The 122,010-nt window shown below is 50.0% G+C and overlaps 6 protein-coding genes, 1 long non-coding RNA gene, 1 other non-coding gene and 1 pseudogene across 36 annotated transcripts; 7 read left to right on the top strand and 2 right to left on the bottom strand.

Moving 5' to 3' along the window:
- The first annotated feature begins 1,483 nt into the window (after window positions 1–1,483).
- On the top strand, window positions 1,484–27,610 carry Ip6k2 (inositol hexakisphosphate kinase 2). 6 transcript variants are annotated; one of them, XM_087563544.1, is made up of 7 exons: window positions 1,484–1,548; window positions 16,513–16,845; window positions 18,531–18,599; window positions 18,692–18,914; window positions 19,688–19,863; window positions 26,242–26,417; window positions 26,832–27,610. In XM_087563544.1, exons 2-7 carry the CDS (start codon window positions 16,644–16,646, stop codon window positions 27,330–27,332), a joined length of 1,347 nt encoding a protein of 448 aa, XP_087419670.1. In that variant the 5' UTR covers window positions 1,484–1,548; window positions 16,513–16,643; the 3' UTR covers window positions 27,333–27,610. The 6 variants fall into 6 exon arrangements, 5 of the variants coding, with proteins under 5 accessions (XP_087419670.1, XP_087419669.1, XP_087419668.1 ...); NM_021660.3 differs by lacking the exons at window positions 1,484–1,548; window positions 18,531–18,599 and adding exons at window positions 3,319–3,386; window positions 4,115–4,171 and having other exon boundaries at window positions 16,472–16,845; NM_001431589.1 differs by lacking the exon at window positions 18,531–18,599 and having other exon boundaries at window positions 1,490–1,548.
- On the bottom strand, window positions 15,681–15,829 carry LOC120094456 (small nucleolar RNA SNORA28). The gene has a single exon (XR_015628312.1). It is a non-coding gene; the product is annotated as a small nucleolar RNA SNORA28 (small nucleolar RNA).
- A 1,443-nt stretch (window positions 27,611–29,053) lies between the features above and the next one.
- On the top strand, window positions 29,054–39,932 carry Nckipsd (NCK interacting protein with SH3 domain). 7 transcript variants are annotated; one of them, XM_087561437.1, is made up of 14 exons: window positions 29,054–29,109; window positions 29,339–29,401; window positions 32,275–32,384; window positions 32,663–32,867; window positions 33,001–33,091; window positions 33,307–33,797; window positions 34,937–35,107; window positions 35,222–35,308; window positions 35,500–35,638; window positions 35,736–35,816; window positions 36,001–36,129; window positions 36,229–36,321; window positions 36,413–36,585; window positions 38,653–39,932. In XM_087561437.1, the coding sequence occupies exons 3-14, from the start codon at window positions 32,278–32,280 to the stop codon at window positions 38,854–38,856; spliced, it is 1,971 nt and encodes a 656-aa protein (XP_087417563.1). In that variant the 5' UTR covers window positions 29,054–29,109; window positions 29,339–29,401; window positions 32,275–32,277; the 3' UTR covers window positions 38,857–39,932.
- Window positions 39,933–47,931: 7,999 nt separating this feature from the next.
- Celsr3 (cadherin, EGF LAG seven-pass G-type receptor 3) lies at window positions 47,932–75,627 on the top strand. Of its 6 annotated transcripts, none has more exon segments than NM_031320.1 (36): window positions 47,932–51,935; window positions 53,593–54,243; window positions 54,559–54,784; window positions 55,033–55,148; window positions 55,506–55,594; window positions 55,712–55,869; window positions 56,427–56,590; window positions 56,796–56,921; window positions 57,002–57,171; window positions 57,553–57,738; window positions 58,937–59,053; window positions 59,394–59,565; window positions 59,719–59,860; window positions 59,943–60,063; window positions 60,357–60,540; window positions 60,853–60,954; window positions 61,165–61,179; window positions 63,041–63,135; window positions 63,322–63,531; window positions 63,805–64,000; window positions 64,224–64,379; window positions 64,688–64,859; window positions 65,459–65,626; window positions 65,824–65,950; window positions 66,025–66,231; window positions 66,475–66,649; window positions 66,840–66,952; window positions 67,413–67,492; window positions 67,982–68,108; window positions 68,618–68,734; window positions 68,829–68,977; window positions 69,180–69,289; window positions 69,641–69,799; window positions 70,477–70,677; window positions 71,355–72,246; window positions 73,952–75,621. In NM_031320.1, coding segments are annotated over 36 exon segments (9,942 nt in total). In that variant the 5' UTR covers window positions 47,932–48,214; the 3' UTR covers window positions 73,980–75,621.
- A 661-nt stretch (window positions 75,628–76,288) lies between these two features.
- Window positions 76,289–77,371, bottom strand: LOC148004354 (uncharacterized). Its single transcript, XR_015627394.1, has 2 exons — window positions 76,933–77,371; window positions 76,289–76,398 (listed from the first exon to the last, which is right to left on the bottom strand). It is a non-coding gene; the product is annotated as an uncharacterized LOC148004354 (long non-coding RNA).
- Window positions 76,938–87,154, top strand: Slc26a6 (solute carrier family 26 member 6). Of its 13 annotated transcripts, none has more exons than XR_015626521.1 (22): window positions 76,938–77,017; window positions 78,567–78,732; window positions 78,813–78,952; window positions 79,121–79,231; window positions 79,502–79,650; window positions 79,772–79,936; window positions 80,022–80,174; window positions 80,472–80,554; window positions 80,636–80,783; window positions 80,992–81,105; window positions 81,283–81,360; window positions 81,674–81,769; window positions 81,851–81,957; window positions 82,129–82,198; window positions 83,433–83,525; window positions 83,625–83,729; window positions 84,611–84,703; window positions 84,889–85,016; window positions 85,373–85,549; window positions 85,705–85,759; window positions 86,542–86,678; window positions 86,888–87,154. XR_015626521.1 is itself a non-coding variant. In XM_087561442.1 (22 exons), exons 3-22 carry the CDS (start codon window positions 78,614–78,616, stop codon window positions 86,900–86,902), a joined length of 2,208 nt encoding a protein of 735 aa, XP_087417568.1. In that variant the 5' UTR covers window positions 76,938–77,653; window positions 78,352–78,479; window positions 78,567–78,613; the 3' UTR covers window positions 86,903–87,154. The 13 variants fall into 13 exon arrangements, 7 of the variants coding, with proteins under 7 accessions (XP_087417568.1, XP_087417567.1, XP_087417571.1 ...); XM_087561442.1 differs by lacking the exon at window positions 84,889–85,016 and adding an exon at window positions 78,352–78,479 and having other exon boundaries at window positions 76,938–77,653; XR_015626522.1 differs by lacking the exon at window positions 76,938–77,017 and adding an exon at window positions 77,508–77,653.
- Window positions 87,155–88,759: 1,605 nt separating this feature from the next.
- Tmem89 (transmembrane protein 89) lies at window positions 88,760–89,654 on the top strand. The gene is given in 2 exon segments (NM_001163477.1): window positions 88,760–89,068; window positions 89,456–89,654. Coding segments are annotated over 2 exon segments (480 nt in total). The 5' UTR covers window positions 88,760–88,774; the 3' UTR covers window positions 89,642–89,654.
- A 163-nt stretch (window positions 89,655–89,817) lies between these two features.
- On the top strand, window positions 89,818–89,991 carry LOC120094532 (U2 spliceosomal RNA; annotated as a pseudogene).
- Window positions 89,992–107,119: 17,128 nt separating this feature from the next.
- On the top strand, window positions 107,120–118,870 carry Uqcrc1 (ubiquinol-cytochrome c reductase core protein 1). Its single transcript, NM_001004250.2, is given in 13 exon segments — window positions 107,120–107,190; window positions 107,419–107,559; window positions 111,321–111,407; window positions 112,588–112,717; window positions 113,225–113,423; window positions 113,840–113,919; window positions 115,676–115,791; window positions 115,975–116,118; window positions 116,246–116,406; window positions 116,517–116,602; window positions 117,814–117,902; window positions 118,188–118,263; window positions 118,684–118,870. Coding segments are annotated over 13 exon segments (1,443 nt in total). The 5' UTR covers window positions 107,120–107,121; the 3' UTR covers window positions 118,749–118,870.
- Window positions 118,871–122,010: the final 3,140 nt, after the last annotated feature.

Consider the following 122,010-nt stretch of genomic DNA (forward strand, 5'->3'; position numbering starts at 1 on the left):
ATTAACATGAGGTTGGCATTTAAAGTCATGAGCCTGAAACCTGGACCTCTTAGTTCATGCCTGTAATCCCGGTAAGAGGGAGGAAGTTGCAGGAGGGTTGCTGTAACTCTGAAGCCAGCCTGGGCTACAGAGTGGGATCCTGATCAATAAATCAGTATTTTGAAAACATAGCCATGAGCCTGGGTAAGTATGTATAGACAGAGGGGGAAAATGTGAAGATGAAAAACTGGAAGGAGACCGGTGAGCACAGAGCCATGAAAGCCTCAGGGGACAGGGATTCCAAGAGGAACCGGTAGAACAAGAGTTTCTCTTGTCTGCCTTTAGAAAGCAGGGATTTAAAAAAAATTCTGTTTACTGTATTTACTATAGAGTGAAGGTGCTTAATAAATACTTGAGTTTTAAAAACCTTTGAGCAAATGCCCAGGAGGCAGGGTTACAACTCTGACCTTTTTTACGGAAAGGACAACAGCAGAGAAGGAGGGTCATCCCACTGTCAATGTTCCCCACCACATTCCTTGCCTCTCCTGGCTACATTGTCACTTGCTCACTCAGGAAGGAGCCCTTTTGAATAACACAGGCTCCGGGACAAAAGAGTCTTGGGTGAGCTCTATACTTTGGAGCTTGGCAAACCTAGTTCCAAACCCACCAATTTACCGAGGACTCTATCCATTTTGCTGACCTTTAATTTTGTCCATCTGTTCACATTCATCTGTTCACCTGTCTAAACATTTTTAAAATTATAGTGTGTGTGTGTGTGTGTGTGTGTGAGAGAGAGAGAGAGAGAGAGAGAGAGGAGAGAGGGAGAGAGAGAGAGAGAGGGGGAGAGAGAGAGAGAGAGAGAGAGAGAGAGAGAGAGAGAGAGAGAGAGAGAATTCAAGATTGTCACAATACTCTTGCAGAGGTCAGAAGACAACTTTCAGGAGTCAGTTCTCTCCTTTCACCATGTGAGTCCCAAAGACTGCACTCCTATCAGCGCCTTTAACCCGTCGAGCCATCTTACCGGCCCGCTATAGAGCCATGTATTTGTCGTCTGTAGTCATTCTCTCTGCTCCACATTGCTATCCCTTTATTCATCTTAGCGACTGTTCACCTGCAATTCTGTTCATCCATCTGCCAGCTTTGCAGTTTGTCACAGAATGAATTTTGGCCTTGACATTCCTGTATCCTAGGAAACTCCCCAGTGCGGGGCAAACCAGGACTGTCTGTCCATCTACCCTTATCCGAGGCATTCGGCAATCGACCCATTGGCACGCAGCCCATCAGTTAGTTACCTCCACTACAGAACATACTGGCTACCCTCCTCACCCAGGACAACGCTCCGCCTCTTCCCTACCCCTCGCCCATTCAGGAAGCCGCCCGAAGCGAATCCCGGCGCCCTAGCAACAGTCTTTCAGGCTGCCTGAGTCTGCTTGCGCGACTTAGGGTGCGAGCCAATAGCGAGGGGCGCCGGGAGCGAGGCTGGGGGGCGGGGCCGAGCCCGGCCGCAGCCATTTTGGTGGAAGAGAAACAATAGGACGGAAGCGTCGCGGGACTGGGCTGTGGCCGCAGGTAACGCCCGCCCCGCACGGCCCGTGGCCCTGTCACCCCGGGGCTCAAGGGAAGAGGTTTTCGGTGCTGTTAGCGGCCGGGCTCCGTGATCCCTGGGAGGCTTTCCAGATGATTTGGGAAAGGGGTCCTCTCGCTGTCATTGTGAAGCGGTCTCCCCCCTTTTTTGTGGAGTCATTTCCCCCTATTTACGGGGGGGGGGCATTGTATCTTCTTGTCATTGGGGAGAGTAGCGTTTCCCACTGAGGGGGAGCAGGATCTCTTCCCCCGGCATTGGAGAGGGTCTACTGGAACTGGGGGGTCGGGGGTGGGGGCAGGAGACGACGACTGTCTTTCTCCGTTTTTGAAGCGGTCTTCCTGGGTCTTCCGGTGGGCAGTATCTCTTATCTGAGAGGTCGCCCGGCCACGATCTCCCAGGTCTTTGAGGATGGGGTCTTTATCTTTGGATGAAGGGGTCAGCCGGGATCCTCAGGTACTGCTACCTGGGCCGGCAGATGTGCAGCCATTTTGGGTGTTGAACGTCAGTTGTGCCAGTCAGCTCCTATTTGATCGGGGGAGGGGGGAAGGTGATCTGCGTATCCAACCTTACTTTTTTCCTCCTCCTTCAAGACCTTAAAATCAGAAGATGTCTTTTTTTTTTTCCCCTAATGCTGATGTTCCTACCGCGAGTGCGATTTTGTTCACGTTTGAGAACAAGACTGTATCTTACGCATCCTTCCTAATGACTTGATTAGTTTTAGAATTTTAATTTCTTTCAAATATCAATCTGTGCTAGTGGAAAAATGAGTGGGAAATGTAGGAACTGGTGAAATCTAGTGCTCTTCTTACATGCTAAAGGAAATAGAGCTAGACATCGCATGTAAATAAACATTTCGTTAGCAAAATGTACATAGAGAATATTTGTAAGAAAAAGTACCGAAGGGATCCAGAGGCAGGATCCAGAGAGGGAGGGGGATAAGAGGGGACCAGGGGGGGTGGAAATGGTCAAAATGCGTTGTATACATGTTTGGAATTGTCAACGAATATTTATGAAAATAAAAAGACCCAAAAGAAGACCTGAAAGTTTTTGAAACAGCAAATATGGTGCTGATACATATTAAATATTTAAAGGACCTTCATTGTTAACAGCATTTTTGTTGATTTTCAATATTTAAAATGTTTGCTGCTTTTGCATTTTCCCCTGGGATAACATTTTAAGAGATGGGAGATACTTATTTACCAAGTTGTTGCCGTGGAGAGTGTAATTGTAGGGTTTTGTTGTTTTAATTTTAGCTGCAGATAGAAATACAAAATGAGTACTTATGCTTGGTGTGAACAGGGCATCTGACTGCCTACCACATTTTTTTGGACATCAAATGGGTTGAACTGTTGACTGTTACTCAGACTGGTCCACCTACCTTTACTCTAATTTTCTGTTACAAGTAGAATTCAAGTGCGTCAGTAGCAGGACTAGACCTGTTACCGTTGTCAAAACCAATTTGTCCTATGTAATAGACTTCTTTGGTGCTTTGGAGTTTCCTAGGATCCAGATTTTGGTCTTTACAACCAAGTATCTGAGCATTAGAATGAACCAGGAGTAATTGCTGACTGATGAAACTTCCTTTCCTTTGCAGAGGATGTCAGGGCCTTTTGTAAGCCCCAGAGATGTCACTGGTATCTAGGCAACAAGGATGAGTTTGAACCTTCCTGAGGCCAGCTTGTTGAGGTGGAAATTTTCCATTGTTGGCTCATAAAGAGGATACACTGGGGAAGATTTTCCCTTTTAAGAGAAGAGGTTTGTGTGTTTGAGACTTGGTCTCATAGACCTGCCTGCCCCTGCCTCTGATGTGCCAGGATTAGAGGTGTTTGCCCTAATGCTCACAAGGGAAATTATTTCATATCGTGGAAGGACTATTTTATAAATAGACCATATTATTTACAATAGAAAATAATAAGGAGATGATTTTAGTATGATTACATTTTTTTTTTTTTTTTGGTTCTTTTTTTCGGAGCTGGGGACCGAACCCAGGGCCTTGCGCTTCCTAGGCAAGCGCTCTACCACTGAGCTAAATCCCCAACCCGTATGATTACATTTTAAAGCATATTTTATTTTATTTTTTTGGGACAGAGCTTCTCTGCGTCACCTTGGCTGTCCTAGAACTTGCTTGGTAGACCAGCCGTCCTCAAATACAAAAGACCTGCCTACCTCTGCCTCCCTAGTCCTGAGCCATCACAAGTACTTTTTTTTTTTTTTTTTTTTTGGTATTTTGTCCTTATGTAGGTGCACCAGAGGGCACGAGATCCCATGGGGCTACGGTTGTAGACTGATGAGAGCTGCCTTGTGGGTGCTGGGAATTGAACTCAGGACCTCTGGAAGAGTAGGCAGTGTGCTTAACCATTGAGCAACCTCTCCAATCCTTTGCCTCACTCTTTAAAGAAGGAAAAATAGAAGAAAGCTGAATTTTGGAAGGTGTATATCCCAGAAATGTTTTCGTTGTTTTGCTTTGAGTCTCAGATCCAGGACTTTTGAAATCATACTTGAGTGATATCCCCATAGCCCCAAAAATGTAACTTTGTTTACACATTTTAGAGTGCTGAAGACAAGAAGTTTTGGAGTTGTGAGTGAATCCCGGTACTCAAAAATGAGGTAGGAGGTTCACAAAGTCAGGCTTGCTTGTGCTGTGTAGCAAGTCCATGTCTTAAGAGGAAGAAAAAGCTAGCTATCCAATCTACAGTGCCATTACTCTGCTTAACATCTTGTAATTCCTTATTTTTTTTAAAGGTCTCCTATATACTGGCCCATCTGAAGTTTTTACTTCAGATTTGTTTAACTCATGGATGCAGATCTGCTCATAGCACTCTGACTGAGCTGGCTCTTTAGTCTCTTCAGTTTACCTGCTCCTCTGGCTTCTTGTGATATGGTTATTGAAGCAGCTGCGGGATAGAGCCTCTGGTTTTTGTTGACCATTCCCTGTGCTTACTGACCTTTGGCTGTGACGAGTAGCTGCATTTGAAGCCTCCCTCTTGTTAATCTTTCGTGTCAGAAGTTGAGAAAGAGCCACCAAGCCGTATTCAGCTTGTTGCAGACCTGTGATCCAGAGACAATTCTAAGTCCACACAGCCAAGGCAGTGTGGGAAGAGCTCCGTCTTTAAAACTTTTAAATCTCTTGTTATTCTCTTTGTGTATAGTTTGTGAGAGAGACAGGGTACTTATGGAGGACAGACTCTGGAATATTGTGGATTGATCAGTTCTCTTTCTGTTTGTATGTGCTTCAAGGAACAAATTCAAGCTGCCAGGCTTATGCAGCAAGCACCAGTTGATCCATCTCTGGCCCCTGAGGGGTCTTTTGTTTTGTTTTGTTTTGTTTTTTTCCACCAATGTGAAATTTAGTTCAGGCTCAAATAGTAGGGAGGATTACATACCCCAAATCTAGTGTGGTTGGTCAGTGTCTACAGAAACTTTCACAAAGAATGAAAATGCTAACAGCTACAGCTACTATTAAATTCCTGTGCTGGAACTCTCTGTGGTACATACTTCATTCCTGTTTTCCATCTAGTTCCTGTCAAGTGTTTCATCCTAATCACCTTGCTCTGAGCTGATGGATTTCAGTCCTCAGGTTTCTTGAATCTTGGTGTCTGGGAGATTGCAGTCCAGTGTCTGCTTTCTAAGCTCCTGAGTGTAGCCAAAATCACCCAGGGGGTCTTCTATCTGCTTGCTTCTTTCAGTTCTAGGAATGGAATCCAGGGCCTATGCATGCCAGACAAGTGCACTGACCCTGAGCTCCATGTTTAACCCTCACCGCCTTTAAAATTAATCTATCCATCCATCTTTATTTATTTATTTATTTATTTTATTTGATTTAGTAAAGACTGGAAAATTTCTCAACTGGTCTTGAGCTTCCCTTGTTATCTGGGTAGCCCTTGAGCTTATATCCTCCTGCCTCAGCCTCCCAAGGAGCTGGGCTTCCATGGCTGTGCCATCAAGGCCAACTTTTTTGTCTGCCCTGTCATAGAAGATCTCTATAAAACTTTCTGCTCACTTTGGATTATTCTTGCTTCTTTTTTTTTTTTTTTTTTTTTGGAGCTGGGGACCGAACCCAGGGCCTTGCGCTTCCTAGGCAAGCGCTCTACCACTGAGCTAAATCCCCAACCCCTGGATTATTCTTAATACAACAGAAATTCATAGTTGATCAAAATAGTGTTTATCCATTAATCTTTTTAGTTTTTTTAATATTTATTTATTAAATGTATATGAGTATACTGTAGCTGTCATCAGACACACCAGAAAAGAGAGGGCATCAGATCCCATTATAGATGGTTGCAAGCCACCATGTGGTTGCTGGGATTTGAACTCAGGACCTCTGGAAGAGCAGTCAGTGCTCTTAACCGCTGAGCCATCTCTCCGGCCCTTATCCATTAATTTTACCACTCATTTAAAAATGGTCTAAAGCCAGGTGTGGTTCCCCCCATTCTCTGAGCACTTATGGGGCTGAGGCAGGACTGCCTGTTTTTAAGACCAGCCTGCACTGTTTATCAAGACTCTGTCTCAGTAAAAGGGACGAGGAAAGGAAGAAAAAGAAGTTAGTTGCTGAAGTTCAGATCTAAAGAAGGAAGAATAAAGCTTGTGTTTTAATGGAATAAAATGTGTTATAGACCAAAAAGCAGAGCTCCTGGCCTGGTGATTGCTTTTTCATTGTGAGGAGAGGAATGAGTGCAAGCAGTTGATTTCAGGGTGGGACCTCACACAGCTGGACTTAAGAGCGGACGCTCCCTCTCTTCTACTGACCCTATATGATATTAATGGCTCCATATGGGCCTTATCGCTCTGTCTTTTTTTTTTTTTTTTTTTTTTTTTTGGTTTTTTTTTTTCGGAGCTGGGGACCGAACCCAGGGCCTTGCGCTTCCTAGGTAAGCGCTCTACCACTGAGCTAAATCCCCAGCCCCCTTATTGCTCTGTCTTAAATCCCTCCGTTCATACTAGCTCTCAGCACCCTACCAGTCCTTGTCCTGAGGTTTGTGCTTCTCTTCTGGCTGGGGCTGCTTTAGGACCAACAAACAGCCTTTCCAAACTCTAGCTGCACACACAGAAATGTGATGTCCCATGGGGCTGCAGGCACTTGTCTCTGCTCCACTGGGGAATACAAAAATATTGCACCACCCTTTGCTGCTTATTTTAGGAGAGTAACAGACTGTTGTTGTTCTGTAAGTATAAAATGAACAGTGGATAATAATATAATAATATTTTCTCTAGCTGTTCTCCCTACCCAAATTTTAATTTTTAATTTTTTATACTATTTTTTGAAATCAGTTGCTAGAGACAGAAGTTTGTTTTCTTTCTTTCTTTTTTTTTTTTTTTCTTTTCTTTTTTTCGGAGCTGGGGACCGAACCCAGGGCCTTGTGCTTGCTAGGCAAGTGCTCTACCGCTGAGCTAAATCCCCAACCCAAGACAGAAGTTTTTAACATAGCTGTACAAAGAACTTCTGTTTTGTTTTGTTTTTTTTTTTGAGACCGGATCTAAGCATGTCACTCTGGCTAAGTTTGCAGTGTAGACCAGGCTGAGTGAGCTTGGAGAGGTCTGCCTGCCACGCACCGGCACACCCAGCACTTTATTTCCTGAGATGGAGTCTCACTTAAGAGAACATGTCAGCCTTTTGAGTGTTGAGACTATGTGTGACCTGCTGCACTGCCTACCACCTAAATTCTTACCTGTCTCAGTCTTGAATTGTCTTTACACAGAACCCCCAGATATCTGCCTGCCTCTGCCTCCGAGTGTTGGGGAGCTGGTACTAAACTCATGTGCCACTATACCGGGCTGTTTGCAGCTTTCTTACCATGCATATTCGAATGTGCAGATGTAGGTCCCGCTTCTTTGGTCTTCGTGGGATTTGTGTAGGGCCTTCAGTGACTGAAAAGTGCCTTCCCAAGGCCTCATGCGTGATAACGTCATTGCGCAGTTGGGATGTTCTGTCTGCATTGAGAACTCTGAGCCCATGGTAAACGGTCCTGGAACATTTGGGAGTATAGACCTTTGTGGGGGTGACAGGTGGCAGCTGTTCATAGATCTGTGGCCTGAATATTGATAAGTGTGGTTAACTGGCCAAATAAGGCCTGGGAAAGGAAAGGACAGGAATGTATTTGTTTCTCAGAGTCTTTACTTTGGAAGCTACATAATTTTCTTGTTGTAAGAGAAAGAATAGGAATGAATGCTTATGCACATGGCACACCGAGTGATGATGTCAAAGTGCAAGTGCTCTTTTAGTATTCGGTCCTCATTCCTCAGTTTCGTTTTCCTTGACCGGAGCATACGTATCTTCTCACAAAACTACAAATATAGCCGGGTTTGTTTTCCTTGAAGTAGACTTTAAAGACGGTTTAGAAGCCTCGGGTTTGGGAAGGCTGTTTAGGACATAGTGTTATGAATGGTACTGTCTTAGAAGTTTTCTCACAAGGCTGGCTGGCTTGCTTTCTTTTTTTTTTTCTCTTTTCCTTTTTCTGGTTTGTTCCTGGAGGAAAGCTGACTGTCCATAGACAGAATCAGTGAACGTGTAATATTGTTGTAAAGCCTAGAGGTACAATATTTGCCTGAAGGCGGTCTCGAGAAGACCCAGAGGAGGTTACTAAAGTTGTTTGAGGCACAGGATCTGATGTTGCATAGGGCTGACCCTTGTTCCAGTTCACTGGGGGTGCTGGCTGGAGCATGTTGGGGTTGACTGTCCATGAAGTCCACATCATTTTGGTACCCTTTGTTTCAGATTTGGGATTAAAAGAAGCGCTGAAGACAGGGAGCATAGAATCTTGTCTGGAGCTGACAGCATTTCTTAGGATGTCACCCACATCACCTCTTAGCTTCCATGCATTGGCACACACACTTATGTGCACACACACACTGTTTGTTTGTTTGCTTGCTTTTTCTTAAATAAGAAATAAACTTGGGGTTGGGGATTTAGCTCAGTGGTAGAGCACTTGCCTAGCAAACGCAAGGCCCTGGGTTCGGTCGCCAGCTCCGAAAAAAAAAAGAAAAAAAAAAAAAAAAGAAACGTGTAGAAAATGGATACTCAGTTTTGAAGTGCAGAGGTGGAGTCTGTGCAGGGCTTTCGTGCCTTGTCTCTGTACCTATTGCTCCTGGAGGTTCATCGACTGCTGTGGGTGGGGAGAGCCTTAGAGCAAGCAAAGAAGCCCTAACTCCTTGAGGTTAGAATGATTCTGTGCTCTTGGCAGTGAGTCCTTGATTTCAGGCATCTGTTGTTTTTCTGTGCCGAGACCTGGATAATAAGTGCCTCATGTTCACACCTGTAAGGACAGTAATCAGTACCTCTCCCAGAGAGTTGTAAGAATGGAGGAGCCATGTAAACAGTAAGTGTTTAATAAACAAGAGCTCATGGTGGTTCAGGCCTATAATCTCAGCACTCAGGAGGTCAAAGCAGAAGGATGGTGATTTTAAAGCCAACCTGAGTGACATAGGTAGACTGTTGTTTCAAAACAAAACATGGCCAGGAATGTTCTCCTAATACTGTGTATAGCCCCGGATTCAATCCCCACCATACACAAGCTCTGTGTAGTGCTCACCTATAATTCCAGCACTTAGGAGGTAAACTTAAGAGGATCAGAAGTTCAAAGTGATTCTCAGCTACCTAGCAAGTTCAAGGCCAAACTGGGCTACAGGAGACCCTGTTTCAAAGAAAGCAAAACCCCCAGCACTTATTTCTGTTAAAATCTACCCCATTATTATTGAAAGTTGAGAAGTTGGTTGTTTTCTCCTCTGATTATCCTGTGCCTTACAGGATTAAGTATTATAACCTGGGTCATAATCTTCACTTGGGGAAATGTGAACCATTTCTCACAGATTCCAATATGGAGTGAATTTCTTAAGCCCAAAGTATGTGCTACATCAGTGTTGCTCGGTGGGTAGTTCAAAACCCTTGAAGAGCTGGGAAACTGTCTTTGTTTTTATATCAGTTTTGGGAATACTCCACCATTCTGTTTTCTCTCCTGGTGTTAAAAGTAAGGTATGGTCAGAATTAGTATTTAAAGGAGTTTCAAATACTCTATGCATGTGAAGGTCAGTAGACAACTTACGGGGGTCAGTTCTTCACACTAGGTTCCAGGAATTGAACCTAAGTGGTCAGACACAACTGCAAAAACCTTTACCCAATGAACCATGTTTTAAAAAATATATTTTTAGGGACTGGAGAGATGGCTCACTGACTGCTCTTCTAGAGGTCTTGAGTTCAAATCCCAGCAAACACATGGTGGCTCACAACCATCTGTAATGAGATCTGATGCCCTCTTCTGGTGTGTCTGAAGACGGTGTTCTTAAATATAATAAATAAATCTTTAAAAATTATTTTTAAATACTTATGTGCACGGATGTTTTTGCCTACTTGTATGTGTGTGCACCACTTGCATGTCTGGTGCCAGTGGAAACCAGAGAGGGTGTCCATCTCCTGAGACTGGGGTTATAGACAGTTGTAAGCTGACATGTGGGTGCTGGGAATTGAACCCAGGTCTTTTGGAAGAGTACCACTGCTCTTAACCGCTAAGCCATCTCCTCAACCCCACATTTAATCATCTTAGCAGCCCCATTTCAACATTTTAAATTGATAGTTTGTTGTGACATAAGCTGATACGATTCTTACCTAGTCTGCCCTTCTCCCTCTCTTTCTCCTCTGCTCTTCTCCCGCCTCCTTTCTCTTTGCTTTTTTTTTCTTGTTTTTTGAGATTGGGTCTTGGTATGTGTAACCCAGACTGGTCACTCACTCCCGAGCTGGCCACTGACTCCAGATCTTTCTCCCTTCACCTTCTGAGAGTCAGAATTGGAGAGTGCCACTAACCCTGAGAGCTAGTACTTTCTGTAAGTCTTTATAGTTCAAACAATGGAGATTGCATAGCTTCAGTCCTCATGTTTCTGCCTCCGGTGCTGGGATCACAGGTGTGTGCCTCTATGCCTGCTTGCTAAAATTCCTTCTTCTGTTCATTTTATCATAGATTGTATTCCCCTTGCTGCATCTATGGAAACTCAGGAAATGAGATGCTAGGTTTTCTCCCAGGTCAGCTTTCTGAGACACCTAGCCTACAGTTGCCTGGCAGACTTATTGCTGGAGAGGCTTGCTGTATACACTTGAGAGCAACTCATGATGTCGCTTTACTTTACCTGCAAAATATGACTTCTTTCATTGACAGTAGAACACCCTGATCTCCTTGAATCTTTGTGATTTAATAGGCGAAGAATTTCTGAATTCTAGTTTATTTGTGTTAAACTATAATTGAATAGAAATTTTACAGTTACAATTTAAGAGGTGATTCTATTAAACTGTTGTCTTGCTTGATTTTCCACAAGAAAGGATTTCCTAAAAGGTTAGTTGTTGTAACATTAAGCATCTGGGTTTGGCTAGGTACGGTAGGATACACCTGTAATTGCCAGAGGATCACTGCAAGTTTAAGATCATCTAGGCTATACAGTGACACTGTCTCAAAAAAAAAAAATAAAAAGGTTGCCAGACAGCGATGGTATACGTTAGTCCCAGCACTAGAGAAGCAGAGGGAGACAGATCTCTTGAGTTTGAGGCCAGCCTCGTCTACAGAATTAGTTCTGAGACAGCCAGAGCTACACAGAGAAACCCTGTCTCAAAAAAACAAAACTAGACTAAACTAAATAAAGTCTCAAAAATCAAAATCACGGGTTGGGGATTTAGCTCAGCGGTAGAGCGCTTGCCTAGTAAACGCAAGGCCCTGGGTTTGGTCCCCAGCTCTGAAAAAAAAAAAAAAAAAAAAGAAGAAGGAAAAAAAAATCAAAATCACCAGGTAGAGTGGTGCATGACTTTAATCCACGCACTTTGGGTGAAGGTTGGGTAATGGACTGAGGAAGGCAGATACCTGTGAGTTTGAGGCTAACTTGGTCTACATAGTGAGCTTCAATTTAAGGCCAGCCAGAAGTACAACTGAGGTCCTGTCTTAAAAACAAACACCAAGGGGTTGGGGATTTAGCTCAGTGGTAGAGCGCTTGCCTAGGAAGCACAAGGCCCTGGGTTCGGTCCCCAGCTCCGAAAAAAAGAACCAAAAAAAAAACAAAAACAAAAAAAAAACAAACAAACACCAAGAGCCTAGGGTTTCCCCTGCTGGAATGCTACCATACCAACTGGTCCTAGATGGTACATTTATACTTGTTTAGGCAGACTTGATAATGTGTCTGTAATAAGTGTTTGCACTGGGCTGTGCTTGGAATGTGAAGCGTGCAGCATGCCCTCACAGCTGTGCTCACTGTATCGTCGGTATGGGTTTCCCTTCACATCCTGATGATCTATGATGATAATACACACGATGTGGTAGTGTTGCAGGAGTTCTGTGGAACACCTCTTCTGTGCTGCTGGGGTTTGTTGTTTGTTTTGTACTCTGGAGATTCAAGAGTAAACCAAAGAGCCACAATGTCTTATATCGGACTGGAGAGATGGCTCAGCAGTAAGAACACTGGCTGAGGGGTGGGGATTTAGCTCAGTGGTAGAGCGCTTGTCTAGCAAGCGCAAGGCCCTGGGTTTGGTCCCCAGCTCTGAAAAAAAAAAGAAAAAAATAAAAGAACACTGGCTGCCTCCCACAGGACCAGGGTTCAATTCCCAATACCCCTATGATGGCTCAGCAACAACTCTCTGTAACTCCAGTCTCAGAAAATCAACACTCTTGTAGCTTCTGTGCTAGCACATAGTGCATAGACACACACACAAGCAGTTCATACATATAAAATAAAATAAATTTTGTTTTTAATTCTAGGCTGGCACGGTAGTGCACATATCAATAAATCTTTGCATTTGAGGCAGAGGCAAACAGATCTCTTGAGTTTGAGGCCAGCTTGTTCTGTATATTGAGTTCTAGGCCAACCAAGGCTACAATAAGGAGAACCTGTCTCAAAAACAAACAACAACAAAAAAACCTTAGTCCACAGAACTTGTTTCAAGCAGAGGTGAGAAAAGGAGACAGAATGTATAAGCACAGTATGTTCTGTGGTGACAGACAGGCAAGGAGGAGAAAGTAAAACAAGGGTCATAGGCCAGTGAGGCTGGGACAGTGGGGTTGGAGGTGGGGAGTTAAGGATCAGGAAGATTTCAGGTGACATCTGTACTTAGCCATTCTGGAGGCTCAAGCAGGAGGATCATTAGAGACTAACTACTGAGGCCAGCATGGGCAGCCCAGTAGGACACTCTCTCCCAGCCCCTCTCACTGGAACCAGAGCCTGGGAAAAGCCAAGTATGTGGCCCTTGCATAATGAGTTGAGAGCTGGGAGTGGCATAGATTCTGATCCTCGCTAGCCAGTCTGGAGGATTGTGAGTTCAGAGCTAGCCTGGGCAAACACACATACGGCAACCACCACCACCACCACCACCACCACAACACCAACACAGACACACACACACACACATTATGTATGTATGTATGTATGTATGTATGTATGTATGTGCGTATATAAAAACTAGAATGATGTAATTTTGACCAGGCTGACCTAGGCATACGTGACTGAAGATGTACAGAAAGAGGCAACTTTAAGTCCATGATTTGACGAGTTCCTGGCAGATTTATCCTAGTCACATACTCTTCAGGCCACCTACAACCCCCGAGAGTTTCTGGGGCCTCAGTCAACTCTGTCCTCTGCTTTGGCCTGTCAGTAACTGTTTACCTGTTTTCTGTCACTGTGGATTCTGTGGCTCTGTACTCCTAGCAGCAGTGTAGGAGAATGTCGTGACTGTCCCTGCTAGTGCAGCTGTGGATTGTGTCAGGTGTGCTGAGCAGGTGTTTAGTGGTGCCCCCAGGGCTCCTTGTGGAGATTGACTGGAAAGGCTTGTTTTGTACCATGAGGCTATGTTACCTCACACAGTCCCCCATGACCACCTGACCCTGGGGCTTTTTTTGAGGCAAAGTAAGTGTCTCCTGTGGATCCATTTGTTGTCTCATTAAGTAAATTCAGAAGGAGTGAGCTAAGAGCCCAGGGGTTTAACATGCAGTACTTAAAAAATAAAAAAGTTAAGGCACTGACAGTTATTGAAGTGGGTTGTACTGTGGGCATGCTGTCCTTTTCTAGAGTTGGTATTTTCTGCTTTTACTCGTAGGTTTGTGAACTACAAGCCAGTGTGGAAAGCTAAAACAGCTGCTAAATTAGAAGCCAGGATTTTGTAGGTCTTCTTGGTCTCCGGAGATTGCAAGAGCTTTACAGTAACCATTGCTAATCCAGGGCTCCTGAAAAACTGAGCCTTAGTCTTTGGGTGTTAGTAAATCACTGGCAGGCTAGGCAGTGACACATGCCTGTAATACACAGCATTTCAGGGTCTGAAGCAGGAAGATTGCTGAAAGTTTTAGGTATATAGCAAGACTCTGCTTTATTAGAAAAACAATTAGTAACCTACTCAAGCTGCCTGTGGAGCAGAGAGAAACAAGTGGGGCAGAGAGTCACCCCCTTTGGTCTTTTCTTTCTTCTGAGGTCTCAAGGGAGAAAGTTGATGGGCTTTGTAATGCTTGGGAAAGTACAGTGTACTTAGAACAGAAACACCCTCCTTACTGCTTCTAAATGTGAGTAGAACAGAACTTATGTGGAATGTTTTATCAAAAAATAAATAACAACCGGAGGAGCAGAGGTCTACATGAAGGTCTACATTTTATGGACCAGAAAATGATCCCTAAAGGAAAAAGGGAACCAAGGACTGGAGTCATTCCCCAATTGAGTGACAAGAGTCTGGCTCCACTTCACCACAGGCTAATCAGTTTTCTAATTCCACTTCACATTTGGACATTTTCTCTGTCACCAGATTTGACTCTGGCAAAGGGAAAAAAAAAAAAAAAAAGAAATAGTTGGGTGAGGGGGGGTGTGGAAGTGGCCTCTGTCCACACCATGTACAGTACCGGCCTCTGTCCACACCATGTACAGTACCGGCCTCTGTCCACACCATGTACAGTACCGGCCTCTGTCCACACCATGTACAGTACACCACACTCTACAGAGATGCCATGGAGTCATTTAAAATTTTTCACTGGGGGGGCTGGGGATTTAGCTCAGTGGTAGAGCGCTTACCTAGGAAGCGCAAGGCCCTGGGTTCGGTCCCCAGCTCCGAAAAAAAGAACCAAAAAAAAAAAAATTTTTTTTCACTGGGGGTTGGGGATTTAGCTCAGTGGTAGAGCGCTTGCCTAGCAAGTGCAAGGCCCTGAGTTCGGTCCCCAGCTCCGAAAAAAAAAAAAGAAAAGAAAAAATTTTTCATTGGAGGGGTAGATGGAAAGATACCCTTAGTTGACTACATTTGAATAGTATGCAGTATGTGTGCCTGTGCAGGTGCGATGCAGTACACTTGTGCCACACACGTATGCATGCATGTTTATATGAATGCATATGTGTGTATAGGTGCACATTAATATAGAACCTACAGGTCAGTCCCCGGTGTTTACTTAGGGGTTGTTCACCTTGGTTTTTCAAGGCAGGGCCTCTGGTGCTAGAGCACCCTGATGAGGTTAAGCTGTCTGGCCAGTGAGCCCCAAGATTCATCTCATCTCGGCCTCCCCAGCACTGGGGTTACAAGCATGACTTACCAAGTCCAGTACTTGTGTAGGCTGTGGGTTTGGTGCTCAGCTGGATTAAGTTATTGCTCCTGCTCTCTTTAGGGGGTGTATTTAAAAACGGTTACTAGTATATGTGTGATGTGTATTTGTATGAGCACAGATGTGGAGGTCAGAGAAAACCCTATGGAATCTATTCTCTCCTTCCACCTTTACATGGCTTCCTGGGACAAGCTCAGGTCATTGGCTTGTATGTTGGACTTATATGGACAATATCAAGCCATCTCTTATGGGGGGAGAGATGAGTTTCAAGAGACCTGGAAAACTCTTGTTTAGTTCAAACTAGTCTTGAACTTGGGGCAGTCCTCTTGCCCCAGCCTCCTAGCCGTGGGCCTGCCTGGTACCTAGCATTACTCCTGTAGCAAAAGCAGATTTATATCTTGACAAAGACTTTGGATTATGTTTCCAAGGCTTGTGCATTGGGGAGCTGTCCTCTGACTGTTTAGTAAGTCCGGTCCCTGACCTATGTGATTCTGGAACTGGTCATGAGCCAGTAGCTTTCCTTTGGTCTCGCTTTCTCAGGAAGTCTGTAGAAACAGTGGTTGGAATACTAGAATGTTTGCATTCTTTTTATTCTTTGATCCTATATGACAGCTTGCCTCATAGGGAAGAGAACACTGGAATAGGTGAGACTTTCTTGCTTTAGCAAGCTCAAACTGTGTCCGAGAATGTATGCCTTCTTATAGTCAGACAGCCTCAACTTTGCCTCACAACTTTGGTTTAAAGGTGTGCCTCAGCATTTGGTGATCAGGAGAGAACTGATAAAAATAGTTGGTGACCTAGAACACTGTGTATCTTTTTAAATGGAGTTAGCCAGCTTCAATCAGTTGTTTTTAGATACAGACGTTAATCATTAAAGCGGGTTCAGCACTACATTGCTAATAAGGTTAATGGGGCTTGGCTTGGCTTTGGGCAAGGGGCAGTGTTTGCGGACACCTGAGAGAGTAAATCGTACTAAACAATACGTAAATTGGTTTTCCCTGTAGTTAAAACCCACTTTATAAAAATATAATTAGCAGAGTAACTTAGGAACCATTTCTCTTTAAGCATGACAACCTTAATTATAAAATTGTAAGGTTTTATCTGAGTACTGTGTTGGAAATTGTGTTTTTACGCCATTGTGGCATTGTGTTTTGCCTGCTGTGGTGGCCAGGTTTGGCAGTTTAGGGGCCCCTGGAGCACAGTCTTTGCTCATCAGTATCTGCCCCACCCGTGTACTTCCCCCTCCCTCTCCCGGTGTTTGTCTCTCCTGGAAGAAGGCGGGGCAGGAGTAGGCGGTGTGGGCGGAGCCCTATGTAAGCTCTTGCTGTTTGTCTTCCTGCTGAGTAGACCAGTGACTGACTGACTGTAAGGCGGTTCCCAGGCTACTTCCAAACCTCATGTCATTGTGTTTGCTTCCGCCAGTGTGTGCTGGCCTGCACAGACCGAGGAGCAGAGATCAAACAGGCGGCTGTAAGGACAGACAGTAAACGGAGGACGAGCTGGCCTCTGGATCCCGCTGCCTCCCCTTTCTCCCTGCTGCCTGTGTCCGGAGGATGAGCCCAGCCTTCAGGACCATGGACGTAGAGCCCCGTACCAAGGGCATCCTGCTGGAGCCCTTTGTCCACCAGGTTGGGGGGCACTCATGCGTTCTCCGGTTCAATGAGACAACCCTGTGCAAGCCCCTGGTTCCGAGGGAGCATCAGTTCTACGAGACCCTCCCAGCTGAGATGCGCAGATTCACTCCCCAGTACAAAGGTGAGCCCCCGGCTGCTAGAGGGGTCGCCAGGCTGGTGAGATGTAAGGGATTTTGCCAGTGGAAGGCCCTGGCAGCGTCCTGGGAGCCCTCCCTCTTCCCATTTACCCTTTTGTTTTCCTCCTCCTCCTCTTGGCCCTCAGCCCAGCACCTCACCCTCAGTTTTCAAGCCCTGGTAAGATTGCTCAATTGTTTTGTTTTCTGGGTTTGCTTTGAGATTGTTTTTGGTAGAAGTATAGTTATTTTTTATGTTCAGGTGTCTCTTGCTCAAGGTAACCCATAACCCCATATGGGGCAGTTCGGGAAGACTTTAGGAGGATTGTACACAGAATTCTTGCTGCCTGCTTTTTGTCCTCCAGAAAACCAGAAGCCCTGGAGATTAGGTAGGCTGGGAGCAGGGTTGAGGCAGATGGAACGCAGGAGTGGGAGGATTGTACAAGCAACTCAAGCCTTTTGCTGTTACGGAATGTCCCCAAAACTGCTGTGAGAAGGCAACGCTTTGATTCACATGTAGTGACTTTTTCTCGTTTTATAATTGTACTCTGAAGAAACATCAGCCACCAGCATGGTGAGGTTTTTCCTGGGGAAGGGAGGAATCTTTTGTAAATCAGAAGAGAACTCATTAAATTAATTTAAAATGTGCATTACCAGGTATAAAAAGACTAGGGCAACTTAGATTCTCCTGGGACAATTGAAACATTGTTCTTTAAAGACAGGGTGGACTGGGTTACCTCTTTCTCTTGGAAATGCATGTGGTGGGACTGGGGGTGTTGGGGACCCTCACTTGGTCCTTTTCTGTTATTTTTTTCCAGGACAAAGCCAAAGTTCCCTTGTTAGCTGGCCACCCCTGCCCCGTTTTTATCCCCTTGGTCGTTCCTTATGCCCACAGGGAAGTGTGGTCCCCTGACACCCCCCCTCCCGCTCCTCTTCGCCCAGAAGTGTCGTCTCTCTCTGAGCACGCATTCCCCTGCAGCAAACAAGCGGGCAGGCAGCAAGGACTGAGCAGATTGAGTGATCGTGGGGCAGAGAGGACTAGGAGGAAAGGTGTTCAGCCAGTCGGTTGTAAGGCGCTCGTCGGCACCGCTGAAGTGCTCCCACCTGACAGACTGTCCAGTTACACATGGCAGGTCCTAGAGACTCAAAAGGGGGAGCTGCTTTCAAGGCTACCTACCATGTCTGTGTTCCTGCCCCTCATCTGCTGGTGTTCATTTTGTTCTTTTGTGACACAAACTACAAAAACCAATAAATGCATAACTGAGAAGGACAAAAGGCTTTTCGCCCACCACGTAGTTGCCTCTGAAGCCTTTGCCAGGTGTCTGTGCTGTGTGGATTGTTTGCCGCTTTATTTTGCTTTGCTTGCCCAGTCTTTCCTCACCCTCAGTGCCTTCACCTGAGGGCATGCCTGTGTTCCCCTGCAGTCAGGCTCTGCCTTAAAGCAAGCCTCCAGGCCGTCGGAGTTTCTGTGTAGGGTATAAAAACTTTCATGAGCTATATAGAGCAATGTTTTTTGTGTCTCTTTTGGGATTAGAAGAGTTACATAAAAATTAATAAACATTTTCAATGATGGAAAAATGTGTCTTGTAATTCTTTGGCCCTTGCTTTCCCTTGTTGAGTGCATTAGAGAGGAAGTCTCTCGGCCATGTTTGCTCCCTAATTGCTTGTCTTGTATGGTGTCACTTCTTTCTAGCTGTTTTGATATTTGTTAGGTTTGCAGATGAGTTTGGGGCCTCTGGCAACATAGAGACTAAGGAACAGGGTAAGAAACAAAACAAATGTTACAATCATGTTATCTAGAATGCATTTTTCTGTGGAATTAAAAGTTGTTTCTGCTCCTCACCCCCATTTCAGGTGTGGTATCAGTACGCTTTGAAGAAGATGAAGACAGGAACTTGTGTTTAATAGCATATCCATTAAAGGGGGACCATGGACCTGTGGATATTGTAGACAATTCAGACTGTGAACCAAAAAGTAAGCTGCTGAGATGGACAAACAAAAAACATCACGTCCTAGAAACAGAAAAGAGTCCCAAGGACTGGGTGCGCCAGCACCGAAAAGAGGAGAAGATGAAGAGGTAGGTGAAGCCTTAGAGGTCCTGCTGGGACTTGGTCATACCTGAGTTCCTACAGCCAGCAGCTCAGGGCAGACCTGTAGGTAATGGGGTGCTGGTTCCACATGCCAGCTGGCTCTGTTGGCTCCAGATTAGAACATGCCATTTAGCATAAATAGCAGAAGTGCCAGCTATCAAAGAAATTCACTCATTCCTTCCACAGCTGCTTTGTGCCCAGTCACAAGCACACTGAAGCCATTCTTCTACTTGAGGTTGCTTGCTAATGGTGGGAGACAGAATGGCAAGTTAGTCTTTGCCAAAGTGAGGTCCCGTGTGGTCAGAACTGTAGAAGTTCCACAGGTTGGCAGAACTTTTGAGAATATAAAATAAAAGTGTTAAGTATGTACTGTGGTTAAGTAGACAATTCCAGTACAGTTTCATCACTTCACTTTTCCCTAGTCCCTAGAGTCAGGGACCTCATGGACCAGGCCAGGAATCATAGAACCTGGGAACAGGGAATGAAGGCTGCCTACCTCATAAGTGGGGAGAAAAGGTCATTGTTGCACCTGGCTATAGAGATTGGTGGTAGATTGCTCCCCTTCAAAACTTATACTCAGCTCCCTAAAGTGTACACACGATAGCATGCACCCATTTGAGATGTGTAACGAGTCTGGGCGACACACATATGTATATTGACATCAGATAAATTCCCATCACTCTTGAAACTTGCTTCATTATTCTTTCATATTTAATTTCAATAATATATTGTGATTTATCAAATCCTTATTTCTTTATAGCCATAAGTTAGAAGAAGAATTTGAGTGGCTAAAGAAGTCTGAAGTCTTATACTACAGTGTAGAAAAAAAGGGAACTGTAAGCTCCCAGCTCAAACACTACAACCCTTGGAGCATGAAGTGTCATCAGCAGCAGCTACAGAGGATGAAGGAGAACGCGAAGCACCGGAACCAGTACAGTATCCTTTGTAAAGGCTCTTCCTCCCAGAGGGAGAGGCAGCAAGGGAGCTGGGAGAGAACTGGGGAAGCAGGCTGGGTAGTTGGTTGGTTTGTGACAGCAGGGTCTGTCAGCCCAGCTGGACTAGAGCACTCTTCTACTTACTGGGCTTGAAGGTGCCTGCCACTGCTCCTGCCTGAAGCCTTCCGTTATAGGGTGTGGGTCTGTGTGCTTGCATATGTGTGTACCACAGCATAAACGAGAGGGTCCGAGGGCGGCTTGCACAAGTCAGTTCTCTCCTTCCGCCAAGGAGGTTCTAAGAATTGAACTCAGGTCATCAGACTTGGTGGCAGGTGTCTTTACCAACTGAGCCATCTAATGGGCCTCGTTTTGTTTTGTACTAGCTATGGCTAATTTCCTCTATTAGAGTTGTGCCCAGGGCAACTGTGATAACTGGGCAGCTGTCTCCTCTCTTAGGAATAAAACCTGGTTTCCGAGTGCAGGTAAGAGAGAAGAGGCTCTCTGAGAACCTCAAGAAGAAGCCATCTTATACAGGATGGATGGGCTTTAGCTGAGGTTGCCAAGAGGCTGCTGGTCCCTGTTTGCAGACTCCTGTAGAATGTATCACAGATTTTTGTCTGCGCAGTTGAGAGGAATGAATCTTCTACACAAGCTGTACAAAAGAAAGCACCAGGATTCTTTTTCTTCCCCTTTCTTTTATCATTCACTAGACTCTTATTTTTTGTTTGTTTTTTTGCACCCAGGCTTGGATTTGGCTGGGGTCAGGAGCTCACCAGTATGTGTGGAGGTGGGAGAACAGCTTGAGAGTCACCTACTGAACCACCTCACTGCTCCCCATCTCCCCCAGGGATTGTGTGTGTGCGCGTCTGTGTCTGTGTCTGTGTCTATGTCTATGTCTGTCTGTCTATCTTTCTCTCTCATATCATGATTTGAAATTCCTCAGAATTTTTTTATTAGAAAAACTGTTTAAAATGGAATTTCTAATTACTTGTCATTCAATCTCATGTCATGATATGTGTATATGCCCAGTGTTCCACAACTGACATTTTTTAAATTATATTTTTTGAGATTATAATTACATCATTTCCACCTTCTCTTCCCTCTAAACTCTCCCATATGCTCTCTTCAAATTCACGGCCTTTCTTTTCATTGACTTGTTATGTGCGCGCGCGTGTGTGTGTGTGTGTGTGTGTGTGTGTGTGTGTACATTGCCTAATATAAATATATCCTAAATATAAATATATATCCTAGATATATATATAGCCAGCTCAGTCCGTACAGTGTAATTTGTATGCATATTTTCACAGCTGACCATTTGATATTTATGTGTTCTTCCCTGGGGAAGACTGTTTCTCCGACTCCCAGCATTTCTTACCTGTGGTTCTTTGTATAGCATTGAGGCCTTGTGGACTTTACCTTGTCCTCTTCAACATGTCTGTGGTTGTCCTTGTTGAGCTCATGTTTAGGCAGGCATGTTGGTGACTGTGAGTGTAGCTTCTGACATTCCTGGGAGGTACAGTCTCACATTGAACTTCTGACCTTCTGGCTCCTACAACCTTTTTGCCCCTTCTTCAGTATTCTCTGAGACTTAGGGGCAGGGCTTGTGTTGTAAATGTATTCCTTGGGACTGGGCTCCACAACTCTGTATTTTGTTTGGTTGTAGTTCTCTGGGAAGAGAAGTTTCCCTTGTTGAGGAGTGAGGGCTACAGTCAATCATGTTAGGTCTTAGGGACAGATGACAGCTTTTTTTTCTCTTTCTTTTGGTACTGGGAGATTCATCAATCTAAACAAACCCTTTTACCATTGGGCTAACTTAGGTAACCTACCCTTGTTCAGTTTTTAATTATTTTCCTAAATTTGATTGTGAAGCAAGTCTGAGATGTATCATTCTCTCTGTTTATACCTTATCATGTATCCCCAAAATGTAAAAATATTTTAGTATGAGGACCAGTTTGATTCCCAGCATCCATGTAACAGCAGCTGGACACAACTGTAATTCGGGCATTGGGAAGTAGACACAGGAGATCCCTGGGGATCATTAGCTAGCCACTCTAGCCAAATCATGAAGTACCAGGTTTTGTGTAAGTAAGACCTTGTCTCCAAAAAATAAATAAATAAACAAACAAACAAACAAAGGTAGAAAGTGATGGAAGACAACAGCTTCAGCCTCTGTTCTCCACACACATGTACACATATACACAAACATATACACATATGTGAACATGTGTGTACATCCACAAAAATATTTTAAAACATTGATACAGTTCTACTTATAGAGACTAATTCTTTACTACAAAATACCTGTTTTCACTGGGTGGTGGTGGTAATTCCAGGACCTGGGAGGCAGAGGCCAGCCTGGTCTGTAGAGCAAGTCCAGGACAGCCAGGGGTACACACAGGACAGCCAGGGGTACACACAGGACAGCCAGGGGTACACACAGGACAGCCAGGGCACACAGAGAAGCATTGTCAGAACAGGGTACACAGAGAAGCATTGTGTCAGAACAGGGGTTTGTGGGGGGTGGAGGGGGACAGAGACACACAGACAAAGACAGTAAGAATGAACGAGTGCTTATTTCATATTCATAATTTCTACTTGTCTCAATAAATGTCTTTTTTATTGTTGGTTAGTTTAAGGGGCAGATCCATATAGAATTCTTAATATAGCATTGGATTTGAAATGTTTGAGACTTTTAAGGTATTATTTTTTCTTTTTAGATATTTCTTGCCAGAGCATGTAAATAAGGACCAGGACTAGAAAGATGTGTCTGTGGTTAGACAAGGCTTCTCTATAGAAAGACAAAGACCTGGATTTGGATCCCCAGTACAGAGAAGTCAGCATGACAGACAGCACAGGTCTGCAATCATCGGTGGAGTGCAGAGACAGGAAGTCTCCTGGAACTTTTCTGGAGACCAGCTGGTCTCGTCAGTTAATGCGTTCCAGGTTCAGTTATGACGCCTATCTCACAGTGTAAGGTGGGAGAAGGCCCCGGACAGCTAGAGTTCTTCAGTACTAACACATGCATGTTCACATTTGAAGAACGTGGAGTTTCCCATGATCTGAATTTTACTTAGTACATCTGTTGGGTGATTTTCTAATTTTGTTAGTCTTTAGCTGGAATTCTACAAGGAATAGCCTTGCGATACAGTTGGAAAGAGAGATGAAATGTCTGCCTGCCTTTGATTACTAGATGTGTGGAATAATGAGTAAGTGGGTCCTAATCCTCCACAGGTGTCCACCACAGTGAGATTTTTAGCATCATTTCAAGTATGTGAATTAAGCATATTAGATATATTTTTATCGAGAACAGGCTTTGTTCATTCTATTGGGGATCAAACCCAGGGCCTTGGGCTTGCTCAACAAGCTCTCTCTTACTGAGTGAGCCACATCTCCAGCCTACACTGATATCTTTACTGATCCTAAAAGTCCCAAGTTCAACAGTCTTTAGTTGTCTTTCTCTCTGGTTTGAAAAAGAGGATCTAGGAGATGACCGTGTATATTTGCTGTCCCAGGAGCTAATGTAAACCTTCTTAATGCAGAAGGCAGTAAACCTTTTCTGTAAAGAACTAAATATTTCATGTTTTATAACCCGTACAGTCTTTTGTCACAACTCTGCCACTACAACATCTGTAGATATTAATATAAATGGATTAGTGTAGCTGCATTTTAATAAAACTTGAAAGTTACTTGTAACCAAACCTTTTCTTTTAAAAATATTTTCATGTATGATACATGTGTACATGCATGTGAGGGGTAAGCAGATGCCATGGTAACCTGTAGAGATTGGAGAAGAGCCTCATGTCAGTCCTCTCCTTCCAGCTTATTTGAGGCAGTGTCTGTTGTCACTTCTCTGTGTACTTACTCCAGGCTATCCAGTCCTCAAACTTCAGGAAATTCTGCCATCACCTCACATCTCATCTTAAACATGCATATGCAGCATTATGCAGGCATATGCAGCCATATCCAGACTTTGCAGGGATTCTGAGGATCCAAACAGATCAGAATTAACCATCATTTTCCTAGGTCATAAATATTGTATATTTGATAAAGTATTATACATTTTGCATTAAAAATATAAATTTGAGCGGTAAAGATAGCTGTGTTTGAGTTGACACCACTATTGGAGACCACTAGATCAGTTCCCAGTATCCAACTAGGTGGCTCGTACCCACTTGTAACTCCAGCTCAGAGAATCTGAATCATCACTCTGCACCACCCAATACAGACACACAGAGATACACAGACTTTAGAAATCCTTTTTTCCTTCCTTCCTTCCTTCCTTCCTTCCTTCCTTCCTTCCTTCCTTCCTTTTGTTGTTTTGAGCCTGGTCTCTATATGTAGTCCTAGATATCCTAGAGTTTACTGTAGATCAGGCTAGCCTTGATCCTCTTGCCTCTGCCCCCTAAAGACTAAGATTAAAGTTGTACACCACCGTGCTGACTAGAAATCTTTAAATAAAATAATAATAGTAATAATAATTGGGTATGAGGTTGGGGATTTAGCTCAGTGGTAGAGCACTTGCCTAGCAAATGCAAGGCCCTGGGTTCAGTCCCCAGCTCCGGAAAAAAAAAAAAGAAAAAAAATAATAATTGGGTATGGTAGCCTGTGCTTTTAATCCCACCACTAAGGAGACAGATGCCAGCAGATCTCCTAGTTTCAGCCCAGCTGGGGCTACACAATGAGGCTCTTATCTAAGACAAAACAAACCCCCCCCCCCAAAAAAAAAAGGAAAACAGACTATGGCTCGATTGTAGAGTACTTACCTAGGAGGTACAAGGCCCTGGTTCCAACCCCTGCACTCCAGAAATGTAAAATCCATCCCTAGGTTATAAACCATACAACTGTGGGCTATGGGTTACTGATTTCTGTTCTGGGCAGCACTGGTTCCTGATAAATAGGGAATGGTGAAATGGCACTCTGGGCACTCAGAGCCAAGCATGGTTACACAGGCTTGGAACCCAGATGCATGAGATCACTGTGTCCAAGGCCAGTTTGGGCCACAGAATGTGTTCCATAGCAGCCAGGTCTTACACTGTCTACGGCTGTGCATTCTTTCTAGACTTGGCTAGTAAGCAGACATTTTTACAATTGAAACATATTTCATGCTCCTAGTCATAGTTCATATTTCAGGTACAGGATTTATTCATCTTACTTGCTGTTAACATTTATAATTGAAGACAGTGTGCTGTTAGACTGTGATCTTTTACCAAGCCGAGTTCAGGAAAATAGTATGTGTATCCCTGGCTGGGGCCGTGGGCCTCTGATGCGTCTGTGCTTTCCTGACAAAGCAAGCAGGGCTGCCTCAGACCTTTCCTTGGCCCTGAACTCCCTCCATGGGAGACAGTACAGCTAGTGGAGAGTGTCCCCCTCCATGGGAGACAGTACAGCTAGTGGAGAGTGTCCCCCTCCATGGGAGACAGTACAGCTAGTGGAGAGTGTCCCCCTCCATGGGAGACAGTACAGCTAGTGGAGAGTGTCCCCCTCCATGGGAGACAGTACAGCTAGTGGAGAGTGTCCCCCTCCATGGGAGACAGTACAGCTAGTGGAGAGTGTCCCCCTCCATGGGAGACAGTACAGCTAGTGGAGAGTGTCCCCCTCCATGGGAGACAGTACAGCTAGTGGAGAGTGTCCCCCTCCATGGGAGACAGTACAGCTAGTGGAGAGTGTCCCCCTCCATGGGAGACAGTACAGCTAGTGGAGAGTGTCCCCCTCCATGGGAGACAGTACAGCTAGTGGAGAGTGTCCCCCTCCATGGGAGACAGTACAGCTAGTGGAGAGTGTCCCCCTCCATGGGAGACAGTACAGCTAGTGGAGAGTGTCCCCCTCCATGGGAGACAGTACAGCTAGTGGAGAGTGTCCCCCTCCATGGGAGACAGTACAGCTAGTGGAGAGTGTCCCCCTCCATGGGAGACAGTACAGCTAGTGGAGAGTGTCCCCCTCCATGGGAGACAGTACAGCTAGTGGAGAGTGTCCCCCTCCATGGGAGACAGTACAGCTAGTGGAGAGTGTCCCCCTCCATGGGAGACAGTACAGCTAGTGGAGAGTGTCCCCCTCCATGGGAGACAGTACAGCTAGTGGAGAGTGTCCCCCTCCATGGGAGACAGTACAGCTAGTGGAGAGTGTCCCCCTCCATGGGAGACAGTACAGCTAGTGGAGAGTGTCCCCCTCCATGGGAGACAGTACAGCTAGTGGAGAGTGTCCCCCTCCATGGGAGACAGTACAGCTAGTGGAGAGTGTCCCCCTCCATGGGAGACAGTACAGCTAGTGGAGAGTGTCCCCCTCCATGGGAGACAGTACAGCTAGTGGAGAGTGTCCTGTGGGCTTCTTGAGTCATTACATGCAGGTACTTCCTTCTGTGCTGTTGCCCTTAATCACTCAGAATTCATCTTGCTGGAGAACCTGACTTGCCGCTATGAGGTGCCTTGTGTCCTGGACCTCAAGATGGGCACACGCCAGCATGGCGACGATGCTTCAGAGGAAAAAGCAGCTAACCAGATCCGAAAATGTCAGCAGAGCACATCTGCAGTCATTGGCGTTCGAGTGTGTGGCATGCAGGTGATTGTGCCTAGATATTATGACTGTGGTGTAGTGTTCTGAAGTGCTCAGAAGAGCTCACATTTGGGGCACTCTTCCTTGGAACTCCTCCCACTCCGTCTCCCCCACTTGCCCTTAATACACTCAGTTTGCTTCATTTAAAACAGCAAACAGACTTTAGTAGGGATACATCTCAGTAGAGAGCGCACCCACCCAGCATGCTTGAGGCAGTGGGTTTGGTACCCAGAACCCAAAACATTTCCACTAGCTGAAGATAAGCTCAATGGTAGAGTTTGCCTTGTATACACAAGGCCCTGGCTTTGTTCTCCAGCATTAAAGACTGAAATCTCACCAGCCAGTCACATCACCTGCATTCACCCAATGGGTATGTCTTGAAATGGCCCTTTGACCCTGACTTGCTGGTCTTTTTCACAGGTGTACCAGGCAGGCACTGGGCAGCTCATGTTCATGAACAAGTACCATGGACGGAAGCTTTCAGTGCAGGGCTTCAAGGAGGCGCTTTTCCAGTTCTTTCACAATGGGCGGTACCTGCGCCGTGAGCTCCTGGGCCCTGTGCTCAAGAAGCTAACTGAGCTTAAGGCCGTGTTGGAGCGACAGGAATCCTACCGCTTCTATTCAAGTTCCCTACTGGTCATTTATGATGGCAAGGAATGGCCAGAGGTGACCCTGGACTCAGATGCTGAGGACTTGGAGGACCTCTCAGAAGAGTCGGCTGATGAGTCTGCTGGTGCCTATGCCTACAAGCCTCTCGGTGCCAGCTCAGTGGACGTGCGCATGATCGACTTTGCACACACCACCTGCAGGCTCTATGGCGAGGACAGTGTGGTGCATGAGGGCCAGGATGCTGGCTATATCTTTGGGCTGCAGAGCCTGATAGACATTGTCACAGAGATAAGTGAGGAGAGTGGGGAGTGAGCTTGCTGGCTAGTCCAGTACCTGAGAGACGCTTTGTGTCCCCCTACAGCTGTGCTGTCGGGAAGCAGGCCAGTATGGCTAGGTGTTGGCCTCTGCAGCCTGGAGCTGATAGACAGTGGCCCCTGTAACCCCCCCCCCCCCAGCCTGAGCCAGCCCCAGATGGCTCAGAGCCTTTTATTTATTTTAACTATTTCTTCAACATTCCACATTTGATGATGCAGATACCTCTTTCTTCCCTGAGTGTAAATGTTCTAATACAGATCTTTTTGTTTATTGTATACAGTGGTGCTGTCATTCTTTCTAAGCATGCAGACTCCCTCCCACCTGCAGAAGCCTTAACCTTGTGTTGTGGTCTCCCAGGCCTGGCACCCACTCATTACAAAGACTTAGTTTTATCTAAAGTGTCCCAGTCTAACACTACTTAGCCAGGTCACTGGTTTGTGCTGGCTGGGTCTCTACCACCCTTACACAAAAATCATTTGGTATAGGTTTTCCCATGGCCCTACATAGCTTAAGGAGAAGTTGGACAACAGGTGCTCCAATCCTTGGGTCCAGCTTTTGATTTCTCATAGATAATTGGCAGCAAGTAATTAGTTGCCTGGTCATAGTAATTCAGATATCCCAGACCTCATGCTGGGGTCTCAAGTAGCCACAAGTCTCTGGTCTGTTGGTAGCCATGGTCAGTCCTGGCTTCACCTGTTACCATTCCTGCTCAGCAGTCCTGTAACACAAAGACCAGCCTCATCCTCACAAAGACCAGCCAGCACAGCCCCAGATAGCTACCACTGCTATGTGCCTGGAAGCTTCTGGAAGGGGTGTGTGTGTGTGTGTGTGAGAGAGAAGAACTGGCAGAAACATTTGATATGGAAAAACCAGGGCCTGGATATCAAGTTCTTGACTTGGCTGAACCATCTGGCAGCTCCCCATGTCCCACTGGGCCTACCCCTACCATGCCTAAATAGACTAGTGAAGTCTAGGTGTAGTCCAGCTCATCTTGTAAGTACTCAGGAGGCAGAGGCAGTTGGATTGCTGTTCATTTCAGGCCAGTCAGGGCTGCTAGTGTGACCTTGTCTTTGGGGGCTGGGGTGTGGCAGCACATGTCCATAAGTCCCAGCATTTGAGAGGCAAAGGCAGGTGGATTATTGAGTTTGAGGCCAGCCTGTTCTACATTGTTCAGAACAGCCCCAACTACACAGTGAGACCTTGCCTTGAAAAACATTGTCTGATGGTGTGTATATCCTATGCTCCCTAGATTGAGGTTCTCAGTGGAGAGTATGCAGGGACCCTTTAGGCCCTCTTCACTGGGCCTCCGGGATGTCAAGGATTTCAGAGATTTGGAGGGATACACTGAATATTAAGTGAAGGTCAAGGATGCTTTTTCTTTCTTTGAGACAGAGTCTTAAAATGAAGCCCAGGCTGATCCTGAACTTGGCTTTCTCCAGCTCTGCCTCCTGGATGCTGGGATTGTGCCACCATTCAGGATCCAAAACATGTTCTCTAAACCTCATGTGTTTAATCCCTACCCTGTCAGCCTTCTGCCCTAACCCTTTCTTTTTCCAGAAGTGCCATTTGTGGTGTTGAGGGAGGGCAGGGTTAGGTAACAGGTTGCCTTTAAAAATGGGAGATGCATGTATACACACAGATTGATTTGTTATGAATGCATATGACCTTAGGTCACATTTTTGAATCCTTTGTGACAACAAAATGGCAAAAGGATAGTCACTGACAAGTTGACCATGGGGCATGGTTCAGAAGGGAGTGTTCAGACAGAACAGATGTAAGACTCAAGATAGGAAGGAAGTATGTATGTGGTGGGGAGCAAAGATGCATTTTGGGCAGTACTGCCTGGTTTTGTCCCTTGTCCTCCACACTTGTTCACCACCTCAGCGACAGAGTAGGGACTTTGTACTAAGGCATTGTGAGGTCTAGATGCGCTGGGGAGACCCCTCGCCAGGAAGGACTTCCAAATATCTGATCAGGATTCCTCAAAGCACTTGTCCCCACAGACGCACTGACAAGCATCCTCCATCAGGAGATGAGAAGGAACGCAACGCTCACACCTGAGCTGGGTAAGGAGGAGGAAGGCCAGGCAAAGGGAGTTAGGACCCTAAGTCACCTGACTGGAGTCAGAGGCCTGAAGGAATAAGAGACTCTATTCATAACCCCGCCCCTCCAAACCTCCCCGGGCCGCGAGGGGGCGCGGCGCTCCAATGCTGGAGCCGACTCATCCCTGGGGCGGGGCTTTCGGCAGTCGCGCATGCGCGCGCGTGGCGTGTCACGGGGCGGGGCGGGGCGAGCGCGGCACTCAGGGCCTGGGCTTCCCGGCACTGCAACCTTCGTCGCGTACCCAGCACCGGCGCGGCGCAGAGCGGCCCGGCCTCATGTACCGCGCGCTGTATGCGTTCCGCTCCGCGGAGCCCAACGCCATGGCGTTCGCTGCAGGCGAAACCTTCCTGGTGCTGGAGCGCAGCAGCACGCACTGGTGGTTAGCGGCACGGGCGCGCAGTGGCGAGACCGGGTACGTGCCGCCTGCCTACCTGCATCGCCTGCAGGTGAGTGTGTCCCACCCTCCCAGGCCTCTCGACCGAACCCCTTCACCAGCACGCAGAAACTATCCAGGAAGCTCTGACAGATTCTTCGGGACTTCTACCAGACAAGGAGTTTGAGAATCTGACCTTAAGTCCCAAGAACAGTAAGGACTGAGACCCCCTTCCGGGGGCCATCAACACCCACCAGAGACTAGGCCTTTGGCATCTAAACGCAGGCCTCTGAAAAGCTTAATCTGGAACTGGGACTCCAGGCTCTCTCGCATCCATAATCAGCCTCCATCTGCATAGAATTCTGGAACTAGACCCAGAAACTCCCGTCCATTCATTACCCAAGTCCCTTAGACCCCAAACCCTAATTATTCCCTAAGATGCCAGTCTCCCGTCAATTTGTAGCCTGCACCTTTACCATAAAGACCACCATGCCCTCCACTGACTTTGCCACCTCATACACCACCTGTTTCCTCAACCACCCTCCAGGTTCTTAGTCCCCATCCCCCCACCCCCACCTACTTGGACCCCAGAGCCACAGGCATTCCCGTCCCTTATGCTGTTCCCAATTCCTGTAGTATTTCTGTCTCCTGAACTCGCCCACCTATCAAGCTCTCCTCAAGGACAATTTCCCCAACCTTTTTGGAACCAAGGCCCCGGCCCTCTGCTGACAAGGTTCCCTAGTACAGCCTCCACTTCCCCCAAGCCCCTACTCCTGATTTCTCAGATTTCCTTCCCTGAAATCGGGGAGCTCCATCCTGGAATGGGAGCTGTCCACACTGCGAGGAAGTGCGCCTCCTCCATGGCTTCCCCTGTTCTGAAGATGGCCTGGTCTCCTTGGACGGAGCCTGCTCCAGTTCCTGTTTGCTCAAGTGTAGTCCTGCTGCAATGTCTGCAGTCAGCCTATTCTGACTGTAGGAGGACGGGGGACTGAGGGCAGTCTGGGCAGTTCCAGACTCCTACCCTGCCCTAGTGCCTAGCTATGGAAACATCCTGTCCCAGCCCAGTTAAAGACAGAAATACTGTGATAAATTTGGAAATGTCATCTGGTCTTGCCAAAGGGGAGAGATTCCTGGTTCTAGGGTACTCCTCACAGACCCTCAGTCTCCTCTAGAGGTGTTCTGGGTGAGAAAAATCTAAAAACTGTGTCATGCTCAATTCAGCCTTTTGAGTGCCGGGGTCTCTTTGGAGACTTTTTGGGGAAGCCCTGTCTCTTTGTCGAGGCCTATGGAGCCTCTGCTTCCGCCAGGGTCAGTGGGGCTGGGGGGTTGGGAAGGAAAGAAAGGCCCCTTCTTTCTTGGATCACTTCCTCTGTTTTCTTCCGGCATACCCCTAGTCTCAGTTCCTCCGACTCTGCAAATTTCTGTCTCATTTTCATTCATCCTGGTGTTTGCCATTCTTCCTCAAAACTTTCCCTTCCTGTCGCTAGAGCTGTGTTTCCCGGCCCCACCCACCCACACACCTGCCTCCTGAAGGACTTTGCTGACCCCTATATTTTTCTGATACTATAATGGAAGCTTCTTAAACTCACTCTGGAACTAAACATGGTGATTTATGTCTACAGTCTGAGACTTGGGGAGGATTACCATGAGTTCCAGGCCAGCCTAGGCTACAAAGCAACTTCCAGACCAGCTTGGGCTGCAGAGATTCTCATCTCAAAAGACCAGCCACCCAGCCAACCAAAACAGACAACAAAACTGTACCCTAGAGTGTGCTCAGGTCTGCTCTGGGGTTACAGTCCCACAGCTGTAATCCACATCTCCCTCCATGCCAGACAGAGCAGAAGACCGGCCCCTGGTTGACTGAGGATGGCCAGGAACCAGGCCGGTCTTTCAAGTCCCTCCTTTACCATAAGCACTGAGCGCCTACCCAGAGGTGGTCTGGAAAAGTGGTAGGAGAGCTTGGGAGGAGAGGTTCTTTTGGCCGACTCTTACCTCCCAGTGCTTGGGAAGGGCCCTATGGAGGGAGACAAGGCTGTTCTGGAGAGTGACCTTGGTTTTGTGAAGGATCAGCTTCCAGAGTGACTGATTAAGGATTCCAGACATGGGAGTCTTCCTTTTGGCATTCACTCTGGGCTCTGAGCCGAGCCCAAGGATAGGCTAGGTTTATACTCCTGGTCCCAATCTGGGATTCCGATGGTTTCTCTCTTAGACCTATAGTTTTTAGAGTTGTCATTGCCAAGAGCCTGTGTATGGGATAAACTGAGGGGGCCTCTAAATGTAAAATGCCATCAAAGAGTTACCCTGTGCCCCTGCGTCCCGAGTGACACGATTTGAACTCTGCATTCTGTATTCCGTTCTGGCTGTCTTCTAGTGTCCAGAATTCTAGGCTAGTTCCAGACTGGGCTGGCTCTGAGCCGGTCAACCCCACTCGGCACCCCGGTCTAACTACCCACCTACCTTTAGGGCATGGAGCAAGATGTCCTCCAAGCTATTGACCGGGCCATTGAGGCTGTGCACAACACAGCCATGCGAGATGGTGGCAAGTACAGCCTGGAACAGCGTGGAGTCCTTCAGTGAGTATCCGGGAAGCGGAGGTCGTACCTTCTCTTGAGCATGTTGGTGGGGAGGCTCCTTTAATAGGGCCAGAGATACTATGGAAGCATACTAGGGTTAGTATGAGGTTCCACAGAGTGGGATGGATGAGGGGCCTGTACTGTGAGGTCACAGCATCCCACAGAAATATTGATTTTAGAGTGTACGTATGGGAGTGTGTGTGTGTGCGCGCATGCACGTGTATGTACACTTTGGGAGTAGGGAGGAGCCTTCCCACCATGGTCTGTTGGTCTCTCAGGAAGCTTATTCATCATCGGAAAGAGACCTTGTCTCGAAGGGGCACCTCAGCTGCCAGTGCTTCGGTTATGACCCCATCCACCAGTGACCACCATTTGGACACTGCTGTATCTAGGCAGCCCAATGGGGTGTGTCGAACTGGGTTTGAACGGCAGCATAGCCTACCCAGTTCTGAGCATCTCGGGACAGATGGAGCCCTCTACCAGGTATGGAGTGAGGGTATCTTTTAGAAGGAGGTGTGTGGGACTAAAGCTTCATCTAGAGACTCAAGGGGTCTGCTCGGGTCACAGGTGCAGCTGGCAGCCTGTCCTCCCCTAGATCCCAATTCTGTTCTCTCAGGTCCCACCACAGCCTCGGCGAGCAGCACCTGCCACCCCACCCCCACCAGTGAAGCGCCGAGACCGTGAGGCCCTGGTGATCTCAGGGAGTGGTGAGAGGGCCAGGCTTGGGTAATTGGGGTGGGAGTACCCTGCGCTTGGAACTTGGGGTAAATAGAGAGTCCCCATGTTTGGGCCCCCAGGCTTGGTTAGGAGATAGGGCCTAGCAGAGGAACTGGGTCTGGTACTATGGTCGGGTCCTCTAGGCCAAGAAGCATGGTGCTTCCCAGTAGGCTGCCCCAGCATAGCATTTGTTTTCTGTTCACAGGTGGCCGCACAGCAGTACCCTCTGGAGGTAGTTCTGTGTCTAGTGGCTCTTCAGTCAGCAGCACCTCCATGGACACACTCTACACTGGCTCTAGCCCCTCTGAGCTGGGTCCCAGCTGCTCACCCACACCTCCGCCTGTACCTCGCCGAAGTGCCCACACTACAGTGTCCCAGGCCCAGCCCTCTCCCTCCAAGGCACCATCCCCGGAGCCCCCTGCTGAGGAAGTGGCAGCTGAAACAAACTCAGCCCCTGATGACCTCGAAGCTCTGGATGCCCTGAGCCCAGAGACCACAGAGGAGAAGCCAGCTACTGAGACAGTTGTGCCAAGGACCATTGGGGCAGAGCTGATGGAACTTGTTCGGAGAAACACTGGTCTGAGCCACGAATTATGTCGTGTGGCCATTGGTGTCGTGGTGGGTCACATCCAGGCCTCCGTACCAGCCAGCTCGCCTGTCATGGAGCAGGTCCTCCTCTCGCTGGTAGAGGGCAAGGTGAGGGTGGGCAGCACGGCCAAGGAGCCTCCCCACCCTCAGCCAGCCTGCTAGTCCCACCCCTCTCCTGCCCTCACACCTGTGTCCAGGCTGAGTGACAGGTATTTGTCAAGGTCTAGCCCTTGGCTTTTACTGGGCTGGCTATTGGAGTCATTTGAGTTGACCCATGAAGGAGAAAGGGAGGAAGAACGTTCTAGACAGAGGCTCAGCTTGTAAGGACCAAGCATGGCTCACAGGAAGGAAGAAGGTGGATGGCATGTCTGGATCACAGGCAGTGTGGGAGCCGGTGGTGAGGGAGCAGGTGAGCCTAAGGCAGGTGATAATGGAGGCCAGGATGAGGTGGGACTAGGGGAAGCTTCCCATCGCCTGAAGGGGTTTCCCACTATCTGCTGGTGCTCCGCGGTCTTTGAGAGTTCGATGCAAGGAAAGAAGAAGTGCGGGTGAGAGACCAGTGCCTTGCTAGCTTTGGCAATGTAGAGAAAAGGAGTCTTGGTGAGCTTTGATGGTTGGCTTAGGTGCCAACTTGGATGATAGTGACGGGGGCCTTTCAAGATGGCTAGGGTTCCTTGGCAAAGTTGGGACACTGGTGTCACATCTGGTGGAGCATGCCTCTAATCTCAGTACTCAGGAGGCAGAGGCAGGTGGATCTCTGAGTTTGAGGTCTGCCTGGTCTTCAAAGCCGATTCTAGGACAGCCAAGGGTTTGAGTGGGCCGAAAGTACTTCTTAGGCTCCACCTATGGTTTCTGGTTGGAGTGAGTGGAGAGTAGTAGCAGCCAGCGTTGTGTACGCCTGCGCTGGGTATAGCAGCTAGCATAAGGTGCAACAGACCAGGCCCTGTATGGAACCAGAATGAGAATCCTGAGTCACATACAAGGAGTGACAGCTCATGCCTGCCTCCCAGGAGCTGCTCATCCAGTTCTAGAGTGAGAGTTGGGATGTTGGAAATTCCCACAGCTGAGTCTTGAGCAGAGTCTGTTACCACAAGGTCAAGACTAGAGTTGGCCTACACAGTGTGAATTTTGTGGGACCCCAGTTCAAAGAACGTCAGGCTTACGGAGCCCTGGTCTCGGAGGCTTCCTGGAGCTGGTGATGTGCAGAGGTCTTACTGAGTCAGTCATTCTTTGCCTTCTTCCCCCAGGACCTGAGCACAGCCCTACCCTCGGGGCAGGTCTGCCATGACCAGCAGAGACTGGAGGTGATCTTTGCAGACCTGGCTAGAAGGAAGGATGACGCCCAGCAGCGCAGCTGGGCTCTTTACGAGGATGAGGATGTCATCCGCTGCTACCTTGAGGAACTGTTGCACATCCTGGTACGGGGTTGGGACCCTCATGGGTCTGCCATGGGAGCCGTGAGCCTACCTTGTACCATCACCCTTTAACACGCATGCTCACCTCACACTGCTTGCTCCTCTTCTTCCCTCCAGACGGATGCAGATCCTGAAGTTTGCAAGAAAATGTGCAAAAGGAGTGACTTCGAATCTGTCCTAGCCTTGGTGGCCTATTACCAAATGGTATGTATAAGACAAGGGAGAGAGGGATTGGGGATTTAGCTCAGTGGTAGAGCGCTTGCCTAGCAACCGCAAGGCCCTGGGTTCGGTCCCCAGCTCCAAAAAAAAAAAAAAAAAAAAAAAAGACAAGGGAGAGGGGGCGCTGAGGCATGTGGGCAGGAGTAAGGGCACTGAGCATACAGGTTCTTCTGCAGGAACACCGAGCGTCACTTCGGCTGCTGCTCCTCAAGTGCTTCGGCGCCATGTGCAGCCTGGACGCAGCAATCATCTCTACTCTGGTCTCTTCTGTGCTACCTGTGGAATTGGCACGGGACATGCAGACCGACACACAGGGTGAGGCGGGGGTGGGGCACTCCTTACCACTTGGAGACTGTTCCCACTATCTGCCAGGGATTCCTGGCCTTGCTGACTACCTTCCTTACCCCGCCAGACCACCAGAAGCTCTGTTATTCCGCCCTTGTCCTGGCCATGGTCTTCTCCATGGGAGAGGCGGTGCCCTACGCACACTATGGTAAGAATGCAGATGGCTAAGCAATGGACTGGAGGTCCCGGAGGTAGGACCCATGTGTGTCTCAAGGGCCTGGAGACCTACTGACTAGAAGAGGGTGTTCTTTGGGCTCACAGAAAGCCAGGGAGTCTGGATTGTATGGGGAGCAAAAGTTGGATCTGTGTATTTCTCTGTGCTATTCTTTCAGAACACCTGGGTACACCCTTTGCCCAGTTCCTACTGAGCATCGTTGAGGATGGCCTGCCCCTGGACGCTACAGAGCAGCTGCCAGACCTCTGCATGAACCTGCTTCTGGCTCTCAACCTGCACCTGACAGGTGGAGTGCGACACATCTGGAAGGAGGCCGACCAAAGTGGGGCTTTGCAGACTTCTGTACCCACACTCTTACCTCGTCTCCACCCGTGTCTTTCCTCAGCTCCTGACCAGAATGTCATCATGGCTGCCTTAAGCAAGCACACCAACGTGAAGATCTTCTCAGAGAAGCTGCTTTTGCTTCTGAACAGAGGGGGTGAGAGCCTAGAAGTCCACACAGGTGCACGTGCCACTCAGATGCACTCTGTCGCCTCCCCTGCCTTGACTCCTGAACCCTTGCCTTCCAGACGATCCTGTGCGTATCTTCAGACATGAGCCCCAGCCGCCACACTCTGTCCTCAAGTTCCTGCAGGACGTGTTCAGCAGCGCTGCCACGGCCTCCATCTTCTACCACACAGACATGATGGCGCTCATTGACATCACTGTGCGCCAGATTGCCGACCTGTCACCTGGAGACAAGGTGCCTGGAGGCTGCTGCAGGGGGTTGGGTGCTGAGCAGCCACTTAACAAAAGGGGGTAACTGTGACATTGAGTGGAGGTGAGGGGGCAGGGCTGCTACTGCCGCCAGAGCCCAATAAGTGTGGAAGGTTACTCAGAAACCAGGACGTGGCAGCCAGCTCTGTGGCAGACTGGAGCAGGATGTTTGAAGAGAGCTGGAATTGCTTCTTAGAAGAGGAGGAAACTCACTGCCTTCCTGTGAGAGCAGAGTGGAAGCCAGGAAGCCCGAGGCAGGAGTGGGTGGGGAGATGCTGTTTGGGTGGTGAAGTAGGCCAGGTTTGGGGTGTGTTGCAAGTGGGCCTGGCAGAGCCTGCTTCTGGATTGGTTTGAACAGGTAGGAGGATGATGAATGTTAATGAAAGAGACCCAAGGAACTTCTTAGGGAAAGACAGAGTTGTGTTTTGAATGAGTCAAGAAGACAAGCCAGGAAAAAAAAAAAAAAGAAGAAGAAGACAAGCCAGGCAGTACGGTGTCACACACCTTTAGTCCCAGCACTCAGGGGGCAGAGGCAGCTGGATCCCTGTGAGTTCGAGGCCAGCCTGATCTGCAGATGAAGTTGCAGGACAGCCGGGACTACACAGAGAAACTCTGTCTTGAAAAACCAAATGAAAAAAAAAAAAAAAAAAAGAATGAGGCCAAGGGCTCGGGCTAGGGCTCGGCTGACGGAGCGCTTGCCTTGCATGCATCAGGCTGACTTCTGTCCCTAGCACTAAGAAATGAAACAGTTGACATCGAGGAGCCACTGCATCAGGGAGATGTTGTCTGTGCAGAGACATGAGCAGAAGCCTGTGACTGGGTGGTTACCGAGGCGATCAGATGGGTGTAATCAGCAGGGATGTTTGGGTGTTAGCTGTGATACAGCAGGCTCAGCTAAGAGGAAACCCAAGTGAGCCAAGGGCACGTGCGGTGTGCAGAGGGGAGCCACACTGTTAGGATCCTAGGGCGGGGTGGAGAATTAGTCTGTGAATTTGCCACATGGAAGCCAGTGGTGACTGGCCAGCAATGCCAGTGTGGTGAAGGGAGTCAAGTCTGAATGGAAAGTTCGAGAAAGTTTTAAGTTACTGGGAGAGTGGAGGTGGGGAAGGACTTGGGAACAATAAATGAAGGTAGACAGTTTTCTGTACAGAGAAACAGAAAAACGGGGACAGGTATGAAAAGGAAACAATATGGATCATGGAGGGTCTTCTGAAGGTGGGAGGTACTGTTATAGGCCCTGGTCTGGACCATAGAGAAATGGACAATGTGTTGGAGAGACTGTGCCACTGCAGGAGGTACACAGATGAGGCAGGAGACTGACAGTGGTGGACTCTTTGGTTTGTCCTAGAGAGGACAAGGGAAGGCTGGGTGCTGTGAGCAGAAGACAGCATTTCAGACGGCACTAGACCAGCTGCTCAGGCAACTTAGGGTCAAAGGGCAGAAGATGGGCAGTGCTACCATAAGGACAGGTACAGACAGCAGAGGGGGTTGGATGCAGGGGAATCAAAGAGGACACATGCACTCCGGATCTCAACTGATCAGCCGACCAAAGCAGCAACTTTCCTAAAGAGCATGCGAAGCACTGTGCCTCCGCGGGGTGGGGGTTGGGGTGGGAGGTGGGGTGATGAGTTTGGTGGCAGATGTGTGTGTTTGAGGTGACTAAGATAGGTAGGAAATGACAAGCAGGTGATTGGATGATCTTGTTGGGCGCTTTCAGGAAAGATCTGCATGAGGTGTTTGAGAGCAGATTGCTGTTTCCGATCGTGGGTGTAATTAAGGTCGTCTGGGGCAAGAGATGTCGAGAAGCCAAGGGCTCTGACTGGCACACATGGTACCTAGCGGACCAGGCACCAAAGGACTGGCAAGACCAATGCAGCCACATTCTGGGAGATTCATTCATTCACTTCTCCAACAGCTTTGAGAGCCATTAGCATTGAATTCGAAGAGTGTGAGCTGCTTTGTTGTCCCATAGTTCACTGGACAGTAGAGGCCAGTTCCCCTCTGGGGCCATTGCCATTCCAGGGGTTGCTGAACCAGCCTGCTCTTCCTACAGCTACGCATGGAGTACCTCTCCCTGATGCATGCCGTGGTCCGCTCCACACCCTACCTCCAGCACCGGCATCGGCTGTCTGACCTGCAGGCTACACTGCGGCGCATCCTGACTGAGGAAGAGACCTCACCCCAGTGCCAGATGGACCGCATGATTGTCCAAGAGATGTACAAGGAGTTTCCGGACCTGGGAGAGGTCCCCAGCTAGCACTTCTCTTTACTCCCTTCTCTGCAGCCCTGGGAGGGTGCAGAGAACTCAGGGGCTTTGCTCTAAGGATGTTTTGCACTGATATTGTGAGGTGATAAAAGATTAGAAGGGACCTGAGCCGGGCCCCTTACCTGAAGTCAGTGTAAGGGGCCAGATATAGGACTGGGGACCACAGTCTGGGACCTCTGTTGGGGCAGAGGAATGTGCAAGCTGAAGGCCTTCTATTTGCTGGTAGGCTGCCTCTTCAGCATGTCACCCCCACCCCGTCCTCATGTGCATACCCAGAGTCCTGCTGCTGCTCCGGGCTGGGCTGCTGCTATCCCTACCCACTGTCTGGGCCGGGCCTCAGCAGGCCGTGTCCGTAGGGTGAGGGAGGCGCCTTCTGTCAGCTCTGTGCTTTGCCTTAGCTTTGCAGTGAGTGCTGCTCATGTGCAGCCTTTGTCCCCTTACCCCCTTAGGGACCGCTGTCCCTCAGTCCCCTGCTTTCAGCCCCAGAGGCCTTGGCCAAGCTGTTGCCTTGAAAGCAGGATCCTAGAGACAGGCCATCCATCCTGCAGCCCCATGGGACAGGATGATGGTGCTGAGAAAGCCAATGACAGAATCTATTTTCTCTGGAAAAAAAAAAAAAGTAGGCCAAAAGCCATGTGTATTTTCCTATGTACCACAGCTTACCTTCAGAAATAAATTATAGGCGTCAGGAATCGGGCTTCCCTGTATGATCCTGAGGGGAGAGGATGGGAAGGGTGGTGGGGGCTCAGCACCTCACACCTCCAGCTTAACATCTGCAGCCCAGAGAGGTGATGGCCCTTGACAAGACTGGCCTCTCCCATGCTTCCTCTAGGGCCCAGCTGCAGCCACTGCCCCAGGGCACACCTGTAGGGAGCTATCCCTTTTGGGTCCCATTCCTATCTTGGCCATGGTGGTGCACACCCTTAATCCCAGCACCTGGGAGGCAGACAGACAGATAACCACAATCAGCCGAGTTTACATAGTTCCAGGCCATCCAGGGCTATATAGGGAGAGCCTATCTCACTAAGAAAACAAGTAAAATAAAGTTATCGAATCCTGTCGTCACAGCTAGTCTCTGGTGCTCCCTTTCTCTCTCATGCTCATCTCCCTCTTATGCTGCTGGGGCTTGAACCTGAGCCTTGCACATGCTCCCTACATGGTCTTCAGCCGAGCAGGTCCCTCTCCCAGCTCTGCTCTCCCTGAGCATGCTGACTTGGTTACCATTCTCTTGTTATTTGGTCCACCATGATTCTTCTGTTGAAACCTCAGCAGAGATTTCATAATTTTTTATATTCTGAAAGAATATGTTAACCAGGGTGCAGTTAAGTGTGCGCTCCTGCTTTATTAGAGACAGTGATTGTTTTTATAAAACTTGTTTTCTCTCAGGTCAGTACAGTGTATCTCACTAAGAGTGGGCAGGAAAAATGAGGGCCCAGGGACAATGGCAAAGTCTGGTTCTTCAGGCATTTCTGACCTGCAGCCCTAGTCCTCATACAGGTCTATGCGTGCAGAATTACAGTCCGCTGTGAAGGCAGGGACAGGAGCGATGATGACTTCCGTTGGTAAAGTGCCACCCCAGCATGGAGGCCTGAGTTTGGATTCTCAGCTCCCATGTAAAAAGCAAGGTGAGGTACCATGCACTTGGGTTTGCTTCCCGGGACCTACATGGGAGGCAGAAAGAACCAACTGCAAGTATCCTCCACATGGGTGCTGTGCTGTGTCCCTACGTACATACACACATATACACACACGCGTGCACACACACACATGCATATACACACATACAATAGTAAAACACAATGTAAAAAGTTAAAGGTGGAGGTTGGAGAGATAGCCCAGTGCTTAAGAAAGTAAGAGCATGGGTTGGGGATTTAGCTCAGTGGCAGAGTGCTTGCCTAGCAAGCGCAAGGCCCTGAGTTCGGTCCCCAGCTCTGAAAAAAAAAGAAAAAAGAAAAAAAAAAAGTAAGAGCACCCACATTCTTGGGGAGGACCCTAGTTTAATTCCACCACCCCTATCAGGAGACGCCTAACCCGCCTAATACCTCCTCCAGCTCCAGGAGATCCAGTGCCCTCTTATGGCCTTTTTCAGCACTGCATGAACTCTCAAAAACACATGATTAAAAACGAAAAAGAAATTCCTTAAGTAGAAGGGCTCAAGAGGTGGTTCAGCACCAGCTGCTCTTGAAGGCTCAGGTTCAGTTCTCAGAGTCCATGCAGTGGCTTACAATCACACATAACTCCACTTCCAGGGGATCTGGTGTCTTCTTTTGACCTCTGCAAGTACCAGACACACATGTAGTGGACATGCATCTTTGCCAGCAAAATATATATATATATATATGTATGTATGTATGTATGTATGTATGTATGTATGTATGTATATATGGCTCACAGAGCGATAGAGAAAAACACTTGTTCTACCCTCTGGCCTTGCTGTGTACACCCAAATACAAAATACATGCATCAGATAGAGTAGAGGCCCAGAGGCTCGGGCCTCAACAGTTGCTCAGAAAAGGCAGGGACATTTCAAAGGAAAACTGTGGGGTAGAGGGGATCTTAGCAATCCTCCAGGCACTGTCCACCCTTAGCCATCGGCTCTGTCACAACGCTGAGCTCGCAGGCTCCGAGTGGAGGGCCACAGCTTGCTCACTGCTCCTTGCCCTGAGATATGTTGCCTCCTCTGTCACATCCAGAGTCAACGACACTGATTTCCAGCCATAACTGATTTTGTTTGAGTGCTGCAAGCAAGCAGGAAACCATTACCCTCAGGAGAAAAGCGGTGGGTCCCCAGGAAGCTGGGGCAGGAGCATTGGGGCAACATCTTGACCTTTGCTGTGATGTACACTCTGACTTTGTGGGAAGAGCTGGGCTGATCCGTGCTGTGTCCGGGGGCTGGCTCCTAGATAAACAATGTATAGGTTTGTGAGGCCCACACTGACACTTGCCCAGTCCCACCCCCTCACCCCACTCCCCCGCACATGTTTGTAGGAGATACAGAAGTCCTAGCCAGGAGTTACATAAACACGGGTCCTGTTCCCTAACATCCTAGGGGAAGGGCAGGACTCCTAAATCCCTTCATCAAACACCTTGGCAATAGTCTTACAACGTAAAATTGTAGCTATAAAGGGAGATTGTGGTTAAGCCAAAAGATTCCTCTCCAGGCTGCTTGGAAGGGTCGATGTGGGATGTGGCTAGGCAGGAGACAGGCTGGGGGACAGAGAAGCACTTAGCTCTGCCAAGAAAGGACAGTGTTTAGATGGGATTGAGAGGCAAACGGGGACAGTAGGAATCTGTAGGCTGAGCAGTGTTTTGAACCAGAAATGGCACCTAGCAGGGATGCATAAAGGTGTGGCTCGTGTGGGACATCACTGGTCTATGACATCACTGGTCTATGACATCACTGGTCTATAACATCACTGGTCTATTCCGGCACAGCTTCTTTTGAGGGGTAGAAAGTTCAGCTCTGTCCTCAAAAGCCATTGTTTGAGGCTACAACGAGGAGAAATCTGGTTTTTTTTTTCTTTTAATGTATCTTTGTGTGCAGTAGTGTGTGTGAGCAGATAGAGGTCCAAGCCCAATGGGCATTTTCCCCATAGCCCTCCACTTCATTCATCGAAGCAGAGTCTCTCAGTTGACCTGAGAGCTCAGCATACAGCTAGTGTGAACCGCCAGATGTTTCAAGGATACCAATCTGCCCTCTGAACCTGAGAATTAGGAATAGGTGCCACATCCATCCAATATTCATGCGGGTGCTGGAGATCCAAACTCTGGCCCTCACACTTATCTGCGAAGTGCTTTAGCTGCTGAGCCTTTCCCTCTTTTAATAGGAGAATAGCACACGATGAAAAGTGCTATGTTCAAAGAGCATGACTTGGGGTTGGGGATTTAGCTCAGTGGTAGAGCGCTTGCCTAGCAAGCGCAAGGCCCTGGGTTCGGTCCCCAGCTCCGAAAAAAAGAACCAAAAAAAAAAAAAAAAAAAAGCATGACTTGAACCTTTTCATGTTTCCTGGCTATTCACTTGGTTTTTGTTTTTGTTTTTGTTTTTGTTTTTTTCTTTTTTTTTTGGAGCTGGGGACCGAACCCAGGGCCTTGCGCTTGCTAGGCAAGCGCTCTACCACTGAGCTAAATCCCCAACCCCCTGGCTATTCACTTGTAATGCTTATTTATTCCATTTATCCAGATATCTACTGATTTGCATTTTTTTAAGATTTATTCATTTATTATATGTGAGTACACTGTAGCTGTCTTCAGACACACCAGAAGAGGGCATTAGATCTCATTACAGATGGTTGTGAGCCACCATGTGGTTGCTGGGAATTGAACTCAGGACCTCTGGAAGAGCAGTCGGGTGCTCTTAACCACTGAGCCATCTCTCCAGCCCCTGATTTGCATTTTTTATTGACTTGTATATGTATTCAGCATGAGTCCTTAGATTTCATACTTTTTTTTGTTTGTTTGGGTTTTTTTTTGTTTTTTGGACCCTGGGGACTGAACCCAGGGTCTTGCACTTGCTAGGCAAGCGCTCTACCGCTGAGCTAAATCCCCAACCCCCTTAGATTTCATACTTATAGTCTGTATGTCTATCTATTATCTGTCCATCAAGATCTTGCTATGTTGACTTAATGTCAATAACTTTCCCATTTCAGTTTTCAAAGAGGCTGAGTCTGTAGAAGCACAGGACTGCGGTGGTTTGGTTCCCCTCTTCTTCTCCTCCTCCTTCTCCTCCTCTTCTTCTTCTTCCTCTCCTTCTTCTCTTTTAAAGATTTATTTATTTATTTATTTAATATATATGAGTACAGTGTAGCATCAGATCTCATTACAGATGGTTGTGAGCCACCATGTGGTTGCTGAGAATTGAACTCAGGACCTCTGGAAGAGCAGTCAATGCTCTTAACCACTGAGCCATCTCTCCAGCCCCATTTGTTGCTGTTGTTATTTAAAACATGGTCTCACTATCTAGCCCTAGTCAGCAGGTAACTGATATCTCAGCTCCAGTACCGGGACTGCAGGCATGTAACACATCTAGCTGGCTCTCTTTATTTTATTTTTTTTTTTAAAGCTATTTTTATTATGTATGCCTGCAGGTCAGAAGAGGGCACCAGTTCTCATAGATGGTTGTGAGCTACCATGTAGTTGCTGGGAATTGAACTCAGGACCTCTGGAAGAACAGTCAGTGCTCTTAACCTCTGAGCCATCTCTCCAGCCCAGCCTGAATCCCTTCTTTTTTTTTCGGAGCTGAGGACCGAACCATTTTTAATCCCAGCACTGGGGAGGCAGAGGCAGGTAAATAAATCTCTGAGTTTGAGGCCAGGCTGGTCTCCAAAGAGAATTCCAGGACAGCCACCAGGGTTGTTACAAACAGAAACCTTGTCTCGAGAAAGAAACAAATAAAAAATGTTAATTGTAATGGAGTCCAGTTTATTGATGTTTTCATTTGTTTAGTACATTTGTATGTTCTATTAAAAATCATATCTCTAGCTGGGTGATGGTGCACTCCTTTAATCCCAGTACCCAGGAGGCAGAGGCAGGGGGATTTCTGTGAGTTCAAGGTCTTCAGAGTGAGTTCCAGGATAGCCAGGGCTACACAGAAAAACTCTTATCTCAAAACAAAACAAAACAAAACAAAAACAAAATGAATTAATAGGTTCTCTAAACAATTGGTCCATTTCTCTAGGCCCATGTCCAACTTTGTTAAGCTCACATTAACAATTTACTCTTACCGAGGCTGGAGCTAAGAGCACTTGTTGCTCTTAGAATTCCCAGGTTCAGCTACCAGTACTCACGTGGCAGCTCACAACCATGTCTAACTGTACCTCTCTGGGATCGGATGCCCTATTCTCACTTCTGCAGGCACCAGACACATGCATTGCACATACATGTCTGCAGGCAGCACACTCATACACATCAGATAAATCTAATACACAAGCAAAAAGACAATCCACCTTTAGGTTCCCTTGGATTTTTTTTTTTTTTTCCGGACCTGGGGACCGAACCCAGGACCTTGCGCTTCCTAGGCAAGCGCTCTACCACTGAGCTAAATCCCCAACCCCCCTTGGATTTTTTTAAAATTTATTTTTAGACCACGGTCTCATGTAACTCTGTGTCTGAAGACCTTGAACTTCTGATCATCCTTCCTCTTCCTCTGGAGTGCTAGGATTACAGGCGTCCCCACCAGAGCTGGGTTTTTTTGCGCTGAGAATCCACCCCAGGGCTCCATACATAAGCAAGCACTCTACTAACTGCTCACCCCTTCTTTGCATATTTTTTACTTGCCTGGTCATATTGACCGTAGACACAATTTTCCCCTCTTAACCTCCATATTCTTTTTATTATTATTATTTATTTATTTTTATTTATGAGTACACTGTCGCTGTCTTCAGACACACCAGAAGAGGGCATCAGATCCCATTACAGATGGTTGTGAGACACCATGTGGTTGTTGGGATTTGAACTCAGGACCTCTGGAAGAGCAGTCAGTGCTCTTAACCACTGAGCCATCTCTCCAGCCCCCAAGTTTGTGTTTTTCTGCAGCCATGCTCTACAGCTGCCATCATGAGGGAGACGCTCTATGTTAAGTGAGTTCGGGTATAGCCCAGTGAAGAGCTGAACAGTTACAGTCAGGATTTATGTGTGCTTGTTTTGCTTCGCTTTGCTTTGAGACAGGGTCTCACTGTGTATCGGAGGCTGGTCCCAAACTTGGAGATCTACCTGTCTTCCTGTCTCTTGAGTGCTAGGCCTGTGACACCATATCAGGACAAGACTCTTTCTTTCGTTTATGGTGCTGAAGATTGAACTCAGGCCTTGGGTGTACAGAACATGTACAAATTATACAGGGAAATTCTAATGGAAAAGGCTAGGACCTGTGGAGCTCGCATCACGACTGTCTGGTCTTGTTTCTCTTACCTTATATCAAATCTGCGTCCCTGACCCTGCAACTGGAACTACCGAGAAGAAATGACCGTGAACAGCGACAAAACTGGCCTTGGAAGCAGAGGGAGGAATTATTAGCAGAGGGAGGAATTATCACTAGCATTTCATTTGAAAATGTGGATGGATTTTTATAGGGTGGAGTAGCAGGTAGAGGCCAGGGGACAACTTTGTGGGGTCGGTCTTCTACTCTTACATGGATTCCAGGGATCAAACTCATGTCAAACTCGGACATCAAGCATCTTTACGAGCTGAACCATCTTGCAGGCTCCTTATCTGTCTTTCCTGGAAGTGCATTAGGAACGACTGGGTTGGACATAAGAGTATATATGAGACAACAAGGTGAGGGAGCGTCCATCAAATAGCAGTCACAAATGGAGGAAGACTGGAGACAGCCACATCTAGTGGACGCTACGGAGTCAAGGGTGGAGGCCAGTCACCATCCCTGCTTGAGGGGAACACAGAACTTGATTTCCCTCAGCCACGGTGCCTTAACATATCTTTCCATGCGGCGAGAGCCGGAATGGCACTCTAAAAGTGCTGCTCAGGCATCTCGTACCGGAAGTCCAGATCCCTAAGGTCATTCAGGCGTCTCCTCTGTAATCCCAGCTCTTTTCCTCCTTCTTCGACCTGAAATTTGTGCTTTCCACTAACTAGTCCGTGAAGCCACAGAGCGGCGGGCGCTTCAAAACCAGGTCCCGCTCCTCTCTGCTCCAGTCAGGAACTACAATCCTACGGAGCGCCTTCTTTAGAGCCGCTGTAGATATTCCACCTGCACGCACAAAAGGTGTATCTGTCACAGAACTCTGACTTGAGTCTTAAGACTCAAAGACCCCAAACACTACAGCTGAAGCCCATGGGCCAGATCGCAGAAGCCACATCGAGGGCAAGCCGCGTGAGCGAGACATTTCCTAAGCAAAGAAACCTAGGAGCAAGAGAATGCGTTGATTGGCTGCTGGTGATGTCATAGCTACCATTTAGGGGCGGGCCAGAGGTCTTGGCCAAGAGTTCTTGGACTGTTTGAAGTAGTAACCACTCAGCCGGGGGAGCCGCACCCAGGGCAATGTTCTGGGATCCTAGGCCTGACTCCTATCTCGGTATCAGAATGAATGAGTGCTCTGCACCTTGCGTTGCAGCTCATCACCGATGCCAAGTTTGGAGGCCGATCAGTATAGCCCGTCTTTTGGATTATTTCTGCTGGCTAGCTTGGAACCCGCGAGGCCCTGCTACCTCCCGCATACAATGGAGTCCTCCGAGAGGGGCGGGGTCTTCCATTGTGCCAATAGAAACAATGACTCTCTGATTGGAATGCGCCGCCTTTCTCTAGTATTCTCTGACGTCTGCTGCGCCACAACCAGCTATTGGTCGGTTGAGATGCGCGCGTGCCAGGAGTTGGACGGAAAGCTAGATTGGACCCGGAATAGGGAGAAGTGAACTTCTGTCGGATTCTTCAAGGGGTTAAAGGATGCAGTTGTCGCAGGAGCGGGGGCGGAGATCTGAGGAAGCTGGGCCCAGAGCTGTGCAACCCTGGTTTCCACGTGGCATCTCAGAACACTGGAAAGAGCCATAGCTTGGAGAGATGTGGTGCCTAGTACAGGAGCCCCAAGTCTGGGAGACCGCTAGTGACTGTTGAGGCGGAGAAGAGTTGGCTTTTTTTCCTGCCTCAGAAGGGTCGTTTTGAGATCCTTCTCTGTAGGACCAAACAAGGAGATATATACATGTTTCTCATAAATTAGACTTGTTAATAAACAGTTAACGCTATTGTTTGAACCAGGCCGGTGTCTGGTCATTATTCTCACAGTCCCAGGATTCTACATGGTAACCCTTCCCAGACCGATGAGGACACTCAAATCACGACAGCACACTTTCAAACCAGAATGGGTGTTGTTAGGGCTCCAACTAGTGTTCTAAAGGGAGACGCGATTCTCAATCTGAAGAAAGGCTAGGAAACCACGCTGGAACAGCGTACTAGGATGAGAGGGAGGACCGCGGAGGAGTAGCGGAGAAAATCCCCGCTCCATTCAGCACCGTGGGCAGCACTTCTGTCCTCAATAAAGATGGCCGCAACGGCTTCTGTCGCCAGACCTGCCATGCGCGGAGGGCTGTACCACCAGGTTTGGGGCGTCGGGGCGGAGGTGGAGCAAACCATCCGAGCGGCCGGGAGCCATGTTGGAGCGTCGGGAGGCGGCAGCGGCGCCGGGAATGCTGTGGTGGGGGCAGCAAAAGCCGGGGCCGTATGCCAAACGGGCTCTGGCCGCGGAGTAGATGGTGCCCAGAGAGCAGTGGCGGCGCGGACCGACGGGCAGAGGGGCCGAGGGCCGGGGCGGTGGCAGGGGCCCAGGAGGGGGCCAGAGCAGCGGGGCGGGCCCAAGGCCCGGACCCGGGCGGGGGGCGGCGGAGGCCGTGACGGGAGGCGGGGGTGATGGCGAGGCGGCCTCTATGGTGGGGTCTCCCGGGACCGTCGACCCCGTTACTACTGCTCCTTCTCTTCTCTTTGTTCCCGTCTAGCCGGGAGGAGATGGGGGGCGGTGGGGATCAGGGCTGGGACCCAGGGGTAGCTACTGCTACTGGGCCAAGAGCTCAAATCGGCAGTGGAGCCGTAGCTCTTTGTCCCGAGTCTCCAGGCGTCTGGGAAGATGGAGATCCTGGCCTGGGGGTCAGGGAACCTGTCTTCATGAAGCTCCGAGTAGGTAGGCAAAACGCCCGGAATGGTCGAGGGGCCCCTGAGCAACCAAACCGGGAGCCGGTGGTCCAGGCATTAGGTAGTCGCGAGCAAGAGGCAGGTCAGGGTTCGGGATATTTGTTATGTTGGCACCCAGAGATCTCCTCTTGTGGGCGGACAGGGCATTTACGAAGAGGTAGTTTGCCACTAGATGCTCTGTCCCCAGGGGATTCTGATCTGAGGAACAGCTCTCCTCACCCTTCGGAACTTCTGGCTCAGCCTGATAGCCCCAGGCCAGTGGCCTTCCAACGTAATGGTAGGAGAAGCATCCGCAAAAGAGTGGAAACCTTTCGCTGCTGCGGGAAACTATGGGAGCCAGGACACAAGGGTCAGGGTGAGAGATCCGCGACTTCCACAGTGGATAGGGGACCCCTTCGGCGGGACTGCCTCCCCGGCTCTTTGGGATCTGGCCTGGGGGAGGATTCAGCACCACGTGCTGTGAGGACAGCTCCTGCGCCGGGTTCAGCACCTCACGAGTCTCGGACAGCTCCCGAGCGCATGCGCTCCCGCGGTCTCTTCCGCCGCGGTTTCCTCTTTGAGCGCCCTGGGCCGCGCCCTCCCGGATTCCCGACTGGTGCTGAAGCCAAGCGAATACTCTCAACGAACCAGGCTCGTTCCCGTCGTGCTGCAAACCGCCACCCGCAGTTTCCTCAATACAACTACCAAACACTTGTACCTGAAAATGAGGCAGCGGGCACAGCTGTGCTGCGCGTGGTGGCGCAAGACCCGGACCCAGGCGAAGCCGGGCGCCTCGTCTACTCGCTGGCGGCGCTCATGAACAGTCGCTCGCTGGAGCTTTTCAGCATTGATCCTCAGAGTGGCCTCATACGCACGGCGGCCGCTCTGGACCGTGAGAGTATGGAACGCCACTACCTTCGAGTGACTGCACAGGACCACGGCTCACCGCGCCTCTCAGCTACCACCATGGTGGCGGTGACAGTAGCTGACCGCAACGATCACGCGCCAGTGTTTGAGCAAGCCCAGTATCGGGAAACACTTCGTGAGAATGTGGAAGAAGGCTACCCCATCCTGCAGTTGCGTGCCACGGACGGTGACGCGCCACCTAATGCCAACCTGCGCTACCGCTTCGTGGGGTCGCCAGCTGCTCGTACCGCAGCGGCCGCTGCTTTCGAGATTGATCCACGGTCCGGCCTTATCAGCACTAGTGGCCGCGTGGACCGGGAACACATGGAAAGCTATGAGCTGGTGGTAGAGGCTAGTGACCAGGGTCAGGAGCCTGGGCCACGTTCAGCCACCGTACGAGTGCACATAACTGTGCTGGATGAGAATGATAACGCTCCCCAGTTCAGCGAGAAGCGCTATGTGGCTCAGGTGCGTGAGGATGTACGCCCTCACACGGTGGTGCTACGTGTCACGGCCACGGACAAGGACAAGGATGCCAATGGTTTGGTACATTATAACATCATCAGCGGCAACAGCCGGGGCCATTTTGCCATCGATAGTCTCACGGGTGAGATACAGGTAATGGCACCTCTGGACTTTGAGGCAGAGAGAGAATACGCTTTGCGTATCCGGGCACAAGATGCAGGCCGGCCACCACTGTCCAACAACACAGGCCTGGCAAGCATCCAGGTGGTAGACATCAATGATCATAGTCCTATCTTTGTCAGCACACCCTTTCAGGTCTCTGTTTTGGAAAATGCACCCCTGGGTCACTCAGTCATTCACATTCAGGCAGTGGACGCAGATCATGGGGAGAACTCCAGGTTAGAGTATTCTTTAACTGGCGTGGCATCAGACACACCCTTTGTGATAAATAGTGCCACTGGCTGGGTCTCTGTGAGTGGTCCCCTGGACCGTGAATCTGTGGAACATTACTTCTTTGGGGTGGAGGCTCGAGACCATGGTTCACCCCCACTCTCTGCTTCAGCCAGTGTCACAGTAACTGTGTTGGATGTCAACGACAATCGGCCTGAGTTCACCATGAAAGAGTACCACCTTCGGCTCAACGAGGACGCAGCGGTGGGCACCAGCGTGGTCAGTGTGACTGCGGTAGATCGAGATGCCAACAGTGCCATCAGCTACCAAATCACAGGTGGCAACACTCGGAACCGATTCGCCATCAGCACCCAAGGTGGCATGGGTCTAGTGACCCTGGCTCTGCCACTGGATTACAAGCAGGAACGCTACTTCAAGCTGGTGCTGACTGCATCTGACCGTGCCCTTCACGACCACTGCTATGTGCATATCAACATCACAGATGCCAACACACACAGGCCTGTCTTTCAAAGCGCTCACTACTCAGTGAGCATGAATGAAGACCGCCCAGTGGGTAGCACCGTGGTGGTCATCAGTGCTTCTGATGATGACGTGGGTGAAAACGCCCGTATCACCTACCTTCTGGAAGACAACCTGCCCCAGTTCCGAATCGATGCAGACTCAGGGGCCATTACACTACAAGCTCCACTGGACTATGAGGACCAAGTGACCTATACACTGGCCATTACTGCTCGGGACAACGGTATACCACAGAAGGCAGATACCACATATGTGGAGGTTATGGTAAACGACGTGAATGACAATGCGCCCCAGTTTGTGGCCTCCCACTATACAGGTTTGGTCTCTGAAGATGCTCCACCTTTCACTAGTGTTCTGCAGATCTCAGCCACTGACCGGGATGCTCATGCCAATGGCCGGGTCCAATACACTTTCCAGAATGGGGAAGATGGGGATGGAGATTTTACCATTGAGCCCACCTCTGGCATCGTCAGGACTGTGAGGCGACTGGACCGGGAAGCGGTGCCAGTGTATGAGCTGACTGCCTATGCAGTGGACCGTGGCGTGCCCCCACTGAGGACTCCAGTCAGCATCCAGGTGACTGTACAAGACGTGAATGACAATGCACCTGTCTTCCCAGCTGAGGAGTTTGAAGTGAGGGTGAAGGAGAACAGCATTGTGGGGTCGGTGGTGGCTCAGATCACCGCAGTGGACCCTGATGATGGCCCCAATGCTCATATTATGTACCAGATCGTGGAAGGGAACATCCCCGAGCTGTTCCAAATGGATATCTTCTCTGGAGAACTCACAGCACTCATTGACCTGGATTATGAGGCTCGTCAGGAATATGTGATTGTGGTGCAGGCCACATCTGCTCCTCTAGTTAGCCGGGCCACCGTGCATGTACGCCTGGTCGACCAGAACGATAACAGTCCTGTGCTCAACAACTTCCAGATCCTCTTTAACAACTATGTATCCAACCGATCTGACACTTTCCCCTCCGGCATCATCGGGCGAATCCCAGCTTATGACCCGGATGTCTCTGACCACCTCTTTTACTCCTTTGAGAGGGGCAATGAACTGCAGCTGTTAGTGGTCAACCAAACCAGTGGGGAGCTTCGACTCAGCAGAAAGTTAGACAACAATCGCCCACTAGTGGCGTCCATGTTGGTAACAGTAACAGGTGAGGGTGTGAAGTAAACAAGTAACCTAAGGACCTTAACTTGTCAGGGTTCAAACAGAATCCCAAAGTGATGAGTTCTCCTACCCAGTAAGAGCTCCCATAGACCTCAGAGATTCTATTTAGGTTCTCGGAGTGTCTTTACAGAATCCTGAAGGTTCTAGGGCATCTAAGAACCAATAACAGCTTCTATAGGGATTGCTCCTCTCTCTTTAAAGGGGGAGGGGACAGAGGGTTTTAGTTTTTTGTTGTTGTTTTGGTTTTGTTTTGGATTTTTTTGCTCATGTATTTCTAGGAGAAGCCAGGTTGTTTATTTCATGCCTATGTTTTAGACAACGGTTACTTTGGATCTAGTCATCCCTCACTTCAGTGGTTAGGAGGACTAGCTTACTTTTGCAGCCTCAAGCAGGCCATGCAGGAGTGTGGGTCTACCTTGCTTTCCAAAGATCAGTCCAAGGTTGTTTCCTGTGGGAAAAGGTCCAGAAATCCAACATCCTTCCTTTCCCCGGGGCTTTCATAAGGTGGGAAATGCTCTTGAAGTCCCACCTTCTAAAGGTACCAGAGGTTTGGAGAATCCTTTCTGTCTCAGTCGGGGAATGGGGACTCCTGGCACTGCAGACAGAGGAGGCACAATCTTTGTTTACTCCCAGTTCTCTCAACAACCAACCTTTCTGGACCAACCAACACACACTAGATCTGAGGTGAACAAAACTCTCATCTCAAGATGGACACTGAAGTCACAAAACCCAAGTCCGGAATGTTTGCTAACTAAAACATGCTAAAGAGAACCCAAAGTGTGGGTACATATCAAGGTCCCTGATATTCTTGGAGCTTGCTGATCCAGAGTTCTGGGGACATCCACTGAGCGTTCACTGCCCCAGGACTTCATCCAGTGCCACAAGAGAGCAGTTTGTTGGCCAAAGATAGATCTGTAACACCCTCTGAAGCTACACTTTTTCTTTCCTTCTTTCTTTCTTTCTTTCTTTCTTTCTTTCTTATCTTTTTTCTTTCTTTCCTCCTCCTCCTCCTCTGTTTCATTTGTTTGTTCAAGACTGTTCTCACTATGTAGCTCTGGCTTGAACTCACTCTGTAGACCAGGCTGGCCTCAAACTCACAGAGATCTGTCTCCCAAATGCTGGGTTTTAAAGTGTGTATCACCACGTGCCTGGCCTCCTGCCACCCCCCATTGTTTCTTGTAGCGGGTGTCCTGTTTCTTCGACACTGAGGGAAAATGGGAAGCTAGGAATGGATGGCTTAGTGGTCCTGGCTTCTCCTTGTATCCTGAGTGGAGGTAGCTTATTGATCACAAGGACTAGGAGTATGGATTACTGAGCAATTACTGAATTTCTTGTGTGTTCATAGATTGACTTAGTCTTGGGTAATTGTGGGGGTGGGGCTGGTGGAGCTCCCTGGTGCTAAAGGCCAGATCTGAGCTGTGTCAACTACTGATTTAAGCCTCTTCCCATGTTGGGGGTGCCAGAGCAGGCAGCAGCAGTTTGAAACTGGGACAGATGGTGATTACTAAGCCCCAGACTCAGTTGTGTCTTGTTAGGGGTCAGTCTGTTGATTCAGAGGTCTAGATAATTACTGGCTCCCTTGTGTCCCAAGGAGAGGCAGCTACTGACCCGAAACTGATCACTGTCCCTTCCCATGCCTGCAGATGGCCTGCATAGTGTTACAGCCCAGTGTGTTCTGCGTGTGGTCATCATCACAGAGGAGTTGCTGGCCAACAGCTTGACTGTTCGTCTGGAGAACATGTGGCAAGAGCGTTTCCTGTCACCGCTGCTGGGTCATTTTCTTGAAGGCGTGGCTGCAGTGCTCGCAACACCTACCGAGGACGTTTTCATCTTCAACATCCAGAACGACACGGATGTGGGGGGCACCGTGCTCAACGTGAGCTTCTCAGCGCTGGCACCTCGTGGGGCTGGGGCAGGCGCTGCAGGGCCCTGGTTCAGCTCCGAAGAGCTACAGGAGCAACTGTATGTGCGCCGTGCCGCCTTGGCGGCCCGCTCGCTGCTCGACGTGCTACCCTTTGACGACAACGTGTGCCTGCGCGAGCCGTGCGAGAACTACATGAAATGCGTGTCAGTCCTCCGCTTTGACTCCTCCGCGCCCTTTCTGGCCTCAGCCTCCACGCTCTTCCGACCCATCCAACCCATCGCGGGTCTGCGCTGCCGCTGTCCGCCTGGCTTCACAGGAGACTTCTGCGAGACAGAGCTCGACCTCTGCTACTCGAACCCTTGTCGCAATGGCGGCGCGTGCGCGCGGCGCGAGGGAGGCTACACCTGCGTGTGCCGCCCGCGCTTCACCGGTAAGTCGGTGCAGTGAGCGGAGGGACTCTTTTCTGAGGCTACGGGGTCCTGCTAGAGGAGCAGCTGAGCACCGCTCTCAGAAAACCTAAAAACTCAAAGAGTAATAGGAGCCGTAGGCAAGATGAGCTAGAGGCGGGGCGGGGCGGGGCGGGGCGGGGCAACGAGCTTATGGGCGGGTCGCGGCGGAGATAGACCCCTATGAGGGCGTGCCTACAGACAGCTCAACCATTCGGAGGACGAGGGGAAGTGGACCTCAAAGCTCCGCCCCCTGGGGGGGCGTGGGCGGGGCATCCTCTGACGGTCCCGCCCTGCAGGGGAAGACTGCGAGCTGGACACTGAAGCTGGACGCTGTGTGCCCGGTGTCTGCCGCAACGGGGGCACCTGCACCAACGCACCCAATGGCGGCTTTCGTTGCCAGTGCCCCGCGGGCGGCGCTTTCGAGGGCCCGCGCTGTGAGGTGGCCGCACGCTCCTTTCCTCCCAGTTCCTTCGTCATGTTCCGCGGTCTGCGACAGCGCTTCCACCTCACGCTGTCCCTCTCGTAGGTGCCCGCCCCGTGTCACTGCACGTCTTTCCACTGTCCCTACCTACATGACCCTGACCCAGATTGCTGACTGCCAGGTCCTGAGGTCCTCACTGGACACCGTCCTCTCCCTTGACCCCTGCTGGGGTATCTTAGGGTCATTGCACTGGCATCTCCCACGCTGTTCTTTCGTCTCAGCTTGAGTTGATTCTCAAACAGAGGGTGTGAGATGTCTGTTCCTAATGGTCCCACTCCACCTCACTCAGGTTTGCAACTGTGCAACCCAGCGGGCTACTCTTCTACAACGGGCGCCTGAATGAGAAGCATGACTTTTTGGCTCTAGAGCTTGTAGCTGGTCAAGTACGGCTTACATATTCCACGGGTGGGTGCTCCCTTGGATCTTTGTGACAGTGAGTAGGTGCATGTGTTCCTGGGATGGCTGGCAGGGTCAATGCATGAATGACCTCAGGTGTCCCTCACTGAGCTCCTGCACACACTCTTCAGTGACAAACACACCACAGTGAGAACCAGCCTCTGTGGCCACTCCCTCAAGGAAGGTTCATCTCTCTGTGTTTCTCCTGTGTTTGTCCTAGGTTTGAGGACACAGTAGTTCAGCCAGTATGCTCACCAGGGGGACACTAGTTCAGCATGATCTAAGGAGTATCTGTACCTATGTCAATGGGTGGGAAGGTGCCACTTGGGAACTCCAGACAACATCCCACGTGCATATTCCCCACAGGTGAATCCAGCACAGTGGTCAGTCCCACAGTGCCAGGAGGCTTGAGTGACGGCCAGTGGCATACAGTGCATCTGAGATACTACAACAAGGTGGTCATCAGCCCCGGCATACCGTGGGCTGGGGTGTATAGGGGACCTGGGATGCTGAGTTCACCCTGGGAATTACCATAGGGGCGGGCGTTGTTGATTGGTGTGCTTGGTCTTTAGCCCCGGACAGATGCGCTAGGGGGTGCTCAGGGCCCTTCGAAGGACAAGGTGGCTGTGTTGAGTGTGGATGACTGCAACGTGGCTGTGGCTCTGCGGTTTGGTGCTGAGATCGGCAACTACTCGTGTGCAGCTGCTGGTGTGCAAACAAGCTCCAAGAAGTGAGGCCCCCACCCCCTGACCCTCATGTTCTCTGCCTGCCAGAGTCCACCTAAACCCTTCACACAGCCTACTGAACCCCTTGCTCTTTTTCCAAACCAGCACATCAAAGACCCTCGAAGCCTACTCAGCTTAGCTCCTAGTTGTATATTCCACCCCTGGCTTCTGGCTTCCACTGAGTCCCAGTGGCATTCTGTCCCCTAAAATGTCCACACTCCTTAAGTCTTTAATGCCACACCTTGCCTCTAGTCTGTAGATCTCATAAGCAGACCGTAAGGCTGTTGAATCAGCTCATCTCACCCCTTCAATCCCTCTTCTCTGCCCCAACCCCAGCCACCTGAACACCTTACTGTGCATCATAGACTCCGAGTACCTCACCTTTCCCCAGACCTTCCCATTGGCTCCACAACTGCAGTCTTAACTCTTCTCCCAGCCTGGTCTTGTCACCCTTACCTAGTCATCCTTCCTTTAGTGCTATCCCCTACTTCCTGTGGCCCCCTAGGAACAACCCCTACTCTGGCTTTAGACCCACGAATGACCCAGGCTCCTGACCCCTCAGGTCCCTGGACCTGACGGGCCCTCTGCTTTTGGGGGGTGTCCCCAACCTTCCCGAGAACTTCCCTGTGTCCCGCAAGGACTTCATCGGCTGCATGCGAGACTTGCACATTGATGGCCGCCGAGTGGACATGGCAGCCTTTGTCGCCAACAATGGCACTACAGCAGGTAGGCCCCCACAAGCCCCTCCCTCTCCTCATTCCCATCCCTGTCTCCATCATGAGGAGGAGGCGGAGGGTTGCGTGGGATGGCTTCACCTCTGACCCCAATCCAGTATTAGATGGTAAAACCCATACTTTCTGAAAACACGAGTGTGGAACCATGTTCATTTCAGCCCCTCGGGCTCATGCCTTCTTTGTCCCTTTCTCCCCAGGCTGTCAGGCCAAGTCACACTTTTGTGCCTCAGGCCCCTGCAAGAACGGTGGCCTCTGCTCTGAGCGCTGGGGCGGCTTCAGCTGTGATTGTCCTGTGGGCTTTGGTGGCAAAGATTGTCGACTCAGTGAGTGACATCATGGGGCAGGAGGGACATGCAGGGTGGGTAAGGTAGGTTCTGTAACCCTGCTTCTCATGTCTCCTCAGCAATGGCCCATCCCTACCATTTCCAAGGCAACGGGACCCTGAGTTGGGACTTTGGAAATGACATGCCTGTGTCTGTGCCATGGTACCTGGGACTATCGTTTCGAACACGGGCAACAAAAGGGGTCCTGATGCAAGTGCAGCTTGGGCCACATAGTGTGCTCCTCTGCAAGGTGTGTCTGACCTTCCCATCCTTCATGTCACCCTCTCTGCTAATCTCTGATGCTTCCCAGCAACCGGGTTTGGGCCTGGTCATATAGCACAGGTCTCTGACGTCTTAACGTACAGGACCCTGGACCTTGACTCTCTCCCTACCATAATGTTCTCCGCATGTGCAAGGACATACACATAGTTCTTTCTCATAACCATACCAACCCATAGCTGCTGGCTCGGCTCTGCCCTAACCTGTTCAACATGGTAGCCCCGAACAGGTGACTGTGTATCAGTGATAGCTTTGTGTCTGTTCTGACTCCTGCTCCTGACTGCTACAGCTCTGATCTCACCAGCCAACCTCATCCCAATCTAACCCCGGGGCTGTGCATTTCTCCCCACAGCTAGATCAAGGGTTGCTGTCTGTGACACTCAGTAGGGCCTCGGGCCACGCTGTCCACCTCTTGCTAGACCAGATGACTGTCAGCGATGGCCGGTGGCATGACCTTCGGCTGGAGCTGCAGGAGGAGCCAGGTGGCCGAAGGGGCCACCATATCTTTATGGTTTCACTGGACTTCACCCTCTTCCAGGTTTGACCTCTGACTCCAGGGTCGTCTGTTCTCAGCTTGCCAACAAGACCCATTTTATTTGACCCCTGCCTCTTGTCTGGCTCCTTCCCACTCCTCCAATGACCACATCTGACATTCTTCTAGCCCTTTGCTTTGATCCCGCTCCACCAGCCCTGTTGGTCTATTAGGCAATGGTGCCTGTGTTGGGTAGGCTGCCTAGATTTCTGCCTTGATCTTGGGGGTACCTATGTAGCTAGGACTTTGACTTTGCCTGATTCCTGAAAGCCTATTCTAGTATCTTCCCTAATCTCTAACCTGCCCCCAGGTCAAAATTCTGAAATTGTAGAGATGGCTCAAAGGATAAAGCACCTGCTTGCATGACCATAGGGACCAAGTTCGGATCTCCAGAACACTCGTGCTAACTTGGCAGACAGAGCAGCTGCCTGTAATCACAGCACTCAGCAGAAAGATACACGAGTTCCCCTGAGCAAACTGGCTAGCTAGACTAGAACCGGTGAGCTCTGAGCTTAGCAAGCTCATTTAATGAGGCGGAGAGTGACTAAGGACGGCACCTGGTGTGAGCTTCAGGCTTCTACATGTACTACACCTACACGCATCACACACGTTTACACATATGAACATGTATAGACACATAGACATACCATATACTCATACGCATGCCCCAAAATAAGAAATTTCAATGTTGGCTCTGGGTACGGGAGGGAGAGGTCTGTCTGAGCATAGCTTTTTTTTTTTTTTTAAAGGTTATGTGTTTGGGTATTTGCCTTCATGTACGTATGTGTGCCATATGCATGCCTGGTGCCCAGGGAGACCACAGGAGAGCATCAGAGCCCCTGGCACTAGAGTTACAGACAGTTGTGAGCTTTCATGTGGGTGCCGGGAATCAAACCGAGATCCTCTAGGAGAACAGTCAATGCTCTTAACCGCTAACCATCTCTCCAGCCTGGAGCTAAGGTCTTAACTGAAGCTTTTCACACACACACACACACACACACACACACACACACACACACACACACACATATCCCATGCCACAGCAAATTCTCCAACCTAGGGGCAGCTCATTCCCAAACCATTCTTCTGATACAGGGGACAAAGCATGGTCACACAGGGCTAGTAGCAAGCTGTTCTGACTCTGGGGTATGACAGGGCTTTACTAGGTGCCCCTTCCTCAGTGCTGACTGTCCCCTTCTTCTAGGACACCATGGCCATGGGGAGTGAGCTGGAGGGCCTGAAAGTAAAGCATCTCCACGTGGGAGGCCCGCCCCCCAGCAGTAAGGAGGAGGGGCCTCAGGGTCTGGTTGGCTGTATTCAGGTGAGGATTGTCATGAGAACACGATACGGGGTCACTGTGGACCTGGAAAATAGCATTCAAGTACATGTTGGCGTGGGAGTGGGGTTAGGTGACCCAGAGAGATCAGAGACAAATCAAACCTTCCTTTGGTGGAAGCGAGAGTCTAGCTTAGAAAATCAGGGGTCATCTGGAATCTGCGTCAGAAGCAGAACAGTAAGGGATCCTTGTGGGGGCTGGATGGGGGATATTTAGAGGGTGGGCTTGTGGAAGAGTGGAGACTGTCGGGGATCATCAGACTGGGTGTCTGGCTCCATAGGACTGTCCTGATGTGAATCTCACTCTTTGCCGTCTGTGCCTATAGGGGGTGTGGACTGGCTTTACTCCCTTTGGGTCCTCAGCCCTGCCACCTCCCAGCCACAGAATCAATGTGGAGCCTGGCTGCACTGTGACCAACCCCTGTGCATCTGGGCCCTGTCCTCCTCACGCTAACTGCAAAGACCTCTGGCAGACCTTTTCCTGTACCTGTTGGCCAGGTGGGTGTTGGGAGAGTTGGGGAAGGAGCCAGGGGCTATGGAGAAGGCTCAGGTACTAGGGGGCCTGGAGCAGGTAAGAAGTGAGAGGGTTAGGACCCTGCCCCTTTCCGAGCTCCTTGACCACTGTCCTGAGCTTCCTGACCCAACCTGCAGGTTACTACGGCCCAGGCTGTGTGGATGCCTGCCTCCTGAACCCTTGTCAAAACCAGGGGTCGTGCCGGCACCTCCAAGGAGGCCCCCACGGCTATACCTGCGACTGTGCAAGTGGCTATTTTGGTCAGCACTGTGAGCACAGGTGAGAGGCTCGGGACTTGGATGGTGGAACAAGCGGGGCCACGGAAGTCTCGTTGACACAATTTACCTAATCTCATTCCCAGAATGGATCAGCAGTGCCCGCGGGGATGGTGGGGAAGCCCAACCTGTGGACCCTGCAACTGTGATGTCCACAAGGGCTTTGACCCCAACTGCAACAAGACAAGTGGCCAGTGCCACTGCAAGGTCGGTCTAGACTCTGAACCTTGACCTTTTACCTTTCCCTATGATTTCTGCCACCTGACTTGGCTCTAACCTCTTAATCTGTCTCCCACACTCTAGTTACCACCTCTCATCCTTCACCCTTCTCACCCTTGTCTTCATCTGAGGCAAGTCTTTTTAGCCTATGGGCTCTTCTTAATTTTGTTTTCTTTTTAACTTTCGCCCTTGATTCTTCTACTCATTCCCCAAGCTTTCACCTGAGACCTTTCCCTTAAGCCTGACCTCTGACCTCAGGCCCCTGACCCATCCCTAAACAGGAGTTCCACTATCGACCGAGGGGCAGTGACTCATGCCTCCCATGTGACTGCTACCCTGTGGGCTCCACCTCCCGCTCATGTGCACCCCACAGCGGGCAGTGCCCCTGCCGCCCAGGAGCCCTTGGCCGTCAGTGTAACAGCTGTGATAGCCCCTTTGCAGAGGTGACAGCCAGTGGTTGCCGAGGTAAGCGAGTTCTATCCACCCCCCCCCCCCATGAAGAGAATTGGTTCTAGCTAGAGTCCGTGGTGCTCTTGGCCCCTGGAGGTGGAGGGTTCCAGGAAGCTCTTCTTGAGGGAGACCAGTTATACCCAGGGAGTCCTACAGTTAGCGAGCATACTTGGCTGACTGTCATAGACCGGAACAGCCCAGCGCTTCAGAAGCCAGAAAGGGAGCGGTAGACTCTGGGCCTCTGCATAGGAGTGGTAGAAGAGCAGCAGGTGTGGTGTTCCTTGCCTGGAACCTGGCCACCAGGCTTAACATCCCCTTTCTCCCTAGTACTCTACGATGCCTGCCCCAAGTCCCTGAGATCTGGTGTGTGGTGGCCCCAGACTAAGTTTGGTGTTTTGGCCACAGTACCCTGTCCCCGGGGGGCCTTGGGTGAGTATGTGGTGGGTAGCATTCTTGCCGAGGGTTGGGCGGATCTCTTTTCTGATTGTTTTAGTCACCCCTTTCACCAATTCTGGTGGTCAGATGTCTGTGAAGAGCTGGGAGTAGGGGGGACATTCACGTGGGCCCCTTATACTTCTTAGTGGTTCTCTTCCTACACTGTTATTAAGCCTCCATCTGTTTCTCTTGGCTTCTGGGCAGGATTGCGGGGTACAGGTAAGGGGTACGTGTTTGCTCAGGTGCGCTGCCCCCTCCCATTGCCAGAGCTTTTGCAGACCCTCCTCCTGCTGCTTAAGGTCCTTGCAGACCCCTCCCTGCTGCCTGAGCTTTCTAAAACCTACTCCTAGTCTTCCGGAGGCCCCTTCTTGTGACTTGAGGACCCTAGAGAATGTCTCTGAAGCCTGAAGTCCTAAGGGATCTCTCCCTATCATCCCAGACCCTTCAGGTCTTCTCTCCACTTCCTCTTTCTTTACGAACTTTCCCCCACTTCCGGGGGTCCTTGTAGGGCTCTCCCTATTGGTCAGAGTCACCCACCAGCTTCTCCTTGCTGCCTGAGGGCCTTCCCTGCTGCTTGAGATCTCTGCAGTGGCTGGACAGAGATTCTCTGTGTGCGCATGCTCACACGTGTGTCCTGTGCCTGTGCATGTGTCTGTGAGTCTGTCTTGAGGGGCTGGGGATCTGAATTGAAGTTAGGTTTTATTTTGCTGGTGGACACAACTTATTCACCTTCTATCCCAACCCCATAGAAGGGAAGGCAATGATAGTAAAGTCCCCATTTGGGGTAGTTACAACTTGCAGGAGAACCCTGCTCCTGCCTCACTTGGGTCAGATGATACTCCTAGACGATCTTGTCTATGTCAGTGTGCTTGGGAGTATACAAGAGAGCTGTGTGTGTGTGTGTGTGTGTGTGTGTGTGTGTGTGTGTGTGTGTGTGTGATAAGTATTGTTGACATGTTGACATTTAAGGTTATCCAAGCTCATATGTATGAATGAGTGAGTGAATGTATGGGAGTATGTGTGTGAGAGTGTGTGTGTGAGTGTGTGTGTATGTGCTTGTGTGTGTATGTGTGCTTGTGTGTGTGAGTGTGTGTGTGTGTGTGATAAGTATTGTTGACATGTTGACATGTAAGGTTATCCAAGCTCATATGTATGAATGAGTTAGTGAATGTATGGGAGTATGTGTGTGAGAGTGTGTGTGTGTGTGTGTATGTGCTTGTGTGTATATGTGTGCTTGTGTGTGTGAGAGTGTGTGTGTGTGATAAGTATTGTTGACATGTTGACATGTAAGGTTATCCAAGCTCATATGTATGAATGAGTGAGTGAATGTATGGGAGTATGTTTGTGCATGTGTGTGAGAGTGTGTGTGTGTGAGTGTGTGTGTATGTGCTTGTGTGTGAGTGTGTGTGTATGTGTGCTTGTGTGTGTGTGTGTGTGTGTGTGTGTGTGATAAGTATTGTTGACATGTTGACATGTAAGGTTATCCAAGCTCATATGTATGAATGAGTGAGTGAATGTATGGGAGTATGTTTGTGCGTGTGTGTGAGTGTGTGTGTGTGCTTGTGTGTGAGTGTGTGTGAGTGTGTTTGTGAGTGTGTGTGAGTGTGTGTGAGTGTGTGTGAGTGTGTTTGTGAGTGTGTGTATGTGTGCTTGTGTGTGTATGTGTGTGTGAATGTGTGTGTGAGTGTGTATGTGTGTGAGTGTGTGTGTATGTGTGAGTGTTTGTGAGTGTGTGTATGTGTGCTTGTGTGTGTATGTGTGTGTGAATGTGTGTGTGAGTGTGTATGTGTGTGAGTGTGTGTGTGTGTATGTGTGTGTTTTGTGTGTCTACAGCACATCCTCATACTTTAATTTATCTGGTCAGTTCACATGGGAAAGGCTCACAGATCTCTCTGGAGAATTGACAAAGAAGCTGTTGGGACCCACCCTGCTCAGGCCGCAGCATCTAGGCACCTAGCCACAGATGCTTGTCACTCTGGCCCCTACCTCCAGACTCCTATGGGATAGAAGAGGGTGCTGTGACCACCTGTCAGCAAAGGTACCCAGGCTCCAGGCCTGACCAGGAATTGCCTGCCCTCAGGTGCTGCGGTGCGGCTGTGTGATGAAGACCACGGTTGGCTGGAGCCTGACTTCTTCAACTGTACCTCTCCTGCCTTTCGAGAGCTTAGTCTGCTGGTGAGACTCTGCCCAGATAGTGCCCTCCACCCCAGGCCTGCGATGGGCCAGTATATACCTCAGCCCTTACCTCCTGGGCGTTAATTTCCTAGTTGCCTTTCATTTGCCCAAGCCTCTCTCCCTGTAAGGCTTTTGAGAAAGGCCTACAGGACCACAGAACAACCGCTGCCATCCTTGTCCTGGCAGTTGGATGGCCTAGAGCTGAACAAGACGGCACTGGATACTGTGGAGGCCAAGAAGCTTGCTCAGAGGCTGCGGGAGGTGACCGGCCAGACTGACCACTACTTTAGCCAAGATGTCCGAGTCACTGCCCGCTTGTTGGCCTACTTGCTGGCTTTCGAGAGCCATCAGCAGGGCTTCGGGCTGACAGCCACACAAGATGCCCACTTCAATGAGGTAGGCTCTGCTCTATGTCCCCTGTTCCATGGCGCTAACCCCCAGCTCCACGGCTCCTTCTCCCTGACCTCCTCCCAGCCTGGACACCCAGCTTATTACCCATCCTCACCTCTGGAAAAGTGAAGGTCCTACCACTGCACTCTTCCGTGTCCAGTCCTGCCCTTTTGTCTCTTGGGCCCCCACTAATACCTGGCTAGACCCTGTCATACCTGCCCCAACCCTTTGTACATCCTCACCACCTGGGTGAATCCATCTCTTTCTCCATCCTTCTAGAACCTTCTATGGGCTGGTTCTGCACTGCTGGCTCCAGAGACAGGAGACTTGTGGGCAGCCCTGGGGCAGCGGGCCCCTGGGGGCTCCCCGGGTAGTGCAGGGCTGGTGCGGCATCTGGAGGAATATGCAGCCACACTTGCAAGGAACATGGACCTGACATATCTGAATCCTGTCGGACTAGTCACACCCAATATCAGTGAGTGGTAGATGGGACAGGAGAAGGGTGGGGCTATAAAAGGGCAGGAGGAGCTCTGAGGCTAACAACGCTACTGCTGTGCCACACCTACTCCAATCCCCGGTGCTCTGCTGGGCCTTGCACTCATGCGAGGCTGGGGTGTAGCACGGACATGGGTGGGAATGTAACCTCTGGCACAGGAAGGAGGTCCCTGACCGGGGTTACCCCTCTTTTTCTTGGGCAGTGCTCAGCATTGACCGTATGGAGCAACCTAGTTCATCCCAGGGAGCCCACCGTTACCCCCGCTACCACAGCAACCTTTTCCGGGGCCAGGACGCCTGGGATCCTCATACTCATGTGCTACTGCCTTCCCAGTCCCCACAGCCATCCCCTTCTGAAGGTAGGAGCCCTTTTGGTGACTTCTGGGCCTGCCTCCTTGTCTCCTGATACCATGTCTCCCTCACCGACTCTTCCTTCCAGACCCCTTCCACCTCATGGCTCCTGTGTGAGCCCCTCCCCCAGGCCACCTTTGCCTTATCAGCTTCGATACCTTTCCTGTGTTCCTTTCATGGCTCCTGTATCCTCCACTCCCCAGCTGTTGCATTTATGGGGAAGAGATCTCTGTGCCTGGTGCTGGGTTGGGTGTGAGCTAGGTCTGTGGGTACTCTTGGTAGGAGGCCACTGTAGCTCCTTCCTTTCCTTTGGCAGTTCTGCCCACAAGCAGCAACGCAGAAAACGCCACAGCCTCCGGTGTGGTCTCCCCACCTGCCCCTCTGGAGCCTGAGTCTGAGCCTGGGATCTCCATAGTCATTCTACTCGTGTATCGAGCCTTGGGAGGGCTTCTCCCTGCCCAGTTCCAAGCTGAGCGCCGGGGCGCCAGGTACCAGGCTATAGAAGCAGCTCCTAGTCCCCTCAACCCTGAGTCCTTTGTGAGCTTCTACCCCACCCAGCACTCCTTTACTGAGTGGACAGCTGAGCAGGTCCACAGGTAAACAGAGACAATTCTCAGCACACCTCCAGGGAGTTACCCGAACTCTGGGTTCCATGTGAATTTTCTTTGGTTATAAAGAGTAGATGGAGACTCTCTCTCTCTCTCTCTCTCTCTCTCTCTCTCTCTCTCACACACACACGTACACACGTACACATGCGTGCATGCTCATACAGAAGAAGGGTACACACATGATCCAGGTATAGATAGGCAAAGGCAGGGTGGTTGGGAAGGTCAGATGGAGACAGGAGAAGGGGAAAGTTTGATAAATACAGACCAGTCTGGAGCTGTTCAGGCCTCAGGCCCCAGTCTAGGCAGTGAGTCTGAAGCCTCTGGGAGCCCAGGAAACGCTGGCTGGCGCTCTTACACACACTCTGTGCTGTGAGGGTATCCCAAACTCTGGTCAGCCATGGCCTGTGGCTTGAAGGCAGGGAGAGTGCGCAATTAGTCTTGGGTCAGCAGTATCCAAGACCAGATGGGTATCTCCTCAGGCTTCCCCAGAACCCTGTTATGAACTCCCCGGTGGTCAGCGTGGCTGTTTTTCGTGGACGCAACTTCCTCAGAGGTGCCCTAGTGTCCCCAATCAACCTTGAGTTCCGCCTACTACAGACAGCGAATCGGAGCAAGGCGATCTGTGTGCAGTGGGACCCACCTGGCCCGTGAGGACCCCACTCTGGAACCCTTTTGTCCCTGTTAAACTCTGGAATGTGTCCCAGCCTGTCCACTGTCCAATTAGCCCCATGAGGAATGCCGTTCCCCAACTCCAGGCACCCCCATCCTCCCCTACCATCTCACTAATCCCTGCCTGCATTGGGACATAGGCAGGAAGGTGGACCCAACTCTCCTCTGGATACAGGGCAGACCAGCATGGGATGTGGACGGCAAGGGACTGTGAGCTGGTACACAGGAATGGCTCCCATGCACGGTGTCGCTGTAGCCGGACGGGCACTTTCGGGGTCCTTATGGATGCCTCTCCCCGTGAGGTAGGGTCGTATTCTGTGACCCAAAGGAGTGGGAAGTCAACAGGGCATCCCAGTAACCATCCTTAACTCCACAGCGGCTAGAGGGAGACCTAGAGCTGCTGGCGGTGTTCACTCATGTGGTCGTGGCGGCGTCTGTGACTGCGCTAGTTCTGACCGCAGCTGTCCTGCTGAGCCTGCGCAGCCTCAAGTCCAACGTGCGTGGGATCCATGCCAATGTGGCAGCTGCCCTGGGAGTGGCAGAGCTTCTCTTCCTGCTGGGAATCCACAGGACCCACAACCAGGTGTGGGGCCAGGGCCAGGGGAGCTGCGTCTCAGTGACTCCACCCTTTTCTGGAAAGCCTGAGGCCGAAGCTCGGGATCTAAGATCAGGGATGCTTAAGTCCAGGTCCTGGGTTAGGGTAGGATGCTGGCTGGGATCGGATGCTGTTGTTAGGGGACTAAGTGGAAAGGGGATGTCTGGGGTGGAGTCGAGGATGTGGCGGGTGGGAGGGATTCTGACACCCATCTTCTGGCCCCGCCTTCAGCTGCTGTGCACAGTGGTCGCCATCCTCCTACATTACTTCTTCCTCAGCACCTTCGCGTGGCTCCTCGTGCAGGGCCTGCACCTCTACCGAATGCAGGTTGAGCCTCGAAATGTGGATCGTGGCGCTATGCGCTTCTACCATGCCCTGGGCTGGGGCGTCCCTGCTGTGTTGTTGGGTGAGGTCTTACCCTCTCAGGCCTGTGATCCCCAAACTCTAACCCCAGACTATGTCTTCAAACCATGTCATGATCCCTCGACCTCAGTCCCCATGCTCCCTACTCAGGAAGGAGCCTGTTTGCCCTTACCCCATTTCTTTCCCATACTAGGGAATATGCTGCTCCGATCTCACTGCTTCTCTTTTTAAAGGCCTTGCTGTTGGGCTGGACCCGGAGGGCTATGGGAACCCCGACTTCTGCTGGATCTCCATCCACGAACCTCTTATCTGGAGTTTTGCCGGTCCTATAGTCCTTGTTATTGTGGTGAGTGTCTGGCTCTTGGCTACCTGTGTGCTTTAGTCTTGGGAGGGAGGGAAGGAGGGAGGAAAGGAAGGAGGAGGCTTGGAGCAAGTGTGAGGCAGGGCCAGGTGGTAGTGCATGGCATCCGGCTGATTCCACCTCATGCCAGGTCACAGAGTGAGCTCCCACTCAACTGGCCTGGAGGTGCGAGGTTAACGGGGGCCCAAGCCTTGACTGCCCTTCCTGTTCCACCCCTGTTTCTCTCTGAGTCTCTCACAATCCCACACAGCTTTCTTCTTCATCTTTGACTTTTCGGTGTGATTTTCCCCCCCAGCTCTTCTATCTCCTTTTTTGCTTCAATTCACTCTCTCCCCTCTTGTTCTCTCTTTCTCTTTTTTTGTGGTTGGGCATGTAGTCTTAGTCTCTTTCTGTTCCTTACTGTCTCTCTCTCTCTCTCTCTCTCCCCCTTCAACTGTGGGTATAGATGAATGGAATCATGTTTCTCCTCGCGGCCCGCACATCCTGCTCCACAGGGCAGAGGGAGGCCAAGAAGACCTCTGTGCTGTGAGTTGGCTAGTAGGGGTTCTCAGAATGGCCATCTCCTCCTGGGTGGGTTCTGGGCCCCAAGCATACCTGATGGAGGTTGGACTCCAAAATCCTGCATGGAGGGAAGTCACCCTTGCCGTGGCCTATGGTTCCTCTCTGGAATTTTTGCTGTATTCTGGCCCCCAAAGTGCTTTCCCTCTTGCCCTCAGTCCCCCGGGCCTCCCTGGAATCACCAGTGGCCTGAATGACTCACTTCACCCCACCGTGTATGTCTCTGTCTTCTGTTTCTCTCATGGCTACCTTACTCATTGGCTTTCCCATGGTCTCTTGCGGCTCCCTCAACACGCTCCCGGTTCTCTGTGTGACTGCCCATCTTCCTCAGTGTCCTTCCAAGACTTCCGTGTCCCTGTGGGAGGTGTTTCTTCCATCGCTGTGTGTCCTCCTGTGTCCCCTGATAAGCCCTGCTTGACCCTGGTGTGCCTCCTGTGTCCCCCCATGTCCTTGCAGCAGGACCCTTCGCAGCTCTTTTCTGCTCCTTCTGCTGGTCAGTGCCTCCTGGCTCTTTGGCCTTCTGGCAGTCAACCACAGCGTACTGGCCTTCCACTACCTCCATGCTGGACTCTGTGGCCTCCAGGTACCTCTGGGGCCCTTCTCCCAACCCAGACTAAAACATCCGAGCCTCCAGCCCTAGGCCTGGCATTGCCACCAGGCCTGGAGCTCACTCTGCTTAACTGACTAGGATACGTTAATCCCAGACCAGACACAGACCCTAGTTGCTGACTCCAGGCCTAGAGCTGACACCCAGCTAGACACTGACATCAGGCTGGGTGCTGATCCTGGGTTGACCTTCACCCACACTGCAACTTCTGACCCCTTGCTGACCAGGCTGTTACTGACTCCAGCCCCTCCTGCCATAGGCCCTTTTCATTATTAGTCCTGAGATTCTCCGTGACTTTTTTTCTGATCCCTACTCCCTTGGATTCCTCAATGACTCACGCTACCCCGTGACAGCTAATACGCCCCTTGGTGCTGATCCATAAAGCCTTTTTTTTTATCGGCCCCTGATTGGCGCATTGACTATGTCCGGAGCATCTGTCTTTTCTGATCTCTCGGTGACCTTCGCTGACCCTCACTGACCCACAGGGCCTGGCTGTGCTGCTGCTCTTCTGTGTCCTGAATGCAGATGCTCGGGCCGCCTGGACGCCAGCCTGTCTAGGCAAGAAGGCAGCTCCCGAGGAAACAAGGCCAGCACCTGGGCCGGTGAGGGACCAGCAGGGCTGAAGGTGGGCGTGGGAAGCCTGGATCTGAGGCTTTGCAGAACTAGCTCACACACTGTCCCACCCACCTCCCTCAGGGGTCTGGGGCCTATAACAACACAGCCCTCTTTGAGGAGAGTGGCCTTATCCGCATCACTCTTGGTGCCTCCACCGTCTCTTCAGTGAGCAGTGCCCGCTCAGGCAGGGCCCAGGACCAGGACAGCCAGCGGGGCCGCAGCTACCTCAGGTAAGCGACCGTATATGGCGTAGTCCAGTACTACTTCACTTGGGGTTGACCTTACCAGATCTGAGGGAGGATGGCTAACTGGAACTCGACTGATGCTTTGCCCTGATGTCTTCTGTTGAACACGCAGAGGCTCCTCAGCCATTCCACAGTCCCAAGCCTCCCAAGCACATTGTCACACACTTCTCTGATTCTTCATTTCCAGGGACAATGTTCTGGTTCGTCACGGCTCGACCGCTGAGCACGCTGAGCACAGCCTCCAGGCTCACGCCGGCCCCACTGACCTGGATGTGGCTATGTTCCATCGAGACGCTGGTGGAGTTGGAGCCCTGGGCCAGGGAGGAGGGGCTAGAGGGGGTCTTCATGATCTGCTTTCTTCTGCCCCAAAATGGGGGCAGTAGCTAACTGGTGGGACAGGCTCCGGTCAGGTGGCTTCCTGGAAAAGCACCTACCCATCCCTGGTTGTCCAAACCCACTCCTGACCTAGTCCATCCATGATTGACTCAAGCCCTTCTGATCCTAACCCCCATGCCGAGCTCCATCCAGGTCCCCACCTTCACCCCCTTGCTGTCTTGCTCGCCCACCTCCAGACCCTCACAGCTCAGGACCTTTTCTTATCCCTCAAGTCCCCTGCCATTTCACCTTCCTTCTGACCTTCCACTCCAGGTGCAGACTCTGACTCTGACAGCGACCTGTCCTTGGAGGAGGAGAGGAGCCTATCCATCCCATCTTCAGAGAGCGAGGACAATGGCCGGACTCGAGGGCGTTTCCAACGTCCACTCCGCAGGGCAGCCCAGAGTGAGAGGCTCCTTGCCCACCCCAAAGGTGATAGGAGCTGATGCCATGGGTGATCGAAGGATCCATATCTCACTTAGATGTGATGTAGGGACCTTACCATCTCAGGGTTCCTGACCCCCATTCTATCCAGATTTCTGGGAGTGCTTGGGAACCCAGCAACAACCTGGGCAATGGCAATGAAGTCAGAGACGTTACAGAGTAACTTATTGTCCCTTCAGCCCCTGGCTTCCCTGTGAGTTGGTCTCCCTTAGCTCGGCCATTGAAATTCCACCTCATCTAAACCCTTCTAGCTAAGGATGGCCGCTATCTGTGACCACTACCTTTCCTTCAGTGGCTCCACGGATCTGAGAAGGGAGGTCCTCCCATTCTTATTTCTTTTGAAAAAGATTTTTCTTCTGTGTGTACAAACTTGTGTGTGTGCGTGCATGCATGTGTGCGTGTGTGCGTGCGTGCGTAGATGTATATATGGTATAGTACTCATGTGAAGGTAACAGAAGAACCTGTGGGAGTCGGTTCTCTTTCTACCGTGTGTTCCTGGGACTCAGATGCATGTTGCCAGACTTGGTGTCAAAGGGGCAAAGCCATCTCACCAGCTGAGATAGCCAGGACTTGAAGGGTATCAGGGGTCACAGAGTCTAAATCACAAGTGTCAGGAAACTCTGGAGTCAAGCCAGGGGCCTCTGTAACCTGCACTGGCTTCACAGATGTGGACGGCAATGACCTACTGTCCTACTGGCCAGCCCTGGGGGAGTGTGAGGCAGCACCGTGCGCTCTGCAGGCGTGGGGCTCTGAAAGGCGCCTCGGACTAGACAGCAACAAAGACGCAGCCAACAACAACCAGCCTGAACTGGCCTTGACCAGTGGAGATGAAACCTCCCTGGGCCGGGCACAGCGGCAGAGGAAAGGTAGGATCCCTGACCCTTTGACCTCACTGTGGGAGCCCTGGAAGCTGCTTAGGTTCAGACTTATGGGAATTTAGCTTCCTGATCCCAAATGAGGAGACCATTTTGCTCAACTCTAACCGGAATGTGATCTTCAACCCTGCCTCATGTTCCCCGCCTGATCTGTGGAGTTCCTGCCCACTCCACATCCTGGCTTGTACCCTTGGGTCCTTAGATTGTATCAGCACAAAAGGTTTCCACCCTCAGTCTTGCATTACAGCAACATTGGAAACCACTCCTGCCCCAACCCCGGGGAATTCCTATCCTTTTGACCCAAGCCTGTATTTCCAGGACTTGGGGTATCCCTCTTCTGCCCTGACCCTGTACCATAATAACTGCCCTAGCTCGGCCCACAGGATCACAGTTTCCCACTTGGACTCTTTTTTTTTTTTTTTGGTTCTTTTTTTTTCCGGAGCTGGGGACCGAACCCAGGGCCTTGCGCTTCCTAGGCAAGCGCTCTACCATTGAGCTAAATCCCCAACCCTCTCCACTCTTGTTCCTCCGCTGGCTGTCTGGGACCTTTGACACTGCCGCTGACCTCAGTTCTGTCACAGGATCCCAGGAGCTGGCACTTCCTTAGCTAGTAGATTCCTGCCCGCTCTTGGACATACACCCGGTCCCCAATTCTGCTCCTTCCACAGGCATCCTGAAGAACAGGTTGCAGTACCCACTGGTACCTCAGACTCGAGGCACTCCTGAGCTGTCCTGGTGCCGTGCAGCTACCTTGGGCCACCGTGCTGTGCCGGCTGCCTCCTATGGCCGCATCTATGCAGGTGGGGGTACAGGTAGTCTTTCACAGCCGGCCAGCCGCTACTCTTCTCGAGAACAGCTGGACTTGCTCTTAAGGCGACAGCTGAGTAGGGAGCGACTAGAAGAGGTCCCAGTTCCTGCACCTGTTTTGCACCCCCTGAGCCGACCAGGCTCCCAGGAGCGCCTGGATACTGCACCAGCCCGCCTGGAACCCCGAGATAGGGGCAGCACACTACCACGGAGACAGCCCCCTCGGGACTACCCTGGAACCATGGCTGGCCGCTTTGGGTCACGGGATGCGCTGGACTTAGGGGCACCCCGAGAATGGTTGAGCACACTTCCCCCACCCCGACGCAACCGGGACCTTGACCCACAGCACCCACCTCTGCCCCTGTCTCCACAGAGGCCACTCTCAAGGGACCCCCTCTTGCCATCCAGGCCCCTGGACTCTCTATCTAGGATCTCGAACTCTCGGGAGCGGCTGGACCAAGTGCCTAGTCGACACCCCTCCCGAGAGGCCCTTGGGCCAGCCCCACAGCTTCTCAGAGCCAGGGAGGACCCAGCCAGCGGCCCTAGCCATGGTCCTTCCACAGAGCAACTGGACATTCTGTCCTCCATCCTTGCCTCTTTCAACTCCTCAGCCCTCTCTTCTGTGCAGTCCTCGAGCACACCCTCGGGCCCTCACACCACTGCCACGCCTTCCGCCACAGCCTCTGCACTTGGACCTTCCACACCTCGCTCAGCCACATCTCATAGCATCTCGGAGTTGTCACCTGATTCAGAGTAAGCAGTCCGGTCACCTGTTCACAAGTTTGTCAGTTTAGGGCAGCTTCTTCATGTACCTGTGCCTGAGTTCTACCACAGAGTGCAGTGAGAGTTGCTTCATAGATTAGGGCTACCCCAGGCTCAGCAAGTGTAATGGCTATTCCTGGTTGTCAACTTGACTATATCTGGAATGAACTACAATCCAGAATTGAGGGCTCACCTGTGATCCAGATCTTGAAGCTGGGAGACTGGATCTTCTGGATCTTGGCATGGAGATCTTGATGCATAGTGGCTATGAAAAGCTTAGGCCCAGGCAAGGTAATACAGGCCTTTAACCCCAGGAGACTAAGGCCTGGAGGTCTCTGAGTTCAAGTCAGCCTGGGACAAAACATCCCGGATCCAGGCATAGCGGTACACACCTACTCCAACAGGACCACACCTTCTAACAGTGCCACTCCCTGGGCCCTGGGTATACAAACCATCCCAGCAAGCCAGGAGGCTGCATATCAGGGACAGTTCCATTAGAAATGGGAATAGGACTAGCTGGAACTTTCTGGCTGTGTGGTTAGAGCCAGCCTCCCAGTGCTACATGACCTGGAAAAGCACCTCCAAAGGCTGGAAAGGGTAGGGAGGAGACAAGGCATGGAAGTACGGAATAATCCGGCATTTGCATGAGGCAATGTGTGGAATCTTTGTTCAGAAGGCCCTGCCTGAGAGGTAATGTGGACTAGCAGCGTGTCGTGTCATACTGAGTGCTAACTTTGAGACTAAATCCCCCACTCATTACTGCACCCCATCATTATGGGACTGCGCCACAGTACATCTCAGGTGCATGTAGGACATCTGTGGGGTTGAAGATGTCCGAGACACCCAGCTGGATGCACAGGAATCTGAGAAAGAAAGTGGGAGAGTCCAGAGTGGGACTCAGAGTGAGCAAGGCCCAGCTAGGGAGTTGCCAGGTCTTATAAGTCAATAGGAGATATCTCTCTCCCTCTCTCTCTCTCTCTTCCCCTCTCTCTCTCTCTCTCTCTCTCTCTCTCTCTCTCTCTCTCCCTCTCCCTCTCCCTCTCTCTCTCTCTCTCTCTCTCTCTCTCTCTCTCTCGGAATAACTCCCAGGGCAAGTTCTGGGCTATCTTTAGAATGAGATATGACTGTGAGGAAAATGGGTCTTTGGGGATGGGGCAGGTGACCTAGAGGACGGAGCAAAGCCCCAGTGTTGAGGGAGGACATAAGGGAGGGACGGGACGGGACAGGAGCTTAGGGGCCTGGAATTCGAGAGGGCTGCTGAAAGGTAAGGATGACAGAGTACCCTGCAGTCCAGCCTTGGGGTCTGCAGAAGTGCCAGGCGACTGAGTAAGGATTCAGGCTTTAGAACCACAAGAGTGAGTTCCGTCTCTCCTCTGCTATGACCTTGGCACAGCACGAACTGGACAATAGTCTTTTCATCTGTTGAGGGAGCTTAGGGAAATGAACTCCTTGAGATGTGGAGGTTTGTGACACTATCTGACTAATGCTGAGTTTAGTATGCCAACATGGAAGGTGTCTTGCTAAGCACTGAGAGACCTAGGCAGCCAAGTAGCCTTGCTAATGAATCTAAGGGAGTGGAGGTCCAGGTGTGTGTGTGGAGGGCTCAGAATCCTGGAGTGGGCGTGAAGGGGCCGAGGGTGCAGACAAGGCTCCTCCTCTTAACCATGGTCTTCCATTTCCACATTCAACTCCATAGAGTTCCCAGAAGCGAGGGTCACTCCTGAGGGGCGACCAGCAAATGAGAAGCCACCAAGGGGCAGCGGAGGATTTGGGCTGACCGAAGAGACTTCAGGACTGATCCCAAGGCAGCCTTCCTCAAGCCCTCCCCTCAGTTCAGTTCAGTGAAATGTGGAGGTCCCTCCTGTGCGCATCTGTGAGCATGCGTGTGGCAGGTGCAGGGGTGGGGGCTGAGGGAGGACTTTTATACATTTTGTAACTTTGTAACCAGAGAGATATGCTTATGTTATTTTTCAGCTTTTCCTTCTCCCAGGGGTCTTGAGACTGGGCTAGGGGCGGGGAAGAGGATGGGAGAGAGATGCATTTTGGCCTCCTTTGGGTCCTTAGCAAAGCATCATCTCTTTTCTTTCATCTCTCGGTAGAGTGGACCAGTCCGGCCGATCCACTCTTTCCCCTCCTCTTCCCCCACACTGATCTGAACGTTTTTGGGGCCCAGAGTGCAAATTTGGTCTTTGCATTTTCTCCGATGCCCCAAGGGCCAAACTCCTATTTGGGGGTTGGTCCTGGAAACAGGGGCCCTCCGTCCTCCTCCTGGGGGCTCATGTGCTCCACTCCTCCCTGTGGGTGTGGATATGTATTACATGGAGTCCCTGCCGCTTACTGCCTTAAGACCTAGGACTGCTGCTGCGGGTGCTGGTGGAGCAGCAGAAGTCTTGTTTACAGATCAAGGCTTCCCTTTCTCCCTCTGGGAGGGACTTGGGCCTCTAATCAGACATTCCTATAGCGGGTGGGTGGAGGGTACACTCCTTTCTTTGTCCCTCCTTCACTAGTCTGTGGTGCCATTGATTCATTATACTGTCCCCTTGAGGGCTGGGGGGGGGCAGTTAGCAAAGGGAGCGGAAACTAGGGAACCCAAGACCCAGAATGTAGGTGCCACAGTCTCCCACTGTTTACAGGATCCTCCCTGGCAACAGGCTGCAGCAGTGGCTGCCCCACCTTCAGTTAGTCCCTTATAAAGGGAAAAATGACGGTTAGGATCCCGTTCACAAAACTCTCCTTTGTTATTTGTCTGATGTCCAGTTCTGGGGACTTTAAATTTTGTTACTTTGTTTACAGGCCAAGATTATTTTTTAAAATGGTTGGGTTTTATTTATTGTTTACAGCTTAAAACATTGACTTATACACTTTGTTTACAGTTCAGAATGTTTCCCCCTCTTTGTTTACAAGTGAAAGGTAGAAAAAGTGGGGGAGGGGCCTAAAAGACCCACCTGTGATGCCCCCCACCTGGCCATCTTGAGGTAGGCTTCTAATCCCAACTTTTCCCAGGTCAAAGGTCAGCCGAGTCTTCTAACAGCTTGCCCCAAAGGTGGCTCAGGACTGGGGTTCTGTGCAAACACCACCCACCCCTACCCTGTGCATACTCTTGGGAGGCAGTGTCTGAGATTCAAATATTCACTTCACTGTCTGTGCCAAATCCCACCAGCCAGGTTCCCCAGCTCTCTTTACCCAGACTGACCCCCGCCCTTGAGGGGCTGAGAGGCCTGTCCGTGGGGAGAGTGTCCTTGCTAACTAAGTCCTAGGTTCTGTAGATGCCCATCTCTGGGGTCCCCTTCCAACAGTGGCCCTCTTCCCTGTCTGTGTAAATTGTTCCGTGAAGCCGCGCTCTGTTTTGGGAATAAACTTCTATAGAAAAGACTTGTTCCTCTTCCTGTTTCAGATGTAGGATGGTTGTTGTGAATGATTCACCCAGAATGACCTTTGTAGGAATCTGAGCTCTCCTCCCTCCAAAATAGCCAGTTATTTTTAGCCCCTTTCATGGGGGATTTGGACCAGGTTCCCATTTCTTTCTGAAATATGGCCTCTCACCTTGTGATTGGAGCCTGAAGTTGGAGCACAGGACCTGGCCAAGAAAAGCCACTTTCCTGGTCTAGGAAGTCATATGAGGGTTTCCTTGATGTCCAGAGCCGTCAGGACATTAATGTGGCCCTGCCCATTTGTCAAACCAAACCTAGGAGTTGCCTCAGCAGTTCCTGCCTTACCCACCCATACTCTGACCCTTACTGGTCTTTTCTCACTTGGATCTGACCAGAAGCTTGACTGTACCCTGAGGGCCCTTCTGAGATAACTGGGTTGAGCTTCCAGAACTGGAAGGGATCCTGAATGCTCCATTTCCAGTCTAGACAGCCAGAAGTGAAAGGGAGGCCTTAAGAAGCCACTAGCAGGGGTTGGGGATTTAGCTCAGTGGTAGAGCACTTGCCTAGGAAGCGCAAGGCCCTGGGTTCGGTCCCCAGCTCCGAAAAAAAGAACCAAAAAAAAAAAAAAACAAAACAAAAAACAAAAAACAAAAAGAAGCCACTAGCAGAGGCAAATATCTTTAATCTCTTCTTTAATCCCAGCACTCACTAGGCAGAGGCGGGTGGATCTCTGTAGACCCGCTCCAGGACCGCCTAAATGGAGAAAACTTGTCTGGAAAAAAAAAAAAAAATGGAGGTGGGGTGGGGTTGGCCTTGAGGACCGCTGTGCCAGGGACTCAGATGGAAAATCTGACTGTGATACTCATAGCTTGGTGGTACAGACCCTACAGACCTAGATCTCCCACAGCTGAGGTTCGGGTCCCTGGTTACACACCTAGGCATCCAGATCATTCAAGAATTTCTCCTTTACATAAAGTGGGGGAACTTCTACAAAGCAATTAGGTCCAGCCATTTAGGGGCACAGAGGCCAAGGGTAGCACTGGCCTTTCGCTCCAGTCCTCTAGGCCCGGCAGAACGCTCCCAGCTCCAAGTAGAAGGTTAACAAGCTGCAACTAACTGGAATTGCCAGCAAGGACAGAAGCTAGGCCGACGAGGAGGAAAGGGTTAAATTTTTATTCTCCCGGCTCGCCCCGCCCGAAGAGTGTGACTTAGGTTCCACTCCCAGAATTCTGATTGGCCTGATCATGCACATCCTAGCGGTGGCGCTTGACGCCGGCCTCCTCCTTGGCCTGGCGCCACCTCCTACCCGGTAGTGGCCTCCTGGGGGAGCTGTCTGAAAAAGCCGCACACGAGCTACCCTCTGAGGGTCATGGGACTGCCTGATGGGTCCGGTGAGTTGCAGGGCGCCGTCCGAATTCCTCGTGTCCGCGAAGCGCTGGTAGTTCTGTGACTCCCGGCCTGGGTCAATTCAGGAAGGGAACCGGAATTTCCCGGCTGCAGAGCCTTGGTTTAGCACCTTGCCGATTTTCCGCAGGAGGTTATCCATCAATAACGAGGGATGGGGGCGGGATCCGGCGCGACCCCAGCTCTTGAGGGTTGTACTGAACGTCCCTGGAGTGCTAATAAGGGTGCTGCGGGGAAGTTGCTGCCTGCCAAGGAGCCCTGGCACGGGAGGTGTGCCAGCTGGGCGCGTTGGGACTGGGAGAGAAACCGCTGCAAGACGGGCTCTAGCCGGGCTGTGGACCAACAGCGGCCTCAGTCGGCGGGGGTTATGTGCGCTCCTGTCGCTGCCCGCCCTTGTGCCCTCCCAAAGGGAGGTGCCAAGCATCAAGGCTCCGCCTCCCCAGGCGCTTGCTGCCTGGTAAGGGGAGGGAGCCCTTTAAGAAGACTTGACAGATCTTGAAGGAGGGGAGAGGGGCCTCTGAGAGCTCCTGGAGTCGGCCAGTGCAGAGAATCACTGAAGATCTTCCTTGCGTCTGCATTGCTCCCTCCTCCAATTGGATACCCAGGTTAGAGGGTCTTCCAAGGTGAGTTCCTACCCCTCTGGTGGGATTCTCTCCTCTGGTTATGTAGCCTCTCCTAGATCAGAACTCACAGGTGAAATCTTCCCCAAAAGGCTATCCCTCTCCTTCAAACTTGCGCCCCCCCCCCCCCAAGTATATCCATAGAGGAGAGCTACACTCCATATGGAGTCTCCCCCAGATCAGAGGTTTTCCTGAGAGAACGCTCCAAATCCTGTCCTCTGGTAAATAAAGTCTTTCTCCCACTTCTGAGAGAAGTGCCTCCCGCCCAGGTCAGAACTTGCCTGCCCAGCCAAGGCTTTCAAGGCAGAGTTCCCTCTAGGTTGGATGTTCCCAGGTGAAGTTTCCCTACTTCAAGTGGGAGCCTGTCTCTGGAGGTGAGAGCTTGGACCCTAGAGTCTTGGTGGGTCCTGAAGCTGGAGGGCAGTATTGCTTACAGACCTCAGGTTTGCTAGGTCTTATCTCTCAGCCAGCAAGGTTGGGCTCCTGGTAGAAAAGCTGGAAACAGGACTGGACGGCTCAGGGAAGGAAGGAATTGGCTCAAGGAAGGAAGCCAAGGGGCTGAGAGGTAGGGGCTAGGAGTCACAATCAGTCCGGACCTGGACCCAGACCTAGACTTGGACTTGAAGTGGTACTCAGGGTTGGGCAGCCACACCTGAGCTGGATGAGTAGGTCAAGCTCATCCCTCTTTCCCTTCCGGAGAGACTTTGGCCCAGAAAGAGTCTTCCAGCAGCCAAGGTTCAGATACTGCCTTTGTCTGGGTGTGAGCACGGGGCCCTCAGAAACCAGCAGGGTTGGATCTACCCTTGATCTTTGAGCCCAGAAAACTCAGGTAGGTGGCTCTGTGATCCCAGATAGAAGTGCAGGAAAGGTCAGACCAGGAGAAATCTATTGTATGTCTGTGGTCTCAACTCTCTAGACCACGGGACACAGCAGACGCAGGCTCTCCTGTCTGCAACCCAAGAAATGGAGCTGGAAAGGAGAGACTACCATGTGGAAAGGCCATTGCTGAACCAAGAGCAGCTAGAGGATCTGGGGCACTGGGGTCCAGTGTCGAAGACCCACCCGTGGCGAACTTGGTTTCGGTAATGATGAGGGTAGAGGTTCTGGGGGTCCTGGCGGGGCCCACACAGTCCTCCCGGTAACACACTCTTCTCCGTCCCAGATGCTCCCGTGCTCGGGCCAAATCTCTTCTGATCCAGCATGTTCCGGTCTTGGGCTGGTTACCCCGATATCCTGTGCGTGAGTGGCTCTTGGGTGACCTGTTATCCGGCCTGAGTGTGGCCATCATGCAGCTTCCACAGGGTGAGCTACCCTCCATCTGCCTGCAAGCTTTGTGGTCTGTGACTGCCCAGCCAGGAGCCGTGACCTCTGAGCCCAGGGCTTGGATTCCCCTACCTTTTTTGAGACCCTATTCTCCAAGTCTGCATTGCTACCATTTTGTTTTGTTGTGTTTTTTATTTTAATCTCTAGGCTTGGCCTATGCCCTCCTGGCGGGATTGCCTCCTATGTTTGGCCTGTACAGTTCTTTCTACCCTGTCTTCGTCTACTTCCTGTTTGGTACCTCTAGACACATCTCTGTGGGTAAGTGGAGTCAGGCCACCCTTTCATAGAGGGAGAGGCAGGCTGGGCAGGACAGGGCAGGACAGGGCAGCTTGGGGAAGAGATTAGTACAGGAGTAAGTAAGTGATCATTGAGTGAATGACCCCAACCAGTATTAGGAAACGGTAGGGACTCGTAGGTCCCACATATCTCAAAGCCCTGGCTTCAAGGTGAATGATATGGAGCTTGAAAGTTCTTAGAGGCCTGTCTAGCCTGCCCATAATCCAGACTTTCCCTGTCCTGCCCCTGAAGGGACCTTTGCTGTCATGTCTGTGATGGTGGGCGGCGTGACAGAATCTCTGACAGCAGATGAGGCCTTCGTGCAAAGCTTGAACACCACAGTCGATGGTGCCCGTGTGCAGGTGGCCTACACGCTCAGCTTCCTGGTTGGCCTTTTCCAGGTACGAAGCCGCCATCCTCCCCTTAGTGTCTGACTCATACTGTGACCCCCCCTCTGATCCCACCTGCCCTCGGCTGTGCCTATGACTTCCACCACCCTGACTTTCCCTGGCCACCCGACAGGTGGGGCTGGGCCTGGTACACTTCGGTTTTGTGGTCACCTACCTGTCAGAGCCTTTGGTCCGCAGCTATACCACGGCTGCCTCTGTGCAAGTCCTCGTCTCCCAGCTCAAGTATGTGTTTGGCATCAAACTCAACAGTCACTCTGGGCCACTGTCCGTTATCTATGTGAGTGAGGGTGGAGGCAAGGGTGGGTCACATGCTGTGCCCTGTGGCCTTGAACTCTGGCTATAACAGAACCACTTCTCCTCAGACAGTGCTGGAGGTCTGTGCCCAGCTGCCTAAGACTGTGCCTGGCACCGTGGTCACAGCAATCGTGGCAGGAGTGGTGTTGGTGCTGGTTAAACTGCTGAATGAAAAACTGCGCCGACGTCTGCCCTTGCCCATTCCTGGGGAACTACTCACGGTTCGGATGCCAAGGGATGGGTGGATGGGGAAGGGACGTGTGAGGGTAGACCTGGCCAGTATACCGCCTCAAGGTATTTGAGGGCCACTCAAGGGTGTTGGGGGGAAACTGGAAGAGAAAGCCCTCTGTTGGCTTTTCAAAACATTTGACTGTTTATCCCCTTCCCTAAACAGTAATGTTTCTCACCCTATTTACACATTCCCACTCCTCAGAAGATGTTCCCTTCCCCCAGATGGTTCATCCCCTTCCCTTATGCTGCCAACACCTTCCTCCCCTAACTCTGCTCTGTCCCCACAGCTAATTGGGGCCACCGCTATTTCCTACGGTGTGAAGCTGAATGACAGATTCAAGGTGGATGTGGTGGGCAACATCACCACAGGGTAAGCTCGGGTCCTGTCAGGGAGGTGGGGTAGCTAGACCCAGGACCATCCATCCCCTGACCTCCCAGGTGTTCCTCTCAGGCTGATACCCCCAGTGGCACCCAAGACGGAGCTGTTTGCAACGCTTGTGGGAAACGCCTTCGCCATTGCCGTGGTGGGCTTCGCCATTGCCATCTCACTGGGGAAGATCTTTGCCCTGAGGCATGGCTACCGTGTGGACAGCAACCAGGTCTGTGCTGAGGGTCTTGAGCTCGCAGATATACGTGGTCCTGGGTTATGGGAGAGAGGTAGACTAATGGTAAGGCTGGGCTCTCCCACTCGAGGTGGGAGAACAGGATGTTGGGCCAGATATGGGAGGCCATCGCCTCGGAATGGGGGTTGGGAGTATGTCAGCCTAGGCATCCCTAGCAAGCCTTCTCACACAGCTCCCCCCACAGGAGCTGGTAGCCCTTGGCCTCAGTAACCTCATCGGAGGCTTCTTCCAGTGCTTTCCTGTGAGCTGCTCCATGTCTCGGAGCTTGGTACAGGAGAGCACGGGAGGCAACACGCAGGTAGGCCTCAGGGGTAAGTGTGCGCGTGTGGTTGTATGTACATCTGGACATGTATGCTGTTCTGCCAGGGTGGTCCCACCCCGGGCTCACCTTCACACACACACACACACACACACACACACACACACACACACACACACACACACACACTGACACCCGCTCAACCCTACCCTGCAGATTGCTGGAGCCGTATCTTCCCTCTTTATACTCCTAATTATTGTCAAACTTGGGGAACTCTTCCGAGACCTGCCCAAGGTGAGTCTCCACCCCTGCCAGCCAGGCTTCAGGGCTTTGGCTAGGCCAGGCCCGGATTAGTCAGTCTATTCCCACTTAAGGGGCTCCGAGAGACAAGGCTGAGCTCTTGGGGATAAAATCGGGAACTAGAGGTCAAAGGTTAGAACTTTCTAATCAGCGCCAAGGAGATAAGGATGGTGTGGCGGTGGTTGGTTGTAGGCTGGGCTCTGCCCAAGTAAGTGCTTAGCCAGTCTGGATGGGTCACACCTGGGTAGTGGAGGCTCTCAGCCTCTAGGACCCTCTCAGCAGCCTTGATGATGTTCTTCCTGCCCAGGCCGTCCTGGCAGCTGTTATCATTGTGAACCTCAAGGGTATGATGAAGCAGTTCTCTGACATCTGCTCTCTCTGGAAGGCAAATCGAGTGGACCTGGTGAGAAGCTTAGGAACCCAGGACTGGGCTTGGACCCTTTAGTGCCAGTGTGCCCTTTGACCCCTACCCTCTTCCTATCAGCTAATCTGGCTGGTGACCTTTGTGGCCACGATCCTGCTGAACCTGGACATCGGCCTGGCAGTCTCCATAGTCTTCTCCTTGCTGCTCGTGGTGATCCGAATGCAGCTGTGAGTCAACCATTTTTGGTACCCCCCAATTCCAGCTTGGTGAGGGAGTAAGTGTCAGCCTGGCTCTTCACGTCTACAGCTCTCCTTACCCCTCTGGGGACACCCCAGGTTCCTCACTGTCTTTTCTTTGTCTCTTTGGTTTTTTTTCCCCACCCCTAACTCTCCCCTCAGGCCCCATTACTCCGTCCTGGGGCAGGTGCCAGATACGGATATTTATAGAGACGTGGCAGAATACTCAGGGGTGAGTGGCAGGGGCTAAATGGGGGTGGGGTGGGGCAGACAGGACAAATGGGCCCTTTTTGATTCCCTTCCACATGGGTGAGAACACCGGGCGAGGGACGGGGAAAATGGCCCAGTGGGTAAACTGTTTGCTGAATAAACACGAGGACCCGAGTTTGGATCCTCAGCACGTCTATGAAATGTCAGGCATGGCAGCACGGGTGTCTGCCACCCCAGTGCTCAGGGGCAATGACAAGGAGATCCTTGGGGCCCGCCAAGCAGCTAGTGTAACCAATTGGTAAGTTCCAGGTTCAGTAAGAAACCCTATTTCAAAAGTAGGAGAGCCATGGATGAAGACACCCAATGTCACCTACTGGCTTTCACATGCTAGGTGCACACTACACACACACACACACACACTCCACTCCACGGGTGGACAGAGAATATATGAGTGTATAAGCACTTTACCTTTGGATCTTGGAATTTGAAGACAAGAGTTTGGGTCTGTGACCCTATTCAGGGCCTGAGTGGATAGGATCCATCATGAAGCCAAAAGCGCAAACCCTACCCTGGGTCAAGAGAATGGAGGAGCAGGGAGGGGCACAGGATGTAAGGGAGCTTTTTCTTGGTCTGCTCAGTGGGAATGCAAAGTTCCCAGTTGCCAGTTTATATTCTAAAAAGTCTTGCATAATGTTGTGGGAACAATGGTTGCGTAAGGGTCTAGAAGAGAATAAACTTTCACCGCGGCTGAGCCTTGGAGGTCGAACTGCAGAATAATGGATAGAATAAAGAGTAGAGGTGTCTAGGAGCGGGAGAAGACATGAGGGAGCAGCCCAGCTGCATGTGGCTGGGAGGTGGCCTATGCGGTACAGGCCCAGATGCCCAAGAAAGCCCTGGGATGTGACTGGGAAGGGGTGCGTGAACTTAGAGCGCTCCCTGTGTCTGCATGCTGAAAGCAGCGTGGGGCAGGGGTAGAAGACTCAGGAACTGGGCAGGGTGGGGGCAGGGACACGACCATGAATGGGACTGGGCCAAACCACAGAACTTGGTGAAAGACAGAAAGTCAGGAAGGACAGGACTTTCGTAATGGGGAGAAAGAAGGATGCAGCTAGGCTTATGGTCCAGGCTCCTGGAAGGGTATCGGCCACAGGCTGGGGCAGAGGTGGGGTAGCTTCCTAAGAGAGGAAAGCAGAGTGAATAAGATACAGCAGTGAGAGAGCGGAAACTCAGCCACCCCAACTCCACCTCATCTCCAGGCCAAGGAGGTCCCGGGTGTGAAAGTCTTCCGTTCCTCAGCCACCATGTACTTCGCCAACGCTGAGCTCTACAGTGATTCGCTGAAAAAGAAGGTGAGGCTGGGGCCCCCTGCTTGGTCCGTGTGGGGGGGGGGCTCTGAATCTCCTCATCCACCCCGAGTACCACCCTCCACCTCTGACTTGTATCCCCAGTGTGGCGTGGACGTTGACCGCCTCATCACCCAGAAAAAGAAACGAATCAAGAAGCAGGAGATGAAGATAAAGCGAATGAACAAAGCCAAGAAGTCCCAGAAACAGGTGTGGTCCCTCCTGGCCCAGCCCTGCCGTGCTCCCAGCCCTGCCGTGCTCCTAGCCCGCTGTGCTCCCAGCCTTGCTGTGCTCCCAGCCCTGCCGTGCTCCTAGCCCTGCTGTGCTCCCAGCCCTGCCGTGCTCCCAGCCCTGCCGTGCTCCCAGCCCGCTGTGCTCCCAGCCCTCTGTGCTCCCAGCCCTGCCGTGCTCCCAGCCCTCTGTGCTCCCAGCCCTGCCGTGCTCCCAGCCCTGCCGTGCTCCCAGCCCTGCTGTGCTCCCAGCCCTGCTGTGCTCCCAGCCCTGCCGTGCTCCCAGCCCTCTGTGCTCCCAGCCCTGCCGTGCTCCCAGCCCTGCTGTGCTCCCAGTCCTGCTGTGCTCCCAGTCCTGCTGTGCTCCCAGCCCGCTGTGCTCCAAGCCCTGCTGTGCTCCAAGCCCTGCTGTGCTCCCAGCCCAACTGTGCTCCCAGCCCTTCTGTGCTCACAGGCCTTCTGTGCTCCCAGTCCTGCTGTGCTCCCAGCCCTGCTGTGCTCCCAGCCCTGCTGTGCTCCCAGCCCTGGCCCCCTGCCATCCCCTCATCCTTTGTCCTTGTCCCACTTTCTTACTCCTGTCGCTTCTTGTCACTACTCTCAGTCCTTCAGCACTCCAGGGACCCTGTGTCAGTCCTTGGAAGGACAGACAGGGCAAGCTCTAGAGATGTTATGTTCCTACTTCCAGTATTAGTCCCATCGTGAAGCAGAATCATGTCCCTTTCATTGTTAGAACTTCTCAGGCCTGCATCCTAGGTCCCAATGTGTCTCCTTGCCCAAAACCAGAGGCAATATCAGGCTTGCCTGGCATGGTTGTCATAGGACACTTAGGATAGCTTTGTCACCATCCCTTGTCCCTCCTAGGCTGCTTCTTCCAAGATCTCCTCAGTTTCTGTCAACGTCAACACCAACTTTGAAGACATCAAAAGCAATGATGTTGAGGGCTCTGAGGCCAAGGTGAGGCTAGAAGTGGGGGTGGGGACCAGCTGAGAACTGTAGAGATATGGGTGCCCACATTTGTTGCATGAGCAAAGCCAAGACCTGCCAGTGTGGGTTAGAAGGTGGATGGGAGGGATGGGGATAGCGTTCATGCCACAGGGAGACCTCCGTGATACTGAGTTTTCCTCTGGCCTTGTCTGCAGTCTCAGAAAACTGACCTAGATGTGACAAGACCCCACAGCCTATGCTCATGGATAGAAGAAAGGTCTTGGGAACATTGGGCAAACTAGGGGTCAAGAGGGATGCCAAGTTTAACCAAAGATTCAGACAGGTCAGGGTGTAAGGCACATGGATGTCTGTGGCCATTCTCTGGCCCCTAGCCACTCTGCCGTTTGTCTAAGGATGAGGCATGATCTCCCAGCATCATCTGTCCCTTCTTGTACCTTTATTAAGCTTTGGTCCAGGAAGTGACAACGGTTTGTGCATGTCGGGATATCCTTCCTGTGTTCCCCGCATGCCTCTCCTATCACTCCATGGCTGTGTCCTCATGTGTCCCACGCATGCCTCCACATATCTAACTGCATATTAACATGCACGTTTCTGTCCGACTCCGTGTGTCCCCGTATACTATGTGCATGCCTTTGCTTTAACATTGATGACCCTTTAGCATATCTGGATACCCTGCAGGTGCACCAAGGGGAGGAGTTGGAGGATGTAGTCGCCAGCAATCAAGAAGATGCCAAGCCCCCAATCATGACCTCACTGAAGGCCCTGGGCCTGCCTCAGCCAGACTTCCATAGCCTCATCCTAGACTTGAGCACTGTCTCCTTTGTGGACACTGTGTGCATCAAGAGCCTGAAAAACGTAAGGGGCCGTGGGCAGGCTGGGGCCCCTGAAGCCTTCAAACTCATCCCATCACTTGCCTCTCACCTTCTGCCTACCCCACCCCGAAGCAAACCAAGCCCTCTGTGCTACCCCACTAAATCTTGCCCAATTGCTGCCCCTTTTTCTTTCTGTAGATTTTCCGTGACTTCCGGGAGATCGAAGTGGAAGTATATATCGCAGCCTGTTACAGTGAGTTGAATGGAGGCAGCAGTATCAATCCAGGCAGAGGGTGGGGCTCCGGGCAGAGGGTGGGGCTCCGGGCAGAGGGTGGGGCTCCGGGCAGAGGGTGGGGCTCCGGGCAGAGGGTGGGGCTCCGGGCAGAGGGTGGGGCTCCGGGCAGAGGGTGGGGCTCCGGGCAGAGGGTGGGGCTCCGGGCAGAGGGTGGGGCTCCGGGCAGAGGGTGGGGCTCCGGGCAGAGGGTGGGGCTCTTCTGGTTAAGAGGGTCTATCAAACAGCATAAGGAAAAGAATCTTTTTCTGAAACAAGAGGTCAGAGATGTCTCAGGAGACAGGAGTCAAGAAGTAGAGCTAGGGAGATGGCTCAGTGGATAAGAAGGCTTGCAGCTCATATAGGAATTCAAATCCCTGGCTCCCATGTAAAATGAACCAGACATACCTATAATGCTAGCCTTTGTTGAGTCTCCGCTCAACAAGAGCTACTTGAGCTATTTGGTCAGCCAATAGAGCGTCGGGGTTAATTAGAAACCTTGTCTCAAGGGAATAAGTTTGCAAGTGATAACAACAGGACATCTGAAAATACCGCTGTGTCTGTGTCTTCTGGGTACAAGTAACACATACACACACACACCACACACACACACACACACACACACACACACACACACACACACACACACATGTATGAGAGACACAGGAATGACTGGGTTTCAGGAAATAGCAAAGACTTCTAGGCAGGCCTGGGCCCTGGTCTCCTGGTGGTACTGTGTGTCAGGGCCTGCTCCCTGTCCACAGGTCCTGTGGTCACCCAGCTTGAAGCTGGACACTTCTTTGATGAGTCTATCACTAAGCAGCACGTCTTTGCCTCTGTTCATGACGCCGTGACCTTTGCCCTCCACCACCGGAAGTCTGGCCCTAAGAGCCCTGTTTTGGTAAGCTGCCTCTGCCGCACTGAGCGGTTTTTGTTAATCTGTTGCTTGTCCCCAACCTGACCCCAACTCCAGGAGGTTCTGGCCACGTTGAACCGATTGCTCTTCCCTTCCTGCCTGGAAGAAAGTTGTTTGAGTGGGGAGGTGTGCTATTCAGGAGTTCATATATGTCCTCCAGAAACTGACTGGAACCTCCTCCCCTACCCACACAGGCCACCAAACTCTGACTTTGCTGCAGGAGACTGCCTACCTCTGGAGGTTGTGACAGGTCACCCTCATGAACCCCCCTGCCTCTGAGCCACCTCCAGGTGCCACCTGGGACTCCATTCCATGTACCTGCACATACAACTCATGGGTGGATGCCCTGGGACTCCAAGTTCAGTGCTATAGGCCTGGGGCAGGGTATTACAGTCAGGCTGGCCTTGGCTGGAAAAAGCTGATGTGGGTTTACAGTTTTGGGAATAAATGTGTCAATCCAACTTCAGGCTCTGCTGTGGCATGGTTGGGGTGTGGCTGGGGTGTAAGATTTGGGGAGGTCAGGGACAGGCAGAGTGCCGAGTTGGGCGGGCAGTGGTGGGACCCAGGCTGGGTTAGGATTTTACAAGCCCACAGTTTTCTTTGATTTCACACAGACAGCCTTTTGGCTCTACCTGGAAAAACAAATGGAGTCCAAACTGCAGATCAGGGTTGAGCCATTCTCAGGGATAACCTGATTAAGAGGCAAGGCAGGATCGGTGTTTCTGAGGGATGTAGAGTGAACCCCTAAGCCCCCAGCTAAAGAATAGAGCCATCCACATGGTCTGCTGCTGGATTTGAAAGTCAGCGTTAGGGACTGCTTACTCATGGCATCAGAGCACTGTCAGTCTAGAGGCGAACGACTTCGGGCATTGGTCCTATAGGCCGCTGACCCTGTAATGGGAGGGGTAGGGCAGGAAAGAGTTGCCTGGTGAGTTACACATATGGCTACAGGAGTTCAGTACCCACATCTCCTGCCCAGAGCACATGAATTTCACTATTCATCGGTTATGCTCTGGGCATCAATGGTAGTCACTGGGCAAGTTCCCAACAATAGACAGAGGCTCCCTGCCCTCCAAATCACCCAGGCACCCTTGCCTGGGCCTATTTATCATGGCTTTTGCCCGTGCCTGGCACCAAAGTGTTTACAAGCCACCTGTGCTCCTGCCAAAACTCAGCCGAGGAAGGCAGAGCTTTTTGTCCGTCTGTTCTGTCATGCTCCATTTTGGCACTGGGTCTGGGTGCTTGGTAAATATCGTTTGAATGAAGACTTAGAGCCAGAGACAGACCTCAAACAAGAACTTGTCAGGTTGGCCTTGGATGGGTGCTAGGAGGAAGCTAGTGTGTTTTTATAGTTTGAGAATAGAGATGAATATGTAGGTAGCCAGAAATGCTGTAAAGAAAATAACTAACGTAGGGTCATGCCAGAGAAAATGACTTTCCCATCAAGGCAGTCACCACAGCGGGGTGCCGGAAGACTGGGAGGCTCTCTCTAACCTTGAAAAGGTGACTTTCTAGGAGGGAAGCCATGCTCTCACCACAAGGAAGAGTGGCGAGGGAGGCCTGAGTCAGGCGAGGACAGCAGCCAGCAGAAACCTTCAAGGAGGGGCTGGGGATTTAGCTCAGTGGTAGAGCGCTTACCTAGGAAGCGCAAGGCCCTGGGTTCGGTCCCCAGCTCTGAAGAAAAAAAAAAAAAAAAAAAAAAGAACCAAAAAAGAAAATTCTAAAAAAAAAAAGAAACCTTCAAGGAAGTCACACTTTCAAGGGCTTGCTGTGTGCACTGTGAGAGTGGAGCCAAGATGGGGTGTCAGAAGCTCCCCTACCCTGTTTTACCAGCTTGGCAGTTGCTAGCCCAGTAGAAAACACTAGACCTTAAAGGCAGTGGGGTGCTTAGATTAGGGAAGGTGATAAGTGGAGTCCATCATCCCCCACCCTCCACTTCCCCTCAACTGGCCAAGCTATATTGTGAATGGCTATGGGCCCAGTTGGGACCCGCTGCCTCAGAGCTGGGCCTGCTCTTGGGGGAGGGGTGTTTGCCCGTTACCAAGGTACCCGGGTTCCGGCTCCTCGCAGTGGACACAGTCATGCTGTACTCGTTGTTCTTGGTGCCATCGCTGCTCCTGCTAGTGATGCCTGGCCCTAGCCGAGGCTGGTCGAGGCCCCTCTGGTACCAAGTAGGGTTGGACTTGCAGCCCTGGGGCTGTCAGCCAAACAACCTGGATAACTGCAGGAACAGTCTGGGCTGCCCTGGCTACTGGATGGGCCTGGGAGGAAGTCGCATCTACCCCGTGGCTGGGGTCACAATTACTACTACCATGATGCTGGTTATCTCACGCGTGATGTTGCACCGGTGGCGAGCTAAGGTGGCTAAGGGTCAGGTGAGCACAGCTCTGCTCCGTCCTCTACAGTTCCTGCTTCTGCTTGTGCCCCCTGGGCCCACGCCCCCCATTCAGCCTTCCTCCTATCAACCTGGCTTAGGGCCTGTGGGCTTCCTGCCTGACCTTGTCCTCATCCCTGTGTCCTGTCCTTGCATCTCCACAGAATCTATGTCTATGACCAATCCATTCTAGTACTCTGGCCCATCTGTCCCCACTGAATATTCCCACTCTTCATCCAGCCACCATGGGCCCCAGGACCACCTAGCCTCTGGAGATCCAGTGACCAATTCTCCTGTCTCCCAATCCTCATTGGCACTACCCCGTATCCCTTCTCTCTAGCTCCATCCCCTGCCCCTCCCCCACTCTCATGCTGGTCCTCTATTTCAGCTCCCACAGGTGACCACCAATTCCTGCAAACACTGGAAACGACAGCCCACGGTCTCAGACCGCACCCTGGTCCTCAGGGTCCTTCACATGCTGGATGCCATCCTGCTCCACATTGAGGGCCACCTGCAGCGGCTGGCTTCCCAACAACAAATTCAAATAAAAGGGTCTCCCCCCGTGTCTGGGTGACCCAATATATGCTTCTCTTTCTCTGATTGTTGTCAAAGATCAGCTGTGACATTCAGGGTAAATGGAGGCAGGGCCTAGGAATGCTCCCTGGGGGTCTGACGAAAGAGGCCAATGAGAAAAGTCTCTACTCCGGCTTATGCATCCCAGCAAAATCAAGCAGTTTAGAAATTACAATGATCGCTTCTCGGCCTTTTGGCTAAGATCAAGTGTAGAACTTACAATGTGATTACATCCTGTTTTTCTATTATATGTATGTATATGTGTGTGTATATATGTATGTATATATATGTGTGTGTGTGTGTGTGTGTGTGTGTGTGTATACATTTCCCAAGAACCCACATACATCGTAACAAAGCAACTTATTGTAGATTAACAAAGCAAGCAAGAGCAAGCAGCTAACTTTCTCAGCCAGACTGTCTTACTGGCAGCAATTTGTGGTTACAAAGAAAGGATCGGTTATTTTATTATTTCTCTTCAGTAATCCTCTAACGATTTAAAAGACTCGGAAATCTAAACTTTTATATAAAAACGCTCATGTCCACTTTGAGTGCACATCTACTTGTCAGCGATTTCTATTAAATCCTACCAGGGAGCCAAGGGCAAACATGGGTTCAAGCTACTAACCACCAATGCAGCCTCAGCGAGAGTCCTGCCAGCCAATCTAGCTAGGTTGTTCTTGTTCCCTGACCTCAAAAAGTCCCCAACTCAACTAGTCAGAGTGTGTTTTTCTGAACTTCAGAATTTATTTTTCCGAATGCTAAGGGTGGTGGTCACTGCTGACAATCTGTGTCTCTAAGTTCTAATCTAGGATGGTGACAGAATCATAACCTGCTCCAGCAGCAACGCCTGAAAGAGATCAGGCATCAGTCATTGTGTCCAGTGAGGGGCTGGAAGCCCCCTTAGAGTTCTCCTACGATTCTTAGGTTAAGAGGGAAGTGAGAGCAGCAAGCAGAGCTGGACTCCAGAACAGCATGGCGTCCTCAGGACAGTTCTTAGGGAAGGGGTGTGGTGGGCTGTAACATGTATTCCTTCTCAGGTCTCTGAAGGAGTTGAAGACTAGAGAGCTATACTCTCACAATTAAGCTTAAGTTGTTTTAGGACCTAAGAAGATGTTTTTGGATTAGAGTACAAGTTATGATAGAGAACGGTTTAGGTACACTCTGAACCCACCACTGTAGGATAGATAATATCAATATCGTGCTTTCTCTAGTGTTGCCAAATGTAAACGACTGGGCATTGGGAATGTGACTCCTCCTACCTAAGTTTCCATACTCGTTCCTTATTGTCCCCACCGTATGTTTTTATGAGAAAGAGCCTTTTTATTTAGACAGAAAGATGTTGGGGGTTTGGTCTGTGCTGCTTGTATTCATAGGATATATTCTGTACCCTAAGATCTGGTTGCCCCAAAGAAGAGCAAATTCCCACACACACCAGCCTTTGCTGTGCAAACCTTACTCCTCAATTTAAAACCATTGGTTGGGGGCTGGAGAGATGGCTCGGAGATTAAGAGCACTGGCTGCTCTTCCAGAGGTCCTGGGTTCAATTCCCAGCCCCCACCTAGCAGCTCATGACGGTCTGTAACTCCAGTTCCAGGGGAATCTGGCACCCTCACACAGACATACAAGTAAGCAAAACACCCAAATGCACATTTTAAAAAAGGAATCATTAAAAAATTTTAAATTTGGTTAAATAAAAATGGCTACAACCAATTACTGGGGAGAATGGGGGAAAGGTGGAGTTTGAGTTTCTGGGCTGGAGGTGACAGGTAGGGAGCATGAGAGAGAAGGAGAAAGGAGTCGTTGTGATTGTGCTAGCCAGCGGGTGCATTACATGAGTTGTTCCTCCTGCATGGCCCTGACAGATTGTCAGCTGGTGTCAGCCCGTGTGTGTGAGGCACCGTCTAAACCCTCTGCCCACTGTTAGAGGCAGCAGGTTTGTGAAGCTACAGTACACGGGATAGATGGACAGGTACTGGGCATCACTACCCTCTCAGCAAGATAGTACCCACTCTTTTGTTTCTAGCTCTGTCCTTGCCTAATCTCAGGAGGATGAGGACAGGTGAAATCAGGACTTAAGACCACCAGAAAGCACCTGGCTCGCCTTCCTTCTCTACTTTTGCCTGCCTCTGTTCCCAAGGGACCACTTTTCTGGGTCCCCAGTTCTTAGATCCTTGACTCCTTTCCAGCCTCCCATTCTAACCCCAACCTCATACTCCCAGCTCAGACCCCTAAGCCCTAAGCTCAGGCTGCTCAGGTATCCCTATCTGCCTCTATTTGTGTGGTAACGTCAGACACACACTTGTCTGAGTGGCTCCAAGATCCCTATAATAAGAGAGAGAGTTAAGCTACATCAAAGGACCTCTCATTCCTTTCCTCCCCTCCTCTACCATGGGCGATCCAGGTTGATTGGGTCCCGGGGAATAGGCATTTTTAGAGTGCTGTGTTTTAGAAAGGGAAGTTCCGATTCCAAATTCGAAGAGAAGTAGAATTATATCAAAGTAATGAGAAAAGGACTGGGATTGGGGCTCGGCTGCAAAGCACATGCTTAGAAAAGGGCAAAGCGGGGGCTGGAGCAATGGCTCAGCAGTTAAGAGCACTGACTGCTCTTCCAGAGGACCTGAGTTCAATTCCCAGCAACCACGTGGTGGCTCACAACCATCTGTAATGGGATCCGATGCCCTCTTCTGGTGTGTCTGAAGACAGCGACAGTGTACTCATATACATTAAATAAATAAATTTAAAAAAAGAAAGGGGCTGGGGATTTAGCTCAGTGGTAGAGCGCTTACCTAGGAAGCGCAAGGCCCTGGGTTCGGTCCCCAGCTCCGAAAAAAAAGAACCAAAAAAAAAAAAAAAAAAGAAAGTATTTTAAAAAATAAATAAAAGAGGCCATGTGTGTGCTTTCCTGTGGTCCTGGCTGGGCTTGAACTCACTGCCTTCCCATGCTTCCTCTTCCCAGGTGCCAGCATCAGGGCACATGCCCCGACACCTAGCCTTAAAAGGGGCTTTAACTTGACAAATATCTTGATAGTAGATTAAAAAAAAATCATTCGTGGGGTTGGGGATTTAGCTCAGTGGTAGAGCGCTTGCCTAGCAAACGCATAGCCCTGGGTTCGGTCCCCAGCTCCGAAAAAAAAAAAAAAATCATTCGTGACAACTCCTGACATTCTTGTAATGCTTACCCTGCTACAATTTAGGGTTCTTTGGGTTTGTTCTGTTCTAAGACAGAGCCTTTGTATGTAGCCTGGTGACCATGTATTCATCATTTAAAACAGGCTGGTCTTGAATTCTGTCTGCTCCTGCCGCCTCCTAGGTGCTGGGATTAAAGGGGTGATGGCTTCTACATAAGTTAACTATAAACAGAGAGATGGTTTGACAGGTTTGCTGTGCAAACCTGGCCACATGAGCTCAGTCCCAGGAACTCACATGAAATCTGGATGCATTGGTATTCATGTGAGAGCCTAGCACTTTGCCAGGCGGTGTTGGCACATGCCTTTGATCCCAGCACTCGGAGGCAGGTGGATCTCTGTGAGTTCGAGGCCAATCTGGTCTACAGAGTGAGTTCCTGGAGAGAAGACGGGGCTACACAGAGAAACCCTGTCTTGAAAAAAAATCCTAGCACTTCTATGAGATGAGAGGGAGAATCGGCAGCCAGAAGCATATGAGCCTGAATGCGCTGTAGTAAGAGAAACAAAAGAGAGAGACCTCCTCAAAACGAGGTGGAAGGGAAGGAACTGAATCCCAAAAAGTTATCCCCAGACCTCCACAAGTTCACCGTGGGCATACACTGGCCTGTTCATGTTCTCTCTCTGCCTCTGTCTCTGTCTCTTTCTGACCATCTCTGTGTCTGTCTGTCTGTCTGTCTGTCTGAGTCTCTCTCTCTCTCTCTCTCTCTCTCTCTCTCTCTCTCTCTCTCTCTCTCACACACACACACACACACACACACACACACACACACACTATACATAAACAGCTCTGGTTGGAGAGAGAGCTTGGTGGTTGATTATATCCTGCTTTTCCAGAGGACCCGAATTAAGTGAATTAAGTTCTCAGCACCCATGTTAGGTGGCTGACAACCCACTGCACCTCAAGTTCCAGGGGTTCTGACACCATTAGCCTCTAGGTCACCCACACTTATGTATACATGCCCACAGACACACAGATGTGTAGACACATGTACACACAATTAAAACTAAAATGAATCTTCGCCAGGCATTTATCAGCACTCAGAGGCAGAGACAGGTAGGTCTCCATGAATTTAAGGCCTGTCTGGTCTACTGAGTGAGTTTTAGCCTAGTCAAAGCTACATAGTGAGACCCCACCTCAAATAATAAATTAACAACAGGTTAAAATTTTCCTATCCTTTATTTTATTTTATGGGTATGGGTGTTCTGCCTGCATGCATGCCTGTGCACCACATGTACATCTGGTGGTCAGAGAGGCTAGAAGAGGTGTTGGATCCCCTAGGACTGGAGTCGCAGATGGTTGTGAACCACCGTACGGGTGCTGGGAAGTGAACCCAGGAAGAAGAGCAGCCAACACTCTTAACCACCGAGACATCTCTCCAGTCCCTAAAATAAACTTAAAAAAAAAAAAAACTGTATTCTTCCTCATTCTCTCTCACTCTCTTCCTTTCTTCCCTCTCTGTCCCTTCTCTCCCCATTCCCCTCCCTCCTATCTCTCCATGTGTTCAAGGCAGACCTCTATACCACCTCTCCTCTCTCCCTCTCTCTCCCCCTCTCTCCCTCTCTCCCCCTCTCCCCCCTCTCCTCCCTTTCTAACTTTCTAACTCCCTTTTCCATGCCCTAAATAAACTCTATTCTATACTAAAAAAAAATGTGTATTTTTAAAATAGAGTAACCAACTTGTAATTTGGCAGATGACTTTTTTTCATACTGAGTCTGAGAAGATAATTCAGCCTTCTCTCTCTCTCTCTCTCTCTCTCTCTCTCTCTCTCTCTCTCTCTCTTTTTGGAGCTGGGGACCGAACCCAGGGCCTTGTGCTTGCTAGGCAAGCGCTCTACCACTGAGCTAAATCCTCAACCCCCTCTTTTTCTTTAAGATTTTATTTATTCATTTTATATATGACGAGCACACTGTCACTGTCTTCAGACACACCAGAAGAGGGCATCAGATCTCGTTACAGATAGTTGTGAGCTACCATGTGGTTGCTGGGATTTGAACTCATGACCTCTGGAAGAGCAGTCAGTGCTCTTAACCACTGAGCCATCTCTCCAGCCCTCAGCCTTCTCTTTAACATGGAAATTTGGTTTTAGCTGTTGAAAATTATTGTTTTTCTTTTTTTCTTTTTTTTCGGAGCTGAGAACCGAACCCAGGGCCTTGCGCTTACTAGGCAAGCGCTCTACCACTGAGCTAAATCCCCAACCCCTTATTGTTTTTCTTAACTCATTATTGACATGACATAAACGCCATGTATCATATGGGCCACTGATAATTGTGTGTGTGTGTGTGTGTGTGTGTGTGTGTGTGTGGTGTGTTTGTCTGCATACGCGTGTATGTTTACCATGTTGTGCATGTGTGAGAGAGGACAGGTTTTTCACAACTACATTTCCCTGTAGACATATACCTTGGGCTTTTCTCAAGGCCTGAAAGTGAAGGGCATTGAAGACAAAGCTTCATCAGACTTCTGGGGGGTCTCCCTCTTCATCCTACAAGGTTTAATGACCACCTATTGCTTGCTGGCCCGACACAATGGCAATGACTGTGTGCTCTAAGGTACACACACACCTCCTCACCCACTCACAAGTGGAGGTTGGTACTGACGGTGCAACAGACTTGAAAACACAACTACTCTGATACAGGGGTTACTGTCCAGCTGTCGTCTGGGTCCTTTAGGGAATGATCAGAGGAGGAGGAAAGGTCCAGACACCTTGAGCAACTGGTGGAGAGAGATCTCAGCTTGTGCCAGATCTAAGGTACTCTGTTTTCAAGGGAGAGGTGGAGAGCGGGAAGGAGTGACACCAGTTAGTGATCCCTAGTGCAGGTGTGGCAGGCAGAATAATGACCCCACAGAGACATCATGCTCTAATGCACAGTCTATGGCAGAAGGAGTTTCACAGATGAAATTCGAGAGAAGGGTCTCGAATTAAGGAGTTCATTATGGGTAACTTTGGTGGGCCCAATGTAAGAACAAAATAAAAGGGGGGAGGAAATAAAAATAAAATAAAACTTGATATTGGAAATTCTCAGACAACAAACCAGAAAAAATACTTGACCTCAAATTGTTGAAGTTGCTGGGTATAGTGCTCGAGCCTTTAATCCCAGAGGCAGGCAGATCTCAGTGGATTCAAGGCCAGCCTAATTTACACCAGGAACGCTGGGGCTATGTAGAGAGATCCTGCTTCAAAAATACACAAATAATAATAATAACATAGAAATGAGAGCTAACTACAGTGGTGCACACCTATGATCCCAGCACTTGGAAAGCAGAGGCAGGAAGATTGGGGGTTCAAAGCCATTCTCTACTACAGGTCAGCCTGGGCTACACGCACTCTTTCTCAAACAAAACCAAGCAGCAGACAGTAGGTTAGGAAACACTGGAGTCCCTCTAGGCCTCAAGTCGGCAGCAGCTGCTTCTGGGTCCTGCTGTCTCGATGAACAGTAGAGGGGCCAGGCGAGCGTGTGCAGAAGCTGGTAACCTCCTTTAACTCTCAGTGGTTTCAAAGTCTCTCATCTCAGCTCCATCCCCCCCCCCCCAAAGCTTCCCAGGTGCAGGAATTGAAAGAAACAATACGTCTTTTCCATCCTCTTCCCTGTTAGCCATTTAAAGAAGGCCATTTTCTCCCGGGTCACTGACTGGCCTCAGAAACAATGGACCAGAAATTTCAGTGAGCGTGCACAGTACACAGTGCAGGCACCTACACTCACTTGTGTGCGTGCACACCCCCACCCCTCGGACATATATGTATATGATTAAAGAGAAAATAGATTTTTCCTTTTATTAGTTAATTATTTAATTAACATCAGATGGAAACCTCCCCTCTCTCCTCCCCTTCCAGTCCCTCCCCCTCACCTCCTCTTCCCCCATCCACCCCTCCTCCCTCCTCAGAAAAGGGGAGGCCTCCCGCGGGTACCAACCCACCTCAGCATATCAAGTTGCAGTAGGGCTAAATGCATCCCTTCCTACTGAGGAGAGACCAGGCAGCCTTTTATTTTAAAGAGGTGACTGGGTGCTTTGTAATCCTACCTTAAAGAGAGAGGCAGGAGGATCACAAGTGGAAGGCCAACCTGGTTGCATCCTCAGGGCCAGCCCAGTCAGGGCTGTACAGTGAGAAGCTGTCTCAACCAAACCAAATAAACACAGGAAAAAAAAATATTTTAAAGGAAACCGATGAAGCTGGGGATGGTTTTGCAAATGAAGCATTGTGTGAAGATCAGCACATAAATGCAGGACTAGCAAGGCGACTCCGTGATTCCAGCACAGTGAAGGCTGAGGCAGGAGATCCCCAGGGCCGTCTGGCCAGCTAGGTGAGCTTTGGAGTCAACTGAGAGATCCTCCTTCATTGTATAAGGTAAAGCGATCGGGACTATCCCCAGCATCAGCTGCCTCAGGCCCACCTCTGCACACAGGAGCCCATGTGGGTATAGTGTGCGTGATAACCGTGAAGGAAATGTGAGAAGAAAACATGGAACCAAAACGATATACTTCAAACAATTAAAAAGGGCAAGGGTCCTGTGGCACGGATGAAAGATAAAGGCGTTTGCTGCTGAGTTTGATCCGTAAAACTCAGAGGGCAGACAGAGAACCCACTACTGACATCTGCGCTCTGCCCGGGGTACGCTCGAACATGCTCTTAGCCTGCGAGCCGTGCTGCAGACTCCATTCCGAATCTCCCCGGCATGGTACAAAACGGATGCTCCTCTGGTAAGTGAACTTAGCCAGATACGAGAGGGCCAGTGCCGCAGTAGTGCTCGTATCTGAGGTAGCCTGCAGACAGAAGGTACACTAGAGGTGACCAGGGGCTCGCGGGAGGAGAAGATGAGAAACGACTTAGAGGTTAGAGTTTCTGTCTGCGGTGAGGCAAACCTTTTAGAAACAGAAAGGGTGGTGGTTGCATAACAATGAACGGAATTCACGCCACTTGCAGCACTCTGCTGTCCGGCTGGGTGCGTACTCCATGGCAGAGTGGAGCTTGCCCACTTAGCCCAGGAGCTTGCCCTGTTTGGCTCCTCAGCACTGTCCCCCAAAATAGTACTGACTGATGGAAAGTTTTTTTGTGATATATATATGCATATGTATATTTATATATATTATGTGTGTATATGTGTGAATATGTACAATATGTGCATGTGTATATACTCACTGCGTAGCCTTGGCTGGCCTGGAATTTGTTCTGAGATCAGGCTGGCCTTGAACTCCCAGAGATTCGACTTCCTCCACCTTCTGAGTGCTGTGATTGAAGGTGTGCACACCGCCTTGCCTGGCCCTGTCGAGCATATTTTACTATGAGGCCTTACTATAGAGTTCAGGCTAGCCTTAAACCTACAGGGATCAAGGCCACAGTTGTACTGCCTCTGCCTCCACAGTGCCAGAATTAAGGACATGCACCATGGGGTTGGGATTTAGCTCAGTGGTAGAGCACTTGCCTAGCAAGCGCAAGGCCCTGGGTTCGATCCCCAGCTCTGAAAAAAAGAAAAAAAAAAAAAAGGACATGCACCATTACGGCTGTCTAAGAATCAAGTTCTTTTCTTTTTTCTTTTTTAAGATATATTTATGTGAGCACACTGTAGCTATCTTAGAAACACCAGAAGAGGGCATTGGGTCTCATTACAGATGGTTGTGAGCCACCATATGGCTGCTGGGAGTTGAACTCTTTGGAAGAGCAGTCAGTGCTCTTAACCACCAAATCTTCTCTCCATTATTAATATTAATATTCTTTTCATTATTAATATTTTTATGATATTCCCCTTGAACTCACTGTATGACTGAAAATGACTTTGACCTTCTGCTTTTCCTGCCTCCACCAATCAAGTGCCTGGATTGTCAGTGAGTGCCACCACCGTCTTTGTGCACTACTGGGGACTGAACCCACAGCTCTGTGCACAGTAGGCAAGCACCCTACCAACTAGGCTACGTCCCCGGCCCCTATTTGTTTGTTTCTTTGCCTGTTTGTATGAGATGGGGTCTCACTCAGTAGTTCTGGCTGGTCCAGAACTCAGCATGTGGTCCAGCTAGCCTCAAACTTTCGGTGATCCTCCCGCCTCAGGCTTGCAAGTGCTGACTCTGGGCTGCAGCACCACACCCAGCAAGGACCGTAATGCCTGTGCATGTTACAGCAGGGGCAAACCTTTGAGCCCCATTCTATTAAATCAAATCAATTAACATGAAAGGGTAGGTATATCATGACTCTGCTTGTGGGAGCCATTAGACCCAGCAGCCATAAAGATAGGAAGTCACAGAGGTCATCCAGGTTAGAGAAAATGGAGAGTGATTGCTTAACGGGTCAGAGTTTCTGTTGAGGGTAATGGAAAAAAAAATTCCCGGAAATAATGGAGATGGTTGCGTAACACCGCAGATGTATTTAATACCAGCAATTTATGTGCACGGCTCCACAGTGGTGAGCGCGCAAAAACGTTGTCCTGGATATTTTAACAGAAAAAGCTAGAACAGGAGAAAGTGTATTATGTAGCAGGGCGGTGCCTGAAGTCCCAGAACTTTCCAGGTAGAGGGAGGAGAAACAAGAATCCAGCAGCATTCTTGGCTGTGAGACCCTATCTCAAAAGGGGGTGAGGTGAGTGCCAGGACCTCCCAGACAGAGCGCAGAGGGCACAACATGGCCATGAGCTTGTGAGCCCCAGGGTGATAAAGGGGGCCTCAGAGACAGATGGGGAGAGGAAGCCCAGTCAGGAAATGGGCTATGTCAGTTTGCAATGGGTGTGTAGGAGCATGGCCCCTTGCTTTAGCCCTCACACCCAATAAATTATAGAAGATTAATTAATGAGTCACTGAGGGCTTGACAAATCAGTGCAACAGCCACTTGACCTCTGTCTGCTTGTACCTCAATTTCTAATGGCATTTCCTTCTTTGGCCAATCTCTTGCAACGGATTCTTTTCTTTTTTCCCCTCAGCTTCTTTGATGATTCCATCCATGTACCGCAAATACTATGATTCCATTCACCCCACCACCCACGCCCATCCCCACATCCCCATTCCAACTGACCCCCATCCTTCATTTTAGTTTGTGAGACAGAGTCTCGCTATGGAGCCCTGGCTGGTCTAGAACTTGCTAGCACTGAACCAGGCTGGTATTGAACTCACAGAGTTCCCCATGAGCACTGGAATTAAAAGTAAGCACCACCATGCCTGGTATTTCATTTTATTTTAGAATTTCATACATGAGTGTGAGTACTGTATTTACATCATCCCTCTCTCTCCCTCTTCTCCCCTCTCCAACTCCTGCTGTATCCCCCCTCTCAACTTCATAACCTCTCTTAAAATTATTATGGTCTTACACACACACACACACACACACACACACACACACACACACACACCTTCAATTCTACCACTTGCAAAGCAGAGGGATCTGAGTGAGTTCAAGGCCAGCCTAGTCTATGCAGCAAGTTCCAGGACAGCCAGGGCTATCTAGAAAGACCCTGTCTCAAAACAATTTTATTTTACTTACTTTTCAGTGTATGTGTGTGTGTGTGTGTGCGCGCGTGCACCCGTGCACCCGTGCAGATACATGTGTTCAGGTAGCCACAGATGCTGTGAGTTCATCACTGAAACAACCATGCCATGTCCACAGGAGAGTTGTTCACGACTCTCCTTCCCATCCTTCTGTTCTTACCCCGCCCCCCCACCGACACCCCATCCCCAGGGACTGGGTTTCTCTGTGCTGGGTTTCCCTAGCTGTCCTGGAACTCCTTCTGTAGACCAAGCTGGCCTCAAACTCAGAGATCCACCTGCCTCTGCTTCCAGAGTGCTGGGCTTACGGATGTGCGCTTGGCTCTGTTATATTGCACCCCCACCCTACTCCCCAGCTAAAGACCAGACCCAGGACCTTGCACCGTGGGAGCAAGGGCTCTACCACTAAATCCTTCTTCTTTTTCACAGTGTTCCTGGTGCCTGGTGGGAGGTAAGGTAGATGTCTTACTTAGGGCTAAGCACGCCAGTGTCACCTCCCCTCAGCCTTACTGCTCTTGAGTTTCTGCATTAGTGTTACCCATTGCATGTAGAAGTTTCTCTGACCAAGGTCAAGAGCAGCACTAGGCTAGGGTCATAAATACCTTGGTATTTAAAAGGTAGTTTGACTACATAACCGTTTAATGAAACATAAATAGTAAGTTTTCCTTTACCTGTAACTGTCTCAGAAATATACACACATACATACACATGCACATACATTATATTCATATACATACACACACGTGCATATATATACATATATATGTGTGTGTATATATGTATATATATATAAAATTTGTTTTTTTTTTTTTGAGACCGAGTTTCTCTGTGTAGCCCTGGCCATCCTGGACCTTGCTCTGTACACCAGGCTGCCTTCGAACTCACGGAGGTCTGCCTGTCAGTTGGAATTGAAGGCATGTGCCACCATGCGCAGCTTAGTCGTGGGCTTTTATCCATTTATTTTTTAATTTATTTATTTTATTCATATGCGTACATTGTAGTGTCTTCAGACACACCAGAAGAGGAGAAGAGGGCATCGATCCATCACAGATGGTTGTGAGCCACCTTACGGGTCCTAGAAAACAAACTCAGGTCTTCTGCAAGAAAAACGTTTTGAGCAGAGTTACAGAATCAGATTCCTGGCCCCAAATCCTATCAGAAAATGGTTAATTACCCTAAAGCAGTAGCCTCTACTGTGCCCCATTCTTTCTGGGTTTATTTATTTATTTATTATATGTATACAAGTACACTGTAGCTGTCTTCAGACACACCAGATCTCATTACTCATTACAGATGGTTGTGAGCCACCATGTGGTTGCTGGGAATTGAACTCAGGACCTCTGGCAGAACAGTCGGAGCTCTTAACCGCTGAGCCATCTCTCCAGCCCCTCTTTCTGTTTTGTTTTTGTTTTTTTTGGTTCTTTTTTTTGGAGCTGGGGACCGAACCCAGGGCCTTGCGCTTCCTAGGCAAGCACTCTACCACTGAGCTAAATCCCCAACCCCCCTCTTTCTGTTTTTTAATGAGCTTTTAAAAATATATCTATCCTTTTCTGTGCACTGTTTTCATGTGTGATGCCTGAGAAGGTCAGAGAAGGTAGTCAGGTCCCATGGAACTGGAGGTACAGTCAGGTAACTCCTCTTGAAACCTTGTCTCAAAAACAATTAAATAAGGGGGCTGGAGAGATGGCTCAGTGGTTAAGAGCACTGGCTGTTCTTCCAGAAGATCTAGGTTCAGTTCCCAGCACCCACATGACTGCTCACAACTGTCAGTAACTCCAGTGCCAGGAGATCTGACACCCTCACACCAGTGCATATAAAAGAAAGTTAAATCTAACTTGTTGGAAGATTAGGCATAGATTACGAGGCTGAAGAGCCAAGGTTAGTCCCTAGATTATTATTCTTCTGGCTTTTTTTTAACAGGGTTTCTCTGCCTAGAACTCACTCTGAAGACCAGGCTGTCCCCAGACTCACAGAGATCTGCCTGCCTCTGCCTCCTACATGCTGGGATTGACAGGAGCTTCTTCTTTTTCTTTTTAAAGACAAGTTCTTGCTAATAAGCTCTGGCTGACCCTGGAACTCCCAATGTAGATCAGGCTGGCCTTGAACTTCCAGTGATTTGCCTGCTTCTACCTCACAAGGTCTGGACCCAAACATATACCCTCCTCCCTCCCTCCCCGTGTGTATACGTATGTTTACATATGTATGCATAGGGTTGTGTGTATATGAGTATTTTCATGAGTGTGTGTGCTATTACGAATGAATTTGATTCTTAGCACCCATGCTAGGTGGCTGGCAACTGCTTGTAACTACAACCTCAGGGGATCCGTCACCCTGAGGTGATTTACATGATGCATACTTACACATAATTCAAAATAAATCTAAGAACGAATTAAACCAAATTATGGGAAAGAAAACAGATATTGAGAGAGGGCATAAAGGAAAGAGGCGCACAAAACAAAAGAGGATGGATCAGAGCCCCAGGTAACATGGCTTGTCACCCAAGATGCTTCAGGGAAGAAGCAAGGAACAGCGGAGACCTGAGATGCTGGTAAACGTTGTCTCCGTGGATCTGGAACTTGGACCACCACCTCCCTTCCTTGTTACGAGCAAAAGAGTTCCTGGAACTGTTCAGGTCAGAGTTCAGATCCCCAGCATCTGAATAAAAAGCTGGGTGAGCATGGAGGGCCATCTGTAACCCAAGCAGACAAGGAAGAGGAGACAAAGAGTCCCTCCCCAAGCCGAAAACCAGGTTAGCCAAAGAAGAGAAGAGGAAGGGAGGTAATGTCTGTGGAAGAGGGTCTCGTTTCAGCCGATTTCCTCCTAAGACAAACTGAAACATGACCAATTTGCTAAGGATCCGTTTTCCTGGTCAAGTTCGCACTCCACCTCTTGGAGAACTTACACATGCCCTCTGGACTTGGGCGTTTCGTGGTCCTCCCAGGAGTCTGGTGTTTACCGCTTCAGACGTTTCTCCCTCCCTGGGATTTGAGTAATGTTCTATTTTCATATTTCTGCAAAGCTCTTATCGTTGTGATAGTCCACATACTGGTCACGCAAGACATCTATCTGTTTGTTTGTTTGTTTTAATTTTTCAGCTGAGACAGCAGAAGGGATGGTTTATTGCATATATTACACTTGGACACAGATGACAAATGAGAAATGAATACAGCAGGTCCAGGGCCAAGAGAAGTAAGGCGACAGTCTCACAGATTGGCAGTAAAGAGCTGGTACAAGTTCCAGATCCACTGAGACAACTTTTACCAGCATCTCAAGCGCCTAGCATTCCTTGTTTCTTCCCTGAAGCATGTTGGGTAACAAGCCAGTTTACCTGGGCTTCTGCCTCATCTCTCATTTTGTGCATCAGCCTGCACATTGTCTCTGTCTCCACTCTGTTCTGTTCTCTTGACACAGAAGTCTGAATGAGGGAGAGGGTCCTAAGGCCAAGAGCATGTCTGACTCTTAAACATTTTCTTCCCTTTACTCTTTTCAACACAGGATCCAGTTACAAAGTAATGAACACAGGTGTAGGAACCCAGATTTGGGGGCTGGGTAAACGGACACAAAGGAATGTTTGCTCTTGTGTAATGACGAATAATTATATAATATTAATAATTATAGCTGTTGCTTACTTTAAACATAGTTTTCTCAGCCAGGCATGGTGGCCCAGACCTCCAATCCCACCACCGAAGAGGCCAAGGCAGGTGGATCTCTGTGAGCCTGAGGCAAGCCAGTTCACACAAGCTCCAGGTCAGTCAGAGCTACATAGTAATTCTCAATCTCTTTCTCCCTCTCCCTCTCCCTCTCTCTCTCCCCCCCCCTCTCCCGCTCTCTCCCCCTCATTCTCTCTGTCTTTCTCTCTGTCTCTGTCTCTCCCCCACCCCTTACTCTGAAGCAGGATCTCACTATGTAGTTTTAGCTGTCCTGGCACTCACACTGGCCTTGAACCCACAGACATCCAACTGCCTCTGTGTCCTAAGTGCTACGATTAAAGTCACACACCACTATGCCCAGCTCATAACAAACAAACGAATCCAATTTTCTTGTGTGATGCTAGGGACTAAATAAAGGGCCTTGTATAAACTATTATGAGTCATGTCTCAGCTTGGCAAATAATTATGTTTTAAATTGTATCCATCTATCCATTCATTTATTTATTTGTACACTTACGAATTTGTGTGCATGTGGAGGTCTGAGGACAACTTTGTGGAGTCAGTTCTCTCCTTCCACCAATGTGAATTCTAGGGGTTAAATTTGGGGGACTTGGTTTAGCAGCAAACACCTTTACCCACTTAGCCATCTCAGTGGCCCAGTAATTTATTAAACAAACAAACAAACAAACAAAAACCATGGACCTGGAGAGATGGCTGGGTGGCTGACAGCACCTGTGCTCTTGCAGGGGACCTGGGTTCAATTCCCAGCACTCACATGACAGGTAGCAACCATCTATAACTCAAGTCCCTGACTCCCAGTTCTGGCCTCCAAGAAAGACTACCTGCCCCACACACGGCACACATACATACATGTAGGCAAAGCACTTGATACCCGTAAAGCAAGAGTAAACCTTTTCAAACACAAAGCTACACGAGAGGCTGGAGAGGCGGCTCAGGGGTTAAGAGCACCTCCTGCCCTTGCAGAGAACCCCACGTTCAGTTTCCAGCACCCACATGGCAGCTCCATGTCTACAACTCCAGTGCCAGGGGACTCAGTGTCCTCTTCTGACCTCCTTACAGGCAGACAAACCCTCATACGCATCAAAAACAAAAAACCAAAACGCTAAAAAAAAAAAAAAAAAAACCAACCCCCTTGAGTCCTAATGTAGTGATAGAAGAAATGTCAAATATTCGGATTTGAAACCACTGCGAAGAGACCTTCTGGCAAAAAATGATGTTTTAGATGCCTTTCAGTTATACTGAAATAGCTGAGAGGCACCTCTAATTTAGATGATGCAATTAATAGGCTGTTTAACGGTGAGGTGAGTGGGTGACGGTCCTGAGGAGCACAAGGATACAACTGTTTACCTTTCAGGGTTTTAGATCCTACAAAATCCGTGAAGGAAGGCCCCGGTGATCACTGTTTTTTGCTTGTCTTACACAGGCTTCCAAAGGGCACACTCCTCCTTTTTTTTTTTTTTTTTTTTTTATTACAGCATTAAATCTAAAGTCTCGTAATGGTCACATTAAAGTCTGGAATGGTTAAAAACAGAACACACTGAGTTACAAACCAGTGAAGCCTAAGACAAGCAAATGTAAGATACTGTCCTGAATTAGAAAAAGGGCATTGGGTTAAATTAAAACAAAACAAAACAAACAAACAAAAAACCGACTCAAGGAAATCTATGCAAACTATGGACTTTAGTTAATAATGAACTAATAATGGCCCGCTAATAGTAATAGATGAGCTGGCTAACGTAAGCTGCCAGCACAAGGAACGTCTGGCTCACCAATGCTTGAGAAGTACATGAGGAATCTCCATACCATCTGCTCACAGTTCTGTAAGTATAAAGCTGCTCTAAAAATGGCCCCGTAGCTAAAGGTGCTTTCTGTGCAAGCCTGGTGACCTGAATTTGACCCCTGGAATCTATGTAAAGCTGGAAGGAGAGAACAACAGACTCCCCGGAGTTGCTCTTTGACCTTTGAACCCACGTGGGGACACCCCACAGACATGCATACATCATGTGCACACACATAGTAGATAAAATAATCTTAAACTAAAAACTCACGTTTTTCAGGAAGCTGAAAGAGAGCTAACGATGTAGCTCGGTTGGCAGAATTTGCCTAATGTTCACCAGACCCAGGCTTTACCCCTCAGCACCAGGGAAGCCCGTCCGTCGGTGGCACTTATTTGCCTCTGATCTTATTACTTGGGAGGGGGAGGTAGAAGGACCAGAAAAGTTCAAGGTCATCCTAGGCTTCAAAGTGATTTTGAGGCCAGCTTGGGCTACACATGACCCTTTCTCTCCGAGAAAAGAAGCAGGTAACTAGGGTTTGTCTTTTGTTTCTTTCTTTGTGTGTTTGCGGCTGGCCCTCGCTGGATATCCTTGGCTCACTGTGAATACCAGGCTGGTCTGGAACTCAGAGGGCTTACTTGCCTCTGCCTCTTGAGTACTTGGACTATCAGTATTTACTACCACATCCAGCAATTTAAAAGATTTTATTTCACTTTATTTTCTGCTCTAAATCATATTTCTGGTCCACAAAATGTCAATATACACTAAGTATTGTTTGTCTGATTTCAGATAGTTTTTTTTAATGTTTTGAAATAATCACAAATACAGAAAAGACATTTTTTTGTTTAGTTTTTGTTTTCCAAACAAGGAGTCCTATTTCACAAATTACCTCTACACGGTTCGGTTCCTTCTTTTCACACACACTTTTTTTTTCTTACATTTTGGAGACACTGTCTTACATAGCCCAGGATAGTTTTGAACTCCTTACACAGGAGAGGATGTCCTTGAACTCCTTATTCTTTTTTGTCTCCTCTTCCCAGACACCTTCTAGCACAGAGAGCACAGACAGAAAAGTGCTTCAGCTTTTGGGCTTAATGTGTGCTGAGCCACTGTCCTCCAGGGCTCTGAGCTGCTGCTGGCTTACATCTCCTGCAGTTGCACACCGCCTCCCTCAGGTGGAAGAAGGCGACGAATGGGACCGTCTAAGGGCCAGCCAGTCGCAGGTTCTCTTAGAGGCACAAGGACCAAACGACAACATGCGATTAATTCTTGCCAATGGACTTGATGCCCAGCAGGGGGCGATCGAGCACCAACTCTTCCTTACAGCGCCTGCGCCTCATACTCCACCCTGCGCATGCGTAGCGCGGCTTTACGCTGACGGAAGTTAGAAGATGGCGGCGTCCGCAGTCTGCCGAGCGGCCTGCTCTGGGACGCAAGCGCTACTTCGCACCTGCCGCTCGGTGAGGTGGCAGCGAGACGTTGGGCTGCAGGGCTCAGGGCTTTGGCACGCAGATGAGGAGTAGGCTGTCTCAGCAGTGGCGGGTCTGAGTGGGGAGGTCGCGGGGGTCAGGGCCGTGGGAAGGTCATGGCGGAGGGCGGGGATGGGTATCTTCTCGGGCTTGGATGTGAGAGTCGAGGTCCCAGAGGCTTGGAGAGCAGTTCTTACAATGGTCACCTTCTTCCTTTAGCCGGCCCTGCTGAGGCTACCTGCCTTGCGGGGTACCGCAACCTTCGTCCAGGCCCTCCAGAGCGTGCCGGAGACACAGGTCAGCGTATTGGACAACGGGCTGCGTGTGGCCTCGGAGCAGTCCTCGCATCCTACCTGCACGGTGAGTGTTTGCCAGTCCTCCAGATGAGGCGCGCCGTGTTGTCCTAGGTTGGGATGTGACCTTGGGTTGCAGTCTTACGTGTTTTGGGTGGAGACTGGAGTACTGCCGGGTTTGTCCCTGTACCAGTCTTCAATTCTGACTTGACTTCACAGCGGCAAGTGTGTCTAGCTGGTCTTACTTTTACCTGTATGAGTGGCTTACTCAAATGTGTGTATGTTCACCATGTCTGTGCATAATGCCCACGGAGGCCCGGAAAGGACATTAGAGCCCCTGGAACTGGAGTTACAGGTGGATGTGAGCTGCCTTGTGTGTGCTGGGAATCGAACCTGGGTCCTGTGGAAGAGCAACTCCTAAACCCTACAGTATCTCACCATCCCATGTATACATACGTAAAAATTAAATTAGTTTTTTCCTCATGTTTTTTTCAAGACAGGGTTTCTCTGTGTAGTCCTGGCTGTGCTGGGACTCACTCTGTAGATCAAGCTGACCTCTTGAATTCAGAGATCCATCTACCTCTGCTCCCCAATTTCTGGGATTAAAGAAAGGCATGAGTCTTCAATGCTTACCTCAAAAGTAAAAAAACAAGGTGTAGAGTAATAAGCGACAGCACCCAGTTTCCTCTGCCCTCCATAGATATTTGTATCTATGTGTATGTGCTACACTTGAACACAGAAAATAAATGCCTCTGAAAGACTGGGAAATTAACTGGGGTGGAGCCTTTGCCTAGTGAGTATAAAGCCTTGAGCTTGATACGTAGCACTGAAGGAAGAAAAAAAATGCTTTTGAAGATTACATTGAATTGGATGATTATCCAAAAATAGTTGCAAATCTGGAGCACTGGTTTGCTCTTTGGTTAAGAGGGCTGCTGCTCTTACAGAGGACCAGATTTCTGCTTTCAGCGTCTTTATTGGGCAACTTCCAGCCACCTGTAACTCTAGCTCCAGGAGATCAGATACTTTCTTCTAGCCTTCCCCACTTCTGGCCTTCTGGGATACGTACACACAAACTCAAATATTTTATTCAAAATTGCAAATTGGGCTGGAGAATTGAGTCTGGTTTATAGCATTTGTTCTCTTTTAGAGGACCTGGCTTTGATTTCCAGCACCCACACAGTGGCTCACGGCCATCTATATCTCCAGTCCCAAGGGATCCTGTACCCTCTTCTGACGTCCACAGGCACTAGGCACACACATATACATACACACAGGCAAAACACTCATCCATATGAAATAGTGAACATAGAATTTAGAAATCTTCAAAATGGAGTCAAGAATTGAAATCTTTACTAGGTGTGTTTACTAGGTGAGAAAACTCCAAGAACCAATCCTCCCAAGACATTTAGTAGGGCTAAATTGTTTCGTTGTTTTTCAATACAGTGTTTCTCTGTGTAACCCTGCACTCTAGTGTTCTGGCAGTCTGTGTAGGTCAGGTTAGCCTCAGACTCGCAGAGATCTGCCTGTCCCTGCTTCCTGGATGTTGGGATTGTAGGCGTGTGCACCACTGCCTGTCTAGGGTTATGTTTTTGTCTGATTCTTTTTCTAGGAGCAAATAATGACTTGTGATAAAGTTGTTATAAACACAGGATATAAATTCCTTGACATGTAGAACCTACATGAATAGACTCAAAACCTACTAATGAAGCTTAGTAAATCATGCTCTATTCCACAAACTGATTATGCTTCCGTTACCGAGAAAAGATGGTGTCGTTTAAAAGTCGAAGGATACTGTGGATCGTGATCTAAGATGTTAAGAGTCAGGGGACTGTTGGGGCTAGAGAGATGGCTCAGTGGTTAAAGGCACTGGCTGTGCAATCACAAGAGCTGGAGTACACATCCCAGCACCCAGGTAACAAGCTGAGAGTCCTGCAAATGCCTGAGGCTCCAGCTTGGAAGGATATGGTGTAGCTTCTGGCCACCACATGCACATAGGCGCCCACACTTACACACAGGTGCACATACATTCACACACAGAGTAAAAGGCATGCTTATCTGAAGTTATCCTGCACACTGGCGTATAGCATCTATTCGCAAAGCATGTGGTAGACAGTTAGCTGTGAGCAGATAAGCTCAGCCATGTGGGTAAGTAGCGTGTTTCACAGCTCGTCAGGAAACTGTTCACAGTGCTCGCATGCCCGCAATCTAGTACTTGAGAGGTAGGCAGAAGGAGCAGGAGTTCATCATCAGCTATAGAATGTATTCAGGGCCAGTTTGAGCTATATGGCATCCTGTCTCAAAAAAGAAAAAAACATAAAAGAATATTAAAATTCACACTTTATAAGTAGAAGCAGGATTGGGGATTTAGCTCAGTGGTAGAGTGCTTGCCTAGCAAGCGCAAGGCCCTGGGTTCAGTCCCCAACTCCGAAAAAAAAAAAAAAAAAAAAGGAAATAGAAGCAGATGGATCTCTTAGTTCAAGATCAGTGAGAGCTACATGGTGAGATCCTGCCTCAAAAAAATGAAAGGAATATTGATTGTTACCTGGAGCATGGTGAGAGGTGTGTATGTGGAGAGATGGTTCATGGGTTAAAAACCCATACTGGGACTAGAGGGATGGCTCAGTGGTTAAGAGCACTGACTGCTCTTGCAGAGGTCCTGAGTTCAATTCCCAGCAACCATCTATAATGAGATTTCATGCCCTCTTCTGGTGTGTCTGAGAACAGCTATGGCGTACTCATATACATTAAATAAATAAATAAATCTTTAAGGAAAAATAAAGGTGAGGGTTGCTTTGAGGACCTGCCTAACAATGTGGGGAGATCCATGTGGGAGTTTCTGAGGCATCATTACAGGGTCTCACTCAGAAAGTTGCTTTCCTCTTTGTTCTCGAGACAAGGTCTCACTGTGTTACCTGCCTCTGCTAGGGTTAATAGTGTGTTCCAACGCACCCCGCTTCAGTACCTCCTTAAATGCTGAAATACAAAGCATCGAAGCCTGTAGCTCCCTTCCTGATGAAAGAATAAAACCATCAGAACAAGGCAAGGGGTTGTATAGTGATTGGTTTTTGGTTTGGTTTTGTTTTTGAGGCAGGGTCATGCTGTGTTGCACAGGCTAGCCTTGAACTCATAATCCTGCTTCTGCCTTCCAGAATGCTAGGGTTACAGATGTGGGACACCACACCTAGCTCACATATGTTTCTTAGAATGTAGAAAATAAACTATTGTCTGCAAATGATAGGCTTCGTGCATAAAAGAAAGTAGATTAACTAAAAATTATAGTTGTGGAGCCAAGTGAATAGGCACAGTTGAAGGTAAGACAGAGTGGGGGGCTGGAGAGAGGGCTCTGAGTATAAGCACTGGCTACTCTCCCAGAGGACCTGGGTTCAATTCCCAGCACCCACATGGCTGCTCACAACCATCTGTAACTCCTCTCCCAGGGGGTCTGATACCTGCACAGAGACGTATATGCAGTCAAAACACCAATATACATTAAAATAGTTTTAAAAGAAAATAAGGCAGGGGGGATTTTTGTGAGTTCAAAAATCAGGCCAGATGCTTCAAAGATAAGCACCAGAGATGTTTTTGGATGTTTCTGATAGCCATGAGGTAATAAGGCAGGTAAAAGAGGTGAGGCGTATGGTTAATCACTTGGTTCCTTCCCTGTGCTGTGGCCCTCTTGTCTTTCTGATCGTAGGGGTCTTAATGGAGCAGCTCTCCCCCACATTACACCATGAGGCTTACGTGAAGCCTGTGTGGAGTTCCTCAGGTGCTTTGTGACTAGGAGCTGGACTGATGGCTGGTTCCTTTTGTTGGTGTTCTCTTGTCCAGGTGGGAGTGTGGATTGACGTTGGCAGTCGCTATGAGACTGAGAAGAACAATGGAGCAGGCTACTTTTTGGAACATCTGGCTTTCAAGGTAAGTCTTGTGAAGTCTGTTTTCCCTCAGATTAGGACTACCTATCTCAAAGGCCAAAGATCTAAAAATTAGTCTCCTGATTATGGGTATTTTGGGCCATAGTCTGTATCTACCCTTCTGGAAGGAGCCAAATGTTTTTGTGAGTGCGTGCTTATCTGATGAGCCCTGTGTAAGGTCAGTCTATCACTGCAGGGAAATACAGTGGCCAGAATTTAGAACAGCCAGTCACATCACATCCATGGTGAAGGATAGAAAGACTGGATGCAAGGAAAATGCCTGTCCGCCCGCCTGCCTGCTGCTTATGCTCAGCTATCTCTCTTTGGTCTTAGATCATTTAGAGTCTGCTCCCTAGAGAACGGTGATTCCCACAGACTAGCCTGATTTAAATAATCCCTCAGTAAGACTCTGCAGTAATTCCAGATTGTGTCAAGTTGATGGCTAAAACTAAGCATCACACTAGGCTTGTCATGCGCCTGTGTACATGGCAGATTTAGTAAACTTGCACATGTACATGTATGCGTTATAACAAACTTGCAGGCATGGTCATGCTTCCTTGCTTGTAAAATGTCACACTATGTAGATTACCTACATCCCTTAGTTAGAAGGTAGAACCCATGTTTGTTTTTTTGTTTTTTGGTAAGTGACAAAATGTTGAGGCAATGTGATGTGGAGGGATGTGGAGGCAGAATCAACAACGCACCCAAGTGTGTTGTGTGCAGGCATAGTGTGTGCCGTGAGGCAGTACCGTGAGAGAGTCTGATGTGACACAGGTGTGAAGATTATCTGACCATGACTGTTAGAGAACATGGAATACTGGAAAGTTAGGAGACCTGTTGGGTGAGCTCTGGTTACTAGGCAACACTGACTGCAGCCATGCTGTTTCTCCTGTCACTGATTGTCTCCATCCAGTGGTCCATGATGCTGTGTGCTCAGCTGAGGGCCTGTTTAATGTAATGAGGGAGGTATGTGCTGGGTTTCAGAGGAGCGCATTGAAGGCGGGCTCCTGTATGCCGTGACTCCTGGTTGTACACCATGTACAGCTATTGGATCTCCTGGAACTGCGGTTATAGGTGATTGTGAGCCACTATGTGGGTGCTGGGAATGGAACCTGGTCCGAGTGCTCTTAGCCACTCAGCCGTCTCTTTAGCTCCTGATTGGTCCTCTTGCTGTCTGATTCCAGGGAACAAAGAACCGTCCTGGCAATGCCTTAGAGAAGGAGGTAGAGAGTATTGGCGCCCATCTTAATGCCTACAGCACTCGGGAGCACACTGCTTACCTCATCAAGGCACTGTCCAAGGACCTGCCAAAAGGTAACGCCTGACAGGAGGTGTGGGCTCAGGGCAATCTCCAGGGATGCACAAGTCAGGCTCCCAAAAGCTCACCTGTGGAGCTGTGGCCTTGTTGCAAGTGTACAACAGAGGGAGGTGCCAGGCTTAGAGATTTACAGTGAAATTATCTCTGCTAAGCACCTAAATATGTCAGGTTTTTAAACTGTTTAAATTGTGTGTGGTGTGTGCATTGGTGTGTGTTTGGTCACAGGATGACTTGCAGAAATCAGTTCGTTCTTTCTGCCATGTGGATTCTGGCACTCAGACTCAGGTCGTCAGACTTGGGAGCAAATGCCCTTTCTCACTGAGTCAGCCCTTAAGTTTTGAGACAACAGCCCATTATGTGGCCCAAGGTGGCTTTGAGCTAACTGTACCCCTGGCTGTTCTTGAGCTCTTAGTAATCCTCCTGCTTTGGCTTCCCGAAGGCTGGGGTTAGGGGCGTGCGCCACTACGCTTGGTTAACTGGTTAACACGTTCCTCTGTGTCCAGTTGTGGAGCTCCTGGCAGATATTGTGCAGAACATTAGTCTGGAAGACTCGCAGATTGAGAAGGAGCGAGATGTGATCCTGCGGGAGATGCAGGAAAACGATGCCTCTATGCAGAATGTAGTCTTCGATTACCTGCATGCAACAGCATTCCAGGGCACACCTCTAGCCCAGGCTGTGGAGGGGCCCAGTGAGAACGTCAGGTGAGAGCTGGTTGAGATTGTGAAATAATGCGTGTCCTCATCAGCCACATGCCCTTTAGGTTGTCTAACTGCCCGTGTTGTTGATTTCCTAATTTATACAAATTTTGAATTGCCATCTGGTCCTGTGACCCTGTTAGCTCTGGGGTTTTCACTTGAATCTTGGGCTCTGTTTAGGACATCTTTCCATGCATGTCCTGACACTCTGGGGGAAGGACCATCTAGCTGTCCCTCTGGTGGGGAGTGTGCCAAGAGGTGTGCAGCAGCAGAAATCAGACGCCCCTTCAGGGCCCAGCATCAGCCCATACCCTCCTTGGCTCTCTGGCTGTGAGAAGGGACTGAGGGGTGAGCTAAAGCCTGCTCTTTAGAGAAGCCTCTTCTCAGCGGTGTTTCGTGTGACTCAGCTGCGTGTCTTGCAGGAGGCTGTCGCGCACAGACTTGACTGACTACCTCAGCAGGCACTACAAAGCTCCCCGAATGGTGCTGGCTGCCGCTGGAGGTGAGTGATGGATTTGCTGAAGCCCTGGTCAGGTGAACCTAAACTTGATTAGCAATGTGTAGATCTTCTGGTTCTGAACATAGAGGACTCCGGGGAACTCTGTTCTTGTCCTGTCATGAAGGTATGTGACTCTTCTTGTTTGCTTGGAGATGGGATCCCATTCTGCTGGCATCTGGTGTCCACTGGAACTGGGCATACAGTGTGCCCCTTCTCTAGTACATGCCTCAGTTTGGCTCTCAGCTCCCGCCTAGGCCACAAACCTCTCTTAGCCTCACTTAGTCCTAGAATGCATTTGAGGGCCAGTGGAAGACACGTGAGTCTGTGCTGATAGCCTTGCTGTTGGGTGCCGCTGGCTCTGTGATAATGAACATTTGATGGTGAGTGGTGCCACCTTAACAGGGAAGCACAGAATTATAGCAGAGGTTTTGATGGGAGCTTAGAATTAGAGATGGGTGGGTGGGGAGCACATGTCATTCAAACAGATTTCTGAAGGGTGGAGGTTATCAGTTTAGTGGGGGACTTGAGCCAAGGGGAAATGATTATGCTAAAGCTTGCTCTGCTGCTGCTGGTTAGGGTCAGGTAAGGCAGACTAACTAGGGAAGCATGTGTGCGTGTGTGTGCGTGTGTGTGTACACACGTGCGTGCAAATCTACCATGTGGACCTCAGGAATCAAATTCAGTCATTAGACTTGGCAACAGGTGCCTTTACCTGTTGAGTTACAGGTTGGCCCAGAGATTTAATTTATGTGACTGTGTGTGTCTGTATATATGCCACAAGCATGTGGGTGCTCATGGAGGCCAGAAGATGATGTTCGATCCCCTGGAGTGAGTTACATGAAGCTGTGCCCTACCTGACATTGGTGCCAGGAACTGAACACAGGTCCTCTGAAGAGCAGAACTGAAGATCCTTAACTGCTGAGCCTTGTCTCTAGCCCCACCTTTATGATGCTTAGATTGTACCTAAGGCAAGAGCTCTAACCACTTAAATATCCTCCCATTTTTTAACATAATTTTTTTTTTTTTTCCGGAGCTGAGGACCGAACCCAGAGCCTTGCGCTTGCTAGGCAAGCGCTCTACCACTGAGCTAAATCCCCAACCCCCAACATAATTTTTAAAAGTTTTATCTATGTGTATGCATGTCTTGCCTGCCTGGATGTTTGAATATCACATGGGCATGTGTGGTGTTTGGAACCAATCCCTGGTGTGCAAGAACAAGTACTCTTTTTTTTTTTTTAATGTTTATTTATTGTATATATTTATTGTATGTGAGTACACTATCCCTGTCTTCAGACACACTAGAAGAGGGCATCGGATCTCATTACAGATGGTTGTGAGCCACCATGTGGTTGCTGGGAATTGAACTCAGGACCTCTGGAAGAGCAGTCAGTGCTCTTTTTTTTTTTTTTTTTTTTTTTTTTTTTTTTTGGTTCTTTTTTTTTTCGGAGCTGGGGACCGAACCCAGGGCCTTGCGCTTCCTAGGTAAGCGCTCTACCACTGAGCTAAATCCCCAACCCCGCAGTCAGTGCTCTTAACCTCTGAGCCATCTCTCCAGATTCCCCACCCTTCAAGTCTGTTTTTAGGTTCCATGTACCTAAGGCCACGGGCTGTTTTGCCCTGAGGTGCCTGTCTTACCTTTGAGATACTCTGTCTGTGGATCCTCTTGTCTCTCACCCTGCTGTGAGGCCGTGTTCCTGCTCCTGTCTGATTTCCTACCTGTACCTGGACTGGTGACCACTAACACCCTCTGTTCCCTCAGGGGTGAAGCACCAGCAGCTGCTAGACCTTGCCCAGGATCACTTCAGCAGTGTCTCCCAGGTGTATGAAGAAGACGCCGTACCTAGTATAACTCCATGTCGCTTCACTGGCAGTGAGGTGTGTTGTCTGGCAGCAGGGTTGGTTCTCTGAACTGGGGACCTCTGGGAGGGCCCTTAAGTACATGGTTGTCTTTGCAGTGTCAGAGTCCTTAGGACATTGGCAAGGGGTCCAGCATCTCGCATCCTTTCTGTTTTCCCAGGAGGTATGGTTGCGTCTCAACCTTGACATGTGTTGTTTCAGATCCGACATCGGGATGATGCCCTGCCCTTGGCCCATGTGGCCATTGCAGTAGAGGGACCTGGCTGGGCTAACCCAGACAACGTGGCTCTCCAAGTGGCCAATGCCATCATAGGCCACTATGACTGCACTTACGGTGGTGGAGTGGTAAGTACCAGGAACAGCAATCAGGCTTTGTCCTCAGCAGAGGGTGCTGGATTGTGGTCTATGAGTTATGGAGCTTAGGGTATGTGCCACAGATATGAGGGGTGCTTCTGATCCTTGCCTCTGGCAGCACCTGTCCAGCCCGCTGGCTTCCGTTGCTGTAGCTAACAAGCTTTGCCAGAGTTTCCAGACCTTCAACATCTCCTACTCTGAGACCGGGTTGCTGGGCGCACACTTTGTCTGTGATGCCATGAGCATCGATGACATGATCTTCTTCCTGCAAGGCCAGTGGTGAGTCTCAGCTCAGTACTGCATCCTGAGAGAGGGGTGATTGGCTGGGACACTGGGAGTCTCCCAACATGAGCATCATTCAAGTCCCCACACCCTTCCCCTTGCTTTAGGATGCGCCTGTGCACCAGCGCTACAGAGAGTGAGGTGACTCGGGGCAAAAACATCCTTAGGAATGCCTTGATATCTCATTTGGATGGTAAGTCCTGCATCCACTAGAGAGGGATTCTGTATATCCCAGTAGTGACCACTGTGACTCAAGCTATAGCGTGGCCATGTTTAGAAAGGAGGACCTTGGCATGTGTGGTGTTCCACACTTGTAATTCCAGGATTTGGAAGATGAGGCTACCCTTAGCTACAGAGTGAGTTCAGGGCTGGATGATAGTGTAGGAGACCTTATCTTAAGAAGAAGCTGGGGGGGCTGGAGAGATGGCTCAGCGGTTAAGAGCGTCCGACCGCTCTTCCAGAGGTCATGAGTTCAATTCCCAGCAACCACATGGTGGCTCACAACCATCTGTAAAGAGATCTGATGCCCTCTTCTGGTGTATCTGAAGACAGCTACAGTGTACTTATATATAATAAATAAATAAATCTTTAAAAAAAAAAAAAAAGGGCTGGGGATTTAGCTCAGCGGTAGAGCGCTTACCTAGGAAGCGCAAGGCCCTGGGTTCGGTCCCCAGCTCCGAAAAAAAGAACCAAAAAAAAAAAAAAAAAAAAAAAAAGAAGAAGCTGGGGGCTGGAGGGATGGCTCAGTGGTTAAGAGCACTGGCCGCTCTTTCACAGGTCCTGAGTTCAATTCCCAGCAGCCACATGGTGGCTCACAACCATCTATAATGAGATCTGATACCCTCTTCTGGTGTGTCTGAAGACAGCTACTACAGTGTGCTCATGTACACAAAATAAATCTTTAAAAAATAGAAGAAGAGGGGCTGGGGATTTAGCTCAGTGGTAGAGCGCTTACCTAGGAAGCGCAAGGCCCTGGGTTCGGTCCCCAGCTCCGAAAAAAAGAACCAAAAAAAAAAAAAAAAAAAAATAGAAGAAGAAGAAGCTGGGCAGTTCCAGCACTCTGGAGTCAGAGGCAGGAAGATCTTTGTATGTTAGAGAGGCTAGCTTGGCCTGCTTACCAAATTCCTGGCTAGTTAAGGCTACATAGCAAGACCTTGCCTCAAAAGAAAACGAGGAGAAAGAGAGAGGGAGGGACAAAAGATTTTAAGGCCACAGATACCCTGCCACCTCAGATGTGGATGTTTGGAGCTTCAGGTGCAAGTGGAGGTAGCCACACTATTGTTGTTACTACAGGTTGTTATGGAAACAAGGGTTGTGCTCAGGGGTCAGAGCATGGTTCTAGAGGTCTTTGTGGGTCCAAGATTGGACTGAGCAGATCTATAAGCTTTTCCACTTCCCTTGAAGGCACCACCCCTGTGTGTGAAGACATTGGTCGCAGCCTCCTGACTTATGGCCGCCGCATCCCTCTGGCTGAGTGGGAGAGCCGGATTGAGGTAATTGGAGCCCTGGAAGAGGGTCTAGAGCCGTAGGCTGGTGGGCCTTTGCAGAATTAGAGTTGGGGTCTGATACAGCACAAATTGCTCGCATAAGCATCTGTTATCCAAGGCAGCTGCCATTTGCAGGTGGGGGTAATTAGAGAGACACTGATGACTGTGGACATAGGCAGGGAGGAAAGGAACAGCTCCCAAGAACAAGCAGATGTGGGTTGACTTAAGGAGGTACTGGCTCAGGGGGTGCCTAGTACCTGTCATTCGTGTTCTCTCTGCCTCCCCCCACAGGAGGTGGATGCCCAGATGGTTCGAGAGGTTTGCTCCAAGTACTTTTATGACCAATGTCCAGCAGTGGCTGGATATGGTAAGTAATCTAGAAGGTCCGTCCTCTGTCATTTTCCTCAGGCCCCCACCCCTTCTGCTGCCCCATGCACAGCTTACACTTCAAGAAGGAAGTTGGGGCTCTCTCCAGTAACCTGGCTGCCAGAGAGTTCTTTTTCAGAAAACCTGCCCAAACAGTTCCCAACTCCCTGCCAAGCTACTTCCATTAATACCCCACCCATCCCCAGCCCACCAGGTAGCAGGTACCCTGCATGTGGGGTGGGGCTGCCAGCGCCAGAGCATGAAAGGACAGGCCCTGAACCCTGGGGAATGTGTTCCTCCTCCTTTCACTCAAAGCCTGTCTTGTGCTGCTCTGGGCAGCCACTCTGAGCTGGGTGGCACGGGGCCAGGTGTCCCTGTACAGGCTGGGCCCTCCACCCTGATCCCCGCCTTATCCCCGCAGGCCCCATCGAACAGCTCTCAGACTACAACCGGATTCGCAGTGGCATGTTCTGGCTGCGCTTCTAGGCAGGAAGTCTGCGCAGGCAGGCAGCAGGGCGGGGCCGGGGACTCGGGGTCCCTGCCACAGACGCCACTCCTGCTGCTCAGCTGTGTGCAGCCAGTTACCACCAATAAAGTCCTATTGAGAACTGTGTTGTCCTTCTTTAGCATTGGCATGGAATCCTTTGGGAGCAAAGGCATCCCTCACTTGCTGCACCCTCTGAATCCTTCAGCCTTCCCATAGTCTCGTGTCCTCAGCCAGGGGCAAGTGTGGAGGCTGCAGCAGAGACCGGAAGCCTTTGATGCTTGCAGGGAGTTTGCCCAGATGTTTCCACTCAGCTGCATGGGGGACATTTCTCATCCAGCTTGTCCCAGGGATGGGATGTGGGAGTCATGGAAACTACAGGCCCAGCCTGTACCCTGTTGAGGTCCCAGTGTGGAAATTAGGAGCTTATGTGGGAAAATCCTCACTGAAGACTTCCGAGCCACCCTCTGGTGGCCTCTATTCTGCTGGGATGGACCGGGAGGGGCCACTAGTGTCCCAGAGGAAGCTGCTTCTCCGTGTTTACTGTGGGTTATAGAGAGGATAGCCTGGAGCACAATGTTCTGATTTTGTTTCCAACTGCTGTCTGGACAGGCAAGGCAAGAATCCTTTGCCTCTATTTGCCGCTGACTCAGGCTCCAAGAATAGCCCTGAGCTCAGTGGGGCCCAAGCCCACTCCCTCCTCTAGGTCTGTCCCAGGCAAGTCCTGAGCTGTTGTCCTAGAGAACCCTTCCCCATCTTCTAGAAGCAGCCAGGCCCTAGCCATCTCCTGATGGAGTTCTCCGTTGCATTATCCCTCAGCTACTCCTTCCAGAGCTCTGATCTGGGAGGAATGTGGGCTGGTAGGCCTCACTCTGGGCTCCCCAGGCTTCTATGAGATCCCTGAGGAGGCCGGTGGCAAGGTGGGCGCAAAGGTCTGAGCCTCTTGAGCCTTCTGGCTGCTAAGTGTGAGTGGAATCTAGTTGAATGTTCAAAGAGGGGCTCTTGGTTAAGTCTCCCAGCACCAAACAAGCCTTGACTCTCGTCACTTGTCAAGGGCAAGTCATCCTACTGTTTGACCATCTGGACTGCTAGGTAGCACAACTCAGATGGACCCAACCCTGGCTTTGTGTGGAGATGGACCAACCATGTCTGGGAATGAGTGCCCAATCCAATGCGCTGGAGTGAGATTTGATTTCCAAGCTAATGTCTGACCCCAAAGGCTACAAACACAAATGCGCTAGACAGAGCAGGGGCTGCTGGGAGTTTCTGGGTTCCTTGCATTCTGAGCCCAGGCATTTCCTCTTTCCTCCTCAAGGAGCTAGCTGCCTTCCAGGTGACTGTGAAGGAACTTGGTAAATTAGCATGGGGTCTTGGGCTACATGTCTGCAGCAATCCCAGTGAACCTGGTTATGATGGGGCCATGGGCATGGGAAGAGGTGAATGAACTGTGGAAGTACAAGCAATATTCTCTAGTACTGGGAGAGCAGAGGGACGTGTGGATCAGAGGACACCCTGCCCGGTTAAGGTGAGGAGTTTGGAGGTATTGAAGATAAGGTGGGATACGGGCCTAGTTGGAGACATGGTGCCATCTGGCAAAACATGACTGAAGCCAGGGAGGCAAGAAAGGGAAAAGGTCACCCTCTGGGGTCTCCATTGCCCTGAGGGAAGAGCTGGAGGTAGGTACAGGTCTCTCCCATACGGTAGCTAAATCTTGCCAGGACACTGCAGTCAAGGGCCTTAGAGGGTCCGTACCTCTCTCTGTTCATGAAACTTGGCTGCCGTAGACCTAGTCATCCCTAACCTACCTTCACAGCAGCTGCCTTTGACTCCACACGGAGCCTTTTCTGAGGGACACTCCAGCTCTAGTGAGGTTTGCCTGGATGCCAGGATTCTTAAGTTGGACCTCCTATCCTCCTGAAAGGCCAGGTCCATGTGTACATGTATGTTCATACCATACACGCCACATTTATCCTGCTGTTACCCACCTCGGCTGTGAGAACATGCCTGGTTCTCTACTGCCCTCGTCTGGAGTATACCACCTAGGGATGGGAGGCCCTGGGGACAATGCCGGGGAGACCCCGGTGTTGAGAAAAGGTTCTGGGACCTGTAAAGGCACTGTGTCCCCAGATGAGAGTGAGAGTCTTCAGTGACAAGGGACATTCCAACTCTCTAGACGACAGGGAAATAGCAGTGGACGGTCCCCTGTGCCCCGAGGTTTTCCCATGCTAGAAAACTATAAAAACTTCCACCCGTCCCCATCTCCCCACTTAGCCTGTGGATCTGCAGGAGGTCACAGGGTCAGGCATATTGCAGGCAGCCCAGCAGTGGTGATGAGGAGGTGAGTTTCTGGTGCAGAATTGTACAAGACAGACTAGAAAGCAAGGGAAACGGCCCGAGTGATGGCTAGTTTTCTTAGGAGTGTCTCTCTGTACTGATGATACCCGCCCAGTCAGCATGCATGTATAACCAAAGGAAATCAGTAGGAAAGTGGGCTTGACCTGGGATTGGCAACAACTGTCCAGAGGAAAGAATTGAGAGAGGGGGTCACTTAGGGAGGGGAAAGTTAGATACCTTGAGGCATCAAGGAAAGGAAGTGGTCATGGATTGGCCCTGGCCTAGTCAGGGAACAGAGTACAAAGGGTCTACAAAAGTAGGCCAGAGGGGACTCTCAAAGGCTTTAATGAAGGCGAGTTGATGGGGGAACCAGACCTGAATCGTGGACATGCCCTGCCAATGGGTACATGGGTCTCAGGAGGTGGATTCCTGAGAGATGAGCTGTCAGCATGGGTGGTCCATCCCTCCACATATGGACAACCCTCCCTCTCTGCAAACACAGCTGGATGGCATCTGTCTAGGACTGGTACAAGCCACACAGTAGGGAGTGAGAGGCATTGGGACGGACAAATAGGAAGGCGCATGACACAAGTTCCTTCTTCCAAAGTGGGGAGCGTTGCTTAGATCCAGCCCAATGGGAGTCCCTAGGATAGTCCCATAGCCTCCCGTTTGCTGGGGGCTGCTCTGCCTATCATAAAGGTTAGGGTGGGGCACAGGAGGTCCACCAGACAGAAGCAAGGCTGATTCACATGCTTCGAGTTTGTCAGGACCTATGGCCTGAGGCTTTGTCTGGGCACCCCCATGGGGTTAGGGGTGAGTCAGCACCAGCTGCAGTATGCCCTAACATCAGGCTGCTGACCCTAGGGTCTGCTGGAACCTGTCCACATTTCAGAGAGCAGCAATGACTTCATTGGCCATCCTAACTAGAAA

The sequence above is a fragment of the Rattus norvegicus genome, chromosome 8 (assembly GCF_021556685.1).
Source record: "Rattus norvegicus strain SHRSP/BbbUtx chromosome 8, alternate assembly SHRSP_T2T, whole genome shotgun sequence".
Classification (NCBI taxonomy): domain Eukaryota; kingdom Metazoa; phylum Chordata; class Mammalia; order Rodentia; family Muridae; genus Rattus; species Rattus norvegicus.

Bases quoted from the DNA above. Each gene is read 5' to 3' on its own strand.
- Ip6k2 (XM_087563544.1), top strand. From the start codon at position 16,644: ATGAGCCCAGCCTTCAGGACCATGGACGTAGAGCCCCGTACCAAGGGC. The intron at 16,846-18,530 runs GTGAGCCCCCGG...ACTTCTTTCTAG, and splicing joins ATTCACTCCCCAGTACAAAG to CTGTTTTGATATTTGTTAGG. The intron at 18,600-18,691 runs GTAAGAAACAAA...CCCCCATTTCAG, and splicing joins CATAGAGACTAAGGAACAGG to GTGTGGTATCAGTACGCTTT.
- Nckipsd (XM_087561437.1), top strand. From the start codon at position 32,278: ATGGAGCAAGATGTCCTCCAAGCTATTGACCGGGCCATTGAGGCTGTG. The intron at 35,108-35,221 runs GTACGGGGTTGG...TCTTCCCTCCAG, and splicing joins AGGAACTGTTGCACATCCTG to ACGGATGCAGATCCTGAAGT. The intron at 35,309-35,499 runs GTATGTATAAGA...GTTCTTCTGCAG, and splicing joins TGGTGGCCTATTACCAAATG to GAACACCGAGCGTCACTTCG.
- Celsr3 (XM_087563926.1), top strand. From the start codon at position 48,215: ATGGCGAGGCGGCCTCTATGGTGGGGTCTCCCGGGACCGTCGACCCCG. The intron at 60,541-60,852 runs GTAAGCGAGTTC...CTTTCTCCCTAG, and splicing joins GACAGCCAGTGGTTGCCGAG to TACTCTACGATGCCTGCCCC. The intron at 68,978-69,179 runs GTAAGCGACCGT...CTTCATTTCCAG, and splicing joins CGGGGCCGCAGCTACCTCAG to GGACAATGTTCTGGTTCGTC.
- Slc26a6 (NM_001143817.1), top strand. From the start codon at position 76,996: ATGGGACTGCCTGATGGGTCCG. The intron at 79,232-79,501 runs GTAAGTGGAGTC...CTGCCCCTGAAG, and splicing joins CTCTAGACACATCTCTGTGG to GGACCTTTGCTGTCATGTCT. The intron at 81,106-81,282 runs GTAGGCCTCAGG...CCTACCCTGCAG, and splicing joins GCACGGGAGGCAACACGCAG to ATTGCTGGAGCCGTATCTTC.